Source organism: Mixophyes fleayi, chromosome 1 (genome assembly GCF_038048845.1).
Source record: "Mixophyes fleayi isolate aMixFle1 chromosome 1, aMixFle1.hap1, whole genome shotgun sequence".
Classification (NCBI taxonomy): Eukaryota; Metazoa; Chordata; class Amphibia; order Anura; family Limnodynastidae; genus Mixophyes; species Mixophyes fleayi.
In genome coordinates, this window is record NC_134402.1 from 440,801,752 (window position 1) to 440,923,647 (window position 121,896).

The 121,896-nt window shown below is 42.0% G+C and overlaps 1 protein-coding gene and 1 long non-coding RNA gene across 5 annotated transcripts; one reads left to right on the forward strand and one right to left on the reverse strand.

Moving 5' to 3' along the window:
• Nucleotides 1-54,881: 54,881 nt before the first annotated feature.
• LOC142109851 (uncharacterized) lies at nucleotides 54,882-55,815 on the reverse strand. Its single transcript, XR_012680453.1, has 2 exons — nucleotides 55,747-55,815; nucleotides 54,882-55,273 (listed from the first exon to the last, which is right to left on the reverse strand). It is a non-coding gene; the product is annotated as an uncharacterized LOC142109851 (long non-coding RNA).
• A 13,309-nt stretch (nucleotides 55,816-69,124) lies between these two features.
• On the forward strand, nucleotides 69,125-116,721 carry CCDC68 (coiled-coil domain containing 68). 4 transcript variants are annotated; one of them, XM_075185371.1, is made up of 11 exons: nucleotides 69,125-69,715; nucleotides 97,320-97,465; nucleotides 99,945-100,019; nucleotides 103,006-103,149; nucleotides 104,061-104,186; nucleotides 105,655-105,783; nucleotides 107,759-107,841; nucleotides 112,107-112,212; nucleotides 112,615-112,698; nucleotides 115,027-115,103; nucleotides 115,224-116,721. In XM_075185371.1, the coding sequence occupies exons 2-11, from the start codon at nucleotides 97,334-97,336 to the stop codon at nucleotides 115,294-115,296; spliced, it is 1,029 nt and encodes a 342-aa protein (XP_075041472.1). In that variant the 5' UTR covers nucleotides 69,125-69,715; nucleotides 97,320-97,333; the 3' UTR covers nucleotides 115,297-116,721. The 4 variants fall into 4 exon arrangements, with proteins under 4 accessions (XP_075041472.1, XP_075041480.1, XP_075041462.1 ...); XM_075185379.1 differs by lacking the exon at nucleotides 69,125-69,715 and adding an exon at nucleotides 73,547-73,603; XM_075185361.1 differs by lacking the exon at nucleotides 69,125-69,715 and adding an exon at nucleotides 77,884-78,212.
• The last annotated feature ends 5,175 nt before the right edge of the window (nucleotides 116,722-121,896 follow it).

Here is a 121,896-nt window from a genome sequence, read left to right on the forward strand (position 1 = left end):
GTCTAAAAATGTTATATTAGAAAATTAATGAACAGCTCTTAACAGTATAATCGTTATTAAAAATACTTTTTTAAATATATTTTTTAACATTAAGTACATAAATAAAGATGCTTTTAATGTGCACTGTACACACAATGTGTTTTTTACTAGAGATGCTCAGGCTCGGTTCCTCGGAAACCGAACACACCTGAACTTAGGGGATCTGAGTACCGAGTCGAGTGGACTCTATACTTTCGCGCTTTTTCAGATTTGAAAATGAGGCAAAACGTAATTGTGACGTCGTCGGATCTCGGGAGTTTTGGAATCTATAAATACCGCCCTCCACGGCGATCTAGCGTCATTTGAGAGAGGGACACAGAAGGGGTAGCATAGAGTGTAGAGCAGTTGGGCAGGCAAAGTTAGAGAATTGAAAGAGGAGGGTGGGAGCAGTGTTCAATAAAGTAATCAGTGACATTCGGGAGAGCTCCATTCCTCCAGTGTTAAATCTCATTGTGCAGAAAAATACAAATACTAGTGCTGGCAGGGTTGGTGTAATTCTGCAGTCCAATTATACTGTGTTATATAGGTAACACACAGAAAGGAGAGCTGCGTTGCTAATTGTCATTGCTGAAATACAAATACTAGTCCTTGCAGGCTTTTCTGTTGAATTTGCACCAAAAGTGTACGGTGTTATATACACCCAAAGAGAAGAGCTCCATTGCTCCATTGCTAAGAGTCATTGCTGAAATACAAATAGGAGGACTAGCAGGCGTGTCTTCTGAATTTGCAGGCAAATTGTACTGTGTTATATAGGTGACAGACAAAGAGGAGTGCGCCATTGCTAAGAGTCAGTGCTGAAATAAAAATTATAGGGCTGACTGGCTGGCTTGCTCTAAATCTGCAGCTACATTTTACTGTACCATAGCTCACTCAGAAACAGGAGATGTGGCAGAGTTCAGTGCTGAAACAGAAATTGTAATAATAGGGCTGTCAGTGTTCTTAAAAGTCTCCAGTGACATTCTACTGTGCCATAGCTCATACAGAAACAGGATGGGTGAAATTGTTGTGACACAAGGTAAAACGTGTGTGTGTGTGCGGAGGGGGGGGGGGGGGCTATAGCGCCCAACAGGAAGGAATCCTGAGGGTTGGTGTAATACTTTTACTGGCTCTGGGTAGCATCCACCATCCTTCTCTACAGATGTAATTGGCAGCTGTGACTGACAAGGGACATGTGAGGCTGTTAAAATCATGTTGCCCAGTCTGGATGATTGTAACCGTCCTTCCTAATTGTTCATCCCATTATCCAACTTCCCAGAAAGTTGCGCTGCACCTGCATATAATTCTTCCAATGTCTCCAACATATCCCTAATTGTTCCTTACACTCTGCTAATGACCGACACCTGTCCTCAGTTATCATTACCTCCGGGAACCTATGTGATTGTAGTACACACTACTACCTATCCTCCCACCCGTTTTGCATTTTTTGGAAATGTAACTCAATAACTGTACCTAGCACGTTAACTTCCTGATGGATAATATATATTTATGTGATTATGCAAAATCTAATTATACGATTCAATTAAAACACACCAATTGCATACTTGCATATTGCAGTGGATGTAGTCCTTTCGAGCGCTCAGTAATATTCCCTAGTAACTAGTGACACTTTGTACTCCAATCATCATCATCATCATATTTATATAGCACCAACATATTCCATAGCGCTTTACAATTGGGGACAAACACAGAAACCTAATAAACAAACTGGGTAAAATAGACAAGGAGGTGAGAAAGCCCTGCTGGCAAGCTTACAATCTATGGGACAATGGGCGTTTGATACATGAGGTTAAGTCTACATTTTGCTTTTTCGGCCCAGCCAGACTGCAAAGGTAAAAGTGACTCATAAGCTAAATGATCCTGTCACACAATAATGTTGGTCAGGGGGTAGTTGTCTGGTGTGAAATTGTGTAACGGGTGGTAATAGGGTAATGCAGTGAGGTCAAGAGTGTGGTTGAGGAATATTATAAGCTTGTCTGAAGAGGTAGGTTTTCAGAGAACGGTTGAAAGCTTGTAGACTAGAGGAGAGTCTTATTGTGCGAGGGAGAGAATTCCATAGGATGGGTGCAGCCCGAAAAAAGTCCTGTAACCGGGAATGGGAGGATGTAATGAGTGTGGATGAGAGACACAGATCTTGTGCAGAACGTAGTTGCCGAGTTGGGAGATATTTTGAGACAAGAGAGGAGATGTATGTTGGTGCAGCTTTGTTGATGGCCTTATAGGTTAGTAAGAGTATTTTATATTAGATTCGGTAGAAATTAATCATCGGTTCGCAGTGAATTTATTGGTTGCATTCTCGTGAATACTATTTCAATGGCTGTGAAGGACAAATGCACTTTAAAGTTGTTTAATAAGATCATGGGCCCGATTCATTAAGGAACACAAAAGGAATGTACTTTGCATTTTTTAAAAGCCATATTTAATTCGGGCATACTCACATCATTATTCAGCTTCAAGCCGATCCGAAGAAATGTCTCTTGTTGAAAATGGATCTGGGGAGGCTCTGCATATACGGCACTTGCCGTATTGAGACTACACACTGCAGGATATAAACAATACATACATGGAATAGAAAGTCCTAGCAGAATGCACAGAAGAAATAAAAAGTATTCAATGATTGTTAATAATATAATCAGTAAGGAAAAGATATTGAAAAAAAACGTTTCACGCTTGTGCAGAGCGAAAATACATAAAATACGGCACGTAAATGTATTTATGTTCCTTAGTGAATCAGGCCCTGTATGTACAAATATAGTTTTTGTGACAAAGTTCAAGAGAAACTAAGAAATACAATTCTGCCTCCACACGCGCAACATGCTAAACAATCTAGTATTTAAAGCCAAGGACACACTGTGTTATGTGCAAATTTACTACAGAATAATTTGTTTCAGTATACAAAGCACAAAGTGATGTTTTAACACCAACAGATATTTTTATAGCTTTTGTGCTTCAGGAAATAGCTCTCTCCTTCATATACGTGTAAAAAAAGGGAATTTCCGCCTACAAAAATTAAGTTCTCGGAGAGGGAGTAATTTGGAAAAAGTCTGACTGAGAGCACAAGTCTATTTTAAAGTTCTAAATGGTAGAATGAGTTTAGTCAGGCGTACGTTTCCATACTGATACAAAATAATAGACACAGTCGGTTTCTACAGAACTGTGAGGGATATGGCACTGTGCTCGGTTTACCGTGCGCTGCCACTAATTACTAAAGATTCACATGTTGACTTTCTAACCATTTTATCAACAATATGTTACCGTATCCATATTTCTCTGCAGTGCTCGGTGGCCCCCTTATCTCAGAACGGAGAATTGTAACAGTTTGTAAGTTTGTGTAATATGAGCGATTTACTAGATTCAGAGTGGCTTTATATGCAAACAAAGTACTTATCCTACTAAGGATATATATATATATATTTATACAGTGCATCCAGAATGTATTCACAGCACTTCACTTCTTCCACATTCTGTTATGTTGCAGCCTTATTCCTAACTGGAAAAAATTATTTTTTCCCCTCAAAATTCTACACACAATGCCCCATAATGACAACATGAAAATTCCCTGAATTTCTGTATAAATTGGTTATAAAACATGGCCTATTTTTATGCAATCTATGCTGTGCTGAGCATTTGTTGTGACCTTATCATCATCTATTTATATAGCACCACTTATTCCGCAGCGCTGTACAAAGAACTCACTCACATCAGTCCCTGTCCCATTGGAGCTTACAGTCTAAATTTCCTAACACACACACAGAGACTAAGGACAAATTGGTAGCAGCCAATTAACCTACCAGTGTGGGAGGAACCCGGAACACCCGTAGGAAACCCACGCAAACACGGGGAGAACATACTAAGTCCACACAGATAAGGCCATGGTCGGGAATCGAACTCATGACCAAAGTGCTGTGAGACAGAAGTGCTAACCACTGAGCCACCGTGCTGACCTTACTGTATAGACATTTACTACTCTCAGTGCATAGCCTCCAACTGTACAGTTTTGGCCAGCACAGTACCTTCTGCAGCGTTCTGTACCGCTTTACCGGAGCTGTACCAGACAGTGCTCGCTTTCCGCCCTTCCTCTATTAGTTTTGTGCACTAATGTGTGAATTGGTAGATTTCTACGCAGGGGCAGGGCCAGTGATGTCACAGAAGCTCACATGACAGACACATCAGCTTTTTCACTTGTTTCAAATCCCATTTAGACTAAAGATGTTCCCCATGTCCTAAAGATGTGGGAGAGGCTTCAATTCTCTGTAATGGAATGGGGAGGTAAGTGTTTTTGAAAAAATAGCTACAACCTATATTTTGTTGAGCATTAACGTTTTAGATTTAGATACATTAGTGTATTAGGCAAAGAACACATTAATAAACTTTATTCTTATCACAAATATTAAGATGCTAATGAACTTAAACATAGAAACATAGCATTTGGTAACAGATAAGAACCACTTGGCCCATCTAGTCTGCCCATTTTTAACCTATGGTAACCTCAAAGACTAGTTGATCTGTAAGCGCCTGCGGGGAACAGGACAGATGCACACAGAAGAACTTACTTTGTAAACGATGATCACCTCCAGTCCGCTTCTGATATCCCAGCTGCGATTCGATCCCAGCAGATCAGCAGCCGCAACCCTTGTCACCTCCAACCACGACCCTCTAGGAAAGAGACAGAGATTACGGCTGTGCCTACCAGGAAAGGGCTGTCCGAGAATACGGCAATGAACAAGGACACTCTCAGTCCAGGCTCACTTGCCGCCTCCTCACTTTGCTCTCGCCAAGGCACGGGGGACTACAGGCACTTGAGACCAGGAACAGTCCCGCCTCAAGGACCTCGCAAACCTCCCGGTGTGGGCCTAACCGAAAGGGGGAATCGAGCGTGATACTCACCGGGACACTCCCGCTTCTGGTCCTGCTCTCCTGCACCTCCCCGACACCTGCGGATGACAAGGAACACACAGCCTCCCTCTGCACTCTCAGTGAGACTAAGATGGGCACCCACAACGCTAAACTGACTACAACAGCGACCCGACCCTAACAACACTCTAATGGTCGGCAACGCAACGAAGTCAAACAACTATGACTAACTAGGTGTGGTGCACTAACGGAACTACTCACTACACACTACGGGGAACACCAGCCGGTGTTCACGGACTATACCGGAGGGCGGTTCCTAACCCCCTCACCCAGGTCTAACCAAGGAGACTGTCTCCTTACTATGGGGTCACCCACGGACCCTAAGGACCGGCTGCACCAGGCCCGACTGAGGCTCACTGGAACAGCACACTAACCCGCGGGCCGACTGCCGCACAGAACAGCCGATCGAAACTGGACCGCCCGACTGCCTGTACTCGGGTATCGAACACGTGTCCTTACACCCGGAACTGCCAGAGAACCTGCACGGAACCGGCCTTGGAGACCCTCAACCAGAACCACGGGCCCCCCTGGAACTGCCTCAAGGTGTGCTGCACTGCCACCAACTCATTCAGTCACCCCCCTCTGGGAACCAGCGTGACCTCAGGTGTCACACCACCAGGGCCTTATGCCCTACACACCATGGGCCTCTGCCCAGCTACATACAGAGCCTTGAGCTCTGGCTATGGGCCTTAGCCCCCTCTCTAACTCAGGGCTCTGAGCCCACTACCTAGGGCCTTGTGCGCTGCTACCTAGGGGCACTAGCACCTGCCTACTTAGGCCTTGTGGCCTCCCTATCTATCTACTAGGGCCTTGTGCCCTTCACAACCTATGGGCTATCAGCCCCCTGCCAAGGCCCTGTGGCCTTTCCTATGGCCTCTGGGCCACTACCTAACTAAGGGCCTTGTGTCCTTTTACACCTGGGGTCTCTAGGCCCCTGCCTAACTAACTAACTAACTAACTAACTAACGGGCCCTGTGCCCTTTAAGACTTATGGCCTACTGGCCCACTACTTACAAAGGGCCTATTGCCCAGTTCCCTGGGCCTTGTGCCCCTAATTTACTGTCCCCATGGGCCTTGTGCTCGACCGTGGCCACGGGCCTAGTGCCCGACCTAACGCTGAGGCTACTTACCTGCTCTGCGCAGGAATCTCAGCTTGCCACGCAGTCTTCCTTCTTTTCCGGGTCTTCCAGACCCTCCAGCCGGAGGCGCCTCTTCTCTGGTTCGGCGCTGGCTCCTCTGCTGCTCTGGAGGGGGGGGCGCTCTCAGCCCTTACAAGGGCTCCCCGCCGACGTCTCCGCGGTGAGTGATTATCAGTGGCAGGGTCGCTCCTAGCCCTTATAAGGGGTCCCTGCCACTGCCGGTGTCTTGTTGATAGATGTCTTCTTCTTTTCTTGATCCGCCGCTCAGGACGTCCCCCGACATCCTTCTCTCTCCGCCGATGACTCTCTTCTGCCAAAATGGCGCTGCGTCGCCAATCTTTCAAACGGCCGGGTGCGAGCCGCGATTGGCTCGCGTATCCGGCCGCTGATTGGCCAGCGGGGAAAGATGAGCCCTGATTGGCTCATCCTTCCTCCGCCGACGGAATCTGAAAGAAAGAAGGCATACTCACCGCCGCTGGATCGGTAAGTAACTTCTTTCTTCTTTTTTCACCCTCTTGCTGGGCACAGGAAGCAGGGATGTCTTCAGCCCCTCCAGGGGTGCATCAACACTGGGCATCTTCGCTCTCTTCCCGGGCACCATCTTTACAGATCCTTAGTTCTCTGTAAGGATATCCTTATGTCTATCCCAAGCATGTTTAAATTTCTCTACTGTATTATCCTCTACCACCTCTGATGGAGGCTATTCCACTTATCCACTACCCTTTCGGTGAAGTAATTTTTCCTCAGATTCCCTCTGATCCTACTTCCCCCCAGTGTCAGTGCATGTCCTCGTGTTCTAATACTTCTCTTCCCCCCAGTGTCAGTACATGTCCTTGTGTTCTAATACTTCTCTTCCCCCCAGTGTCAGTACATGTCCTTGTGTTCTAATACTTCTCTTCCCCCCAGTGTCAGTGCATGTCCTTGTGTTCTAATACTTCTCTTCCCCCCAGTGTCAGTACATGTCCTTGTGTTCTAATACTTCTCTTCCCCCCAGTGTCAGTACATGTCCTTGTGTTCTAATACTTCTCTTCCCCCCAGTGTCAGTACATGTCCTTGTGTTCTAATACTTCTCTTCCCCCCCAGTGTCAGTACATGTCCTTGTGTTCTAATACTTCTCTTCCCCCCAATGTCAGTACATGTCCACGTGTTCTAATACTTCTCTTCCCCCCAGTGTCAGTGCATGTCCTCGTGTTCTAATACTTCTCTTCCCCCCAGTGTCAGTACATGTCCTTGTGTTCTAATACTTCTCTTCCCCCCCAGTGTCAGTACATGTCCTTGTGTTCTAATACTTCTCTTCCCCCCAATGTCAGTACATGTCCACGTGTTCTAATACTTCTCTTCCCCCCAGTGTCAGTGCATGTCCTCGTGTTCTAATACTTCTCTTCCCCCCAGTGTCAGTACATGTCCTTGTGTTCTAATACTTCTCTTCCCCCCCAGTGTCAGTGCATGTCCTTGTGTTCTAATACTTCTCTTCCCCCCAGTGTCAGTGCATGTCCTCGTGTTCTAATACTTCTCTTCCCCCCAGTGTCAGTACATGTCCTCGTGTTCTAATACTTCTCTTCCCCCCAGTGTCAGTACATGTCCTTGTGTTCTAATACTTCTCTTCCCCCCAATGTCAGTACATGTCCACGTGTTCTAATACTTCTCTTCCCCCCAGTGTCAGTGCATGTCCACGTGTTCTAATACTTCTCTTCCCCCCAGTGTCAGTACATGTCCTTGTATTCTAATACTTCCCTCCCCCCCAGTGTCAGTACATGTCCTCGTGTTCTAATACTTCTCTTCCCCCCAGTGTCAGTACATGTCCTTGTATTCTAATACTTCCCTCCCCCCCAGTGTCAGTACATGTCCACGTGTTCTAATACTTCTCTTCCCCCCAGTGTCAGTACATGTCCTTGTATTCTAATACTTCCCTCCCCCCCAGTGTCAGTACATGTCCACGTGTTCTAATACTTCTCTTCCCTCCAGTGTCAGTACATGTCCTTGTATTCTAATACTTCCCTCCCCCCCAGTGTCAGTACATGTCCTCGTGTTCTAATACTTCTCTTCCCCCCAGTGTCAGTACATGTCCTCGTGTTCTAATACTTCTCTTCCCCCCAGTGTCAGTACATGTCCTCGTGTTCTAATACTTCTCTTCCCCCCAGTGTCAGTACATGTCCTCGTGTTCTAATACTTCTCTTCCTTTGTAGAATGTTTCCCTCCTGTACCTTGTTTAAACCCTTCATATATTTGAAAGTTTCTATCATGTCCCCTGTTCCCTTCTCTGCTCCAAACTATACATATTAAGATCTTTTATTCTTTCCGGGTAAGTTTTGTGCTGTAGACCATGCACCATTATAGTTGCCCTTTTTGTACAGTCTCTACATTATCATCCCCACACACACCTCCACAAATTTGATAACATTTTGTAAATGAGTCTTTTGTGTACTTGACTATTCCTATTTGTATCATTTCTTCGGCTTCTTTTGTTTGGTTTATTTACGTTTTTTGTGTGGCAGTTACCATTTATAACGATCTTTGCTATTCCAAATCGACTCGATTTTCTACCCATTCGTTTGGTCCAACATGATCTTACTCTTATTTTTTCCCATCATTTTGACGAGCTTTTAACTAGTTAAACTATAAAACACACACAGTCAGGGCCGACGCGTTGGGCTCCCCGCCTCATAGGAGCTGTTCTCACCTTGTGCAGAGCGGGTCGGCATCATCTCTTCTTGGGCGTGATGCACTGTGATTTGACATCATAGCGCAGTATCACACTCCCAGCTCGTTACCAACATAAGAGTGATGAAGAGATACACATCTCTATATGAAACATAGTTCATATATCCAACTGGATTAATCCTACAGGTTCCCGGGAAATTTTGATGAGAATAAAAGCTGCCTGATTAGAACACCCTGGAATCTTCAGATATTCAAGGGCAGAGTAAAAATGGGGAAAAAAATCCACTAAAAGTGCGACATTTCCTCTTTGTATATCAGCCATGTGTTATACAACTCGCTGGCCCATAAAAATGCACCTTTTTCCATATATGTCATTTAGAATTGAAATATTTATTACAATAAAGGAATCATAATGTGAGGATTCTTTCTATCCTCGTATGTGAAGCGATGTTACAAATAATCGTGTCCTGTTCTCACATGTTTCTGCCCTTTCAGAATTTGCTGCAGCTGTCGAGCCGTCTGGGACGCTGCGATCTCCTGCCAGAGACATGTCATTCTGCCATTTGTGACATTCAGTTCATCTTCTTTACTTAAATCTCTGGCGTTTCATCTTAAAGAGCCAATGTCAACGCTGATTATGTGCAGCATCAGTACAAGCATCCCGGTTACAGGAACTATATGATACCCTGTAATACAACATCATCACGGGCAAGCTACAAAGTGATTACAAATCAATAACACATATTGAAGAACTGGCCCAACAACAACCATAATTCCCCAAAATTATTCAATTAAATTGTTTTCCCTTAAAATTTATTTTTTTCGGCTTAACAGAGGGGAAGCCAATGATATTGTCTGAAAAAAAAGACAATATACGACTTTAGTAATAAGAAAAGACAACAAAAGTATGTTATCTTTTAAGTCACGCCAAATGTGAATATCCTTCAAACTAATGCAATATTTTACTTTCAATCCAATGCTAAATTAATTCACATCCACTTTTAGGCTCATATTTTTTCGCATTGCAAATTGGACTTGAAGATACTATCCAGGACTAATAGATTATTGTTGCACATGACTGTATGTCCAGGTAGCCAAACATTTGCTGCCTCCCCCTGCTTACATTCAATTGCATGCCGCCATCGTCGTTTAGTTTCTCCTGGGCCAATCAACGTGAAACACAGTGAATGGATGTTGAAGCTGGCTGAGTATATAGCGCCTGTAAGGGATTGAATTAATGAAACTTTTTTTTATGTTTATATATTTTTATCTTTAGAGCAGTCTGCTTTTATATACTGCAAAATGTCAAGTTAATGATATCAGCTGGCCGAAGGTGGGCCGAACCTGCAGCTCGGCACAAACGCACACATCCAGATGACCAAATTGAATGAGCCCCAGATGTTTGGCCTATAGTGTCCGGTGACATGATCCTTTCTGGTATGAGAGGGTCCTGTTACTGAAGTTATCACATTTAAGCCGAATTTACCATCAGTTTGATTGAAAATGTTGTGGACATTATGGTCGTCATTGGGCCAATTCCCCGATATAGGCTGCAGTATTGATTTGTAATTACTTTGTGCTTACCCATTGTACAAGGGAAGCTAGGTGTAACTTTATAATATTTCTCCTTTCATTCATGAAGCCTTTTTTTTTATAGAAAACATGATTAGTTAGTGATCGTTCCAAGTATTATTAATACTAGCCTTTATTTTCCCCAGCACAGTACAGCGGGAAATTATACATGAAACGTATTTGAGCAGCAAGTAAAATACTGAACTAACTGAATAAGAAAAATACTGGGCAAACATAAAGCAAAATACGGAACATAGCAAAGCAAATACAACGACAAACAAAAGCTCTTAGGGGGACATTTACTAAACTGCGGGTTTGAAAAAGTGGAGATGTTGCCTATAGCAACCAATCAGATTCTAATTGGCATTGTGTAGAATGTACTAAATAAATGAGAACTAGAATCTGATTGGCTGCTATAGGCAACATCTCCACTTTTTCAAACCCGCAGTTTAGTAAATATACCCCTTATTCTTGCCAGATAAGGATTGCCTCATACCATGAGACTAAGAGTTCTGTGACCCTCGCTCTGCAATGAGTGACAACTGGGCAGCAAATCTGATTTGCTGCCCGACTGTCAGTAATGAAGTGCAGAGTTTGGGCAGTGACCGCCCGTCCCCCTGGCAGCTTCCCTGACTGCTCTCTTTAGAAGCTTTAATGCTATACAATAGTCAAGATAAAGTTATTCCTTCATTTTTTTCAACGGGTCTGGGAGCATTAATGGTAGAATTCATATGTCGACTTTCTACAGATGAGACATGGCGGAGTTTAGGACCATGGAAGGTCTGTAGGAAAGGGGAGGTTGTGATGAGGAACAGGGAGACAGGACAACGGTAAATCCAGGCCTGTCCCTCAGGCCACTTCTACAATACACATTTTCCTTATTTGCAGACTGTTAGCGTTTTGCACTGTGTCCCAGTTCATATATTTAATTATTGAGTAATTCTTCATACCATACTGCTGTGTTTATTGCTTTATTATTGCAAAGTATTAACCATGCTGACTTTTAATTACTTTGTACACAAATTGGAATCTTGTTTTCATTTACATGTGTTTTCTGTCGACTTCTCCTAAGTACATTTTCCAAACATGTGGGCTCTAGGAAAAGTGGTTTTTTTCCCTTTCTCTGTAAAAGTATCAGGAAACAGGTATAGTCAGCAATTGGTAAACCATTTAGAGATATTGCATTTTACCATGTAGCTTGCTCTAAGTACTTTGGGGTCTTTGTATTAAGGCAAATACGGAGGAAATAGAGGAGCCTTTCATCCTTCCTTCCCTGTTTGCCTTCAGACAGCTACTCGGAGCAGCCAACCACTGTGAATCAAGTCCAGACAAGTGACACCACCTAATTAACCACAGGGCTGACTAGGCTTCAGCCTAGGATGCAAGATTTTTGGGGGCGCGAATGTCGAGGAGCTGCCTGCTGATCAGCGTCGGACTATTCCACCAGTGCCCAGATACAGAAATACTGCTGACATGTAGACCCCAGACGAGGATCCAGAGCAGACCCCACCTGTTCTGGGGGTGTTCACTGACGTGAGAGCGCAGTTATAAGGTCGCGGGCAGCAGGTGCTGGAAGACGTGACAACGGAGCACACTCGGGTGTGACATGAACTGACTGGCATGGAGGAAATGTGTAGTGGTAACCGGTAAGTAAATAATCAGAGTGTGACATCAGTTTGTTAACGTGAAGAGGTGACGACACTTGAAGACTGACCGGTGTTATAATGTGTGCCTGACGCAGATTTCTAGGCCGGCTTTGTCTGACATGGAGGGCGAGGAGGCGATACGATCGTATTAGCCTAGGTTGGCCAGAACTCTTAATCTGGATAGGAGGAGGAGTCAGGTGAAGGATGCAGGCACATGCATAGTAATGAGATTAAGCATTGCCATTTGACATGTTGCGTCACTCTCTCCCTCCTCCCAGCACCAAAATCTTCCATCACCGTGTGGCGGAGGTCAGCTCTGCTCTGTAACTGTCACGTGTGTGAAGTCAACTTCCAATCACACTAACAAGGCCTCATATAACCCAACTGCTCTGTGCTTGGGTTGTGCAGCCAAATTGGAAAGTGATCCAATTATTCAGTTCCAAGGACAACTGACAAGATCAACCAGTGTATGGCCAGCTTAGGTGTAATGTGCAGCACGCACAGTGGTTAGAACTAGCCCTATCACAAATTTCCTTGACGTTTCTTATATAAAATATATAAATAAAAGATCTCTAGTTGTGTGTTTTTTCTACAGGCATAAATATTACTAATACAAGAATAATATTGTTATGATCTGTCTTGTGTCTCTGTGTTTATATTACCCTGCAGGACCTGTGATCCTCCAGAGGTGGTGCTTTTCTGCCTCTCCCACTACCAGGGGTTAACTAGCAGCTAGTTAACCCCTGATTAACTAGCACAGCTAGTTAATCATCCACACCTGACTGTGTCTTATATATGCCGGCCTACCCCAGTATCCTTTAACTGGTCATTGATGTTCCTGAGCCTGTTATGTTTGTTCCCTGGAACATTGCCTGCTTTCTCTGTGTCTGTGGATATCCATGCATAGCCAGTTCCTGTTTCCTTGTATTATTTCAATCACCTGTATCTCTCCTAGAGGTAACCTGACAATTGCATTTCTTCTGCTATGTGCTATTCCTAAAAATCTGATTATTTTCTGAGCCGGTCTCTGTTAATTGCATCCTGGATTGTTATTTTTTTTGCAATAAACTGTACAATGTTTTTCATCATATGCCTAGCTATATTTGAAAGACCTAGTTTGTAGAACAGTTTTGTAACAGAATGACCAGCCTAAAAAATAGCCTTGGAGTCATGTGAAAGATCCTGCTTCAGATTTTCTCCTGGAACTCTCATTGCAATTGTTCTCATTGTCTGCCTTACAAATGACTGGACTGCCTCTACTACAGTCTCTACAAACGGACATAATTTTGTTACGTTCAGATTCTGTTTTTACCAATTCCAATACTGTTGATTTGCCTCAACCAAGGTTTTCTGCTGAAGAATCCATGCAAACAGCACCTCTTAATAATGCTATTACAAATTTGCATTTAACTAAGAACTACTGTGTAACAAACTCCAGGTTAGCAAATGGTCCACGCCCCCATCTGACCAAACTGGAGTGACGATGCAGAAGGATTAACAAATTATGTTTTTACTATGCACCTGCTGTACATTTTTTACAAGACTGTCCAACCCGCAGATCAGGACAGCCTACAGAACTGTCTTCTGTTTACTCAACTCCTCATTCCGGATTTGTTTGCGCTTCACTTCCCTTTTCTACCTGTTCTGCTCCCTGGAATGGGGCCCAATCCACCAACTCCAGTTGCTGTCTGTCCTGTGGTGCTAGCTCCTGTTGCTGCCTGTCCTGTGGTACCAGCCCCAGATGCCACCTGTCCTGTGGTGCCAGCTCTAGATTCCACCTGTCCTGTGGTGCCAGCTCCATTTGCCGCCTGTCCTGTGGTGCCAGCTCCAGTTGCCGCCTGTCCTGTGGTGCCTGATTCTACCTCCAGCTCTAAGTTGCCAGCCTCTGCCTCCACTCCAGAGAATTTGGCTGCTCCAGAGGGGGCGCTTCCCTTACTGCCCGCTCCAGAGGGGGTGCTGCCTTACTGCCTGCTCCAGAGGGGGTGCTGCCCTTACTGTCTGCTCCAGAGGGGACGCTGCACTTACTGCCCGCTCCAAAGGGGGCGTTGCCCTTACAGCCTCCACCAGGGTGGGCTCTGCCCTTACAGCCTGCTCCAGGGGGGGCGCTTCCCTTACAGTCCGCTCCAGGGGGGGCACTGCCCTTACAGCCCGCTTCAGAGGGGGCGCTGCCCTTACAACCCGCTCCAGAGGGGGCGTTGTCCCTCCAGTCCGCTTGGTGCTGTCTGCTCTGAGGCTTCTCACAGTGCTGTCCAGTCTGAGTGGTGTGTCCACTCCAGGCTTTCAGTCAGGCCCAACTTGCCATCCCAGCCAGGGACTCCTGCTCTGTCGTCCCACCCGGGGACTCTCCAGAGACTGCTGCACAGTCGGGAACTGTCGGGCACAGTCTGCTTTTGAGCCAGAGCGCCCAGAGTCTGCTTTTGAGCCAGAGCGCCCAGAAGCCTCTTTTGAATCATCAGATCCTTCTTCAGTGTTCTTTGACGTTGACCTCAAACAATTGACTACAATACTTCAACTTTGTATCAAACTGTTTCAAGAATCTCCGAATTACTTTGCTGACAAATTTAATCAAGTGGGATCAATACTCCTTTGTTTCAAAGGGGAGCCACACACTTGGGCCTTCTTATTACATAATTCTGATGACACCACTATTCATAATACCATAGACTAATGCTGTTTATCAGAAATACACTCCATCTACAGTCAAATCTTGTGTTTTTACATTTAGGGCATGTTTTCTCTGAAAACCCACCTCTTCAGACAAGCTTATGATATTCCTCAACCACCATCTTAATCTCCCTAGATTACTCTATTACCACCCTCTACACAGCTAATACAAGACAACAACCCTGTGACCAACATTGCCACACACAGCCCACTCAATACTTTTATCTTTGCATTCTAGCTGGTCCATTGTGCAATATGATGTAGCACATGCCCTTGTGTTTCAAACTCCCATTGTGCTATAGATTATAAACTTGCAGTGTTGATGATGATGATGATGACATTTTTATAATTGTATATCAATTTGGAGAGTTTGCTGGTTTATGTCAGATCTATAGTGAGGAAAGTCAGGGATGGAAAAGCCAGCTAAGAGCATCTAGGGTTATGTCTATCTGCAATTGAGGTGTAAAACTTTTATTGGGAGTCCATATTCCTCTTTGAGATGTTGAAATGTTTTAATGGCACCCTTCATTAGCAATTTTCCCAGGTACAGAATGCAACTTCTTCCCCATAATGTGCACTTTAGGATAGGCAGAAACCTCTGCATAGTCTAATTGTTCCATAAAAGTTTATAGAAGTCCTATTGATCCCTATTGAATAAGGACTTCACAAAGGTCTACACCTAAAGTGTCTTTATCAGTACATGGTTATGTTTATGTGCCTACACAGGACATCACAAAGAAGGTTAACTTGGCATGGGCGATTCTCTTGGAATAAGGCTATTCACTGTAGCATTCTCTATTCTTGACCAATGAAAGGTGTGATGTAGTTGATGTGCTCCGGTTGGGTGTCCTGAACGGCTAACCTCCCCTACATCCAGAATGGTTTAGAAGCACAACGGAGCAGAACCTGGGTTTTTGAATAGCCAAATAAAAGAGGATACCAGAAAATGAGCTTACATAAAGGTCTTGTAGCTAAGTTATATAGTGGTTTGTAATGCGATGCATAGGATTTTTGGTTGGAGGACTACTTTCGTTAGACTAAGTTGACCTAATACCAATAATGATGGTTTTATCCGTGTTCTTGTTTTGTTTCAGATCTATTCTAACAAAAAATATGACGTTCAATGAATAAAAAATGGTATGCTGTCTGGAGATGCCCTTTCCCAAGTATCTCATGGTGTTTGTCCATTCTAGAGGAAGTGCGTATTTTTCTGTATTGGCAAAATATCATCATCATCATCATTTATTTATATAGTGCCAGCAAATTCTGCAGCGCTTTACAATTGGGAACAAACATTAATAAAACAATACTGGGTAATACAGACAGACAGAGAGGTAAGAGAACCCTGCTCACAGCTTACAATCTATGGGACAATGGGAGTTAGAAACACAAGGACATGTGCTACATCATATTGCACAATGGACCAGCTAGAACGCAAAGGTAAAAATACTGAGTGGACTGTGTGTGGGGCAATGTTGGTCAGAGGGTTGTTGTCTTGTGTTAGCTGTGTAGAGGGTGGTAATAGGGGAGATTAAGAGGGTGGTAGAGGAATACTATAAGCATGTCTGAAGAGGTGGGTTTTCAGAGAACACTTGAAGGTTTGGAGACTAGAGGAAAGTCTTACTGTGCGAGGGAGGGAATTCCACAAAGTGGGTGCAGCCCGAAAAAAGTCCTGTAACCGAGAATGGGAGGATGTGATGAGAGTGGAAGAGAGACGCAGATCTTCTGCAGAACGGAGGTATCGAGTAGGGAGATATTATGATACAAGTGAGGAAAAGTATGTTGGGGCAATTTTGTTGACGGCCTTGTATGTTAGTAGAAGAATTTTATTTTAGATTCGTTGATATACAGGCAACCAATGTAGAGACTGACAGAGTGGCTCAGCAGAGGAAGAACGTTTTGCAAGGAAAATCAATCTAGCCGCTGCGTGCAAAATAGATTGTAGGGGTTCAAGTCTGACTTTGGGAAGACCAGTAAGGAAGGAATTGCAATAGTCAATGCGGGAGATGATGAGTGCATGAATTAATGTTTTTGCGGTGTCTTGTGTGAGATATGTGCGTATTCTGGAAATGTTCAAAATATCAATGAAGAGGATATTTAACTTACTCCAATTCACTCTGGGGCCCCATAAGGCACCCAAATTGGTTTATAATCTCAAATGCCCTCATTAGGGAAAGAATTGCATCCAAACGATTCACAATAATATAATTTGCATATAGAACATATAGAACCACGCTTCTATTGGATGAATGCACAGGACCTGTTTTTAAGGATGAGACAGACAGAAGTACTTATTCGTGTTTGCAAAACTAAGGCACTCCCTAGTGAGCCACACATTTCAGCAACTTAATTCCACGGTGTTGACCAATATAATTTTCAAAGCCTTCGGAGCCCATGAGGTATATTTACTAAACTGCGGGTTTGAAAAGGTGTAGATGTTGCTTATAGCAACCAATCAGATTCTAGCTTCAATTTACTCTACAAAATGACAGCTAGAATCTGATTGGTTGCTACAGGCAACATCTCCACTTTTTCAAACCCGCAGTTTAGTAAATATACCTCCATGACTTCTCACTCAAGCGACCAGACCGTTGTCCCACGTCCTACATACAACCGTGACTTGTCTGTTAGCAGCTCTGATGTAAAGGTTTGTGTTTCTAACGGTAGGAAAGTTACACATTAGGGGGTAAATGTATGAATCTCCGGATTCTTCATCTCCGGCGTGTTCAGCCTCTTCAGCGCTTAAATTTAAAGCGGCGCTGCCTTGTAAAGGGAAACTTCCCTTTACAATGCAGCGCCGCTTTAAATTTAAGCGCTGAAGAGGCTGAACACGCCGGAGATGAAGAATCCGGAGATTCATACATTTACCCCTAGATCTTTTAAAAGTAAACTCAGCTCATTATCTTAACTCGATTAATTAATCACATTACAAAGAGATGTGAAAAAAGTAGTATGTAAATGTTTGTCTAAATTTTTTTCCTCTCTGAAATTGGCATTGCCGATAACAGCCTATAATGAATGGTGTCCTGTGCGTCTTCAATCTTTTTTTTCCCCAAGTAGGTGGAACCATCTGGTAGACAAAAAACTCAGTTATGTTTTGTCTGAAATATCAGACATTGTCACACTGCCTCTTCAAGATTCTGAGCATCGGCAGTGGGTGTAGTTTGGAACAAAACTTTGAATGTGAAGGCACATAACACGTTGTCCTTTGTCGAGTTCCTGCAAAAGTAATATTGATCCTGCAGAAAGCGTGAGTCATGCAGGAGAACGAAGATGCTGCATTTAACGGAATTTTAATTTTAAAGGGGTATTCTGCCTTAAATGAAATTTAACACCCTCCATCCCCTTAATCACATTCAAATGTTGACAGAACCCTCAACTAGGCTACATCTAGCAGAGATCACTTATAATTGTAAGTGGTGTAGAGAATGAAGTTGAAAAAAAAGATTTAAGTTACAATTTTAGTGTCCCATCTATGCAGAGCAGTTATACCCCTCTCACACTGCCACCCCGGCAATATCCCAGGTATACGAACCCGGGATATTGCCGGGGGACAGTGACTCCCATCCTAACAAACACCTGGAATGTGATGTTATCATGGAGACCCGGGTAGACCGTGTTCAGTGTGAACACGGTCTACCCGGGTCTCCATGGTAACATTACAAAAGGAGCTTTGATTGGCTCCTCTTGTGATTTTTTACATTTTTTTAAACCTTTTAATTGGTGTCGGTGAGACCTGGGTTGAAAAACCTGGGTCTCACTGTTCACACTGGGTTCAATTCCCGGGTCATCCATCCTGGGTAGATGCTGGGACCCCCTTTCACACTAAGCCTAGATCCGGATTTCCAGGGCTTGTCCGGGTATTTTAGGCAGTGTGAAAGGGGTATTAGTGGCTCATTGAATCCAGATCAAAATCAGACTGTTCGTTACTCCAAATGGAATACAGGTGTTTACAGTTTCATAAAACAGGTACAAGGTAAATTTTAACTAAGGAGATTAGCCCCCAAAGCACCCCAGCATTAAATTAAGGACCCAGCACCCCACCTTAAATTAATAGGCTCCACTATTAAATTACATACCCCACCATCATGCCACAAATTAATTAATAGCACCCACCATTAAATAATCAGCCCCCACCCACACTCCACCATTAAATTAATAGCCCACCTCTCACCCTTATTACACAAAGACACCCCCACCCCTTCCCTCATTACATCAAGATGACAATTCCCCGGCCCCCACCCCCTTTTCCTCACACTTGCCTTCTCCAGCCGTGCTGCATTGGTGAGGCAGACTCTTCTGTCTGCCTCTCTTGCAGCCCGCACACATTGGACGGCACCTGTCAGGTGATGTGTGTCACATGTGACACGTAGGAAGGGAGGAGATGAACAGACATAGGGTAAGGGAGAGAGGGAGGAGACAGATCTTATGATCCACGGCTGCATGATGGGGACTGGTCCTGGAGGAGGTGTCGGCTACCTGGCCCAGGCTCCCCCCCCCCGTAATGAAGTGGAATAGAAGGGAGAACTCATGAGTTTAAAGGGCCAATACATTCTGATTAATAGGTCCCACAACTGTATATATTTTAAACATCTGTGTATATATGATAATATTTCTAGTTGGGTTATGTATCACACTGGATCCTGGAGATCCTCTGTCTTCAGTGCTAAGTATGGAGGCGAAGTGCAAGTAACAACCAGCTCCCCCCACTGCCTCCTCCTGTACATCTGATTATACAGCCACAAATATCATTTTGTAAGTCCTCAAGGGGAATGATCATTTTCCATGTAACCACCAGCCTGGATAGAAATGTAATGGAAAAAGTTGTTTACCTGCCTGGTGCTTGACATATTGTTATAGGGATGTAAATGTAAATCGATAGACCAGTGATGGGCAACAGGTGGCCATGGCCACCTGTGGCTGCTCCGAGTATTCACCTTCTGCCCTCCGAGCCTTCACCGGTGACCCTCTGAGCCTTCTCTTGCTGCCTTCCGAGCCTTCACCTGCGGCCCTCCGAGCCTTCTCTTGCTGCCCTCCAAGCCTTTACCTGTTGCTCTCCGAACCTTCACTTGCTTCCCTCCGAGCCTTCACTTGCTGCCCTCCGAGCCTTCACCTGTGGCCCTCCATATCCTCACCTGCTGCCCTCCGAGCCTTCTCTTACTCCCTCCGAGCCTTCACCTGTTGCCCTCCGAGCCTTCACCTGCGGTCCTCTGAGCCTTCACTTGCTGCCCTCCGAGCCTTCACCTGCTGCCCTCAGAGCCTTCACCTGCTGCACTCCTTGCCTTCACCTGTTGCCCTCCGAGCCTTCACCTGCGGCCCTCCGAGCCTTCTCTTGCTGCCCTCCAAGCCTTTACCTGTTGCTCTCCAAACCTTCACTTGCTTCCCTCCGAGCCTTCACTTGATGCCCTCCGAGCCTTCACCTGCTGCCCTCCGAGCCTTCACCTGCTGCCCTCCGAGCCTTCTCTTGCTGTCCTCCGAGCCTTCACCTGCGGCCCTCCAAGCCTTCATCTGTTGCCATCCGAGCCTTCACCTGCGGTCCTCTGAGCCTTCACCTGCTGCCCTCCGAGCCTTCACCTGCGGCCCTCCTTGCCTTCACCTGTTGCCCTCTGAGCCTTCACCTGCTGCCCTCCGAGCCTTCACCTACGGCTCTTCAAACTTTCACCTACTGCCCTCTGAGCCTTCACCTGCTGCCCTCTGAGCCTTCACCTGCTGCCCTAAGAGCCTTCACCTACGGCTCTCCGAGCTTTCACTTGCTGCCTTCCTAGCTTTCACCTGCGGCCCTCCGAGCCTTCATCTGTTGCCATCCGAGTCTTCACCTGCGGTCCTCTGAGCCTTCACTTGCTGCCCTCCGAGCTTTCACCTGCTGCCCTCCGAGCCTTCACCTGCTGCCCCCTGCTCCTCCCTGATTTATTTTCAGATTTGTTTGTAATAGTGTGTAACACTTGTTTAAAATACCTGCTAATAGGTTATTACAGATAGGTGTCTCTTTCTTTGATTAAATGTATTGTTTTAACTCATTACGGAGAATAAGGGTAATATTCTGCCTTTTTGATGGTTAGAAGGCCGCACTTTGCAGCCCCCAATGTGTATCAGGTTGCCCATCACTGCATTAGATATTTATTTTCTATGTCAAATTTGCCTACCATCGATGATTGTTTATTTTTATTATTTTAATTATAGAACATCTTTAATGTCATATTGACCCTGAAGCTGTATAGGTATCGTAGAGAAGTATAGAAGGGCCAGCAGAATTTCCTTTTTAACTACCTAATGTCTTTGTACATATAGATGGTGGCAGGATATCAGCTAAGAATGAAAGTGTGTGGATTTTGTGTGACCATATGCTGAATATACTACAACGTATGTTACCTTCTGGTGTATTGGCTGCATTGACAAATTCAACAAACAGTATTTTTTTTTTTAATAAAGATATTCATAAGCGGCAAATCCAGTCCTATAATTTCCATGTATGTCTGATGGATTATACCTGATGCCTAACTCACATCCTCCAATTAATAAAAAGAGGACCTGCAAATCCTTGTTCAATTAGAGGAAATAGCCTATATGCTGTGAAACGCGTTGTGTTGTTTGAACTGGATTGTCCATCACAAGTTTCCGTGTCTTCTGAGGTTTCCATGAAGGTGCCATCATTTGGCTGCAGGAGACCAGATTGGCGCCTTATTTTAGGCTGCTGGCATCCTATTCATCTCTAACTTCTCATTTAGCCATTTATGCTGGTATTATTTTACGCAATTGTAAATCTCCTCTAGTATAACCTATATTAAACATTACAATAACTGCACCAGGCTGCGTTTCTGCTCCTTCTTACCATTATTTAAATGCATTTAATAAAGATACAGAAGTTGCTGACTGGTGCACTAAACGCTAGCTCTTTTTCATTTTTAACTCTCGTTTTTGCATCTATTTGTACGTTTTATTAATTTAGCAAGGGATGTCCGGAATTTTTCAAACTTTTCCGAATATGTAAACTCTTGTGCACTCGCTACCACCGTCTCGACCACAAATTGATAATCTGCATAAAAATCGATTCTGGATAAGATGTTAGATTTCTTAAATGTTATTTATACCGCTGCTCTTAACCAAGTTCTTGAAGGTACAAGTGCAATGACCCCCAGGTCAGTTTTGTTTTTTAAGGTAAGGCCAAGCACTGTGGCCTGGATTTACAGACTATTGCTCAGGCTGTAGACTTGACCTCACTAATCCTTTGAAGCAATGTTTTAACAGATTTTAACAGAAGTCTTCTATCTAGTTCCACAGAGTAAATGATAAATCAAAACTGGGATTATCCTTTGCATGGTTTCCCGAAAATGGGCATTACTTGGGAACATGGGACATTGGCGTTGCTGAACAAGAGCCACTAACTTGTTCTTACACTCAGACCAAATATAGCTGACCCTCTGCTGAAGAGACTGCAGTGTTTTTTAATATAGAATTATAAGATTTCTATACTTACCTTCCAGAGGCTGCTCCTCAGCACCTTCCCTGGTGAACAGGCAGGGGAGGTGAATTGCCCCTGTCTGCACACATGTGAATTGTATTTAGGAAGTCTGATCTTCATCATCATCATCACCATTTATTTATATAGCGCCACTAATTCTGCAGCGCTGTACAGAGAACTCACTCACATCAGTCCCTGCCCCATTGGAGCTTACAGTCTAAATTCCCTAACGTACACACAGAGAGAGAGAGAGAGAGAGAGAGACTAGGGTCAATTTTTTTATAGCAGCCAATTGACCTACTTGTATGTTTTTGGAGTGTGGGAGGAAACCGGAGCACCCGGAGGAAACCCACGCAAGCACGGGGAGAACATACAAACTCCACACAGATAATGGTCGGGAATTGAACTCATGACCCCAGCGCTGTGAGGGAGAACTGCTAATCACTAAGCCACCGTCCTGATCTTGCTAGAGCTGAATCAGTATGCCAGTGGGCTGGTAGCCTGAGTGCCAATAGGACCTGGATCATGTAGGGGTTGCAGCCTGCACACTGTCACAAATGTGACCACTCTGCCCCTGAGTGCACATTAAAGTTTATATACAAATCTACAAGAAGCAAGGGTCCTCCTTCCATCCTGCTGGTAGTGTTCAGTATTGCTGCTACAATGCAATAATCCTCGTCCTTTCCATTTACTGAGCCAGCAGCTATGAATCGAGAAGGCAACTTATCAATTCATTTGGAACAAATGAGATCACTGAAGTGACATCACATTTGTACGGTGCCCTAGTCATGGCTTAAGTCCTTAGTTAATTGATAGGCTGCGTTTTAGTGAATATTGGCTCAGCCCATAATATGGCTGCTTTCAAAATGAAAGGGTCATAGGTCAATATTTTCAAGAGATGCCTCATGCAGGGAAACATAACAAGAGGGAGAGGAAAAAATAAAAAGTTGATAGGATGGCAGATCTTGTTGGTATCATATATTTATTAAAACATTCAAATCAAATTGTATATGTTACAAAACAACTTCATCAAAACATGACATATCATAAATTTCTAAATGTTCAATATGATATGTCTCTTTATAAATTGTATATAGTGCCTGGACAGTACACTTAAAAAATACCAATTTAAAATCCTAATGAAACACATGTGTTGTAAATAAAAAAACTATTATCCGATGTTGAACAAACTGGAGTATTATATAATGGAGCGATCTCACCGACTAGATGTAGTCTTCTGAACAGTGAAGATGTATTCTCTCATGAGAGATTTTTTCAGCGTCCTATTGTTAGGATGAAGACGCTATATATCACTTTCTATTCACAATATGGGATATTTCAAAAACAATCTCTTCTAGGATTTCTCTATGTGTACTTAGGGCACTATATGTTCCGTGCTCCACGATAGCCAAAAGAGGAGATGTTTACCCAAATGTCTATATGGAATAAATTCCTATTGACAAAAGTGATCCAAAGGGTTAAATATCACCCATCAATTAATTCACTGAGCTTGCAGAGGTAACACTCTTAGTTAGCATCAGAGATATATCGTGATGAAAACGTCCACTTGCCAGATATAAAAGCGGAATATTAGAAGTCACGTGTTTTTTGTTTTTTGAAAAAAATATAATTCAAAACCAAAAAAGCAAAAAATTAATTTGTGAAGTGCAACCATTCAATGCGCAGCTCAAAATCAGCTTCGGATCCAACATCACAGTATTCAGCGGAGATAACAGATTTCACCCTTCGTATGTTCTTTAACTTATTCTATGTTGGTCATTGAGGTCTCAGAGTTTTTCCAAACTGGTGCAGGTTTGAAAAGGAAGCAGACAGGAGAAGATGCGCTGTTGCACTCTCGTTTGTATCTCTTCAAACAATGCAACAACTGGCAGTAGGTCTAGCAATCTGGTGCATGCATCCGGTAATGGAATGTAGGCAAACCAGCCAGGTCCAAACTTGTGAGTGAAATTTCTGCACAAGTCGCATTTCCTTCCCTATACAAGATGGCCCAGTAGCTGCAAAATTATTGTGCTACCTATGACTTGAATTCAGTGACTCTTCTTTTGTCTGCTACCTCCTCCTCTTCCCCAACATTGCCAAAATATCCCCTTTCCTTACTCAGCAAGTAATCAAAACTCTGGTCCACCAACTCATCATTTCCCACCGTGACTACTGTAAACTCTTCCTCTCTCCCTCACCCGCCAATCCCTCTACAATCCATCCTGAATGCCACAGCTAGACTCATTTTCCTCTTCCATCGCTCCTCATCTACTGCCACTCTGTAAATCCCCTCACCAACGCTTTTCCCCCATGTGTCTCTGACCTTGTCATGAGACACCCCCTCCTCAACCACTCCTCTTCACCTCTGACCTTCGCCTCTCTTCACCCCCCATAACCTTCTCCCATTCCTATCTCAAAGACCACGCTGCTCCACAACCATGGAACTACTTACCTCACCCTTCTACAGGGGATGGGTGGCAAATTTTAGCCCAGGGTGCGAGACTCGGCTCAGCATTTTAAAGGAAAGAAAATGTAGGTGGCTCAGTGACCAAAAATCATCATCAGCTATTTATATAGCGCCACTAATTCCGCAGCGCTGTACAGAGAACTCACTCACATCAGTCCCTGCCCCCTTCCTCTAGAATGTAAGCTCTCTACCTTCTGTCTCATGTTTGTCAACCGTCCGCCTACATCATACGTTCCTTGTCATGCCTTTTGCTGCATTTTGTGTGAGTACCATTCTCTTTGCTTACTCACATGCACCAAATTTGTAGCTGTATCTATTATTGTTCGCGCTCCACTCTTTATAGGTACCTCGTGTTGCGATCATGCGTAATTGTAATCATGTATTTGCAATTATGCTTAATTGTATTCATGCTTCTGTTTATGCTTTTTGTATTCATGTATGTTTTATCTGTGTGATGATTATCCGGAGGTGCGGAATCTGTTGCACCCTCTAAATAAATTTTGATGATAAACCAGTGGGGTGGTTGTAAAGTGGTAGGACGTCGGACTTTGCTTGGACATTTATACTTTTGCACCAGGCTCCTCTTCTTATTTTTCCGCCTCGGCGCACACTTTGCACCAGGTGAACAATCCAGACCCCACGAGTGCTAATCTAAGCAATTTTAATAGTGAATAACCTCCAGATCGTTTTGGTGACCATCTTCACAGGAACACTGGTGAAATAATTAGTAGCTGTCCGTGGAGGAGGGGCTACGATGTGAAGTAGCAGCCTATCAATTTACTTGGAACTGGTGACATCACTGTGACATCACAGCTTGAATTTGAGTAAAACGGTCCCATGGGTTTGGGCAGAATTGCAGGGGCCACAGGGCCATTTCATCGTCTTGCCACTCCCATGTCTTTTTCCCATCTTGCTTGAGTTGAACCGATGCACGTGACAAGCTAAAAAAAAAGAGATCTTTAAACTGTATCCTCTCCCAAAATGTCCCCATGTTAAATGTGAGCTTGTGTCCATGCTGTAGAATTTCCATATCTTCTATCTTCTGAATGTGCTTCCTTGTTTACTCCAGTTTGCCGTGTTAAAATGACTCCAGGGATTGACTGCATTGCTCAGATAGCACATTCAAAACGCCCTTATTTGCAGGAAAAAAAGCAATTTATATGTCAAATAATTGGTTGACAAGAAGCGTAACCACTTTGTTACTTGTTAAGCAATGCCTCAGGCAACCGTTCCCCAACACAAAGGAGAACAGCGTATTTATTCTGTGAAGTCGCTCTATAACTTCTCTCTTGATTTCCGCTTTGGTCTAACAATAGCTACAATCATAAATGACTCCTGTTTGGCTACAAAGGAGACCACCTACCGTGCTGCCACTTACTCCTCTCAATTATGTAAATCACAATAAATTTGCCGTTTTTGGAAGTCTGCTTAATTAATGTGAGGAAAAACTTTGGCATCATGTGATAGCGCCGAAACTTTCATTTCAAAGTTTGAATTTTTATTTATTTATTTATTTTTTAGGAACAAAGCGACATAAACATGTTTGTGTTTTTTTTTTCTTTCACTTATTTTCTTCTATTGGTGTTATATATTTGAAGTCACTTTTTTTTTTGCTTTTCATTAAATCCTAGAGAAGTGATTTATCAATGGGGGATCAAGCTGCATAAAATATTTTCTTAATAAAAATGCAGAAACCCAGCAGGCTATTAATTATGTAACTAGAGTGTCTTTGAGTGATATTGAAAATATTTTCTAGACTCGGGGAATGTTTATATGCCTGGAGATTGAGAACAAATTTGTGGTTGTAAACTTTGGCTAATCTGCAACTAATTATCAATAATCCTGTAATCAATACATTAAAAAAAATAATCATTGTACACATTAAAAATATTTTAATCTTAACGTTAGGAAGTTTTGGTTTTGTGCCAAAGGAATAATGTATGCTGCAGTCAGGGGAGGGCTGGCAAATTTTAGCCCAGGGGGACAAGACTCAACTCAGCAGTCTATTTGAAAGGAATAAAAATGCAGGTGGCCCAGTGACCCAGCCCAAGGTAGCCAACTTTGGGACCAGCCCGGGGGGACAGATACATCCATCATAGGCAAACCGAGGGGGGGGGGTTTCCTAGTGCCTGGAAACCCCCTCTAAGCCTGGGGCACTGTATACTTGAGGTGGCCGGACCCTGCCCCGCTTCATACAGCTCTGCTCGAAAACGGAGAGCTGCGTGCACCTAACAGTAGTGCACGCAGCATTGCCCATGTATATTATGGGGATAGAGAGTTGGAGAGCAGCCAAGCACTGTCTAAAATTATAGCCACACCTCCATGCATGCTGGTCACGCCTACTGGCGGAGTGGTGTGGAAACCCCCCTCTACAAATCCTGCGTTTGCCCCTGCCCCTGTCCCCCAGCGCTGCCAGCCCCTGGGTGCAGTTGGGCTATGATGAGAACCTAAGCATGACTTTTCCACCAAATACCATTCAGCCTTTATGGATAGTCTAAACCATGCCTGGCCAACCTGTAGCTCTCCAGGTGTTTGTGAAACTTCAAGTTCCAGCATGCCTTGCCAGTTATCAGCTAGCTATCTACTGGCAAAGCATGCTGGAACCTGTAGTTTCAAAACACCTGGAGAGCCACAGGTCGGCCAGACCTGGTCTAAACAATTAGATCGTCCACCTTGGAACAACCCCTTCATTTTTCTACCACAGATGTGTCACATTCCACTGTTACCTGATGTTAGCTGTCTGGTTGTATTGTTTGAGGGGAGACAGTGGACCGGAAACCAAAAAAGCAGAAATATGACTAAAAAGGATGTGTGCTCCTCTGCAAATCAAACATTTAGTGAGGTATTCAATTATCAGCGAGTTTTTTTCTCCCCCGCAGCGTTAAAAAAAAAAAATCTCCCGCGGGTTTTTAACTGCAATACCGACCGTTATTAGTTAGCGCAGCGGGAAAACTCATGCAATTCAATTGAAAAAGAGGGAACGCTGCCCCCATGCGTTAAACATTGTGTTTGCGAGTCTTTAGGGTACTGAAGGGGTCATGTATAACACAAAAAAAAGGATTTGCATACATTTCATACATTAGATTGCATTACACATTGATAATATCTACATTACAGTACTTTTTTAGCATATTTTTTAATTCAACTATTTTTTGCCATACAATCACCTATACCATGTCAAAACACATTACTACATTCATATTTGTACCAAAAACATACATAAATATAATTCATTAGTGATTTATTTTTATTTATTTTTTAAGTTTATTTTATTTCATTATTTTTTCACAAGAAAATCAACTTACACATGTTAGGCATTAGTGATCAACATAAGTTTTACGTTTTTTTCACATTATTACATGATTTCAAATACTTTTCAGAGGTTTTTTATTTTTAACACACCATAAAGAGGTGCGAGATAAAACAGCATATTTGCCAGTTTAACCCGCCGCGTTAAAAAACAATTGAATAGCTTTTAAAGCTGCTGCCTCTCGCACACCCTATACTTTCAATAGACCTTCTACTGGGGCGCGAGAGGACCGTTTCATGAAAAAAAACTTAGCGTTAAAAATGGAATTGAACCGAGGGTAAAGTTAAACCAACTTGAAAATGATAAAATAACAGCTTTAAAATGACATAACGTGGTAAAAAAAAACCTCGCTGACAATTGAATACCCCTCTTACTATCAGTCTGTTTCTTAATTTTATTGTGAAAATAAATACACTGAAATAAAAATACAAGTATTAAATGTACTACATAATAAATTATTATTGTATTGGTACTTACAGATGGCAAACAACAAGACAGTACATGGTATAACAGTACAATATAGTAAACAAATGACACTAGGGGTTAGATTTACTAAGCTGCGGGTTTGAAAAAGTGGAGATGTTGCCTATAGCAACCAATCATATTCTAGCTGTCATTTTGTAGAAGGTACTAAATAAATGAAAGCTAGAATCTGATTGGTTGCTATAGGCAACATCCCCACCTTTTCAAACCCGCAGCTTAGTAAATCTAGCCCCTTGTGTCTTTAAGATGACTTCCCCTCCGCAGGGCTGCCAAGAAGAATTCAGGGCCCGGGTACAACAAATTCATGGGGCCCCCCTCATAGTGAAGTAAGGTGTATGGACATATATTCAGGGGCGTGGCTAGCCAAACGGCGGTGCAAAAATTTTGGGAGGTGTGGTCATGCATTTTGGGGCGTGGCTAACATAAAAACCACTAGGCTCTCAATTCGCCGGAGCGTCACATATGTTCAAGCACTCCTGACTTTCAGGACATCTACCACCACAGGGTAGTATACAAACAATGCAGTGTGTACACAAACAGTTCAGTTTTGGCCTACACCTTACATTGGACACAACATTCACCAAAAATTGGTATTGTCCCTACTAGAATCACAACATTTCACACACTGTCCTGCTCTCTCCTACCTGTTCTTCTCACTTTCACCACCTGTGGCTGCTGGTTTCTTTAGTTGTGGCTTGTCCGGATCCAGAAATGTTGAAGGACCTATTTTGAAACAAAAATGGCTACATTTAGAAAATTACAGCCAGCCCCAGCGTTAAATCAATAGCACCCACGATTAATAATTAGGCCTTCCTCCAGCCCCAACATTAAAATAATACTATTCACATTTAATAAATAAACCTATTTCCCTTCCTGCAAACAGCCCCAGCAATACCTATTTCCCGCAACTATCACTGCCATTAAATAATTCATAGTCACATTTAATAAATAGACCTCATTCTCCCTAAACTCACCCCAAGATTCAATAGCCCCCAAACCACCCCATCTTAAATTAATAGTCCCTACTATTAAATTGCCTCACCATCACCCTACAAACAAAATAGCGCCCATTAATTAGCTGCCACCTACCTCACACACACTATATTGCAACAAGCCCCCTGTGCCATTACACACACAATACTGTGCCCCTTCATCACAACTACACTGTACCCCCTTATGCTCACACTGCGACCTCCATGCTGCTTTTCCCCCTTCTTTTTTACTTTGTGCCTCTCCCACTTTTTTTCCTCCTCTGTTCCTCTCTCCCACTTTTTTTTATTCCTCTGTGGCTCTCTCCTTTTTTTCCTCCTCTGTTCCTCTCTCCCCAATTTTTTTTTATTCCCCTGTGGCTCTCTCCTTTTTTTCCTCCTCTGTTCCTCTCTCCCACTTTTTTTTTTATTCCCCTGTGGCTCTCTCCTTTTTTTCCCTCCTCTGTTCCTCTCTCCCCAATTTTTTTTCCCTCCTCTGTTCCTCTCTCCCCAATTTTTTTTTATTCTCCTGTGGCTCTCTCCTTTTTTCCTCCTCTGTTCCTCTCTCCCACTTTTTTTCCCCTCCTCTGTTCCTCTCTCCCCAATTTTTTTTTATTCCCCTGTGGCTCTCTCCTTTTTTTCCTCCTCTGTTCCTCTCTCCCACTTTTTTTTTTATTCCCCTGTGGCTCTCTCCTTTTTTTCCCTCCTCTGTTCCTCTCTCCCCAATTTTTTTTCCCTCCTCTGTTCCTCTCTCCCCAATTTTTTTTTATTCTCCTGTGGCTCTCTCCTTTTTTTCCTCCTCTGTTCCTCTCTCCCACTTTTTTTCCCCTCCTCTGTTCCTCTCTCCCCAATTTTTTTTTATTCCTCTGTGGCTCTCTCCTTTTTTTCCTCCTCTGTTTCTCTGTCCCCTTTCTTTATAGTACTGTCCCTCTCTGTTTTCCTCCCCTCGCCTCTCCGTTTCTTTACTTACCTTTTGTCAACTTCTTTCTTTTCTTTTCTGCTCTTCTGTCTCCTCTTCTGTCTTCTTTCTTCCTGCTGGCTGCGGCGCTCCTCACTGACTGACAGGCGTGACTTGATGACGTCACGCCCGGCAGTCAGTGTGAATGGAGGAGAGGAGGGACACGGCGCCGCGCGATCACGTGAGTATTTTTTTTTTTTAATTTATTCTTCCTCCCAGCTCCCAAGAAACCCAAGAACCCCCCCCCCCCCCCCCCCCCCCCCCCCGCGGGGAAAAAAAAAAAAAAAAGTTTAAAAAAATAGCGCAAGTCAGAAAAATTAAAAAAAAAAAAATTAATTAGCAGCGAGGGCCCGGCCCGGGCCCCCTGGCATGGCCGGGCCCGGGTAAACTGTACCCACTCCCCCCCCCTCTCGGCGGCCCTGCCCCTCCGTAACAAGCAGCTGTTTATATTCTGTATGTATACATATTACCCACAGGGGTAGTTTTACTAAAACGTGTAAAAAGGAAAAGTGGAGGTGTTGCCTATAGCAACCAATCATATTCTAGCTATCATTTTGTAGAAGGTACTAAATAAATGAAAGCTAGAATCTGATTGGTTGCTATAGGCAACATCCCCACCTTTTCAAACCCGCAGCTTAGTAAATCTAGCCCTAGGTGCCTGTTTCATCAAGGCATGTATGCTGAGCGCAACCTGTGTTTAGTAATATATCCACGTGTTATGGTTAGCGGCTATTGACTTAAGGTTCCAGAACAGGTGACAGAGGTCTTTGCCTATAGCAGCCGCCTTTCCTGTAAAGCTTGTTGCGCTCACAGGTACTTGGATGCCCCCAGGTCGTAACTCTTAGCGTAGTAGAAGCTTATATGCAATACTACAGCTGGAAGATAGGAGGCGGCAGCCAAGAGCATGAGCTGATGGTCAGGAGCAGTCCGGGGTCAGGGGTCCGTACAAGCAGAAGATTCATTGGACAGTTAGGAGGGTCAAAGTTCAAGCAGGGTCCGGAAACTAGCCAAAGCTCACAACAGGAATCTGAATCAAATGGACACATTCACTTGAATCCACAGCACTTGAAGCAGGTCACCTAGTGTGGCACTCGAATGCTATAATCGGCAGGGAGGCTAGACCCTCCTGCCTTAAATACTGGAATAGTCCAATCAGTAAGCTAGGGCAGCAGCCCTGTAATTAGCCCCCAGTCACTGATTAGTGAATGCGATCAACAACAAAGCGTCCCCACCATTGCCCTGGCGATGGCCAGGAAGTGAGGGGTGGAAGGGACGTCACAGCCGTCAAGACAACAGCCAGGACACAAGTAACAGGAAGAGAAGATGAGTCACCGCAGTGGCAGCAGCGCGTAACACACGTATTTAGTGTTTGTGTACTCCCAAATTCATCAGGGTCTCAAGATAATTGTGCTGTTGAATTTGGGTGTAGGTCTGCTGTACTCTTCTACACAAGACGCTGCAGGACACGTCCAATGCTTATGTGGGCTATAAATTCACAAATGAATGCACAAGAAAAAATAATAATAATAATGCTACTTTACCTGGTAATAATAAATAACTGTTAATAATATTAGTATTAATGATAAAACAGTTATTTAATTAAAAAAGTGCTTTTTTCATCCACATGAAATACATTTATCAGAATGTTGTTAATGTCTACTGAGCATAAAATGAAGGATGAAAGAGGTTGAGTTATGGTGAAATGGTTAAGCGGAGGACTGGTGGGTTTTTATGAACAGGTAGGTTTTTAATGACTGTTTGAAGCTACACAGGCTAGATAGTCTGATAGAACCAGGGAGGTCACTCCAGTATTGGGGACCAGTACAGGAGAAATCTTGGATGTGGGAGTGAGATGTGGTTACCAGATGGGAGGAAAGGCGACTGCCAGTGGCCGACCGGAGAGGACGGGAGGGAGAATGTATAGAGATGAGGTTGGAGATGTAGGGAGCGGTGGAGTTGGAGAGGGCCTTGTATGTGAGGGTGAGAAGTTTGAAGAGGATTCTGTAGGGGAAGGGGAGCCAGTGTAAAGTTTGGCAGAGAGAGGAGGCAGATGTGGAACGGCAAGAGACGAAGATAAGTCTAGCTGCAGCATTAAGTATTGATATAAAAGGAGAGAGATGGAAGGGTCGATGCCAGTAATGAGAAGGTTGCAGTAGTCGAGACGAGAAATGATAAATGAGTGGATAAGAGTTTTTGTGGCATTCTGGGAGAGGAAGGGTCTGATACAATCCATGCTGAGGAGCTGGAAGTGACAGGATTGGAGGGGGCGACAAAGAAGGGGGAGGAGTCAAGACACTCAGGCATTGGAGTTGGGGAGCAGAGGAGATATTGGTGTCATCAGAGGTCGGAAGGGAAGGAGTCTCTTGATGGAGGCAAGACTTTCACAGCAGAACTGTAAACTGGTGATGTAGAGGGGGGGTGACATAAAACATTTAAACTTTTTTTTTCCCATCATACTATATGCATCACACTTATCACTTGCTTAAGTATATGCCCCTCTCTGAGAACTACAAATATAGAATTTTAATTTATTTCATGCCTTTAAAAAAGAAACATCATGAAATTTTATTACTGATTTTGCTACTGAATATACTCTACCTTTGCCAGGAACCAACTTGTTTGACATATTTGACAGTCAATACTCTTAAACACTTTACTCTGCTACAGCAATTTATGCTTTTAAAACATGTGTTTATATTGCTCTCATTTTTTTTTTCACTTTCTTAAAGCAAATCATTAATTCTTCATCTGGAGATGAATCATGGTCAATTAACAGGAACAATTCTAATTAACTGGCATAATTAAAAAACTAATAATGTTTATCATTATTGTTCTGTACAGTGGCATTAGCTTTTACAGAGGAGACGCACATCAAGCCTCCATTTACATCGTTGCAGAGTAGATCATTTATACCCGGTCGCCGTGGAAACAGCAATCGACAATCGTAAGCAGGATGCGAGGACCTAGATTGTTCCCACTATACAGCTTCATAAATTATGCCAAAAAAAGTAATTGTAATGTCAGTATAATTTCCTTTTAATTATCTGTTAATGAAAATTACATTCGTTTTAGAGAGAAAAAAAATGTTCAAGCTCAACTTTTAGTCACCTGTTTAAGCCTTTATGTTTATGCTTTCTTCCCCAAAGGGCAGGTATGTTAATATTTGAGTTAATGGTTTATAGAAACTTCAGAGAAGAAAAAAAATGAAAAACTTTTGGCGCTGTTCAGCTGGAAATTATTTTATTTTACGGTGTAATCGCCCAACAATATTTGTTCTGTTACCCTTTTTCATTTCTACTTTGTTCTGTACGCTTGTGTGCTATTTAGGAATTTTACCATCTGTGTCCCTTGAAATTAATTTACGTATTTCAACAAAAATGAAAGAGTGAGGGCTCTGAGCAGTCAAATTAGAAGACTAATTGCAATAATTCTGCTATCAAATTATATAGAAACTTGAGGCATAATTCCATGAGACATAGAATAGGCAAGGAACTCAAGATAGACAACAAAAAGACTGATATTCTGAGATTCAAAGGAAATAATTGACAAATCTAAGTAGTTAAACAAATCAACTGCTGGAATAGAATGTAACTATGTTTGCGTTATCTATTCCCATCTTGATATTGGTTATGATGTACAATGGAAATGTCTCCATTTAGGGTGTTGTGCTTCTGTGGCTCGGTGCTTCAGTTACATTACTGAGCAGTGATAGGTGAATAAAGTACATTTGTGAAGTGACTTTGATGCATATCGTAGTTCCCAAGATTGAAAAACAAAATTCCAAGGACACCTCCCCTCATTCTTATGGTTCATTTAAGTCATATATTAAACTGAGCCATGTTTTAGGAGAAAAAGTTCTGTTTAATGAAAGTGGTGATTCAAAAGTGGCAGAAGGTTGGACTTTATGTGTTCCTTAGACTAGGAAGCCCGAGATGTCCCTAATAAATCTCACAGAAGTCTCTCAGTGCATGCACCTAGACCATAATTTTCTACTTTGTCTACTTAACGTTCCGCAGGGACAGTGAATTGTGTCATCACATCCCCTCTGCCCACATCACAAGAAGATTGGGCAGGATACTGTATGGTGACCTACTCTTCCGAGAGTCCCTCTGCATGCAGGAGTACCCCAGACACAGATGCACTCACGTGCCTGGTATATGCATACCTCCCAAGCTGATTTGGGAGGTATGTATAGGGTCTTACATCTAGAAAGGAATGGCTTGCAAGCCACACCCAAAAATGCTTTAAATAGCCCTGAGAGACAGCTGCCAAGACAACATAAGGAATATATACCTGGCAAGTGAGTTAAACAACTGAATTTTAACACTGTTTGAAACATATAGATCCGTGTAGAATCTGCATACAGTAAGGTCATGCACTCTCTCATTATCTCCCGTCTGGATTACTGAAACCTCCTCCTCACGGACCTCACCCGCTCCCGTCTCGCTCCACTTCAATCCGTACTGAACGCTGCAGCTTGACTTATGTTGCTTTCCCGCTGATCTTCATCTGCCTCCTCTCTCTGTCAAGCACTTCACTGGCTCCCTCTCCACTTCAGAATCCTCTTCAAGATCCTCACCCTCACCTACAAAGCTCTCTTTAATGCCCCTGCTCCTTATCTCTCCAACCTCATCTCCACTCATACTCCCTCTCGCCCTCTACGGTCTTCCAATAACAGCTGCCTCACCTCCCAACTGGTCCACACCTCTCACTCCAGCATTCAAGAGTTCTCCCATGCTGGCTCCCTCATCAGGAACAATCTACCCCGTTCTATCAGGCTTTCCCCCGACCTGCCTCACTTCAAAACCTATCTGTTCAGATTAGCCTATCCTTCCTCCATCTAACACTACCCTCCTCTAAACCTCTTCACTATCCCTTTACACTTACCATACTCTACCTCCCCCTCACTCCTCCTCCCTCCTTCCTACTGGCGTTCATTTCTTCTCCTATTGTTCTCGCCCCATCACCCTTTCTTGACTCTCTGTGTCTCCCGGCAGACTCCCCCTCCCCCTTAGATTGTAAGCTCCCTTGAGCAGGGCCCTCCATCCTCATGTTCCCACCCCGCAAGCTCGTTGCCTAGGTGTAATCCTTGATTCACAACTGTCATTTATTCCCCACATCAACTCTATATCTAAATCATGTAACATACACCTAAAGAACATTTCCAGAATACGCACATATCTGACACAAGACACCGCAAAAACATTAGTTCATGCACTCATCATCTCCCGCATCGACTATTGCAATTCCCTCCTTACTGGTCTTCCCAAAGTCAGACTTGAACCCCTACAATCTATTTTGCACGCAGCGGCTAGATTGATTTTCCTTACTAACCGTTATTCCTCTACTGAGCCACTCTGTCAGTCTCTACATTGGCTGCCTGTATATCAACGAATCCAATATAAAATTCTTCTACTAACATACAAAGCCATCAACAAAACTGCACCGACATACATCTCCTCACTTATCTCAAAATATCTCCCTACTCGACACCTCCGTTCTGCACAAGATCTACGTCTCTCCTCCACTCTCATTACATCCTCCCATTCTCGGTTACAGGATTTTTTCCGGGCTGCACCCAATTTGTGGAATTCTCTCCCACACACAATAAGACTTTCCTCTAGTCTTCAAACCTTCAAGCGTTCACTGAAAACCCACCTCTTCAGACAAGGTTATGATATTCCTCAACCACCATCTTAATTTCCATAGGTTACCCTAATATCATCCTCTACACTGCTAACGCAAGACAACAACCCTCTGATCAACATTACCACACACACAGCCCACTCAGTACTTTAACCTTTGCGTTCTAGCTGGTCCATTGTGCAATATGATGTAGCACATGCCCTTGTGTTTCTAACTCCCATTGTCCTATAGATTGTAAGCTTGCGAGCAGGGTTCTCTTACCTCTCTGTCTGTATGTATTACCCAGTATTGTCTTATCAGTGTTTGTTCCCAATTGTAAAGCGCTACGGAATTTGCTGGCGCTATATAAATAAATGTTGATGATGATGATGATTTTCTCTTCCACTTATTTACTTCTGCACCCAGCTCCCCCCCTTTTTTCTCCTTTTTGTCACTCGACTCCTGCTGCTCGCTCTCCTCTTCTCCCACTCCTTCTGTGCACTGATAGTCTCTCTAATCTTTTTGCCTTGCACCTGCTCTCTGCTGAGTTTGTAATTTTTGTGCTTTTTGTACTTTTGCACTTTGTTATTGCTGCATGCCGTGTATTGTTACCCATACTTGCCAACTCTCCCAAAATGTCCGGGAGACTCACGCATTTTGCGAGAGTCTCCTGGACTCCCGGGCGAGTGTGGCAATCTCCCGAATTCTGCCCACTTCACTAGGAAGTGCCCCACTTCCTAGTGAAGTGGGCAGAATTAGATCCCAAACGATTCCCGGTTGCGTCATGACGTCACAGGGGGCGGGGCCAAAATGCCACGATTTTGGCCGTCCCGCCCCCCTCACGCCCCCCTCCACTGGCTGGCTCCCGGGAGGGAGCTGAAGAAAGTCGGCAGGTATGTTGCTACCCTGTACTGTTATCCCTTGCTCTATGTACAGCGCTGCGGACCCTTATTAATACAAATAATAAGAAGAAGAAGAAGAAGAAGAAATGTTTTGATCAAAATATGAACTAATACCTCATGTTTCTATTTTGCTAGATACACACAGATATGTAGTGTTAAGGATAAGCACTGACCACATCTGTCTTTTTGTTTTGGTCTGATGAAAAACTGACAGTAGCAGCATCATTTTAGGGGTGGGAAAACAAAATGAATCATAAACACTTCATAACAATGGCATTAACATGTGACTATAGCTGGTGGCTCCAGTTAGTTGGGATCAGCAAAACTTTTATTTGGCAGTTTAGTTCCATTCAAATTTGTTGTTTTTTCAACTTCATAAAAACTATTGTCCTATTATACTATTGTTTTCTACCTGCTTTGTCCAGATATATAGTATGTTATTATACATTCTTTGAATCCCTTTTAAATGAGTATATTTTTATTTTGAGTTACATTTTTTGGCACACAGCCTCCAGAATCCCAGACATTATTGTAATGTTCCATAGATTCATTTGTTGTAGCTACTGTAATGTGCCTGGTTTATGTAATTTGTGGTGTTGGCCCCCTGTTGAAGCACCTGTGTATGAAATCAGTTGGGTTTGCTGCTCAACCGTGAAGCTTTGTACTGTGATCTGCATGTGGCAATTTTATTCAGTACAATTAAGTCAGCTGAAAAGCAGACACTGTTATGTGCACTGTATACAAAGTTCATGATACCTTAAATTGTAGAAAAACTGATCCCTTCTACAAGGTGACTGGTCTGGATTTGTGTGTGGCTTCCAGGCTCTGTACCCATGGTGCTTTGTACGTGTCTATGGTCCATTTAGTACGTATCTATGGTCCATTCAGTAAAGCTGCACTCAGCCACACGGTGAATGCAGCAAACACATCATGTGATGTAGGGATCACACAATCTCAGTGGGAAAGCACAGTCATTCCTATTGAACAATGAATGAACCATGACTGCTAATCGCACTGCAGTTGCTTCCAACAATTGCAGAACACTGTGACATATTTATGCAGTCTTATAGCGCCTGATTCATTAAGGAAAGTAAGGCAAAAAAATTAGTAAGTTTTTTCCTTGACAAGGGATGTAAATTAGTTTATTATTTTGTACATAAGTTAAATACTGGCAGTTTTTTCACGTAGCACACAAATACTTGATAGCTTTATTTTTACACTGAAATCTAAAGTTGATCTAGGACATGCCCTACTCCAACTATAAATCTGCCATCCCATTTCACATTTAGCTTCCCCTCCACTGCAACATGGTTTTTTCAAGGTGCAAAAGTTACTCATTTTTTTTGCTTTATTTTCCTATGAATCAGGCCCATAGTGTCCAGTTGTCACATTTTTATAAAGCTGATAGCATTGGATTTTGGTTATGGTCCTGAGCTTGTGATCACAGGTTAGAATTACCTTGCAGTCCCCCCTGTGATAATGAACTGAAGATAAACAGCTGATGTCTTTTATATTTGATGAATGTTACATAACAATAGTTCAAAACCTATGGAGACAAACAGGGTTTTTAGCAGCCAATTTAACAAGTAGGAAGGCAGCGTATGGACAATTAAACATTATGCAATTTGCTGACCAGGAAAACGCTCAGTCATCAGTATTAGAGATGAGCGCACTCGGATTTTTGAAATCCGAGACCAACGTTGCCGATCCGAGTCGGATCCGAGACAGATCCGGGTATTGGCGCCAAATTCAAATCTGAAACTGAGGCTCTGACTCATAATCCCGTTGTCGGATCTCGCGATACTCGGATCCTATAAATTCCCCGCTAGTCGCCGCCATCTTCACTCGGGCATTGATCAGGGTAGAGGGAGGGTGTGTTAGGTGGTCCTCTGTCCTGCTATTTCTCGTGCTGTTCAGTGCTGTGCTGTGCTGTGCTCAGTCCAGTGGTGCTGTGTCCTGTGCTCTGTCCTTCTGAGGTCAGTGGTGCTGCTGGGTCCTGTGCTGTGTCCTGTTCAGTCCAGTGGTGCTGTGTCCTGTGCTCTGTGCTTCTAAGGGCATAGTTATTTCCCCAATATTCCAAAGTGTTTAAAAAAATAAAAAAAAGTTATTTAAAAAAAATACAAAAAAAATAATTACATTTTTTTTTAATTACAACAAAATTTGCACAACCAATCCTGCAGTATAAGCCCATTGGTACTGCAATATTACCAAGTTCACACATTCAGCAGTAAAAGTCCAGTGGTTCTGCAATATTACAAAGTTCACACATTCTGCAGTATCAGTCCAGTGGTGCTGTGTCCTGTGCTCTGTCCTGCTGAGTTCAGTAGTGCTGCTGGGTCCTGCGCTGTGTCCTGTTCAGTCCAGTGGTGCTGTGTCCTGTGCTCTGTGCTTCTAAGGGCATAGTTATATCCCCATTATTCCCAAGTTTTTAAAAAATAAAAAAAAAGTTATAAAAAAAATTAAAATAAAAAATTAAAAAAAAAAATAATTATAACCAAATTTGCAAAGCCAATCCTGCAGTATAAGCCCATTGGTACTGCAATATTACCAAGTTCACACATTCAGCAGTAAAAGTCCAGTGGTTCTGCAATATTACAAAGTTCACACATTCTGCAGTATCAGTCCAGTGGTGCTGTGTCCTGTGCTCTGTCCTGCTGAGTTCAGTAGTGCTGCTGGGTCCTGCGCTGTGTCCTGTTCAGTCCAGTGGTGCTGTGTCCTGTGCTCTGTGCTTCTAAGGGCATAGTTATATCCCCATTATTCCCAAGTTTTTAAAAAATAAAAAAAAAGTTATAAAAAAAATTAAAATAAAAAATTAAAAAAAAAAATAATTATAACCAAATTTGCAAAGCCAATCCAGCAGTATATAAGCCCATTGGTACTGCAATATTACCAAGTTCACACATTCAGCAGTAAAAGTCCAGTGGTACTGCTATTACAAGGTTCACTGATTCAGCAGTGTATAAGTCCAGTGGTACTGCTATTACAAAGTTCACTGATTCAGCAGTATAAGTCCAGTGCTACTCTCCTGTGCCGCATATAATTTTTAAAGGCTTTGCCGAGTGTGTGTGGCTTAGGGGTACGCTCTCTTGTGCTACATATAATGGAAAACCAAAATTTGGAGGATAAAGTAGGGAAAGATCAAGACCCACTTCCTCCTAATGCTAAAGCTGCTGCCACTAGTCATGACATAGACGATGAAATGCCATCAACGTCGCCTGGCAAGCCCGATGCCCAATCTCGTAGTACAGGGCATGTAAAATCTAAAAAGCCCAAGTTCTCAAAAAATAGCAAAAAGAGAAACTTAAAATCATCTGAGGAGAAACGTAAAGTTGCCAATATGCCATTTACGACACGTAGTGGCAAGGAACGGCTTAGGCCCTGGCCCGTGTTCATGACTAGTGGTCCAGCTTCACCCAAGGATCTAAGCCCTCCTCCCCCCCCCTACAAAAAATTTAAGAGAGCTATGCTGTCAGCAACAACAACAAAACAGCAAAGAACTCTGCCTTCTAAACAGATGACATCACAAATCCCCAAAGCGAGTCCAAGGGTGTTGTTGGTTGTGAACCCTGACCTTCCCATCACTGTACGGGAAGAGGTGACTCCATCCAGCATTTGCAGCACGCCCTCTGCATATGCTGGAAGGATCACCCACAGTCCAGTTACAGATTTGGCTAATGAAGGTGTGAATGTTGTACACTGGGAGGAGGATATTGATGTAGCTGGCGCTGAGGAGGATGTTGATGATTATGATGCAGACAGATACCAAATTGCCTTTCTCAATTTCTATTTATATTCTAGATTATATAACGGCTGAAAAGTTTTCTGTTTTACTCCTAGTGGAGTGGGGATCTGATGCAGACAGATACCAAACTGCCTTTGTCCATTTCTTTGTATATTTGAATTTCTAGTTCTACAGTCTATGCAGGCTGCTTTATTTATATTCAACTACAAGTGTAGGGCGGGGGGGGGGGGGGGGGGACATAGATAGCCACCAAAGTAACGTGGTCCATTTAATTTCACTTTCTAGCTCCACAGTCTGTGCAGCCTGCTTTTTTTTATCTTCAAAGTATTTATATTTACAAGCCTTGCAATCTAAATTAACTAGAGGTAGTGACGTGGTAGAACTCCAAAAGGCAGCTTGGAAGCCCCTGTACAAACTGGCTCTATTTTTTAACTGAGTTGTCCCCCCTCCAGTGTGTACTCGGAAAGAGTTTTTAGTGCAGCGGGGAACCTGGTCAGTGAGCGGCGAAGGAGGTTGCTTCCTCACAACGTTGAAAAAATGATGTTTATAAAAATTAATAATCAATTCCTCAATGAAGTACAGCACTGCCCTCCAGACAGTACAGAGGGACTGTGGTTGTGGAGTCCAGCGGGGACGAATTGATAATGTGTGAGGAGGAGGAGGAAGTACACACTGTAGGGGGAGAGGAATCAGAGGTTGAGGATGAGGACCACATCTTTCCTCAATAGAGCCTGTTTAGTTTGTACAGGGAGAGATGAATTGTTTTATTGGTGTGGGGGCCCAAACAAACCAATCATTTCAGCCACAGTTGTTTGGTAGGCCCTGTCGCTGAAATGATTGGTTTGTTAAAGTGTGCATGTCCTATTTCAACAACATAAGGGTGGGTGTGAGGGCCCAAGGACAATTCCATCTTGGAACTTTTTTTTTTGCATTATATGACCAATCAACAGTCGTTTGCCATGTTCAAAAAGTAAAACCAAATTTAAACAAATTCAAGAAATTAAACCAAAAGTAAAATGCCCTGTCATAATTTAAAACAAGAGGTATTGACGTGCTCTAAAACTACTGTATTGTTGTTTATATTTTATAAACACTACACTTGAAAGCTTGAGTCTTTCAATAAAAAAGTAACTGTCCATTGCACGAATATTTGCAACAGGGACAATTTTAGGGTTAAGAAAGTCAACTAATAACACTTCGACGCTGTCTGTCTTTATAAACACTACACTTGGAAGTTGGAGGAGGTATTGTGGCCACGGCACCAAATTTACTACCGAGGCCACTCCACTGTGCAGTCCATACCCTTTTTTGGTGGAATTCTGACCCGTGGAGGGTTTTTTAATTATATTGTGGCCTCGGTACCAAATTGTGTACCTGGGCCACCACACTACGCAGTCAAGATAGATAGATGCGTATCATAGATAAAGTACATTCAGTGGTGTGGGGCAAATTGAAAAATATTCAAAATGCACTGACATTATCAAAAACAAGAGGTTGTCACACGCTGAAACTCCAACATGTATATGATGGAGAGGATGGAGGAGCAGCCGTATGTGCAGTGAAATGCAGACCTGTTGAAGGTTTTTTATATATTTTATTGTGGTGCCCAGTGCCCACTACTCTACGCAGTCCAGGTACATTTATTGCTGCAAATCATACAAGTTCAGGGTTTTTAATATATATTGTGGTGACCCACTCCTCTACGCAGTCCAGATACATTTATTGGTGCGAATCATACAAGTTCAGGGTTTTTAATATATATTGTGGTGACCCACTCCTCTACGCAGTCCAGGTACATTTATTGGTGCGAATCATACAAGTTGATGGTTTTCTTATTATATATATTGTGGTGACCCACTCCTCTACGCAGTCCAGGTACATTTATTGGTGCGAATCATACAAGTTCAGGGTTTTTAATATATATTGTGGTGACCCACTCCTCTACGCAGTCCAGGTACATTTATTGGTGCGAATCATACAAGTTGATGGTTTTCTTATTATATATATTGTGGTGACCCACTCCTTTTACGCAGTCCAGGTACATTTATTGCTGCGAATCATACAAGTTGATGGTTTTCTTATTATATATATTGTGGTGACCCACTCCTCTACGCAGTCCAGGTACATTTATTGGTGCGAATCATACAAGTTGATGGTTTTCTTATTATATATATTGTGGTGACCCACTCCTCTACGCAGTCCAGGTACATTTATTGCTGCGAATCATACAAGTTGATGGTTTTCTTATTATATATATTGTGGTGACCCACTCCTCTACGCAGTCCAGATACATTTATTGGTGCGAATCATACAAGTTCAGGGTTTTTAATATATATTGTGGTGACCCACTACTCTACGCAGTCCAGGTACATTTATTGGTGCGAATCATACAAGTTCAGGGTTTTTAATATATATTGTGGTGACCCACTCCTCTACGCAGTCCAGGTACATTTATTGGTGCGAATCATACAAGTTGATGGTTTTCTTATTATATATATTGTGGTGACCCACTCCTCTACGCAGTCCAGATACATTTATTGGTGCGAATCATACAAGTTCAGGGTTTTTAATATATATTGTGGTGACCCACTCCTCTACGCAGTCCAGGTACATTTATTGGTGTGAATCATACAAGTTCAGGGTTTTTAATATATATTGTGGTGACCCACTCCTCTACGCAGTCCAGGTACATTTATTGGTGCGAATCATACAAGTTGATGGTTTTCTTATTATATATATTGTGGTGACCCACTCCTCTACGCAGTCCAGAAAGATACCTCGTTGCAACGTTTTGGACTAATAACTATATTGTGAGGTGTTCAGAATACACTGTAAATTAGTGGAAATGCTTGTTATTGAATGTTATTGAGGTTAATAATAGCGTAGGAGTGAAAATAAGCCCAAAAACTTGATCTTTAAACTTTTTATGTTTTTTTCAAAAAAAATCCGAATCCAAAACCTTAAATCCGAACCGAGACCTTTCGTCAAGTGTTTTGCGAGACAAATCCGAACCCCAAAAATAATGAAAATCCGGATCCAAAACACAAAACACGAGACCTCAAAAGTCGCCGGTGCACATCCCTAATCAGTATCATTAAAGTGAGTAGGGAACGCTAAACCTGGTGACATCCAGTGTCGGACTGGGCATGAAGGGCCCACAGGGGGAATACAATGGTAGAGGCCCACCAGAAGGGGTGTGGCCAGCCACTAGAGAGGCGTAATCAAACCACTAGAGGGGGTGTGGTCAGCCACTAGAGAGGCGTATTCAAACCACTAGAGGGGGTGTGGTCAGCCCACGAAGGACAGCTAGCACCATAGTGTAGTATATAAAGAATGCAGTGTGTATATAAAGAATACACAGTCTTGGCCTGGCCCTTAGGGGCCTGATTCATCAAGGTACGCAAACGCATACGCATCTGTGTTTCATACTTTGAGTGACGTAAACCGTTATATTTGCGTTGGAGTTTGAGATTGAGTTGACTTTGAGGGCCGTATCTGCTCTGTTTGCGCTGCGTATGTGGTGTTTTACGTAGCTCAAGTCCCGTTTAGCAGATGCGTATGCGTTTGCATACCTTGATGAATCAGGCTATAGATTACTAAAGTCACTAAAAATCGGGATTGTTCCACTAGAATCAGAACATTTGACAGTCTGTCCTACCTGTTCTTGTCACTTTCACCACCTCTGGCTGCTGGTTTCTTTAGTTGCGGCTTGTCTGGGTCCTGGAATGTTGGGGGCCCTATTTTGAAAAACAAATGGGTACATTTAGAAAATTCCAACCAGTCCAGGTGTTAAAACAATAGCACCCATGATTAATACTTAGGCCTTCCTCCAGCTCCAACATTGAAATAATATTATTCCCATTTAATAAATAAACCTATTTACCTCCCTCCAAACAGCCCCAGCAATCAATTAATAGCATTTACGTATAATAAATATACATATTTCCCACAACCATCACTGCCATTAAATATTTCATATTCACATTTAATAAATATACCTCATGCTCTCCAAACCCAGCTCCACATTTAATTAATAGCCCCCGAACCACCCCACCTTTAATTAATAGTCCCCACTATAAATTTAATTTCTCCACCATCACCCCACAAACAAAATAGCACCCATTATTTAACCACCACCTACTTCACACACATACTACATTGCCACAAGCTACCTGTGCCATCACACACACATTACTGTGCCCCTTCATCATCATGCTGTGCCCCATCACACTGTGCCCTCCATGCTGCTTTTGCTCTCCCTCTCCTCACTCTGTGCCATCCTGGGCCATCTTGCCCCCCTTCATCACTCTGTGTCATCCTGACCCCCTTCATCACTCTGTGCCATCCTGCCCCCCTTCATCACTCTGTGCCACCCTGCTACCCCCTTCATCATCTGTGCCATCCTGCGTTCCTCCTTCATCACTCTGTGCATCCTGCTACCCCTCCTTCATCAGTCTGTGCCATGCTGCTTCTCTCCCCTTTCTCACTCTGTGCCATGCTGTTTTCCCCCTTCCTCACTCTGTGCCATCCTGCTCATCCCTCCCTCACTCTGTGCCATCCTGCTTCCCCTCCTTCATCACTCTGTGCCATCCTGCTTCCCCCCCATCATCACTCTGTGCCATCCTGCTTCCCCCCCATTATCACTCTGTGCCATCCTGCCCCCCCCTTCATCACTCTGTGCCATCCTGCCCCCCCCCCCATGTCTCTGTTTCTTTACTTACCTTCCTATTGGCTTCTTTCTTCTATTTTCTTCTCTTCTTGTCTTCTGTCTTCTTGCTTGCTGGCTCCTCTCTGCGCCGCTCCTCAATGAATGTCGGGCGTGATGACGTCACGCCTGACATTCAGTTTGAACGAAGCAGGGAGGAGGGGCGTCGGCGCTGCAATCAGGTAAGTTGTTTTTTTTCCAGAACCTTGCTTCGCCCCACTAACGAAGAGAGCAGAGACATCAGGCATTGGGGCCCACCGGGGAATACCAATCCAGCCCTGGTGACATCATAGTGATTTTGCTGTCCAAGCACCACATGTGGCATTTTGACAGCCTAATCGCTATGGTGTGAGGGAGCAGCGTTCATAATATGCGGACTTAACAAAACATTGCTTTAGGTCAGAAAGTCGTAGAGATATAATAACATTCTAGAACAGGTTACTTCCTATTATCCAAAAACCTCTAGAGACTGTTGAATTACAAGTTCTAGCTCCACCAACAGGAGAGCCAGAAGGTGTCCACCTGATGGATTTACATCCATCAGCTGGACACATTTATCTTTAGTGCTGCAAAAATAATTTAATTTATTTTCTATATTCTAACAGCATGCATGGTATCGGGACATACTGAATACTGTAGACCTTCTTCTGCATCCCCTGGAATAATTTATTTGAATAAAGAGTTAGGACTCATTCAGACCGATCACAGAATCATTGTTTTGTCAATTTGTTCACGCCTTGTTCCAGGTGGAATGCAGAATATCATACAGACACCGGAATCATTGATTTGCTGTTCAATCGAGCGACTGTACAAACCACAGATGGCCTTTAGGAAATATAAGCAGAATCAGAATAATGAAGACAAATCAGATGTGCAAAGGCACCAGCTGAAGAGAAAATGGCCCAGTCAGTAGGTAAAGGGGCAAAACATATTTTTAGGTATATATGTGAAAGGAGAAAAACAAAAGGAGGAATAATAAGACTAACGGCAGAGAGTGAGAGTCTTGTTGATGGAGACAAGGTAATAGCAGATCATCTTAATAATTGTTTCTGTTCAGTGTTCACTACAGAAAGAGCGGGGAAGGACCACTATTAACTTGCAGTATATTCATAAAAATGAGGTAGATACAAGTACATTTACAGAGCTCTCAAAACTGAAAGTGGATCAATCAATTGGGCCAGATGGGATACATCTAAGGATACCAAAAAGAGCTTAAAGGGGTGCTGGTAACACCATTAACAGAATTATTCAATCAGTCACTATCTACAGGAGTAATTCCTGAGGACTGGAACTATCCCACATTGCAGACTGTTAAATAAACTTGGAGGCTTGGGATTAGTTTCTAAAGCTAGGTACACACTGGAGAATTTCCCCACCAATCTGTTATCTACAATGATTCCTGCATTCACACTACACACAATTTACCTTCAGATCTGTGCTCTTCATCAGGTCTAGAGAATGACAGCACAGTGTGCATTCATTCATTCATTCACTCATTCATTCCTGTCACATTGATTAAAACCATTGTTATAGCTATCCACATCATTACAAATTTCGTTAGTTTCTGTTACTCTGAAACTAAATATTCAGTCTCAGAACGAACTAACAAACTATTTTATCTACAGCACTCTCTACATTTTCATTGCCGGCATCGGCTGAAAAGATCATGACTCTGTAATCTTTATGGAGATGGTGATCGTGAGTGCAGACACAATGCATCATGGGAAGCTGAATGGAACGAGATTAATAAACAGCATGATCAACCAAATTAAATGACAATCAACACTTTGGGACAACTGTCGTTCATTGTGTTACTATACACACTATCGCGATACGTGGCAGAGAGGTCGTTTATTGGGTGATTGGCTGAAAAACCTGCAGTGTGTACCTACCTAGCCTTAGATGGTTGAATAGATAAGATCTTGGTCGTAGGACAGAAAACAGAGAGTTGTAGTAAATGGAGAACATTCACTGGAGTACCCCAGGGATCTGTACTTGGACCAGTGCTTTTTATTATCTTTATTGAGGACATTGCAAATGGTATTTAAGGGAAAAAATTTCTTTTTGCAGATGACACAAAGATATGCAAGAGAGTAGACACACAAGTAATTGTTGATCTGGGTAGACTAGAGGAATGATCAGGAACATGGCAATTACAGTTTAATGCAAAAAAAGGCAAAATCATGCACTTGGGTCTCAAAAACTACTGAGGAGGAAATGGATATAAGAGTCACTATTCCAGGTGACAAAGGCAGGTAAGTAATGTAACAAAGCAATGAGGAAGGCAAGTCAGATGCTTGGTTGTATAGGGAGAGGAATCAGTAGCAGAAAGAAAGAAGTAATAATACCACTGTATAGGTCATAGGTACGGCCTCATCTAGAATACTGTGTTCAGTTCTGGAGGCCATATCTCCAGAAGGATATAAATACATTAGAGACTGTACAAAGAAGGACAACTATAATGGTGCATGGTCTACAGTACAAAACTTACCCGGAAAGACTAAAAGATCTTAATATGTATAGTTTGGAGCAGAGAAGGGAACAGGGGACATGATAGACACTTTCAAATATATCAAGAGTTATAACAAGGTGCAGGAGGGAAACATTCTACACAGGAAGAGAAGTATTAGAACACGAGGACATGTACTGACACTGGGGGGAAGAGAAGTATTAGAACACGAGGACATGTACTGACACTGGGGAGGAAGAGAAGTATTAGAACACGAGGACATGCACTGACACTGGCGGGAAGAGAAGTATTAGAACACAAGGACATGTACTGACACTGGCGGGAAGAGAAGTATTAGAACACGAGGACATGTACTGACACTGGGGGGAAGAGAAGTATTAGAACAAGAGGACATGTACTGACACTGGGGGGAAGAGAAGTATTAGAACACAAGGACATGTACTGACACTGGAGGGAAGAGAAGTATTAGAACACGAGGACATGCACTGACACTGGGGGGAAGAGAAGTATTAGAACACAAGGACATGTACTGACACTGGGGGGAAGAGAAGTATTAGAACACAAGGACATGCACTGACACTGGAGGGAAGAGAAGTATTAGAACACGAGGACATGCACTGACACTGGGGGGAAGAGAAGTATTATAACACGAGGACATGTACTGACACTGGGGGGGAAGAGAAGTATTAGAACACGAGGACATGTACTGACACTGGAGGGAAGAGAAGTATTAGAACACGAGGACATGTACTGACACTGGGGGGAAGAGAAGTATTAGAACACGAGGACATGTACTGACACTGGGGGGGAAGAGAAGTATTAGAACACGAGGACATGTACTGACACTGGGGGGAAGAGAAGTATTAGAACACGAGGACATGTACTGACACTGGGGGGGAAGAGAAGTATTAGAACACAAGGACATGTACTGACACTGGGGGGAAGATAAGTATTAGAACACGAGGACATGCACTGACACTGGGGGGAAGAGAAGTATTAGAACACGAGGACATGTACTGACACTGGAGGGAGAGAAGTATTAGAACACGAGGACATGTACTGACACTGGGGGGAAGAGAAGTATTAGAACATGAGGACATGTACTGACACTGGAGGGAAGAGAAGTATTAGAACACGAGGACATGTACTGACACTGGGGGGAAGAGAAGTATTAGAACACGAGGACATGCACTGACACTGGGGGGAAGAGAAGTATTAGAACACGAGGACATGTACTGACACTGGGGGGAAGAGAAGTATTAGAACACGAGGACATGTACTGACACTGGGGGGAAAAGAAGTATTAGAACACGAGGACATGTACTGACACTGGAGGGAAGAGAAGTATTAGAACACGAGGACATGTACTGGCACTGGGGGGAAGAGAAGTATTAGAACACGAGGACATGCACTGACACTGGGGGGAAGAGAAGTATTAGAACACGAGGACATGTACTGACACTGGGGGGAAGTAGGTTCAGAGGAAATGTGAGGAAAAACTACTTCACAGACAGGTTAGTAAGTGGAATAGCCTCCCATCAGAGGTGGTAGAAGCTAATACAGTAGAGCAATTTAAACATGCTTGGCATAGACATAAGAATATCATTGGAAAGAACTAAGGATCAAATAGGGTTTGAGGTTACCATAGGTCAAAAAATGGGCAGACTAGATGGGCCAAGCGGTTCTTATCTGCCATCAAATTCTATGTTTCTATGTGACACTAAATCACAGATAAAGCTGTTATAATCTATTTATACTGCATCTTGTCTGAACAGCAGACCAACAATTGTGATGTCTGCACAATTTTCAGAGCAATTTCACACGCGGCATCAGTAATATCTAACACGATACGTATCTGAGTGACGCCTCTAGCCCTCTACAAGTCATGTTTTTAGGATTTCCTTAATTATGCGTAGTTGAATGAATCTAATTGACTGGGCCAGAGGTTACCACGCATGTTAGGATGCAAGTATATTTTAGGACAAATGATCCTGGATCCGGCACGTCCATCCTGATCAGTGGTAGTGTGACCTGTGGGACAGCCCTTAACGCTGGAAAATCCTAACTATCTGATGTTTTGTTATGGTCGGCAGAAGGGTTGCAGGTACCGGCAGCGATGGTCTGGATGGTGCGCAGATTTCAGTGTGTACTTCTCACCTCCCATTCTGCCTGAAACATAGTGGTAACAAATTCTGACAGAGTGCGGGTCTGAAGACGATCTTAAACATGGCTTGTTGGATGGACTTGAAGAGAGTTTTTACAAATCAAAGGTGCTGTAACCCTTAGTAACCAGAATTTGTCATATTTTGTAAAGTGACTGTTAGAAGAATTATTCGCAATGGGTTACAGTGACCTTTGTGCTCATTTCCTCTGCAGTAATTATGTTCTTAATCCAGCTGAACAATTCTGAAACGAGGATTTCGATCCAATCTTCTACAAACATTGGTCCTGTATAATAACCCATTCTTTATCTTGATAAACTTTCCACGGGGAGGGGATAGGGGTAGTGTAACAAGAGATTTGGAGAAATTGCAATGTCAATTTTTATTATTATTGTTTGCTGATTTATATGGTGATTTCAAATCTCTGAATCTATTAAAGGAAAACTGCCATACAATTTGCCATTTATGAGAAATCTCTCAAAAATAACCTGCCAAACATGGCAAAATTACAGAATTCCACCATTTCTGCGCTGTAAAGTATAGAACAGAGGGAACAGTGATTTAGTGAATTGCAATGGAAACAGACAAAAAACCCTCACTGAATTCCGTCAATTTTGCTTTCAATACAATGAAATTAATGAGATATAAACAAAAAAACAAAACCGTTTATGCATGTACAATGCTTTTCCTATACATGTCAATTGCCCATTCATTTCAATGGGGTTTCTACAAGCTGGAATGGGCCATTGAAATGAATAGGAAGGCTGGATCCCACTAAAACTGGGAAACCACAAGCATGAGGTCCCTGTTATATTGAAACCAGCCCCAGACTGGTCAGCACAGCACAGACATAAATAAAATGTATTTAATTAAAACACCAAATAAATATTATTTTCTTCTTTCTTGATCCACAGGAATTCCAATGGGAAAATGAAAAAAAAAATATTTCTTGTACCATAACAGTTCAAAGGGGGGAAATAAAAAAAACTGAAAAAGTTATGTAACTGCACCCTACACAGACCCAGGACTTTAGTTCTCCACCAGCCAATCACAAGCGGTTTTCAACAACGGCCGCTTGTGATTTTTGGAGGCGGAGTACCTGGGACTCCCAGTTTCTATTGATCCCAGATCAATAAAAACTATTTGAATCTCTATTGATGTGAAAAAACAAAAATTAACCATGATGTGGAGCTTAAATCATTTCAATGGCCCATTCATTTAAATTGGGTTTCTACAGATTCTCATTGAAAGAAATTTAACTGTCTGTAGATTCCTCTCTCCTTTTCTTATGACCACACAATAGGTTAGACCTACACAGATATTATTTCTAGTATGTATGTGAGAATTGGAGCTGATAAGAGAATGAAAAATTTGTTTGCTTCACTTTCCACAGTCCTGTGCACTCCAATGCTGGCTGCGCGGCCAAAAAGAAGTATTCGTGGAAAGCACTTAAATCACTGGAAACATCTTTTTTTTTTTTTACAGCACATAGATTAGAAGAAATGTCAGTGTATTGCCACCAGATGGCAGCACTTACGTATAAATTCTGCAGTGCATGTACCATGTGAGTAGAATTTCTTGAACTGGCTGCAAATAAGGTTCAAACTGGTTCGTGGACCACTCTGATAAAGTCACAGTAACTAAACGCGACAGGACATGGCCGACCTTACTACAGCTCCTCTGAGGTATTGTGCAATCTATTCCACTGTCTATATATATTCTGAAAATGTCAACTAGTTTTCATCAGATGGAGGGCCTGATTGATTAAGGGACGTAAATGGCGATGTTGTGCGTGCAATCTGCAAAATCGCTCTGCGCATGCGCACAAAACCGGCTCATACGCCACAGAGCGCAGTAACGACACTAACTACAGCCTACGATTTCTGGGAAGGAACGGGCGGGGAAAGGATGCACGACGCTGCGGAATTAGTGGCGCTATATAAATAAATAAATGATGATGATAGCCGTAGTCAATGTACAGTAAGGGCGTGCCTATCGCGAGTGCACGCAGCAACGTCCGATTCACGCTCTGGGCATCTGAAAATGACTTGTTTCTCAGCCGTATCTCTTGCTCCAGCTACAGGGCTAGTCTAAGTACCGATTACTAGTGATAACGGCTGTGTATGCATGCGAGAAAACGTGTTTGCAATTAGAAGCAACTTTAAAAATGTATTTTATGTAGAATAGACATTAAGAACATCCTAATAAATGTATGTTATGGGAAAAAACCCAATAGAAAAAAAACCTTTATTTATATTTTAGTATTTTATCATTAATAACTATCTTATTATATATACATAGAACATTAGTTGAATAGTTTTGTTAATGTTTTGTGCGCTCTCTTGTGACTTTATATTCCACATGTACGTATCCTGCAGTGTCCTCTCCAGTAGTCATCACCGCAGGTATCGTCACATGCGCTCCTTGTTGAATTCAAGCATACGTATACCTGATTTATGTGCATTTTAAAACAAACGCACATTGCACCCAGTATGCACGCCTTAATGAATCAGGCCCAGTGTGTCTACTGGAGCTTCAATTATCTGATGTTTTTATCCTAACAGTACGTATCTCGGGGCAAATGCAGGATTTGTAGAGGGGGGTTTCCACACCACGCCACCAGTGGGCGTGACCAGCATGCATGGGGGCGTGGCTATAATATTAGACAGTGCTTGGCTGCTCTCCAGCTCTTTCTATCCCAATAATATACATGGACAATGCTCCATGCACTACTGTTAGGTGCACGCAGCTCTCCCTTTACAAGCAGAGCTGTGTGAAGCGGGAGCAGGGTCCAGCCACCTCTATTATACAATGCCCCAGGCTTAGGGGAGGGGGGTTTCCAGGCACTAGGAAACCCCCCCCCCTCCTCTCGGTTTGCCTATGCTTCTGGTAAGTTTATTGTGCACTCATGAACACTCCCTATATATATTATGTGTGTACTTATTGTCGCTGGCACCTTTGGGGCACCAGCTTCAGGTTAGGTGGGTAACAGCTCCTATTTAGTACAAGGGCAAATGAGGGGCAGAATATAGTAAGGATTTATAGTCTGTCTCTTTTCCGTTATTCACTGCCTATTGCACAATACTGTTCAGGAGGTAAGGGGACAACGTAAATTAAATTTTGTAACAATTACGTGTTATTAAGTATAGTTTGTAAAATATATCAGTATGTTTCTACCAATGGATCAGTGGAAAGAGGGAATGTTCTGCACTTCAGTTAACCATTGCAAACAGTAACAGATGCACTAGACATGGCAGCATGCTGTGGGATGAAGAATATAATTGCACTATTGATCCAAGAGCAGTAGTTTGCAAGACACAATCTGGAGTCATTGGGCTCCAGATAAAAGAGTCCATTACAAGAATGAGGCACGCTAATTAATACTGCGAAACAGGTTTTACAAATGAATTAATTGGCTACAGCAAACTTGCTTTTGGCGCTCACTCTTTCACTCTGATATGTAACCACTTTGTCTCATTAAAAGTATAGGACCAGACTCGGTCTCCGCCAGCTCTCTTAGCGCGGGCAAACATCAACTTTTTTGTGCAAATGGTTGTGTGCCGTCATGAGAAGGAGAGGAAAGGGTGTATTTGTGGGGGTCGTTCCTTGACTTGCAGAGGGGAACCTGACCATTTGCCCTTGTACCAGCGCAGCAGGTCTGGTCTTATACTTCTAATGAGACAGAACACTTTCCATACACAGTGCACTGTGCAATAAAATAAAAAATAAAAAAATGCACAAATAGTCAACCGGCCCCATCACTAATTGATTGGGCTGCTTTCTGCGATACCAGGGAGATCACAGTTGGTGCCTTTATGGGTAGAAGAATGGCTATAAGCAACTGTCCCCCTTCCCCCCTCCTCCAGAGGCTTCCAACACTGTAGTGAAAAGCCCAAATGCTCATCCAAACGCCCATGTGGTTCCTGGGGTATTTAACAAAATCGGGACCCCTGGAGAGACAGCTTTGAAATTTTAGTGGAACTAGTATAATGGTCAGATACCTGTTTATTATACCTAGAGAGTAAGAAAAATATACACATCATCATCATCATTTATTTATATAGCGCCAGCAAATTCCGTAGCGCTTTACAATTGGGAACAAACATTAATAAGACAATACTGGGTAATACAGACAGACAGAGAGGTAAGAGAACCCTGCTCGCAAGCTTACAATCTATAGGACAATGGGAGTTAGAAACACAAGGGCATGTGCTACATCATCTTGCAGAATGGACCAGCTAGAACGCAAAGGTAAAAGTACCGAGTGGGCTGTGTGTGTGGCAATGTAGGTCAGAGGGTTGTTGTCTTGTGTTAGCTGTGTAGAGGGTGGTGATAGGGTAACCTAGGGAGATTAAGATGGTGGTTGAGGAATATTATAAGCTTGTCTGAGGAGGTGGGTTTACAGAGAACACTTGAAGGTTTGAAGACTAGAGGAAAGTCTTACTGTGCGTGGGAGGGAATTCCACAAAGTGGGTGCAGCCCGGAAAAAGTCCTGTAACCGAGAATGGGAGGATGTGATGAGAGTGGAGGAGAGACGCAAATCGTGTGCAGAACGGAGGTGTCGAGATGAGAGATAACTTTACATACCTTTCAATGCCCTTGTTCCTTGCTATAGTAAGTATAAAATAGTATATTTCTTGGTCCAACATAGTCCAAATTTGGGAAGACGAACCCCTGAAAAATGCCAATAAAAAAACCTCACCTGATCACTAAGAATGAACTCTGCAAACTGATCAAAGTGCTCCGCTTGTGACTGTCTCTAGGTGAAGGGAAGTCCCACTGTATCTTGATGATAGTCATCTCGCATCTGCCTTTCGTCATTTGTTTTTATTCCCCCCCCGATCAATTTACTGGGACCACTCCCAGTATGACCCAATCTAAAGTTGAGACGGGAACATAGATATGTGATTCATAAAATGCTTAATGGCTGATATCTCTTACTTCACTTAACCTCTTCTATACCTTTAACTACTTAGAATAACTGACTCAAGACCTGAGTGTGGCAAATTAAATAACTTTATTCAAATATGGTGGTGGCGAAGGAGCAGTGAGTGCGACTTCCACCAGGCAACCAGGAAGTCCCAGCATCAACCCAGGGACAACCGGCAAAAAATGGGGACTCTCATCCCAGGAGCACATATCTACCTCCAGGACACTACTGAAACCGCAACCCCTCTGGGTTAAAGGAACACACCCACGAGTCTACCCACCGGGGTGGTACTTGAACCAAACTATAACTGACTGCTCTAAGAGAGCCAGGCTCAGTGTGCCCGCATCTGTACTGTGCGCCCGACCACTGGGCGTCGACTGCACTGTTTTTCCGGCAACTCTCCATCCATTATTTCCACCGTCACGTCCATGAATACCAGGTACTGTCAGGGTTGGCAACTCTGAAATGAAAAACAAGCCCAAAAAAATCCTTAAAAGCCCCCAAAAAAAACAATTTACAAGGGACCGTCATTTTCTATAACAATAATTTCTACACTCAATCTCCATTTAGTAAACCTTTATAAACACAAGAGGACATATTTCTACACTGATATGGCAAAAGAAGAAGCAAATGCAGTAAATTATCCTTTTGAAATGGGGGAAACTGACGTGGCTGCAGGTTCAATAATCATCCCCAAATACACACAGTTTCTTATTAACCATAATTACACCACAGCATCGCCCTGGCAAGTAAAAAAGGCAAGATCCACAACATAGGTGAACTGAGTATAATGTATGCAAGGACACTGGTATGTTTATACCACACAGCCCCATGATATGTATATATAATAAGTATAAGATAGGGCTCTGAAAGCAGTCATCTGACATGAGCAGCTACTGAATGGGACGGGAGGGTGTTATATAGCAGTGTTACCTCTATAAGTGCAGCGATCGTACAGACGCAGATCTTATTTCAGCAGGTTGTTGCAGATGCGTCTTCCTGGTGAACTGACAACACAGCAGCCAATCGAAATCCGTCTTAGTATATGGTCCAGCCCATCTCTTCTTACATGATTACAAATGACTTTCAGCCATTAGGGGGCGGGCGGGTGTTGGCGTGATTGACATACGAAGTGTCCTTTCAGGAAGGAGGATGCAGTGGAAGGGAGGAAATAGCCGGGAAGGAAGTAAAATGAAGGTTCTGACCTACGTGTATTGTAAAGCCCAAAAACCCGCAACTCACGATGAGCAAATCAAACCCGCAAACTGGTAAAAAAAACAAGCCCAATTCCGCTTGTTATAAGTGGAATTGGCAACTGTGGGTATTGTACATCGTTCCTGAGCATCCTGCCTCTGACCACAGGTACATCTACTGTCATCCTCAACACCAGGAACTCCAGAGAGTGATTTTCTCTCCGCCCCAGTTAAACTTTTGACCCCAGAGGACTAATCAAAGCCTAGTGACACAGCCTACAGCTTTTATCAGAGCTGTAACTAGATATTTTAGTGCCCTGGGCAAAACAGAACACTGGTGCCCCCCTCTTCCCCACAACGTACCTTTATGGGAGTAGATGTTAAGCATCACCGGTGTCTTCTGTTTGCTGGTGTCGTATGCTCCGTTGCTTCTTAAACGGATCCTGGAATATTGGGGGCAAATTTATAAAGAGATTGTTACTACCTCCTGGAAAGTTGAGCAGTGAGTGAAGAATCTAGGTCTCCCTCCCCACAAACAGACAGACTTTAAATCAGTAGCTTTTTCTGGTTAAAAACAGGCCTCCTTCCACCTAATCAGCTCCAGGATCTAATTAATGGCATTTACAGTAAATGTCTATTTCCCTCCATATAGCCCCAACATCAAATTAACAGCACCCACGTTTCATAAATAAGCCTCTCCCAGTCCCGACATTAAATTAATAACTTTCCCATTTAATACACAGACATACCCCAAGCATCAGCCCATACATTAAATTAGAAGCATTCCCATCTAATTAATAGACCTACTTCACCCCTCACCAGCTCCCACCCTTAAATTAATAACATCCCCATTTAATAAATCAAATTATTCCTCCCCATACCCAACATTAAATTAAAAGCCTTCATATTTAACAAACAGACTGTCACCAGCCCCAACATAAAATTATTAACATTTCCATTTAATACAAATGCCTATTTCCCCCACCAGCCCCAATATCCCTTCTCACCAGACCCATCACTCCTCCTCTACAGACCCCCCCATTCACTCCAGACACCCTCCTCACCAGATCCCTCACTCCTCACCAGACACCCTCCTCACTAGACCCCTCACTCCTTCTCTCCAGACACCCTCCTCACCAGACCCCTCACTCCTCTCCAGACACCCTCCTCACCAGACACCTCACTCCTCTCCAGACACCCTCCTCACCAGACCCCTCACTCCTCTCCAGACACCCTCCTCACCAGACACCTCACTCCTCTCCAGACACCCTCCTCACCAGACCCCTCACTCCTTCACTCCAGACACACTCCTCACCAGACACCCTCCTCACTAGACCCCTCTCTCCTTCTCTCCAGACACCCTCCTCACCAGACCCCTCACTCCTCTCCAGACACCCTCCTCACCAGACACCTCACTCCTCTCCAGACACCCTCCTCACCAGACCCCTCACTCCTTCACTCCAGACACCCTCCTCATCAGACCCCCCTTTCACTCCAGACACCCTCCTCTCCAGACACCCTCTTCACCAGACCCCTCACTCCTTCTCTCCAGACACCCTCCTCACCAGACACCTCACTCCTCTCCAGACACCCTCCTCACCAGACCCCTCACTCCTTCACTCCAGACACCCTCCTCATCAGACCCCCCCTTTCACTCCAGACACCCTCCTCACCAGATCCCTCACTCCTCTCCAGACACCTTGCTCATCAGACCCCTCACTCCTTCACTCCAGAAACCCTACCCACCAGACACCCTTCTCACCAGATAACTCACTCCTTCCCACCAGACCCCCCCATTCACACCAGCCCTCTCACCAGCCCTCTCTCCAGCCCTCTCACCAGCCCTATCTCCAGCCCTCTCACCAGACCTCTCACCAGCCTTTTCACCAGACCTCTCTCCAGCCCTCTCTCTAGACCTCTCCAGCCCTCTCACAGCCCTCTTTCCAGGCCTCTCACCAGCCCTCTCACAGCCCTCTCTCCAGCCCTCTCACCAGCCCTCTCACCAGCCCTCTCTCCAGACCTCTCTCCAGCCCTCTCTCGAGACCTCTCTCTAGCCCTCTCACCAGCCCTCTCTCCACCTTCCACTTAATTGGGGATGAAACGGCCGGGCGGGTGTTGCACCACCACTAGGCCTTGCGCCCTGCCCACATCGCCCTTGTTACGGCTCTGGCTTTTATTATCCTTCTTGCTTAATTAAGCCTTCAGTTCTTATAACTTGCACCTTTTATTTATTGGCATGCATAGTACAAGTCAAGTGCCATCTGGTGGCAGAGACATGTATTGGCGCTGCGGAAACCTTGTGGCGCCTAACAAATAAATGATAATAATAATAATAATAATAATAATTGCAGAGAATTTCAATATTATGCATGTGTGCTACATTTGTACATTGATACTATTACATGCTACAGTACATGGCCCACACTTAGCTATGAAGCTTCCTTATCTGCTTGGGTCCTCCCATCAGCTGATGCTAAATTTTGCACACTACAGACGTCTCTATCTTGACCTCCAAAATCATGCATATCTCTGTAAAATCAAAAAGGTGCAAGCAATGGCGGAGGTGAATATGCTGCGCTTTGTGACTTGCATGAATACCTTTACACTCCACTGGGTCACAAAAGACAATACAATGAAACTAAATCTCAAGACACTTTTTTTTACTTTGTCTAAATTGTTTACTGGACTAATAATTGTTCCAACAACTTTCACCCACGTTGGCTTTGTAAACAGCGCCACCTTGTGACAATAACCATAATAACATGAGCTTATTTTCCTTTTAATCGTTGAAATTACAGAAAGTCGACTCAAATATTGTAATTAATGTCTTTATTGAAGGCATTGGTACAACATCCGTTGTCATTGCTGGGAAAAGTAAGTGAACCTTTATATTAGCAACTTGTGACACCTCGTTCAGCAGCAACAAAGTCTTTCCAATACCTGCTGCTAAATCGTGTACAAGCTTTAAAGAGAACCTGTCACTTATTAATTATTAGCCTTTGTTTATATAGTGCTACCATATTAAGCAGTGCTTTTCATCAGTCACAGTCCCCACTGGCTCTATGTTCCATACACCTGAACACACATGGATATATTTTTTACAAGAGTCAATTTACCTACCTTGAAGTTATTTGGAGTGTGGGTGGAAACCAGAGCACCCGGAGGAAACCCACTAAAATACGGGAACACATATAAACTCCACATAGACAGTGCCCTGGTTGGAATCAATTCCACAACCCCAGGATTAGAAGACAACAATGTTAACCACTCTACCACCCTGCCACCCAAGTAGGTGTTATGGCTTTTATACATAATGCCTAATGCACATTATTCTATACTCGCTCCCTTTTTTTTTTTTTTCTTTTAAATCCAGTATTTTTATTGAAATTTTTTAAGATATAAACATACTAAACAACAAAAAGAAAAGAAAAACAATCGCATACATATCAGAATTAAATGACGGAATTTACAAGATTACATTAAAGCATAATAATAATAAATGTGCTATATTCATTCAGGATCATACATCGTAAATGCTTATACATAAGTATGTTACACATGCAGGGTTTATTACATGGACTCAGATACTTATTATAAGAACTGCGGTAGCCATACATTTAAGTAGATAGAGCATCTGTACTAGATGACATAGGATAGAATGGAGACTCTAACCATCTGTACCATATATTCTCAAATTCCTTCAGAGCCTGTCTGCTAGTATAAACAAATCTCTCGTGCCTTATGGTGGTATTGACCAGTGCCTTCCAATTTTTAACCGTGGGACTCGTCGGGGCCAACCACAGCCTCGCTATACAGACCTTAGCCAACATCAATAACTGTGAAATGTACATTTTTGTCAGTTTATTAACTTTCCCCTTCAATCGGAGCCCAAAGAGACAAGTGGCCGGTGAACTAAGAGACACTTCAATTCCAGTAACCTGAATACATCTCCTGATCCTTCGCCAGAAGATTTGTATACATGAACACTCCCATAGAAGGTGCCAAAAGTTAGCATTGATCGAATTGCATTTTGGACAGTTAGGGGTAGCATCCGGGCGAAATTTTGCCAATCTAATAGGGGTAAAGTAGGCCCTGTGTAAGATAAACACCTGTATTTGTTGAAATTTTAATGATGAAGTATAACCTTTAGTACTGTCTGTAACCATTTCCCACTCCTTGTCTGATAAAGGGCCAATATCTATTTCCCACTGATTCCTCAAACCATCCAAATCATCTGCAGTGGATTCATACAGAAGACATGAATACATTCGAGAGATCAGACCTCTATAACCCAAGGCCTGTAATTGTTTCCTCAGTGGATCCACCCCAAACACCAAAGTCTCCCCTTTAAATTGTGTGTTTAGGGCGTGTCGTAACTGAAGGTAAGAATAAAACATTGTTCTGGGTACAGAGAATTCCCCAACCAACTGTTCGAAGGATTTAAGTACATTTGTATCATAAAGCTGACCTACCGACACCTCACTCCCTTTTTACGTCACGGATCACCTGCCACTGGATTGTGGTTGGGTACGCCTGTTTAGAGGTCCGCAGAAGAAAGGGTTCCCATTGGATAAACACATACCTGAAAGTACTGGAGGTGGGTGAGTACCTTCTGTAAATAATTTATTAAAAGTGAAATTGTTGTTTAAACAGTCTCCAAAATGCAGAAATGTCTTTATCCAGAAACTGATTTCATTCTAGACTCACACAAGGCGGATCACTGACTAAACCCCTTCACAGCGATTTAGAGAATTTTGTGATTAAACTGGACCATTTTAGCGCAACATTAAATATTATTCCTTAGAGACTTTTTTTCACTGTATGGGACAAAGAAGTTGTTGCCCGTGAGGTTTTGTTACCTCTGTTTGCCTTGTGATACATTCCGCACATACTTACTCCATGCTGTAGACTAAGAAACCTTTTCATTAGTGTCTTATTTCTAATCCTTCTGGCTCTCTCATTGTACAGAAGACATAATATCTGTATCTTCTTTTACTTTTAATACCGTAATACAACCAAAACCCAGAATACTTACTATATTACTTACATGATAGGAATGAAACAAATTCCATCACACTAAAAATAAATGGTGTTTCGGGTTATTGGGTCACTTTTCATTGTTGAAAAAATGTCAAGTACTTCACCATTCCAATCGCAAATGCTCCCCAGGATATTTATTAAGGCGTGGTTCCCCTATTATATATCCCATTCTCACAAACATTTCTAATTGGATACTCAGAGCAAAACTGGCCACACCTCTAATCCATACATAGGGTCACCCAAACGGGTGTAGTACAATATAACGATACTGACTACCCCGACAGTAATTACAGCGACGTTGCAAATCCGAAGACTCATACTCCGAAATGAAAGATACATCGACTCACCATTACATAGATGCAGTCATTTGACGGCCCGATGTGTTTGCGACTGTTGAAAATGACGTAACTTCAAAACGTGACTGTCAGGTGTTCAGTTTTAAAGCGGCAATACACGGACCCGGATTCTAACGGTAAGGTTAACCCTAACTCTAACCCCAACCGCTAACGATAACCCCTAACCCTAACGCTAACCCTAACCCCTAAAATAATACATGAGATAAATGTCTGCCCGTTCCGTGCATCGGCGCATTAAGAGGAGTCGCGTTTGGAAGTGACCTCATTTTCAAGACATCGGTTCGTGAAATGACTGCATCTATGTAATGGTGAGTCGATGTATCTTTCATGTCGGGGTATGAGTCTTCGGATTTGCAACGTCATTTTAATTACAGTCGGGGTAGTCAGTATCGTTATATCGTACAACACCCTATGGGGCATATACAATTGTTTGAATTGCCCGCCGCGTTAAAAGTATTACCATTATTATGGTAATACTAAGCCGGATTTGAGCTCGCAGCTCCCTGAGACGCGAGCTGAAATCCAGTGTGAAAGGTACCGTAATGACGGTATTTACGAGCACTATTACCGTAATGACGGTAATAGTGCGCGGGGCGCGTTACTTTTGTGAGTAACTCTCACAATTGAATATGCCCCTATGTGTGGATTAGAGGTGTGGCCAGTTTTGCTCTGAGTATCCAATTAGAAATGTTTGTGAGAATGGGATATATAATAGGGTAAAGGGGAACCACGCCTTAATAAATATCCTTCTGGTAGAGAGGATCGTAGTCCCCTGTAATATCCTCCTGTCTATAGTCCCTGTCTAAGTTCATGAAAACTATTTTCTGTAATTTACAGCCTGTGAAGATCTAAATAGTATTATTCACAATGCCAACTATGATCCCTACTTTACAGGGACATACAAAGGTTACAAGGACATACAAAGGTTACAGGGACATATAAAGGTTACAGGGACATATAAAGGTTACAGGGACATATAAAGGTTACAGGGACATACAAAGGTTACAGGGACATATAAAGGTTACAAGGACATACAAAGGTTACAGGGACATATAAAGGTTACAGGGACATATAAAGGTTACAGGGACATACAAAGGTTACATGGACATACAAAGGTTACAGGGACATACAAAGGTTACAGGGACATATAAGGCTTTTAAAACTTATCTGCGTCCCTCCTTTTCAATATTGACCCGCTACACTGTAAAATCTACTTTTTGTGAAAGTTGCAAAAATGTAATTAAATGCAGACACACCTACAAATTAAAAGTACAAATTAAATTCAGTTAAATACTGAAATCTGTTGTTTTCCTCTTGTAGAATCTTCTCTCCATCCAAACGGAAATGTCCATCAAGTAATGTGAACAGACAGCGGCAACTTCATGTACTAGAGCCGCTACACTAATGGATGAAGTACTGTCAGTGGGAGGGATCAAGACACAGTCAGCCAATCAGAAGCGAATAGCTAATTCTGCTGATTGATATCATCAATGCTTAAATTTTCACCAGCCCTCCAGCACCTGCAAGAGATGCACCTCCTGACCAGCGTATCTGTCTGCGCCCAGTCCCTACTAAATCACATTTAAGAAAACACACCTTTACTGTACTCATCATTGACCACCCGGTACGCTCTCTAAGAGTCGTAATCTGGACATATACTTTTTTGGTTCAGATACTTGTTGCTCTTATATCACAGATCTTGTTCGGTACACCTTTGTAGAGGCCCGATTCCATCCTACAGAGCAGGAGAAGCAGGTCCCATGGGTGAGACCCTGACCAATCAGCTACTGGAGGTAAGTGCTTTTAAAGGGGTAAGTTCCTTTAATGCTGCCAGGATGTAGGGTGGTGTTGCTTGCAAACATCACAGATAGGATACACAGCCCCAGTTATTACCAATAGTTGGATGGCATATTAAGGAAAAAGACACAGGTTGGCATAACCCAGCATTGTCTACAGTACTGCGATGGTGATACCAGTGGCATGGACATGATGCCATCTGCAAATACATTTGAGCTTACAGTAACTGTAGTCTAGTTGTCTTTTGACCCATACATCCTACCTGATGTAGTAGATTAAGCAGGACATGCATGGTACAGCTGCTTCAGCCACCTTGATGTCAGTATTTTGGTTGAAGTGTTTGGTTTATTTGGGCCCCCACAAGATGATAAAAGTTTCTAGCACCTCCGCGACAGCTCCATAAGACTCACGGTGTGTGACAGTAACAGATTATTTTTCAAATCGCCAACAACAAGTATTCACCCAACAAGTTGCAGTTCATTGTGAGGAATAAACTTTTTCTACGTTTTTGGGAAGTATCCTCAACGATCACTTAGTGTCCCGGGTGCACTAATCATTCCTTCAGAGTACACTGGAGGGTGGGCAGTCTGTACAAGGGGCCGCAAAGAGACTTCTTTTCCTCCCAATATTCAAAGACACTGGGGTAGATTTAGCAAACCTTCTAAAAAGTAAAAGTGTAGGTGTTGACCATGGCAACCAATCAGATCCTAGCTATCCTGTTCTAGAATGTACTAGATAAACGATAGCTATAACTTGATTGGTTGTTATGGGCCACGCCTCCACTTTTAATTTTTACAAGGTTTGGAAAATCTACCCCACTGTCTCTGATGTCGACTTCTCTATTACTATTAAAATAAACTTTCACCATTCTAGCGAAAGCGAATGTTTGAGCTTTAGAAGTTGTGCAGGTGTCAGACTGAATCACCGGCAGCAAAAACATTACGATTCGTAGAAACCGGAATGGTCTCTATAAATATTACAACACCCAATCAGGCAGAATGAATTGTAGCAGCTTTGACATGTGAGCTTCCTATAATATTGGAACAATGTAATTAATAATTAATGTGGTAATGAGATAAAAATAAATATTGGTTCATTGTTAGTCCCATACCACAATAATATGATGCAAAGCCTGACTGTATTATACATAAACAGGGCATGCACACTATTTGTTAGGAGAGTGTTCTGCAAAGAGCTACAGCATGCAGTGTACACACAGGAGGGACAGACACACAATAGTTGTGTGTTTAATAAGAACACACCTTAAATTGTGGCTTGTTTGATGTTGAAACTGCCTCATGTTTTGATGCCAGAGATCTCTAGCAAATGCAAGCACGTATATCATATTTACTCACCGGAGTGGAGTAAGATATACAGGAAGGGATACCTGGAGGATTGTGTTTACTCGTTGTAGCTAATTATTATGTCTAATCGTTAATAAACATGGGGAATGTTTTCAGCAAATCATAACACTGAAGCAAAGTAGTAGTTCAGGACACGTTCACCAATCACAACTAATGCAGAGGGTGCAGAGTGTAAATGTAATGTATTATGGATGTGTTCCTGTGTTACCTGTTCTCTTACCTGCAGGCCTCAGTGGAGACCCCTGTCTGCAGAAAGAGAAACTACAGGAGAGACCAAGATAGTCGAGGATAGGTAAAAGAGGTGACGACTCTATGGCCACAGGCGTTGTTAAAAGTGCAGTAACTTCAATATCAGTCTGGACAAAGAACCTGATTTAGTCCGATTGTGCCATGTAAAAATCCAGGTAAGCTATTTAATGATGGATTCCAGGCGGGGGCTAATTATTTAATGAGTGCTATTTTATTTGTGGGGTGATGGTGGGGCAATCTAATTTATTGGTGGGGCCTATTAATTTAAGCTGAGGTGACGGGACCTTTTATTTAATGCTGGGGTGGTTTGGGGCTATTAATTGAATGTGGGACTGAGTATGGGGAGGAGGGCTATCTATTAAATATGAATATTAATTATTAATGCTGGGGATAGTTGTGGGAAATGATTATTATTATTAAACGTAAATGTTATTAATTTATTGTTGGGGCTGTTTGGAGGGAGGGAAATAGGTTGATATATGAAATGGGAATACTATTAATTTAATGTTGGTGTTGGTTGAAGAGAAATAGGTCTATTTATTAAATGTGTATGTTATTATTTTAATGTCAGGGCTGGTTGGAGGGCAATAGATCTATTTAGCAAATGTAAATGTTATTGTTTTAATGTTGGGACTGGACAGAGACCTAATTATTGAAGGTGAGTGCTATTGATCTGACACTGGGGCTGGTTGGAGTTTTCTAAATTTCATGAACCCAATTTTTTCCTCCAACATTCCAGGATCCAGACAAGCAGCAACTGAGCTAAAGACACAGCAGCCACAGGTGTGGTAGTGACAAGAACAGGTAGGAGAGAGCAGGACAGTCTGCCAACTGTCCTGAATCTGGTGGGACAGTCCTGAATTTGGGTGATTGTCTAACATAGTGAGGATTTAATTTGAATGAAAGAACACTTGGGACGTCACACTGTACTACTGGTGAAGGCAGAGCTCTGTGTACCTAACAGTAGTGCACACAGTATTTCCTGCACACAGTATTAATCCAGCTCTGGGCCAGGGTGTCAAATTGACACTTAAGGCTAGATTTACTAAGCTGCGGGTTTGAAAAAGTGGGGATGTTGCCTATAGCAACCAATCAGATTCTAGCTGTCATTTTGTAGAAGGTACTAAATGAATGAAAGCTAGAATCTGATTGGTTGTTATAGGCAACATCCCCACTTTTTCGAACCCGCAGCTTAGTAAATCTAGCCCTTAGTGCTCTGCTCCTCTTCCCAGTATAACCCCTAATATTATTTGGTTTAGCTTAACCCTAGAACAAATAATTACCCAATTAGTATATTGGGGAAAGCAAAAAATAAGCCCTTTTGCTTGCAAAAACATCAACTTTTTAAAGCAAAAGGGCTTTTTGCATTTTCATAAATCCCATTATAATCAGACAGGTATGTTTAAAAAAAAGTGCTGTAGGGAGAAGGAACATATAAAATAGAATGCAATATAAAGTGAGGTTTGGTTTTTGTTGCATTATTTATTTTGATTATTTCAGATTTATCATTTATAATAATAAAGTATTGCTGGGTTAGGCAATACTAATATAGGCTCTTTTTAGATTGATAAATAAATATTGTACCAAAAATCAACCTTTAAGGATGGGCCGCTACTTATGGGCCAGGGCTGTGTGTTTGCCCCCTGGGCTAAAGAATGCCAACCAGACCCTGCCACTGTATCTATTAATCTGTGCACCAATATTGAGTAACATTTACTAGATGTGCTTTTTACTAGGCAAGTTTATTATAATAGAAAAAATTGTGTCTAAACAGATTTTTTTCAGCTACTTTGTGGCCTTATTTTAGTGATCAACTGTAAATCAAGCATTTTTGAATAGGAATAATACTCAAAAAAACACAAAGATTTGACCAATCTTAACAATGAGAACAACTCCTAAAATATGTGCAGATTTTTTTAGGCTGTTTTCCATTCAGTTTAGCAAACAGCTGCTAAATATTCTGCACCATTTGTCTTTATCCCAAGACACACAACGCACATCGCGATTTGCGATCTGCAAAAATGTGTCTTGATATGCGGTTTTTACTTTAACAAATCACAGGGTTTGAAAACCGCACAAAAGTTGAATTTTAAATTTTGGTTTGGAACAAACACACTCTGATACCGCTCCTGCGTAAGACAATGGTGACCACTCTCAGCCCTCAGCCAACACACGCACATGTGCAAATCCTGTGCTTGCCCTGGAATGGTGGTGGCACCGCTGTTAACGTTTTGTTGTGTTTTTCATCATCATCATCATCACCATTTATTTATATAGTGCCACTGATTCCGCAGAGCTGTACAGAGAACTCACTCACATCAGTCCCTGCCCCATTGGAGCTTATAGTCTAAATTCCCTAATATACACACACACAGACAGACAGAGAGAGACTAAGGTTAGTTTTTAATAGCAGCCAATTAACCTACTAGTATGTTTTTGGAGTGTGGGAGGAAGGGAGCACCCGGAGGAAACCCACACAAATATGGGGAGAACATACAAACCCCACACAGATAAGGCCATGGTCTGGAATTGAACTCATGACCCCAGCGCTGTGAGGCAGAAGTGCTAACCACTGGGCCACTGTTCTACCTTTGTATTAAGCCCATTTCACCAATTATTAACAAAGCCAAAATGTAGTAAAGCCTTTTGACTGTTGCAGCATTAGCTTATAGCGTGCACAATTACCAATAAACATTTCTTCCCCTTTTACTGCAAAAGGCACCTAATCAAATCAAATGCTAATACAAAGTTATTAATTATCACTGATGTTTAAATACATCTTTCAGCAAAAGCAGCTTCTTCATTGTTGTTGAGAAAAAAATGTGACTATTCCCTGGACTTAGTACTGTGGCACATTATACACACATTACTAGACATTTTATTACAGCATATCACAAATATTTGTTAAGGTTATTTCCTGTACAACTGGCTCAGCTTAAATTTCTCACTCTTTCTTAGTAGTATGGCAGGTAACACAATACACGGCGATAACCACAAAGTGATTGTCAGTGCTTTCACCTGCGCCGGCAAACTCTCAATAATTCTGGGCAACACAAGGAACTCCAGAGAGTGATTTTCTGATGTCCACAAGTGGTCGCAATTGTGCTCCGAATATAGGAAGGAAAAGATAAGCGTAAAAAAATTGTACTTACGTGTCTATGTTGACTCGAATGCATCTCGACATTTGTTCAGCTCAAAAACAGTAACATTTGCGCCATAACAAGTGTATATACTTACGCTGTGTACACTTTGTAAGTGAACACTTAAGTCAGAGCCAGTCAGTCAAATAACTGCTCCGTGGTCACGTGAGGTCACAGGAAGAAGGGGTCGTATGTGTGGAGATAGGAGACATTCCAAGATTCTCTGCTCACTACATCATATGTTATGTGACTGTGGTTGCCATAGTAATAAGATGACACTATCAACCTGTAAATTCTTAAGAGTTGCCTGAATAAAAACTGTGCAAAATTTACAAAAGCAGATTTTTGAAAATGTGTATGTTCCCCTAATTTTAAGATTTTTTTTTCCCCAAACAGGCTAATGAAACACATATATTTATTCCAATATGCTACCAAAACAACGCGTATTTCTGTCAAGAAAAAACAATATAAAATCTACTTTGGTAAAATAAATCACCCCAAACCTAAAAAAAAATAATAAAAAAATGGCTTGGTCATAAAGGAGTTAAAGATATATTTAGTGGCTTTATCTACATCAAATTCATCATATTAAAATATTAATGCAATTGGTGTAACATTAATTAGTTACAGTAGCTAGAAAATAGACTGTGAGTGCCTCAGGTATCTACTAATTATATAGTATAATTATGATGTATGACGACGTTCCTGCTCTTCAGTATATTGCCACGAAGATCTCGTAGTCATAGGATGAATCACTTCATAAACAACAGTAGTAACATAGACACCTGGAAGGTATGAAAGTACTAACGAAACACACCTGTTGGCAGGTAATTCTTATCATTACCTTCTCTGAGCTATAGGTATGTCATAAGAGCTCTCGGGTACTTGGTGTTTTGATAGTGTTAGAGACTTGCTGACATTGGTATTTTAGTGTTTCTTGTTACATTGGGATTGACATATTGGGTTGTTTCTTGTTGGTGGTGAAGAGTGAAGGAGATTGTTCCCCTTTTTATCTAAGTTGATGGATAATATTAGAAGGATGGATCTGTAAAGAATATAAACTGTCTTAAATGAATAGAGTTAACACCTATAATTGTGACGTGATTTTCAGTGAAGTCTTTGGTACCAGTCTAGTTGTTAGATTTTCATCTGCTGTGCATTGTGCTTCTTACTCAGACCTGGTATGGAGTTCAGATATAAGCTCTCACCTGCCCTGCAGTCATTGCCAGTGATAGAGTTACACGCTAGCGTCCCGCCATGTCCACTGAACTTACCTATGCTTCGATCCAGATCCAGCGATGCTGTGCGCGGCTCTTCTGATTTGTCATGACTCATGACAGGGACCATGTGACTGAAACGCTAGGGGTGGGTTTTTCAAAATTGGAACTGCTATTTCAACCTGCTCAGAGCAACAGGTTTCTCTACCACAGCTTCGGACTCCCTTGTTCCTGTATTTTCCCTTCGTACATTTCCCTTCGATATCCTGGTTGTATTTGACTTGTTGCCTGACTACTCGTTTGGATTCTGAATTGAAACTTCATCTGACCGTTTGTGTACCAGATCTGGGATTGTTGACATCTCTGCAAGTTTCATCTTTACCGCCACATCAGGCCCGAAAGCAGTTCAGAGGGCCGCCATCTGCACGCCTCCAGGAAGTTAAGCCCCTACCCTCTTGCGGCGGATCCGTTGGGGCTTGTTAGACTTCGCGCCTCTGTGCTTCTAGCACTAATTCTGGATAATAAATTGGAATTCACCAGTATCAGGTAATGGGCGTGACACCTCCTGGTTCAGGAATCTGTCCTCTATGTGTTTCTGACCTTGCGTCAGTAGCTTCTTGTCTCTGCATTCATTTGTTTCTTGGTTCCCGATACCTGGCTTTGCATCTTATAGTCTGCTGGTTCCTGGCTCTATTTTCACTTGTCTTCTGGCTCCTGATTTTTGGCTTTCAATCTGCACGCTATTCATATAGCACTTCATAATATCCCCAGGTGGGGCTTCATAGTGATCGCTGGGCTCTGTGTTATATTCTTGCATTGTCTTAAAGTCTGTGAGAATATGCAGCAGAATTTCCTCAGATACTCTGTGTTATATTCCTGCATTTCGTCAGAGACTGTGTTATATTCCTGCATTTCTTAAAAGATCGTGAGATCTGCACCAGCATTTCCTCAGAGACTGTGTATATCACTGCATTATCTTTCGTCCATGACTCTTTCCTGCATTACCTCAGAGCCTGTGTTTTCACCTGTATATTTTTTTTATTACTGTCAAATCCAGTGCGCTTGAGCCCTATCCATCATTTTATGCTGCATACTGCAATAAACTCCATATTGTTTTATTACATCAACTCGTAATTCCTGTGATTTCCTAACACTAGTGGTAGTTGGCCTATATTTATGAGTTGGATTGGTTGGAGCAGAGGGGGTGGTAGATCTGAAGTGTTTTTGTCCCAGTGGAGCATACAGAGAGTGTCTGTCTGCAGATCTTCCTATTGTAAGGTTTGTTCTTTTTAGCACTGGTCTGGTACCAGTTAAGTAACTTAATCTATTGGAGTAGTCTAGAAGCCCATGAAGCCTATCCATCACCACTTTCTCAAGAAAACCTTCTAAAAAGAAGAAATGAGTGGAATCTTCAAAACCGTTCCGCAAAATATTATCCTCATTCCACACCCCACTGCAGATCAAATTGACCATCGTCCCTCCAGCTCTATTCATACATTCTGCAAAACATCATAGCTAAAGGAGGTCCCACAAAACTTAATATGTAAGTTATTTCACCAAAATTGACTCATCTCTAACAATAAGCATTAAAGGAGTTGCCCACTTTTGAACAATTCCACCTTAATTCTGCCCCCCAGATAGAGCAAATAAGATCACCCCTCAGAATCTTCTCCTGTTATCTGTAACGAAGCTGTCACATGTTTAACACAGGAATTACCGCTGACTGGTATTGGCACTACTAAACTGGGAGGCGCGGAGTCTTACGCAACCCCGGTGTCCACCAGGTACCCCCGCAAGGTGGTATGGACTTCGCTGTGTGAGGTGCACAGGTCGCGGTTCTCCCAGATAGTAACCAGTGCAGTGATGGAGGCAGAATTGTCAGACAGTCCGGATCAGAGCCATTGGTAGCACGGGACAACAAAGGTAAACAGGAGAATAGTCAGAAACGGTCGGAGGGTCAAATCCAGAACGGGCAGCGCAGTACAAACGGAATCCACAAGAAGAGTCAAAGGCAAGCCGATCAGTACCCAATAAAGCAGAGGAACAAAACAGTGGTGGTGAGGTGGAGGAGTGGTGAGAACCAATACTCTGGCACCTTAATGGCGCCAGAGTGAGGTTTAAATACCTGCAGATGCACTCTAATTGGAGCAGGGGTTTTCAGACGACCAGACGTAGCTGATCGCCGATGGCAGAAAGAGCTGGCGCAAAGGGACGCGGTACACAGCGCATGCGTACTCTGTGCCGTCAGTACCCCGGAAGAACGTCCCATTGCCTGAGCGAGCACCACCAGGTGACCGTCTCCGGTACCTATGCCGGGTGCGGAGGCAGCGTCTGACAGAAGCGATGGCACGTTACCTTTGTACATGTTTTCCTTGCAGTTTTGCTTTGTTTTACTGCAAGTTGTCCTCAGTGCTCTATGGAAGTGCAATGGATGGACTGAGACTGCCAGCACTGGGAGCCAGCTCTCCGATTCAGGTAGAGGGGGAGAAGGGGGATATGTTCCAGAGGATGTCTCTACTTAGTCAACCCTGCCCCTCATCTGAAGCAACCATGAAGTAGACAGTCCCACACCTCCCAGTCATTTACCATAATTTATTCCAAAATTCTTCACTCTTACTGGTCACCTATGTTGTGATCATCGCCCAACCACCAAGCACCAGCATCACTGTCCAATTTATCTAAATGGCGTCCAAACTGCCCGAGATACGGCAGTGGAGGACTCGGATGAGTGGACCCCCGGAACAAATTGGGGTCTATAAGTGTATTTGGTAGATGACCTCACAGACAGTGGTCTCCTTCTGACGGGGTTTCTGGGCACATCGGATAATGATTGAATTCCACCGATTATCATGCTTGTTGTGGGGTCTCACAGACAGTAATATTGGCACGTATATATGGACACCTCAAGACAGTTTATGTCACCAAACTATAAGCAAAACCCAGAGGCAACATTTCATACTAGAGAATTAGATAATTCTTACCAGCCTGCACGTGGACTTTGCCAAAAAGTTTGGAGGGGAGGCATCATAATAAAATATTCATCATGATGATACTTTTCTCTTACCTTGATATATATTCATAGTTGTCCGCTCTCCCAGAATGTCTGTGATTATTGGAAGAGTAGGCAAATCTCCCAGAAGTTGGCTCATCAGACAGCAAAGTGAAGGCCAAGGGTTTAATTTAAACATTAAAATGCAAATTTTGCGTACACGCAAAAAATGCGTCTGTACACTTACATTTCTACGGCTGTATTTAAGTTGCGTGTATCTTAAGGTATGGTTATCGTCATCAGCAACTCAGAAACTTGTACCAGGCCTATAGGATACATAAAGATACTGCTCCAAACAGACGTGTCTTAACGGTATATGAAAGTGTTATCTGGAGCCTTCATTTTTAGAGATGCTCACTGACCGCCGTGAAGTGGTTTGGGTTTTGGATCTGGATTAGCTTCGTGTTTTGGTTTTGGCAAAACCGCCCTCGTGTGTTTTGGTTTTGTATTTTTTAGAAAAAAATCTTAAAATATGCTAAAATCACATCATTTTGCTCTTTTTTTTGTTCTTACGTTATTATTAACCTCAATAACACTAATTTTAAGTTGTTTGCAGTCAATTTTGACCACCTCACAGGTCACAATATTATTTTCATACACTTTCAAACAAAGACTGCAGCGACCTGGCTGGATGGTAAGCGTCAGAGCAATGACACAAACACACGGCAGTTCCTAGCACATCTAGGAAACATTGGCACACAGCAGTGGCAGAAAAGAAAAATGGTGCAAGATGGAATTTTCCTTGGGACCGCCCTCCTTCCCACCCACTGTTATGTTGGCTCTTAAAAAGGAATCCAAAACTCGCAAGATCCGACGACGTAACAATGACGATTGCCTCGTTTTCAAATCTGAGGACGCGCGAAAGTATGGATCTGCTAAGTTCGAGTATGTTCGGTTCTCAGGAAACCGAGCCTGAGCATCTCTATCCATTATATCATAATGCGAATCACATTATCAAGTCCCGCTCACATTTTATTATCACACCTTCATCAGGAGAGTAGGTATGTACGCATTTCTGTGAGGTAAACGTGTATACCTGTATGTGACAGCAACAAAAACATATTTTTCTTATTCACAAAATAATAAAGAAACTCTATGTATCTGACACCAGACCTGTTTAATGAGAGGATTTTCCCATGTTTTGAATTATTAGCAATTACAGAGTCATTGGGACCTTTACGAATCTGATATTTTTGTGTGTAAAATATTTATAGGAATTACGGAATGCACGATCCGCTATAAATCTGAGCTGTATTTAATGGGAGTATTTTATACCATTAACTGTCATTACAGAGCTTTGTACCGTCTGAGAAAGGCTGTTATTAGAGTAAAGTGGAGGGTATAATTTAGGAGGCTGAGAATACACGGGATACCTGTTCCTGGGGGTAAGAACTGACAACAATACCCTGTTTGTAAGATTATTATGATGTGTCTGTCATTATTATCCATTCTTTGTCTGCTGCTATTACATTTAACTCTATGAGTTCTAAGAACATGTTGCTGCCTTTTGAAAATAATGCTCTGAGTTAAACACAGTCCTCTGTTTATTCAGCACAGAACAGTTCAACTTTCTCCTGACAAATGCCAGTCTGTCTGCGCATAAGGGGCCTGATTCATTAAGGATCTTAACTTGAGAAACTTCTTATTTCAGTCTCCTGGACAAAACCATGTTACAATGCAAGGGGTGCAAATTAGCATTATGTTTTGCACATAAGTTAAATACTTCCTGTTTTTTCATGTAGCACAAAAATATCAACTTTAAATTTCAGTGTACAAATAAGCTTTCAAGTATTTGTGTGCTATAAGAAAAAACAGGCAGTATTTAACTTATGTGCAAAACAGAATACTAATTTGCACCCCTTGCATTGTAATATGGTTTTGTCCAGGAGTCTGAAATAAGAAGTTTCTCAAGTTAAGATCCTTAATGAATCAGGCCCAAAATTTTTATGGTTTTGAAGTGACAATAAGGAACATCAAAATAACATGATGTTAACTAAAATCCCGAATAAGGCTAAGCAGATAATATATCCGATCCTCTCTACTTCGGGTGCCAAAGGAGTCTGAATTTTGGAAAACTAAGCATTGTCAGTTAAATATTTCTGGTGTAAAAAATGGGGACTGTCTGGGAGAACCAGGACACATGGTAGAACTGACGGTGAACTTTTGTTTCATGTCTGTCTACCCTAGAGACAGGAGAGATGCCATCTTCAATTACATGAACCCTATCTCGCAAAAGTCCCTTTGTGGGGTGTACCCGGATCCCCACAAGGGTTGGATACATGTAAAAAACATTGAGTATAGCTTCAATCAAATATGTGAATGGAATGGTTGGGGGAGGATCAGACTGTGGGTTTCGGATAATTGGGGTGGGGCCTATTTTGTCCCGATTTTTTCCCTTTTATAATGTATGTATGTACGTATGTATGTAGGCATGCAGACCTAGACAAGCCTTTTACTCATCAATCTGAGAAACCTCATCCCATGAGAATGTTTATTCAGTACGGTACAAATGTACAAATGTCTGAAAAGAGCTGAGAAGTGTTGAACACTTTTGTTAACAAATAGCCATCAAAACAGCCATAAGCCAGTTGCAGTACACTGACAACCCGTATTACGCTGCTAAATAGCCTCTCGTTAGGGCAGCTTTTTGTGAGGGTGCACAGGAGTTTGAATTCTCTGAGAATAAGGACTTTGTGATGTCAGGAGATGCAGCATGACATTCAGTGCTAAATATCTATCTATCTATATACTGTGTGTGTGTGTGTGATTATATATATATATATATATATATATATATATATATATATATATATATATATATATGTATATATATCATAATTCATAGAAATATAACTCTAGTAATCTTCACATTAAATTTAGATTAAGTGGGAGCCTCAGTCTTAAGGAAAAATGTTGTTAACAACGTGTAAAATATACTATCATCTCCCCAAAAAATATCACCAGACAATTGGCACACCCCTTGGACATCCTATAATACTGCTATCACATTTTGAGGATTATTACTTGTAGTCTTATGCTGTCTGTCTGAGAAGCCACTTTAAGGATCCAACACATTTCTTAAACTTGATACAAGATATTGGGTGAAAAGAAACATATTACTTTGTAACGTGATAAACAGTCACTTTACAAAAGGGGTTTAAAGCAGTTGAATATTATATGTTAAAAGATGAGGGACTCTCCAAAAGCGTTAATTTATTCTTTACTTTATTTTTTTCATTTTGTCCCATAATTGTTTTGTTTTTGGACATGTTAACAATGTTCAAGGTCTTGGGATGGCCATGAGCTCCAGGCTCGCCCCAAGCTTTGCCAACATGTACCTGGATATGTGACCATTAACATGGCAGCAGGTTTGGGGCCAACCTAGCGCTCTATGGACACTACTTAGACAATCTTTTTATAATTTGGGAGGGTGCTTCACAGTCTATCATGGATTTTGTCACTCACTTGTATAATAATTTATATAATCTTTCACTTATTAGTACACATCACAAATCAAAGATTTCCTTTTTGGATATCACACTACATGTCTTTAATGAGAATTAGTACTGAAACCTTCTGTAAAGAAGTCGACTCAAGTAATTACATTACAAGAACAAGTATTACAGGGCAACCGTTGGCGAACAACTGAATTCCCCCAATATGTCAATAAGTTAATTTTAAATAGTGATAGTTTGTCACGAGCCACCGCGCTACTCACAACGGCTCGGCTGTTTGTTGTTCTGGCCACGACTCGGCTGTTCCCTTGAGAGCCGGGACGTCACTTTCAGCCATTGCGTTGTCTATGTGACTGGGACTCTCTTATCAGTTTGCCACATCCCAGGATTAATATCGGACTGGTGGGACTTGTACGCCAGACATCATTAATTAATTACCTCCCTCCTGTGGCGATTGTGGGGCTCATTCTTGGCCCCTTCTTATCGGCTACCAGTATTATTATTTCATAATCAGCTCCTGGTTACTCTGCCTGAATTCTGACTGATCTTTGTCGTGACCCTTAGCTAGTATTTGGACCCTGTCTGTTTGCCGATTGCCCTGACCTCTGCCTGTACACTTGACTTCCCTTGCTAGCAACCTGCCCTGATCTCCAGGCAGCCTCAGACTATTCTGTTTGCTTCGGACCCACGACCCATTGCACCACTCCTACCTCCTGCGCTACGGTCTCTGAACATAAGCTCCTACTTCCTAGGGGTTAAGTCCTGCGGGCATCTGAGTACCTGCGAGCATAACCAGCTCTACGGGAAAGGCGATAACTATAAGTGAAGACTTCTACCTCCTGTTTTATGAGTACATGTTAGAGCCGTCAGCCGTAAAATACCGGTTTTGGTTATTTATAACATTTGTGAATAAATACACAATTGTGGACTTGTAATTAACCTGATTTATATATCTCTTTCTTTCATTATTTTTTTTGTCTTAATCCAACAGTGTATTCCCTAATAGATTGCAGCTTAGCCGTGGTCACTTAGTAAATGATGTGATGAAACTCCTGATTTTCACCATCACATAAAGAGCCAGAATCATGTGGTTTTACCTGGTAACTTGCTGGCTGATAACAGTTGCTATGAATGGGAGTTGTACACAGTTTATCGAGGGAGTTGCAGCTCTTTAACCTGCTATCTGTGTAGGATAAGAGGGTGTGGGCGTTGTTACTGTTGCTGGTAAATGTTTGGTTCTTTCAACAAGCTGAAAGTTTATAAGGAAAGAGCTATATATGTGTAAATAAGTATTGTTTTTCAAACAGATTTTGTGAGATAATCACTGAATAACTGATGCCTGGACTGGCATATTATATACATTATTATATACATTGGCAGATTTATCAGGTGGCTATATAAGGAAGCAGGAAAATGGTGCCCATGGAAACAAAATACACATGTTGCTTCCACTTTAGAACAATACTTGACTTCAATAGTGAAGTGGAAGGGTCCTGATTGACGCAATCTGCTGTGAATTGCGCCATCTTGTTTCCGACCCCGCTGCAAGATGACACGAATTGTGGTACTGGCGCAATTCTAGGTAGGGCCATTATGACGTAAACTGCACCATGACGCACCCCACATATGAACCTGGGACTTCCCACTCCAGAATTCTTAGCAAATTCTTACTAAACACTCATTAATTTGTCATTTAACGAACACCAGGGGGTATATTTACTAAACTGCAGGTTTGAAAAAGTGGAGATGTTGCCTATAGCAACCAATCAGATTCTAGCTGTTATTTTGTAGCATGTACTAAATAAATAATAACTAGAATCTGATTGGTTGCTATAGGCAACATCTCCACTTTGTTCAAACCAGCAATTTGGTAAATATACCCCTAAATCTGAATTCAAACATGACATCATCACTGCTTTCTTTGTACAACAACCTGCCTGTAATTTTACATTGAAAACCTAAACACTATTCACATATAAATAAACCACCAATATATAGTAACTGCTAAAATAGATATAAATGTGCCCCAAAGTAATTATACAAGTCACAAACCCATCATGCTATTAATGCAAATACAACCATATATATTATACATATATATGTAGGTGTCTTCCTGGAGGAATAAGATAAAGGTGTCTTCGGATCAGTAACAACGCTGGTTACTTGTGGAGATCTGCATAACCCCACCTGCAGGAAAGAGCTGAGCTCCTCCAGAAATCAATGTAAGGTGTTCTACCAGGGAGACGGCGATGAGCTCACTGGCTCCAGGGAAGGTTGCACCTGGGAGATTGATCGCGCACAAGCACACAGAAAGCAGAGTAAATCCTGACCGAAACCGGAGAGAGTGAGAGGAGGAGCTGCTGAACTTTGCCCCACGCTGGGAGGGGCTGATTCACCTGTCACAGCGGCAGATACCTGTCCACAGTAGCCAGACTCACCTGGATGCAGGGATGCGCAAGGATAGATGCGTTAGCGCAGCGATGACGCAGCGCTATAACGCGACATCGGGAAGGTAGGCTGACCTGCCTAAGGCATAGAGGTAAGCAACTTGCTGGTCTTCACCTGTTGTGGGACTACAAGTCCCATTAGGCTTTACTGGGACGCCTAAACCGGCTATTTGTAATAGAGGGCAATGTGAGGGTGGGAGATAGTATCTACACATATATATTACACTTTTGGAGAAGGGGTTAATTGGGATGTAGTCTTGGAATTAACCTACTGACAGTGGTTAATTCTTGTAACCTGTTGTCCCCAATACATGTGAGTCACTGGAAGGCGTTGCCACATGTCAGTAATCCTTCTAACTGAGCATCGGATTCTGTGTCTGATGGATGGGAACAGGTCTCCCACCTCACCTGGGGGCAGTTTCTGTAGGTCCCCTGGAGTCGGGTGCATGTGGAGGAGAGAGGGGGCAGATTGTAGGCTGTCATGAAGCCAATCTGGACCAGTAGTTCTGGCTATGGCCACAACTAAGACTGGCAATCTCTGTCTCTCCAGCTGTTCTGCAACTACAAGTTCCAGCATGCCCTGATGACCATAGCCAATGTGTAGGTCCAAAATTGGACAAGCGCAGAGCTGTAGACTGACTGGAGTTATTTTATTTTAGGATATGCTTGTGCAACTTAAGGTTCACCAGCTGCCTTGGAACTACAAGTATCAGAATACTTTACTTGGGATGTTGGATCTTTTGCCTCATTTTTTTCTTGGGGTTTGTTTTTTACACAATTTCTGTTTTGATAATTTTTTATCTATGTTTAATTTTAAACTGTGCAGTTTTCTCCAGTTAATTCTCATTTCTAACAGAACAGCAGATGTAGCATGAATAAGTGTAAAATCCTCTGTGGGTTTTTTTTCTACTGCAACTTCCTGAAACTGTGTAATAAAACAATATAGTCTGTTTACAGTGTCAGTCAGTGCTCTGTGCCTGGCTGCAGGTGTTTTGTGTATAAACAAAATATGACCTTGTGTTTGGAATTCACCTCCAGGTAAAATCCTTGTGGTCAGCAGGTCAGCTGCTTATTTTAACTCTATGACTAGATATGAATGTAGTTTCCTGGGCTGCTATCTTTATAGAGGAACAGGTGCACAAAGAGGGTTTTTTTTTTTTTACAAACACTGGATAAGTCCGCTTTTATAAGAGAGAATATTTATGTATCTGCTACATATTTTGTTATTCATGGAAAACTAGTGCTTTTTATTGGGAGGGGGAAGGGGGGTGTCTGATCGTAAAAATGTCACACCTGGTGTGTGTGTGTGTGTGTATATGTATATGTGTATATATATATATATATATATATATATATATATATATATATATATATATATATATATATATATATGAGACCTTTAAAAAATAAATAGATAGAAACCTTTCATTTTGACTACAGAACCGCTTCTTTTCATGTATGTTATTACTTTTTAATTTCCATAAAAACATTCTTCATAAAAATGTCACAGCTGAATAACACTTTTTAATATAAGGTTGGAACCACTGGGAGAGCTCTATTCTGTCTTTTGTGTGTACTCAATAAGTTGAGCCCGCCCACTTTTGTGTCACATGATTCATTTTGAAAGTGTTCCAGGATGTAATGCAGCATAGTCTGTGAGAGCATAAAGCACCTAGATATGAGGAAGCTCATTCTAATAAAACTGTTATCTTAACTTAGCTCTGGGGAGAAATTGGAAGAAACTGGGACCTGTCAAACATTTTAGAGTGTAATAGATCAGGTCATGTTGGGGTGTAGTGTCCTATGTCTGTATACAGTGTAATAGAATTGTATTATGATCATGTCCAGTGGTCAGGTCATGTTGGGGATGTAGTGTCCTATGTCTGTATACAGTGTAATAGAATTGTATTATGATCATGTCCAGTGGTCAGGTCATGTTGGAGGTGTAGTGTCCTATGTCTGTATACAGTGTAATAGAATTGTATTATGATCATGTCCAGTGGTCAGGTCATGTTGGGGATGTAGTGTCCTATGTCTGTATACAGTGTAATAGAATTGTATTATGATCATGTCCAGTGGTCAGGTCATGTTGGGGTGTAGTGTCCTATGTCTGTATACAGTGTAATAGAATTGTATTATGATCATGTCCAGTGGTCAGGTCATGTTGGGGATGTAGTGACCTATGTCTGTATAGAGTGTAATAGAATTGTATTATGATCATGTCCAGTGGTCAGGTCATGTTGGGGGTGTAGTGTCCTATGTCTGTATACAGTGTAATAGAATTGTATTATAATCATGTCCAGTGGTCAGATCATGTTGGGGTAGAGATGTTCACTGTCCCCCGTGTTTTGGTTCTGGTTCTGGATTAGGTTTGTGTTTTGGTTTTGAATCAGTATTTTTTAGAAAAATAGCAAAAATATGCTAAAATCACATAATTTTGCTCCCCCCCCCCCCCCGCCCCCACATTATTATTAACCTCAATAACATTAATTGCGAGTCATTTCATTTTCATCCACTTTCGGACAAAGACTGCAGCGAGCTGGCTGGATCCTAAGCGACAGAGCAATGACACAAACACACGGCAGTTCATAGCACATCTAGGAAACATTTCCACACAGCAGTGGCAGAAAAGAAAAGTGGTGCAAGATTGAATTGTCCTTGGCCCCTCTCACCCACCCTTGTGTAAGATATTGAAAGGGACATGTACAGTTTAATAAAGCAAGCACTCCAGTGACAAGGAGTGCTGCTTTTGTGGCTGAAGTGCTTGGTTTTTTGGACCCCCGCAAAACAAGCTACCAATAGCTTAGCTGCCTTAAGCCCACAAGTGCTGTCAATGAACTGTACATTATTAAACCATGTATGCTCGTGCTGCATCTTTAATCTCCTTCTCCTCTGTGGATACCTCCCTGTCCTCCCTGAAGAACTGCTAAACTTATGTAGACACAGGAATGGATATTACAACTGGAGTGGCATTACATCTGCTTCAGACAGACTCTGACACGGAACATGTGGGCAGCATGGAATCTGTCATGTTTGAATACGCTGCACTGAACAGAGATTTAAACCAATATATAGATGCAGTTCAGGAGACCGTATTTAAGTTAAAACGTGATCCACCGGATGAAATCCCAGATTTAAAAGAGCTTGTACACAAGAGATACACTGCGCTTCAGAAGAATAATACAGAGGAGGCCCTGAGGCAGGATGATAAATATGTCCAGTTTAAATAACAGCTAAGAGACCTGAGATAACAAATGGGTTTGTCACCGGCCCCTGCAGACTAAGCTTTGGAAGATGAAGACGAGGAGATTGCGTCACCCAGAGAACTCCTATAACACATTTGGAGATAGTGAACCCAGTGAAAAACAAACTATGTGGTCACACGTATGAGAGAGAAGCATTTGAAAAGTAGGATTGAAATCAAACTTCAGAAGGGTAAATCCTCCAGGTGTCCAAAAATTGTCTGTGATCACACTGACATGAGTGTATCGGATCTTGTTCCAGGGAATGTGCTAAAAAGAGCCATTGACATTCACAGCAAAAAGCAAGGTCATCACTGATCTTAGAATTGGCCCCAATCCCAAAAAATTCAAATATAGTTAGGTACCTTTGACATAAAGTGCAGAGTACAAACACTTTGTGCAATACTGATGAAACAGCAGCACAGTGGAAGGTTTGAGTTATACATATACACATCTATTTAGACATCCATGCTTACATTCTGCAAGCAACGTTGTTCTTTGTTATTAAAACATCTAGGTAACATTGGCACACAGCGGTAGCTGAAAGGAAAAGTGGTGCAAGATGGGATTGTCCTTGGGAAGTTTCCCTTTACAATGCAGCGCCGCTTTAAATTTAAGCGCTGAAGTGGCTGAACACGCCGGAGATGAAGAATCCGGAGATTCATACATTTACCCCCTGATGTCAAAATGTTTATTTGCATCATCCCTGGGTCTCTTGGGAAAGCTAAGTTTTCTCCTAGCAGCAGTTCACAGAGAAACTGAAGGAGGAGACGCCATCCTGTTACATAACACTTGAGCTGTCATCTTGCTCACCAGGAGCTACTTGAATCTCTTGAGATCTGGGTCCGTTGGAAACAAAGAGAAGACATAGCTCTTAAACCGAGGATCAAGCACAGTTGCCAAAATGTAGTGATCCGATTTCAAGACTTTGATAACTCTTGGAACCTGGCGAGGCAAATAAAGTACTTGATCTACAAATCCGACATACTTAGCGTAATTGCTTTGTTTTATCTCCTTCAGTTTCTCAAGCTGCTTTTCCAAAAGTCTAATTAAGAGAATCAATTGGCTCAAGTTAGCAGTGTCTGAACTCACTTCACAGGTAACTACTTCGATTGGTTTCAACACCTTGCACAACGCTGAAAGTATTCTCCACTGCGCTTGAGTAAAATACCCCCACTCCTTTCCCAAAATCATGGCATGTGGAGTAAGCGTGGATGGCTTTTCGCTGTTCCTCCATCCTCCGAAGCATATACAGGGTGGAATTTCACCTTGTTACCACCTCTTGCTTCAGTTGGTGGCAGGGCAAATTAAATTGCTCTTGTAGCTGCTGCAATCTCGTACATGCTGTTGCTGAATGCCAGAAATGTCCAGATACTTTACGGGCCAAAGACTGCATCTCCTGCACGTCCCTGTAATTTTTTAAAAAGCTCTGCACCACCAAGTTATATTGTGTGAGCAAAATGGGGAATGTGATGAAATTCACCCAGCTGTAATGCTCTCACAATATTGGTGGCGGCAGAAATTACATATCCTGAGGAGAGTCCAAGCGGGTTAAGCCATGTTGCAATAACATCCCTTAGTTTTTGTAACATTGTTAGCTGTATGCCTCTTAGTGAATCCGGTAATACACAGAGTAGCCTGCCTCTGAGCATTGTGACGTACTTGGGTACATGCTGCTGCTGTTCCTGCTGGTGAAGGCGAATCACCAACCCAGTGGGCTGTCGCAGTCATATAATCTTTAGTTTGCCCAGTTCCGCTTGTCTACATATCTGTCTTTAAGTGTACAGTGGGTAGAATGGCATTTTGTAGCCCAATAATTACATGTTTACGAACCTTCTGTTCGAGGTGAGGAATAGCTTTTCTACTGAAATAGTGCTGTGAATGAATTTGGTAACAGGGACACAAGACCTCAAGTAACTGTCTAAAAGCAGCTGCATTAATAGTGGATATTAGATGCAGATCTAATACTAGCATAGTAGCTTTGCGACTGGGTGACAGCTTTCATACTTGCTTCCTCTTGCAAAGGATTGTTTAACAGTCACTTGTTGTAAACTACTAGTAGTCTTCTTCTTGCTCTGCTTCTGGATTGAAGATCCACCCCCAGCATCAGCAGCAGTGAGACTAACGCTCAAGAACTCTTCTGAGGAATCCTGGATAGTGGAGGAGTCATCTAGCCTTAGCAACTTGGATGCAGGACTAACTCCGATCACTACTGAGGATATTTATGAGGAAGGTGTTGTGGGTGTAGATTGCAGGTGCTGGGATCTACCTGAGACTTTATGGCATAAACGCGCTTCAAATGGCGTAACATGGATGAGGTCCCTAGATGGTTAATGTCCCTACCTCTACTGACTGTTGCTTTACAACCACTAAAAATTATCCAGGATTTGGATAAAAATAATTACACACATAAGAGGTGGATTTTTTGGGTTTTATGTCCAGCCATGACAATGGCCTTTTATCACGTGCAAGAACTGCTTCCACTGGTGCAGGACTTACACAAACAACATCATCCTCATTAGCGCCCTCGTCAGCTACACAAATATCTCCCTCATCCTGTTGCAATTCCAAAGTGGCATCCTCAATTTGTGCATCACCGGCTATACTTGGGCTGCTCATCCACAGATCTGCAGAAATGCTGAAAGGAGACTTTATGGGTACAGTATCAGAAAGGTCAGGATTACACATAGCACTCGTGGATTTGTATCATTTCTGAATCTGAACATACATTTTCCTTTAATGCCTCTTACTGTTTTTTTCCAGCTTGGCTTTTACACATAAAAGTATATGGGCACCACTTTTTGAATCAGAATGACAAGGTCTTGCTTGGTCATCCCTGACCTTACAAGAAGATGCCTCAGGGACCGTTGCAGAACTAGCACTCGTTGAGAAAGGCGACTGCCTGATTCTTTCCATCCCATTGTGTAGAATAGCATGTTGACAGTTATCTTCTTTCTGCAGTTAGATTTGCCTGGATAACAGGTCTTTTTTTCTTTACCAAGGTAAAAGGTGTTTTTTTACATTTTTTTGTTTCCCTGACTTAAAAACACTATGTACTTTAACATAGGGTTTAGCAGATGACGTAGAAGGATTACTATCACCATGACTGGTGCCAGCAGCTGCTTGGTGCTCCTGGTCTTCTCTGTACTGCTGTGAATCCATTTTGATAACACAGTACAATGTGACTGCAGATTTTGAAGAACACTGACTGCTCGATTTCTATTTCAGCAAAGACAATTGGCAATGGAGCAATGGCACGTAGACTGGCAACAACACTGGGACCTCTCCTGTTTCTGTGTGAGCTATAACTCAGTAGAATGTCACTGGAGACTTTTAAACTGCCACCCCTCCTCTTTCTGTTTTAGATATGACGCTGCCCAACTGCACTACACTGCCAAGAACCGTGCTACCCCTTCTGTGTCCCTCTGTGAAATGGCGCCTGATTGCCGTGGAGGGCGGTACTTATAGAATCCAAAACTTGCGAGATCTGATGACGCAACAATGACATTTTGCCTCGTTTTCACTTCCGAGGGCGTGCAAAAGTACCGAGCCGAGCCAGCTCGGTACTTGGATGAGCGAAGTTGGGGTGGGCTCGGTTCTCGGAAAACCGAGCATGATCATCTCTAGTTGGGGGTGTAGTGTCCTATATCTGTATACAGTGTAATAGAATTGTATTATGATCATGTCCAGTGGTCAGGTCATGTTGGGGGTGTAGTGTCCTATGTCTGTATAGAGTGTAATAGAATTGTATTATGATCATGTCCAGTGGTCAGGTCATGTTGGGGGTGTAGTGTCCTATATCTGTATAGAGTGTAATAGAATTGTATTATGATCATGTCCAGTGGTCAGGTCATGTTGGTGTGTAGTGTCCTATGTCTGTATAGAGTGTAATAGAATTGTATTATGATCATGTCCAGTGGTCAGGTCATGTTGAGGGTGTAGTGTCCTATGTCTGTATACAGTGTAATAGAATTGTATTGTGATCATGTCCAGTGGTCAGGTCATGTTGGGGTTGTAGTGTCCTATGTCTGCATAGAGCACTGATGGGTATCATCAAGAAGCTGGAAGGCCGAAGGAGAAGCCCTCCAGCCTTTAAAGGGGCCACACATATAGTGGAGAGCACAGTGTGATAACATGTCAGCAGGCAGTTTAATGTATGATAAACCAGTGTCACAAGCTGAATTCTCTGAACACTGAGTTCTCCCTTATTGATATCTTTAACATTTTCACAGCGAGACAATTTATTTTTTAAATCTACTAAATTTCTGATAATTTACATGACATTCTCTGCAATTAAATAGTTTTCAGTAATGTTCCTCTGCGGCTTACACATTTTATTTCTCGTGACAAGCTTGTTTTCTTATGGTTTGTTTGAACAAAAGACTGTAAATAACTGTGACAAATTATGAGGTAATTCAGTTTAAACTGAGTCACTGACCCATATATTATTGTTTATAATGAGCCATCATTCTGAACCAAGTTATTTTTTGTCTTCTTAGAGAGTAGTATTGTAACATGTTTTCCTGTAAACGCTGCATGTTTCATACACCTTGTAAATGTGGTTTTATGAGGTGATACGGATGGCTTCACAATGTACCTGTCACAACACGGAGGTAGCCATTTTGTTGGTTCCACCAACATTCAGCATAACAATTCATTAAATACTAGTGACATTGCTGGGGCATTAAGTACAGAATGAATCCATAGTGGACTGAGGCAAATGCGGCCCCAGAACAGAAGTGAAATCTGTCCCCCAGGTCCGCACGTGTAAACATTAATATAATAATATTAAGAAAAGAAACAAATGTTAGGGGACACATAATTTTTAATACAAAGTATTATGACTATTAGTGTATGTGTGTAATATAAAGATATATATATATATATATAATTATATAGTTAACCCATGCATGATACTCATGCATTCTAGTCAAATCAAGCTACTTAAGGTCTTAAAAAGGTTCTTGTCATGCATTTGGGCCTAGCCCAGGCCTCCTCAGGGGAAGAGCGTTACTTCCCGACGCAAGCGCCCTTTTTAATGTGTGTTCATGAGGTAAAATTACCTCACGAAAATGAGTTTGACCCCTCAACTCGTAAATTTAGTCTTTACTACCCCTCCCGCGGGGGGAAGGGGGGATGATGAAAGTTAACTGACTTCACTATTCTAATTTTTTTGTCAAATAATGTCAGTATACCAAATTTCAGGTCAATTGGATGAGCCCTTTCTGAGAAAATATTTTTTTCCACACACGCACTAACACGCCGCTAGGCTTTTACTTTTATATATTAGATAATGCTAAGAATTTAGTAGGTCAGTGTATAACTCCGCCCAGCAGGTGGCGCTGCAGCTTGTTTTGGTTTATTCCACACACAGACTAACACACGCCGCTAGGCTTTTATATTATAGATATATATTTAGTCAAAGTGGTGGAATGGAAAATGTAAGTGACTGGAATATGACAGTTTTGCCATAAAAGCAGTAGAAGTGGCAGCATGCCATATACTGGACCACTTTGACTAAAAATAAATATATATATATATAATATATATATATATATATATATATATATATATATATATATATATATATATATATATTAGCACAGGATTCGAATTCGATTAATGTAGTAAATCGGTTGGTGCAAGATGGTGCTTATAATTAGGGACATGGGTAATAAACAGAATGGTCGCTTAGTGGTTAGCACTGGGGTCATGAGTTCAATTCCCGACCATGGCCTTATCTGTGAGGAGTTTGCGTGGGTTTCCTCCGGGTGCTCCGGTTTCCTCCCACAGTCCAAAAACATACTGGTAGGTCAATTGGCTGCTAACAAATTGGCCCTAGTCTGTATTCCCTTTTTCGGAGAAGACATAGACAAGAAGAAATTATATAGTGCACTGTATTCAAACAAACCTTTAATAACACTAATAAAATACACGTACGTTATTACAATATAAGGACAACTTATCTGGAATTCCCTTAAAAAGTCCAAAGGTGCTGATCTCCTCTCAGAGGCTGCTGGTTGATGAGTAGAATCCCATTTTGTCCCCGTTTGAAAGATTTAGGGGTCTATTTAGCAATCTATGGTGATTGGGTTGGTTTTCTGTCGCAACTTACCTTTGATGTATTGGGCAAAACACTATTTCTGGCAAAATCCCCCATAGATCATGCCTGTCATACTTTAATAAATGCAGCCTTTCGTACCACATCTGCTTTTCAGCCAATTTTGTGGTACTGACCTGGTTATGAGGGGTCCATCAATTATAAAACCTAGTACCTTTAGCACACATGGGTGGAAGTAATCTGGGCCTGGTGCTTCACGAGTGCCGAGAGTGGGGGCGGAGGGAGCAGGTACAAAGCACTAGGCCCCCTGGTCTGCCTGTGTAGTTGGAGGAGCTGATACTTTCCAGTTCCAGATTCCATAAAAAATTATTTAATTTTTTTAAAATGTAAATATCATTTCCTTTAAAATAAATACTAAATGCTTTATTGTGCTAATTAAGATTTTTTTTTCCCTGCAGTGACTCTTGAAATAGGTCTCCCTATGCTTTCATGGTTAAGTATTGCCGGATGTCCCCGGTGAAGGCTACTGCCAGCAATAGTCTACACCGGCTTGGGGGCTTTGATAATTTGAGAAAAATTCCTAAATCCCGAAGTCTCCCATTGATTTAATTTAATTATTTTTTTTAATGCATTTAAGTGTTATTATTAATCTCTATTTATCAGGCGCCACATGAGATCAGCAGCGCAGTATAGCGTGAAAACAACAAGACAATCCATGAAATAACAGTGCATTAGAGTAAACATATAACACTACAACTCTCAGCACAGCTACTGGGGTACAAGGGGTATATTCAGCGATTCAGCGCAGGCTGAAACCTGTGCCCATTAGTGTGGGTGCAACTAACAGGTTTAGAGCCACTGAAAGAGGTGTGAAGACAATAGAGGAGAGGAGTCAATGGGCGGAGAGCCCAAGGAGGAGGTGCGCAGTGTAGCTGGTGAGCAAAGGTTATAGGTAATGAGAACAATAGGGAAGAGGGCCCTGCTCACAAGAGCTTACAATCTAAAGGGAAAGGGGCAGACAAACGGTTGACACATGGGGGTGAACCAATGTAAGGGGATCTGAGGGCAAGAAGCTAGAGAGGGAGAGATGGAGGATGATGATAGAGGGTGAGGTACACTACATGGTGACATGGTTAAGTGGACGACTGGTAGGATTTTCTAAAAAAGTGGGTTTTCAAGGGCCGTAAATGACAGTTATTCAAAGTACAATCATTTATGCGTATAACAAACCCCAATCCGTACTCTGACTTTTCTCCATGTTTTTTTCTACCAACACATAATCTTTAAATATCCACACTTATATACCCCACCCAGATTTCCTATCTTCTCTATTCTTCCTTAGCATGCTATACCCTTCTGATTTCACTGCCCAGACAAGTCTCAGTTACACCCATTACATCCTAAGTCTCTTCCAACGTCAGTAATTCCAGTCCCACTGTTTGGTTTGGAAGACTGCCAGCATATGTTACCATACTATTGATATTTTCATTGCTGCATCTCCTCACCGACTATAACTCCTGCCTCGTTTCCTGTGACTTAGCCCATACTTTCCATTTGGGCCTCCTTTCCGGGAGATCCTGATCATGCTTTGCCCACTGCCCTCTTCAGAACAAAGTCTGGGAGGGCGGCCTACGCTGCCGGGAGTCCAGGAGTCCAGTATGTCGCCAAATTCTGTATTCTCCCAGACGTTCCGGGAGAGTAGGCAAAGTCCGGTTCCCCGTCTACAATATATTGCACCCTGCTCATATCTTCACCCTCCACAATAGTTACTGGTTTACAATCTCCAACCATCTAACCATCTTCTCCACCATCTCTCCACTGTAATTCATCCTGTCCTGCCTGTAGCCGAGGGAGGAACCTGCTGTGTTCGCCAAAACTGTACATAATACACAAACTTGCCCCAAGGTCCTCCGAGAGAGTATCGCATGTAACCTGGATGGATGGTTTAATAGCAAAGGATCCCAGAAATTATTTATAAATGTTGGCATATATGGGTGGCTGATCTACTGTATTGAAAATTGTTGTCTAGTTATTAATCCATATGGTCTATACATTTAAATTGTGAAGGTCTGTAGGTTGTAATATAAATGATTATGCTGTTTTTGGACCAAAGACTTTGTATTTGCTTAGACATGTTACATTTTGTCAGTGCTGCTATTTAGGGACCGCTTCTCCCTTTTCTATTCCTTTAGTAGGGTTTCCTACCTACCCCCTAAATATCGCTGTTGGATCAGGTTCCTGATTGGGTTCATCCCCATCCCAGCTACTTGGACAGCGTCACCGTTCAGGGGCGCACGGAGGAATGTCGGGGGGGGGGGGGGTTTCTCCCCGCCGACCCAAAAAAACCGAGAGAGAGCTTCTGCGCATGCGCCCGCGCAGCAGCTCCGTTTCGCCAGCACTGTCCTAGACAACGCCGCGGCTGCTGTATAAGAAGCGTCTGCGGCGGTGCTGTATACAATACAGCACCGCCGCGGACGCTTCTTTGACAGCGCCGCGGCTGCTGTATAGGACAGTGGCCACTTAGTTAGCGCAGGGGGGGTTTATAGAGACTCGGAAACCCCCCCCCCCCTGCGCGCGCCACTGCCGTTGTCTCTACTGTTGTCTAAAAGTGGACAACCCCTTTTAAAATATTAATCTGTACATTATGTCTACAACTTCGGTGAATTTTTTTCAGTGCTGGCGACATAGTGTTGTATATGTGTCTGTTTTGTGTTGGAAGTAGTTGCAAACTTGGACAGTTTTTACTTTCGGCCCAAGTCCGTGACTTCGGTGGGATAGACTTTCTCTAGCATCCATTGAAACTATTCCTTAAGTGAACAGACCTGCTTTTATAATGGAAGAAAGGTGTAGAAAGAGAATCTGCATGTTTATAGAACAATTATCCAGCTTGTGCCTGGGGTGAGCGTTTGTTTTCTTATCCTGAAACAATGTGACAGTTCATCTCTATTGGGTAACAGAGCAGTTGGTGATTCAGACCTACAAGCCGGAACAATGTTCTTCATTCTTTATCATTCTAGCTTGGCGTGAACTTTGGAAACCTTTCTGCTAGAGTGAGCGTGTGTAAAAAGATTTACATGACTTTTCATATATTGCAGCCTTTACATTGGATCATATGGGTCCTCTTTTAGGTGTCCTTTTCGAATGCCTGCTTTAAAATATTGTCACAATTTATAGAAACTTTTAAGGACCAATATATATTTTGTGTTGTTGATAATATTAAATCCATACTTGCCAACTCTCCCTGAATGTCAGGGAGACTCCCTGAAATAGGGGTGATCTCCCTCACTCCCTGAAATAGGGGTGATCTCCCTCACTCCCTGAAGAGTATGGCATTCTCCCTGATACTGAGCCAGTACAAGACGTGGTTGGCTTCGTCATCTGTGGCATGATGACACAGTTCAGAAATTGTGTCCTATGTCCATGTATTGATGCCTATGGAGGTGGCCATTTTCATGGAGACCAAGATTTAATCAAAGACTGACAGGTAAGATAACATGACTTCAGTAATGGAGACAGAAATGTAAAAGACACTTCAGTCTGTAGAGATTCATTAACTACTTTTCTTTAAGCATAGTTGCCTACTCTCCCGGAATGTCTGGGAGACTTCCGCATTTCTGGGAGACCTCCCGGGCTCCTGGGAGAGCAGGGCAACCTCCCGGTTCTCGTCCCCGAAATAGATAAGTGGGGGGTGGAGCTTAACGATGCAAATATTGCGTCATCTTAGCCCCACTCCCTGCCGTAAGTGGCCAAAATTGTGACATTTGTTTAGGGGGCATGGCCAAAATGATGCGATTCGTCAAGCCAACAAGGAAAAGTTGGCAAGTATGTTTAATATTTAGCATTCAAAATTTGATTCATGTTCATAATGTGGAATATTTCAGCTATTTTGAATGTGAAAAGTAACTAGTAAATTACCTATTCAGGTTTGAGCCTGCGGCTGGTTTTATATATGTTTTTTAGTCCTTGGACATTGAAAGCTATCTGGTTACTCCGGGACAATGCTTAGTGGGAACACTGACATCTGTGCCCCTCTATGTACATTAACCATGAGCATATTACACCCCGTAGAGGAACCTGCATGAGAAGTAACGGTTTGATCACGGGTATTGTAGGCTTTGCTGCGTAGAAGGCCTAATGCGAATGGTTAAAACTGCCGACAGCATAGCCCAACATTTTACATGCCAACAGGTCTTCTTTAAAACCTAGAAATGACCAGGTGAGGTCGGATGGGATCTGCTACAGGGTGGAAAATAATGGTTTTCTGGGCTAAGAAGTAGTATGTGTTTAGGTGTGCCACAGACAGACACCGAGAAATGATTGCCTGTAGTGAAATCTCTTCCAGATATTCAGGTGAATCCTTAACTTATGTTGAGTAAGTTAGTTGTTGATTTTTGTGGTGTCATGATATTTATGTGAATATTTAATGTGTCTTAATTTTAATGGTATAAATAATATTTTAGCAATAACCCCTCCCCCCTCCCCCAGCTAGGAGAAGGTTAAGGTCCCATGCACAGGACTTGGACAGTTTGGGAGATACCACCACCCACCACTGCTGCACCAAAAGCTTCTCCAAGGTCAACCAGCACAAGAGAAATATAAACTGCTTATCATCATTATCACCATTTATTTATATAGCGCCACTAGTTCCGCAGTGAGAACTTACTCACATCAGTCTCTGCCCCATTGGAGCTTACAGTCTAAATTCCCTAACACACAGGCACAGACTGACACACACACACACACACACACACACACACACACACACACACACACACACACACACACACACTAGGGTCAATTTGTTATCAGCCAATTAACCTACCAGTATGGATTTTTTGGAGTGTGGGAGGAAACCCATGCAAACACGGGGAGAACATACAAACTCCAAACAGATAAGGCCATGGTCGGGAATTGAACTCACGACCCCAGTGCAGTAAGGCAGAAGTGCTAACCACTAGATCACCGTGCTGCTTATGTTGAAGGGTTGCACGGTGGCTCAGTGGTTAGCACTTCTGCCTCACAGCACTGTGGTCATGAGTTCGATTCCTGACCATGGCCTTATCTGTGTGGAGTTTGTATGTTCTCCCCGTGTTTGCGTGGGTTTCCTCCAGGTGCTCCGGTTTCCTCCCACACTTCAAAAAAAACATACTGGTAGGTTAATTAGCTGCTATCAAATTGACCCTAGTGTCTGTGTGTGTTAAGAAATTTAGACTGTAAGCTCCAATGGGGCAGGGACTGATGTGAGTGAGTTCTCTGTACAGCGCTGCGGAATTAGTGGCGCTATATAAATAAATGATGATGATGATGATGATGAAGGTTGCTCCAGCTGGACATGATACTCCTATGGTTCTACTTGTTGAAAAAAATAGATTGCAACATAATTGTATTTATAAACTAGAGTTTTCAAAGGCCCCACAGTACAAGTCATGTTCTTCTTTTCCATTAATCCGTGACAGATGATGGCTTGAGGTACGTGACGCAAAAGTTGTGTGATCACTTGTTTTCCTAGGATAGAGGTGAGCTAAAATACAGGGTCTCTCCGTGGCTTCTCTATGTGTGCCATAGACTAGATCAGTGTTGGCTAACCTGTGACACTCCAGGTGTTGTGAAACTACAAGTCCCAGCATACCCTTCCAGCAATAAGCTGCTATATATTGGCAAAGCATGCTGGGATTTGTATTTTTACAAAACACCTGGAGTGTCACAGGTTAGCCAACACTGGGCTAGATAGACTAATGTAATACATGATGGACTAACTTTCACCCATTTGCTGAAGGACTAAGGTGAGTATTTGCTAACATCTGATTATCACAGAGCTGGTATTGTCTCAATCATCCTTAAATGAAGACGTACACCTCTTTAGACGTGACAGAACTGGAATTTGTGGCAGTTTATTTTGCTTTCCCTTAAATGGCATCTGGCTGTTTTTCACTCGCTTGCATTTGTTATGCAGAACATATAAGGTCTTGTAAATATTGTGAAACATGGGTGGGTGCCCGTCTAACATGTATCCAGTCTTCTCGTACAACGAAAGGGATCGAAAAGCTTCACACTGGCATGTCCGTGCCTTGGTTACCAGGTGTATAAGATTTAGTGCCAGTTGGCATGTTAGACGTTTGGCTTAGCTCCCAAATATCTCGAGTGTCTTCAGTCCCAGTCGTTTGAGATAAATGTGATTGAATCACAATTACCTGGGAAACTGCTTAGAGCTATGTTGGCTTGTATTGCAAGTATAACATTTCACACCTGATATATCTGGAAATGTTTGTAAGGTACACAGCGTGAAAAATACTATTATTATTTATTCCGAAGTTTATACAGCCACACTTATAAAACAAAAAAAATAAATAAATGTCCTTTTATTATTTAGCATTAACCTGACTTTGTACCGCAATTTTGCTAAAAGGTAAGTATTTTCTTTTCAGTTTCTTTAGACAGCTGAATCCTCTTCCAAATTTTTAGGGCAGTGTCCTAATGAGATCTTACATAGAACAAAAACATGAGACTGCAGTTATTTTAGCTGCTGTGATTTCACTGGCCCGGCCCCTGTGCAGGAATTCACCAATCAATATTCATGCAAGTCTGGAATACTGTCAGACACTGAGGGGTATATTTACTAAGCTGCGGGTTTGAAAAAGTGGGGATGTTGCCTATAGCAACCAATCAGATTCTAGCTGTCATTTTGTAGAAGGTACTAAATAAATGAAAGCTAGAATCTGATTGGTTGCTATAGGCAACATCCCCACTTTTTCAAACCCGCAGCTTAGTAAATCTAGCCTTGAGTCTGCTCAGATTGAGAAGAAAGAAAGCCTGCCACATGATTGTTGTTTCATGTATTGTATTCAGATCAGTCTTTCATAGATTGTAAGCTTGCAAGCAGGCCTCTTACCTCTCTGTATTACCCAGTATTGTTTTATTTCTGTGTTTGGGCCTGATTCATTAAGGATCTTAACTTGAGAAACTTCTTATTTCAGTCTCCTGGACAAAACCATGTCACAATGCAAGGGGTGCAAATTAGTATTCTGTTTTGCACATAAGTTAAATACTGCCTGTTTTTTCATGTAACACACAAATATCAACTTTAAATTTCAGTGTACAAATAAGCTATCAATTATTTGTGTGCTACATGAAAAAACAGGCAGTATTTAACTTATGTGCAAAACAGAATACTAATTTGCACCCCTTGCATTGTAACATGGTTTTGTCCAGGAGACTGAAATAAGAAGTTTCTCAAGTTAGGGCCTGATTCATTAAGAATCTTTTGTTCCCAGTTGTAAAGTGCTACAGGGTTTCCTAGCACTATATCAATAAATGTTGATGATGGTAATATTAATGGCAAATAATGTCTTTACTTGAGCCACCATAAAGCATACTTGCCAACATTTTGTTTTCTTTTTCCGGGAGATGCCGGCTGGGACGTGGGCGTGCAGGGGGCGGGGCTGCGAAATCGCGTCATTTTGGCCCCGCCCCCTTGACGGAATGACGCAAATCGCGTCATTTTACAGTGGGGGCGGGGCTAAACGCCGCGATTCCGGGTGAATCGCGGCGTTTAAACTAAATTTTTCCCCCTTCCTATCAGGGAGATTGCCACACTCGTCCGGGAGACTCTCGCAAAATGCGGGAGTCTCCCGGACAATCCGGGAGAGTTGGCAAGTATGCCATAAAGGTGTAATTGACAATATTATAAGACATGTAGTTATTAAAGAACAATATTGGACGGCTTAGTGTCCTCTACACGGCTCTCTAGTACACGGCTCTCTAGTACACGGCTCTCTAGTACACGGCTCTCTAGTACACGGCTCTCTAGTACACGGCTCTCTAGTACACGGCTCTCTAGTACACGGCTCTCTAGTACACGGCTCTCTAGTACACGGCTCTCTAGTACACAGGTCTCTAGTACACAGGTCTATGTTGCCATTGAAGTTTCTGTCGGGAGATCCGGCCACATCTGTTATAGGAAACAAACAGGAAGCAGCCTGCACTGTGATTGGTAGAATGCTTCTATTGCTTCCTATTATTTATTAACAAGAACTTGCTGCCTAATCAGATACAGAGACCGGGATGGTGTTCGGTAACTAGTGAAAGTGCTACTAATATTGTCTTACAGACAGGAATCTTTATGTATATAGGGGAAAACAATCTTCTTGGAATCACAATTTTATCTACAATATCTCCCAAACCTGCAGACATCTAGACAAACCCCTGATCCACACATATTGACCACAAGATCAACCCCCCTTGCCCAGCAGACCACATCTATTTTAGCCATCAGAAATCATTAATCTCTTATGATAATTACAACTATTAGCAGATATGAATCTTCAGTCTGGATAAGCTCCTGAAACTACTATGTATATGTTATTGAATGTTACCACTAACTCTTTTGAGTGAACTTTGTATTTTAATCTTCATGTTACATTTCACTTACCCTATGAAGTATAAGTGTAATGTTTTGTTCAGTTCTTTTACTCTTTCAGCGAAATAAGTTGTTATATGATCTCTAATATTCATACATAACACTAACGTACAGTCTTGGTTTTAAAAGTTTTTCATTTATTAAAGCAGCAATACCACATAGGCTCTTTTTTTTTTTTTCAATGACCAAATACCTTTTAAGCATGCATGTAATAGCCCATTTTCTTAGATGTCCTCCCTCCTACAAATCATTTGTCTCTTTTTCAAAATCTCCCTTAAGGGCACAAAGTAAGGCTGCCAGTCACACACACACATAGGCTCACGGCTCTGAGCATGTCATGTGAAGGCAGAGGTGTGTGTGGGGGGGGAGGGGGGATTATTTTGCAGCAGACAGAGCTCAGAGGGGTATTCCAAAGCCTCTCTGCTCACTACATCATGTGGCTGTGGTTGCCATGGTAGTTACAGGACTCTGCAGAATGAGAACTCATAAATAGCAGCCTGGAGAAACAAACCAAGGAAAAAAAAATAATTTCTAAGATTCTCCTTCTTCTTCTGCCACAGTGGTTTATGTTTCAAAAAAACATACCTAATTTTTTTCACATGATTACAACTTTAAGATGTTGATTTATAGGTAATACGCCACAAAAAGGCAATAAATGTTAATCAGTAACCAGTGTAAAGTATGAGAACTTCTGCATGCATAGTAATAAAATGATCCCTCTATAGACCTCACCCTCCCCTTTTATAACACTAAGCCGTGTATTCTCTGTGTGTGTGTATATATATATATATATATAATACTTTCCTGTGTTTATGGCTTTTTTTTTTTGAACCTGTAAAGGGATTATAATACTTGAGAGAATAAATAAGCCTGCGCTCGGTATATCCCATATGATACCAGCTCCGTGTTAATATAAATGCCCATATATGTATACAAAACAAAACGACAGTTGCTGTCAGTGCTTATCCTTAACACTGCATATCTGTGTGTATCTAGAAAAATGAAAACATGAGGTATTGGTTCATATGTTGATCAAAATATTTAAGCCTGCATCAAGGGCACCTCATTATATGCAGGTCCTACACTGACCTATATGCTTCAACATGCTTCAAACACCATTAAAATGCAGTTAAAATCAGATGCAGTCACCTCCCAGGTTTAGGGGCTAAGAGCTCTTTTGGGTGTGGGCCACAAGCCAGCCCTAGTTAGATGTAAGCCCCTATACCTGGGAGGTGAGTCTGACTTTAACTGCATTTTAATGGTGTTTGAAGCATGTTGAAGCATATACGTCAGTGTAAGACCTGCATACAATGAGGTGCCCTTGACGCTGGGATACAGGCTTAAATGTTTTGATCAAAATATGGACTAATACCTTGTGTTTTCATTCTGCAAGACACAGATATGCAGTGTTAAGAACAAGCGCTGACAACCGTTTTTTTGGGGGAAATTATAATACTTTACTTCTGTGTATTTACTTCAGGATATTTCAGAAAAATGACCTCACTTCCTGCTTCAGAAAAAGGATTTTTGAAAAGAGTCAATGAAATACCGATGGAAGATGATGTTTTCTATATGTACGGATCTAGTACAGGACACGTCGCGGAGGAGACAGAATATGTCCGTAAGGTGAGTTTATATCACAACTGCCCTTTGTACTTCACACCCTGTTTGTTCATTAAAATCGATTCCTAATCTATATCCATCTCCCTGAGAATGCAGCCTTCACGGTGAGCTAAAAACCTCGCTGAGGTATGAGGCACCGTGTGAACTGATAGGCTACATTGTCATGAATATAAGTTCCGGCCTACAGTATAGTATGGCCACCTCCGCTGGGTGTAGGTGTCACTGTAACACTTAAAGATTACCTGTCATCAGTCATCATTGCCATTCTATTCTTTAACTTCATAGTCCCTTGTGCATTGTGTAGTTACCAAATATATAACACAAGAGCAGAGAGAACAATATACTCTTGTGTTTTTTTTTCTGCACTTTATTCTCACCTGGGATAGCTGCCTCCAAACCTCACCGCAGAGGAGCAGAGAGGAAACCGGCACCGGAGCGAGTGTAGGACAGACTGATCACTCGGCTTGACTTGCAAATCATGATTTTTGGCCACAACGGTGCGCCTCTCTGCGTGCTCTCTCTATCCTCCGCTGCTCTCCCGCTGTGATGTCTAGAGGAAGCAGGACCGGGAGAGGACACAGCGTGTGAGAGCCCAAAGTTTAACACTGTTATGGAGAAAATATTTTTTTTTTCTCTTGCGAACCACGTAGTGCACAAGGTACTATGTAATATAACCATAACTTGGAAACGGTGGCTTAGTGGTTAGCATTTCTGCCTCACAGCACTGGGGTTCAATACCCAACCATGGCCTTATCTGTGTGGAGTTTGTATGTTCTCCCCGTGTTTGCGTGGGTTTCTTCTGGGTGCTCCGGTTTCCTCCCACACTCCAAAAACATACTGGTAGGTTAATTGGCTGCTATAAAAATTGACCCTAGTCTGTCTCTCTCTGTCTGTGTGTGTGTGTGTTAGGGAAGTTAGACTGTAAGCTCCAATGGGGCAGGGACTGATGTGAGTGAGTTCTCTGTACAGCGCTGCGGAATCAGTGGCGCTATATAAATAAATGGTGATGATGATGATGAATGGAGATCCTTGGCACGTGCCCTCTAAAGTAGGACGGATGGTCCATTTATATTGCCAGTGAATTTATATACAATATTCTGTTCAATCCCCATCTGTACCATCATCACCACCACCACTGCGTCTATGCTTCAATTTGCCATTGGATACTTCATACCACCATGACATAGAATGTATATTATGACATTATTTTACTTACATCTCTGAAAAAAGTTTGAAATGTAAAGTTTGATATTCATTTATGAATTAAATATAAGCACGATTTTTTAGGGGTTTTATATATTTTCCATAATTTGATATTCTAGGGAAACTGCTTTTCTCCCTCACCATAGTATACAGTTTGCTGTTTTTTATTATTATTATTATTATTATTATTATTATTATAGAATTAACTGTGCCCCATCCTTACCTTTTCTCCCCTATTCAGCGGTGACTCACCACTGTAATGTGTTCCAGCACATCTAAAAAAAACAACCACATTTATAAAGTTCTGATAAAGATCCCATTCAATTCTTAAAAGAAAACTTTGTTTTAACTGATGAAAAAAAAATTAATGTAAATCATTAATGTTGCAACACATCGTAGGTCTCCTGTACTCCAATGTATAGCTGTGAATGATCTCCGTTAAGAGCAAAGTATTTTAAGTGTTTTGAAACATTAACTAGCAGATGCAAACTGCATTACAAAAGCGTTGATGTGAACGAGTCTAAGGGACCTATTTAACATTGTTCAAATTGTTGCCAGGTTAAATGTCATCTGTCACTGCAACGATAAGAGATGACTTAATGGATCAATTAGCCAGTAAAGTCCTGTTGGGGCAGCACATCCATTAGGAGGCTGTCTGGGCGATGACGCTGTTCTGATGACCTAGGGTCACGCATGCACGAGGGACAATTGCATTAATCAATGCAGGGGAGAGCACGAAAGCTGAACTGTCTAGTGCTATTTTTATGGTTTCCACCTTGTTCATTTTCCAGTGTATCATCATCATCATCCTCACCATTTATTTATATAGCACCACTAATTCCTCAGCGCTGTACAGAGAACTCGCTCACATCATGCCCTACCCCATAGGAGCTTACAGTCTTAATTCCCTAACACACACACAGACAGACTAGGGTCAATTTATTAACAGCCAATTGACCTACCAGTATGTTTTTGAAGTGTGGGAGGAAACCGGAGCACCCGGAGGAAACCCACGCAAACACGGGGGGGGGACATACAAACTCGTCACAGATAAGGCCATGGTCGGGAATTAACCCCTGACCCCAGTGCTGAAAGGCAGAAGTGCTAACCACTGAGCCACCGTGCTGCCCATATCCCAAAGTCCTGTCGTATGTTTGCCAAACAATTGCTTTTTAGATCGCCTGTAAAACCGCTAATCTGTACATAAAGTGCCCCACACCAATGTCTGCTTCCGACCGCCTGGGGAACGCTGAGCTGTTTTTTTGTTTATTATCTACAGATCCGAGAAACCTTAGAGAAGATTCAGAATCAACTATTCAAAGATGAAGTCAATGGAAAAAGTACCCAGGAGAAGGTAAAGATATATCGTTTTCAGGTCTATTCTATTCCTCCCTGTATTTATTAAAGGTAAATACATTGTATTCGCACGTAATATTTCTATAGTTTTGTTCAGTAAACATAAGGGTAATTTGCATTGAAGACTTTGTTTTTCAACATTTCATTTATTCATTTGAATAGCAATTGCTGTGTTGGTTACCTGAAGTAACTAAGATATCCTCTGTACTAATGAACGGTGCTCACCCCCCAATATCTAAATTATCATTTGCGGAGTAGCATCAATTTCCAGAGTAGAGGCGAACAGACAGAGCGAGTACGGTCCTAGTGAAGTACAGCATAAGTAGGTACACCGGTATGAGTACTTTTGCAGAAACGAGATTTATGTTGGCGTGTCACAAGAGTCACCGCCATGTATACTCAACACCTCCGCTGTTACAGACAAGCAGGTAGGACGCATGAGGCTAGAGCCTAGGCCACCTGTTCCCTTGGGTGCCAGTCATAATTGTGACTGCTGCAACGCCTTCTACCTTACTAACTTATACCAGAGAGGAGAGCAGGTGACTGAGGGGCACTCAGAACAATGGATGAGTGTGAATATTTAAAATTAAATTTTTATTGATATACCTTAAAAATATTATTAATATTTTATCCTGAACCCAAAAGCTGGCGAAATATTAAAAACCAAAAAACAAAAATATATAAAATTGCAGTTCGTATATCTATTTTAATGCATACCAATAAAATATTTGTATTCATTGACTATTTACTCTACACCTGGAGTGCTACATAGGTCAAGATTTTGTTTTCTTTCCAAACCCATATGCTATATATATGACCTCGGCACCCCCTCACATAATAAAGTTAACTTAAGAGTGAGGTTGGTTGTTAACTAGTGCAGAGCGGTACTTCTTTTCCCTTTACTGGTTTCCACAATGTAAGAAGGACCACTCTCCCTGTTCCGAAATCCTGGTTTTCCAGAGTATAAACCTGTTTGCTGCATCAGGTGCCGTCCCACTAGAGTGGATCTACCCACGGAGCACCATAGCATCGTGGGTAGAGGCAGGAGGGGAGGAGATGGTAAAATGTCTCTGGAAGTAAAGGCGGTTTAGTAAGAACTGTGGATCATTGCCCTCACCTAAGAGGCTTTGTTAGAACTCACAGCAGAGTGGGACTGTACCTATAATGCAGTCTTGGCATACAAAGTGAAATAGGCCACATTTATGTGCACAGCCAAAGTCAAAAAAAGTTCAAAATACTGTAGATCTGATTGGCTGACAGAGGCTGAGCAGCCATTTTTAAATGTTTTGTGAATGTGGACCAGCCAATTAAAACTCAGACACACTGAACATTATAAAGAGCGAAGTCATATCTCCCAACATGTCTGTTCTCAGCAGGGGGCGTGGCCACAGCACGATGGGTGTGTGGTCTCATCTTGAAATGGGTGTGGTCACTACCCCAAAGGGTTGCCTAGCTCTGTAAAGTGCAAGGCTGTCCATTCCATACCTCCCTTGCCCCAATATTCCCACACACGGGACAAACATGTCCCCAGGCGGAACATCGGGACAGAGCCCTAAAATCGGGACAGTCGGGAGATATGGCTGAGTACTTGACATACGGAGAACACAGGTACTCACATGTATGCAAAGGCCGGACTGTAAACGTCTGTAATTGCACCTGCTGGTACGTTGCAGCGGACTAGTAATCGCACCAGCCCCACAGCCTAATATCAGCCAGTCGGTATCTTTATTATCAAGCATGAATGTAACTAATAGAGGGACTAAAGTTGATCCGGACACTTGTCTGGAACTAGTTTTATGTCGCATGTTGTCTATTTGCAGTGATACATATTGATATTTACTGAGCTGGGGTCATAAATCGACTCTTAAGTGACCACTCAGGTCTCCTTTACTGTAGAGCTCAATGACCTGTTCTAGCTGAATACCACTGACTGCACCCAAAGCCATTGAAGAGGCCACTGTGTGTCGAATTTAAGTCTTTTTTTTTTTTTTTTATTTCTCCCATACTGACTTTTTTTATTTATTTTATTTTGTTCATTTCTATGGTGTATTTCCTGTCAAAATGTGTTTTATTTGATCTTTTTAAAAGTAGCAAATGCTGTTTTATCATTGTTTGCTGTGGGCAGTTACATCGGTTTAGTGAAACCAGATGAGCTATAAAGTTGTTGACATATTGTGTGTTTGTGTGCTTAGAGGGTGTTTTGTGTTACAGCCCTGTACCGTCTTTGTCATTTGCTTGTTTTTTTACTCTGAAAGTAGCGAAGGAAAATATAATTATATATTACTTTTTTTTTTTGCACATATGCAAATTCAAACAATTATTTCACAGCATAAACTAAAACGGGAAAATGTATTTTGATGTGCAGTTTAAGCAATAATGGAAAACGGTAAAAGACACAGAAGTGATCCTCAACCCCTAATTTAGGCGGGATAGCCCAGGTGGGTCTCGCTGGCAGGTCCCCTTTTAATGTCCCTTTGTATGTACGCACAGTATTCCAATTAGTGGACTGGTACTGTTAGGAGGTGCGGTGAGATATGTAATATAGACCGTCCTGATGTCCCCCTCACCCTCCTAAGCAGTTTAGGAAATAAAGGTAGAAGCAGTATTTTAGGAGAAAAAACACCTAGTTTAAGTGACTGAAGGAAATGGTCCAGTAGTGGAGGTAGGTTGGACTTTGTGCTGATTTTCCCAGTTTCCACAAAGCTCATTTTCTGGGGTAACTTCATATGTAGGATGGATGTTATAGGGGAGCTTACAAACACTGGGAGATGGGTGATCACCTTCAAACGCGTTTGGTGATAGGCGCATATGGGCAGCATTTTTACGGCTTGTAAATAGCGTAAACGTATCCTTTACCCATTTTTTTCTGCTAGTGACATATTATTCTGGAAATTTCAAGCTCTGTTTAGCATAATTGTCACCAATGGACAATACATGACTCCAAACCCTGGGGATATTGTAATAATTACAGCTGCTCGTTTCAGAGTTCTCACGGACAACAGAATGGGTGCAGAGAGGAGGACGACGATACTTTTGGCTTCCGGTACAGACAGATCATAGACAAGTTAAATGACCAAGACTTGCAGTTCGTCGATGTTCACAGAGAAAATGAAGATCTGCAAATAAAGGTACAAGTCTTGTATATATCAGTAGTTCTATATAAGAGAGCGTCTGACATGTGCTTAGAACTCGGATTCGGGTTGTTTTGGAGCTGGAATGAGGGTTAGAAAGCAGCAGCAGCTATTTTGGGTAAACCAAGGCCGAAGCAAGCCACGAGGGCGCCCTAGGTGGAGCCCGCTTTACATTCCCACCCCTGCTGCTTACCTTAGACTAGGTACACACTGAAGAATTTTCCCACCGACGTGTTATCTACAATGCTTGTATCTAAGACTGAAGGTCCGATCACTCGGGTGATTCCTGCACACACACTGACATGATTTACCTTCAGATCTGTGCTCGTCATCTGGTCCTCTAGTCGTTTAGAGAATAACAGCACAATAGTCACTCATTATAGCTATCCACATGTCATAAGGAATTTCGTTAGCTTCTGTGACTCTGAAACAAAATTTTCAGTCTCGGAACGAAGGAACTATTCCATCTACAGCACTCTGCATTTAGTCACTGGGACATGTTCATTGCCGGCATTGACTGATGACTTTAATTGGCTGTGTGTTTTGGAGGTTCATGTAGGGCACTCAATTGACCCCCTTTCATTCACTTGAGGTGAATAGAACAGACACGGTCCAAAAGATTGCTGCTATCTGCAGGCGAAAGTGGGTGTGAGGTGATTAGAACCAATAGATTCCATCCCTACATCCACTTACATGATTTTTAACACCAGCGGGTAGCTGGCCTAAATGATTTGTCAAACCTAATTTGTAGTAGGTTGCTATGGGTTACTGCGTTCCTACACGATTCTACGTGTGAAACAAATAGCTCCGATAGACTTCAGTAAAACAGTCTGACTTGTATCGGTAAATCATTTATCCTGCTGGTTTGTTAGTAAAGAAGTTGTTTTGGTTTAATGTCTTTGTTTTAGCTGGAAGCAACGCGCGAAGCTGGAGCAGGCGCGATAAGAGACGCTACACGTAAACTGTACGAGAACTACAACAAGAAGTCTGATCAACTCCGGAAATCACACACAGAAGAGAAGCAGAGATTACAAGTAAAGTGTAATGTAGCTGAATTGCAGCATACACTATTATTATTATTATTTATTATTAATAATAATATCAGGGGCAAACGCAGGATTTGTAGAGGGGAATTCCACACCACGCTACCAGTGGGCGTGACCAGCATGCATGGGGGTGTGGCTATAATTTTAGAGAGTGCTTGGCTGCTCTCCAACTCTTCCTATCCCCATAATGTACATGGACAATGCTGCATGGACTACTTACTGTTAGGTGCACGCAGCTCTCCCATTTCAAGCAGAGCTGTGTGAAGCGGGGGCAGGGTCCAGCCACCTCAATTATACAGTGCCCCAGGCCTGGAGGGGGTTTCCAGGCACTAGGAAACCCCCTATGATTATTATCATTTATTTATATAGCGCTAGCATATGCCCTAGCGCTTTTCAATTTTGGACAAACACAGTGATCAAACAGACTGGGATTTAACAAACAGTCAAAAGTGGTAAGTGGGCGTCCTATGGAGTTTTGAGTATAGAAGTAGAATGAATGTAAATTTTGCATGAACTGTGTAGCGGGGGTGGTAATCCGGTATCCGGGAGGGTAAGAATTTGGCTCGGAATTTGATAGGTGGGTTTTCAGATTCCGCACAGTTGGTGCAGCCCCCCCAAAAAAAGTCCTGTATTTCTGAATAGGATAATGAGTATGGATGAGCGGGGCAGAGCGTAGGGGTCGAGTTAGAGATTTGGTGATGTTGGTGCACTTTGTTAATGGATTTGTAAGTTAGTAGAAGTATTTTATATATGATTATGTAAATAATACAGGCAAGCAATGTAGGGACTGAGACAGCGGAGCAGCGTATAAAGTACGTTTTGCGATCGGTCTGGCTGCTACATTCAAAAAAAAAGATTATACAGGTGAAATATTCATTCAGGGAAGGGCAGTAAGGAGGGAATTGCAATAGTCCATGCGGGAGATGATGAGGGCATGAAATAAAGTTTTTGCAGTGTCTTGTGTGAGCCACGTGCATATTCTGGAAATGTTTCTTAGGTGTATGTAACATGATTTGGATACATATTGGAAGTCGCAGTACTGAGTCAAGAAAAAAATGCCCAGGCAGCGAGCTTGTGGGGTAGGGTTTATATCCGTGTTGCCCACAGATATAGATATTTTAGGTAGATAGTTTCTACTGGTAAATGCACACATCCATGGGGGGGTCAGCATGCATTTTCTATATGATTGAAAAACCCAGTTAAAGTTGTCTCCCAACTACGAGACTCAGCATGTCTTCGTTTGCTGATCCTAGGCCTGCTGGGACTTATAGTTCCTCAACCGTTGGGAAGCTGGTGGCTGCTTCCCCAAGTCAAATCTCCGGGATAATGAGGTTTTACTACCATTTGCATAATTTGCATTTACACGTTTTGCTCTCCATAATATGACAAGATGTAATAATGTGCCCTGCGCCCCTACATAGCATTGTAACAACTAACTGACCGAACTCGCTCCTAGGTATCTGCCGCTGAACATGAAGCTCAGTTTAAGAACAGTATTGAGAAGTTGGGAGAGGTGGCAGAGAAAATACAAGAAAAACATGGACGAATCCTCGAACTGGAGAAACTGATGGAAAGAATGGAAGCAGTGAGTGTTAATAAGAATGTCATATATTACCTGACTGTAGAACAGAATGTACCATCGATATGCAAACGATACAACTATGGTAATGAAGATGTAAATAGTATAGTAGCAAATAAAGGTGTAATGCAAATGCGAGGATATATAGGTATACGTGTGTGTATATGTGTATAATAAAAAATAAATATATATATATATATATATATATATATATATATATATATATATATATAAAGTTAACCCGTGCATGATACTCATGCATTCTAGTCAAATCAAGCTACTTAAGGTCTTAAAAAGGTTCTTGTCATGCATTTGGACCTAGCCCAGGCCTCCTCAGGGGAAGATCGTTACTTCCCGACGCAAGCGGCCTTTTTAATGTGTGTTCATGAGGTAAAATTACCTCAAGAAAATGAGTTTGACCCCTCAACTCGTAAATTTAGCCTTTACTACCCCTCCCACGGGGGGAAGGGGGGATGATGGAAGTTAACTGACTTCACTATTCTAATTTTTTTGTCAAATAATGTCAGTATACCAAATTTCAGGTTAATTGGATGAGCCCTTTCTGAGAAAATAGTTTTTTCCACACACACACACACACACACACACACACACACTAACGCACGCCTCTACACATGTGTGTTCATGAGGTAAAATTACCTCGCAAAAATGAGTTTGAGCCCTACCAAATTTCAGCCCTTTTTGATTTTTTTTCCCCACACACACACAGACAGACAGATGCCACTAAGCATTTATATATTAGATATATATATATATATAAATTATTTATGTGTGTGTATATATACAAAATATTCCTCTCTCAAAATATATTTTATATTGCATACTAATATACAATTAATCGTAGTTCCACATACTGCAATATAGGTTAGATTGCACAATAACTGTTGGTTATTCCTAATCTGGCAGTGCCTATAGTATGGTTTTCTTAAAACGGCCTGGGTTTCATTTGTTTCTCTTTTTGGTGAAATAAACCACTTAGTAGAAGCCAGGAAGGTTCATGCTACATGAATCTTATTTATGAATCTTAATGGGATATCCTGTAAAAGTGGAGGAAGCTGAAAATATATTTGACAGAATTATTACATATATTTGCTTCAATTGTTTTGCAATGATTTCTTAAGAAAATAGAAAGTTTTACAGTCATTCACTATGCTCCTCAGACAAAGAATATTCCAAGTATGGATTTCTCATTCAGGCCAAGAAAACATAATAAGTATATTATATGTGTTTTATAAGTGTGGCGTTAACTATATCCTGAACCTTTATTACTGAGTAACAAAAAACAGAAGTGTTCAAAAGATGCCATTATAGAATGTGGAGCACAAATGACAAATCATTGGTAACATTCCATTCCTAAACTTGTAAAGAATACCCCCCTCCCCTTATCTACACTAGACCATTATAAAGGAAACGTAAAAATAACATACTGAGTATTTAAAGAAATTATATTGGTTGAGGGTGGAGCTGCAAAAAAAATGAATCACTATTCATTTATAGTACATGAAAAGATTGCGGATATGTATCCATTGCAGTCACAAAGTAAATTGTTATAGAGCCATCTTTGGTTCTAAAGTCTTTATAGTACCACTTAATACTTGTCCCACTGCTCTGCAAAATGGAAATCCAACTCTGTCCTTAATGGCCTCATAATGTGTTTCTGAGAATTTCGTGGTCATGGACCCCCAACCAGATTTTACTTCCATTTGATTAATCACCAACTTCCTGCTAACTTCCCGTTTTTGTCTTTTTTTATTGAACTTTTATTTTACTTTAATTTTGGCTCATTTTCTACATCATATGAATTTGAGCTCAATTGTTTGTCCTAAATTTAAAATGTGCTTTTTTCTTTGTCCTGGAAAAAATGTATCATTTATCCGATCTTGAACCACATCATTAAATTAATTTATTTGCATCTTTTTAAAAAATATAAACTCTAATGAACTTACTGTGTTTTTCCTTACAGGAAAATTCAGCTTTGGTAGAAAAGAAACATTTCCTTGAAAATGAGCTCTTGAGAAAAATGGGCAATCCTGCCGACAAGAACGGGTCAGTAGATCAGTATTTCCGTCCAGTGAAGTGGTTCCTCCACTTTGGTGTCCGAAACGCGTTGGGCCTGAATCTCTATATGTTTTTCCAGGGCTTGGGCCATTTGTTGAGAAGGGAGGATTAAATATATAAAATGTAATGCAGGCCAAACACACTGTGCTCTTAATAATCTGCTTGAGAGCCCCCAACAGGATCACTTGGCCAGATTGGATAACATCTGGCCATTCGTTGCTAAGGCTGTGTGGCAGGACCCTTCTGGTGACAAGGAGGATAGTTGGTGTCATAGGCAAACCGAGGGGGGTGGTGTTCCTAGTGCCTGGAAACCCCCCTCCAAACCTGGGGCACTGTATAATTGAGATGACTGGACCCTGCCCCTTCTTCACACAGTTCTGCTTGAAAAGGAAGCGCTGCATGCACCTAACAGTAGAACACGCAGCATTGACCATGTATGTTATGAGGTAAGGAGGAGTTGGAGAGCAGCCGAGCACTGTCTAAAATTATAGCCACGCCCCCATGCATGCTGGTCACGCCCACCGACGGCGTGGTGGGGAAACCCCCCTCTACAAATCCTGCGTTTGCCCTTGAGTGTGGTCCAACTGTATTCACCAACATGCCCAATAATGGTCCTATTCATAGTATCAGTATTGCATATCCGTTGTTTTTAGGGTCTTTTACAGGATGCGTTCTAAGAAAAAAAAATGTCCGCCTCCTTTGTGTGTAGACAACAGACAGACTTTGACCAAAATGATCAACTGGGACACAATAAGTAAAGGGAGTTGTACCTACCGTAGCCTTTTAATAAACAAGATGGAGGCTTTTGCTGGGCAGATCAGGGCATCCTCCATGAATAGTGACCCACAGCACCTCTACATCACAACAAGGTTTCTGTGGATCTCCTAATGAGCTAGAAGAGGTGGAGACCGAGCAAATTTGAAGATGTTCCCAACTTTTCCTGCGGTCGCAGAGCTTTTCGTACAATTAATATGTATTTTACTTCCACCTCCGAGCTGGTGTCTATCTGCTACTATCAACGGGGTTTTGTTTGCCCGCTCTAAGGGCAGATGATACACATATTGGTATATTCCAGGTGCGATGTTACTCCCGATTTTGTTGATACTTCACTAGGATCAAGCAAGCAGTGCACGGGGAGAGATTGGGAACGTACAGTGTAGTGAGGGGTAGGGCCACATGGGCAACATTTATTTATATAGCGCCAGCAAATTTAATAGTGTTTTACAATTGGGAACAAACATTAATAAAACAATACTGGGTAATACATACAGACAGAGAGGTAAGAGAACCCTGCTCACAAGCTTACAATCTATGGGACAATGGGAGTTTGAAACACAAGGACACGTGCTACATCATATTGCACACTGGACCAGAATGCAGCGCTCTAATCTGAACTTTCCGTATTTGCGATCCCGTGAACAGTCGTAAAACTGTGATGGATGTGCGACTCGACAAGCATGTGATCATTAGAGCGTGAACAATAAGAATGTATCCAAACAGAGAGGCACACACTTCTGTCCAGTGGTAGGGGATGACCCCACCAGAGCCGTAACTAGGGTGGTGCGGGCAGTGCCGTCGCCCCGGGCGCAAGCCCAAGAGGGCGCAGCAGCCGCCCGCTACCTTCCCCTCCCCGCCGGCATAGTAAAAAAAAAAAATTTGCGGCAGTGTTAATAAAGAAAAAAAAAAAAGAAAGAAAAAAAAAAGGGTCACCTGATCTCGCGGCGGCTCCCTTTCTTTAGTACTTTAAAATCTGTAATCCCCATTGCTGACTGATGTCCCTTACCCAGTGGCATGACTTGGCAGACACATACACTATTAACAGTCACCCGTCTGCCTTAACGGCCATCATCTGACACAGTACTTTGTCAGAAGAAATGATAATAAAATATTGGTGTGGCATCAGAACAGCTGATTTAATTCCTCCTCACAACAGGACTTGTAAGTTATCTGTGCCGAGTGCTGCATACCTCAGATTCCTCCGGCACAGCTCTTATCTATTAGACAGTAGCTGAGAGCAAGGGGGAGCTCGGGAGCAAGTAACGAGGAAGGCAGGGAGTGTCTGACCTCCTAAAGGTAGGGACCTTTCACCTCAGAGCTTACTTCCCATGTCCAGATGCTGGTATCTTTCTGCATTGCGTCCTAGTCTCTTTTTAATGCATTATATCATTTGACACATTATAGTTTTGAAGTGGAACAAAGTCTAAAATATAATATTGATTTGTTAGAATAATTGCCAATTGTATTGTCTTGCATTCTTTGTATCTCAGAATAGCAGTTTAAACTGCCAGTAAAATGTATTATGTTTGCCTTATTGCCTTACTTTTGTTCATATTTTAGTTTGTCTTTTACAAATAGTCCAGGCTAGCATTTCCATTATCTTATACATTTCTGCACAATCAGTGTTTTTACATGTATGAATACATGCCTCTAACTTGGGGGTTAATTCCTCTATCACACACATTAGCAAATTTCCAGTACCAAGGAGAAAACAGTCTTTAGAACTTTTAAAACACATCAGCAAATTTCCAACACCAAGGTGAGAATAGCAATAACAAGTACTGACAAATATACACATGTAAGGTTGAACGCAAGAGTTGTCAAACCTTGTATACAACTTCTCCAGACCTCTATATATGTGTCCAAATATTCTATAACCCATAGCAACCAGTGTTTTCCTTTCACTTTGTGAACTTTCCTAGACAGTTATATAATCTGATTTATATGGATTACAGCACATATACTCAATTTTCTTTAATAATGCCTGATTGCAAATACATACGAGACTGTCATAACCACTGCCTGTAGTTGGAGCAAGAGATACGGCAGAAAAACAAGTAATTTTGAGATGCACAGAGCTTGATTTAGACGTGGATGGGTGCACTTGAGTTTTACACCCCTTCCCCACCCCTTCTACAGGCTTTTACTTACCCGCAGTGGAACGTATCTTCCACTGACAGGAAGTTCGGCATTTGGAACGCAAACTTGCGTTCCAAATGCCGAACTTCCTGTTGGTGAAACGCACATGCGTTCCACTGCGGGTAAGTGAATGAAAGATCTCTCTCTTTCTCTCTCTCTCTTTATCTCTTTATCTCTCTCTCTCTCTCTCTCTCTTTTTTCTTTAAGGTACTTTAAATGCCACATGCTGCAACCCCTAAAAGAAACTGTCTATTAAGTCACTCAGGCAACAACAGTTACAAAGTACTTTTGTTGTACTACATAAATGCCGGGCATTACAAAGAGTGAACACATAAAAAAAAAAAGTGGATGCGTTACCCATAGCAACAAGATTATAGCTATTTTCTAACACGTACTAAATAAATGATAGTTATAATCTGAGGGGAGGTGTTTCTCTCTCTCTCGTAAATTAATGACACTTAATGGAACAAACACCTTCTTTAGGAATATTTATTAAATGCTAGTTATTTAAATTAGATTTTATTGTTCTCTATTGCCCAAAGCACCTTTTTACATATCTCAGTGTTTTGAGGGGCAAGGAAGACAAACGGTTAAGTTATTTGAATCTCACCACTGTATGTGTGTGTGTGTGTGTGTGTGTGTATATATATATATATATATATACACACACATCATGCATTTGCAAATATGTGTAACAGAATTATTTCAGTAAAGTGCTAGCCACACCCCCCACTTTAAGTTGGCCACACCCACGTGGCAAATGCCACTCCCACTTAGATGGGGGGCGCCGGTGCCCTGTCTCGCCCAGGGCACTAAAATGTCTAGTTACGGCACTGGACCCCACCATATTATATTTGTGTATAACAATGTTATCTAGACTGTTAACACATCCTCAAAGTTCCATTTCATTGCTACTCCCAGTTCAGAGAATACCATCCATGTCCTCACTTACTGTCCTTACCATAAAGGGCATATGTTCCTAAATAAGATACATGGTTAGTTCTTGGTGTGCAAAGCTTATGGATCTGGCTGACCAGAAAGCCCAATGCGGCACTTATCAGTCCAACAAGACTAGAACTGGCTGTTTGTAGGCGGATGTTCTGCGTCGGCACAATGCCGAGATGATATCCCACCCAGGGTGAAGCATTGACCAACTGGCTGCTATGTAAAGGGCATTACCCAGAAGCCTGTTCTTCTCTGCAGTGGCTTATTATCACCGGTGTAACATTACTTAGTGTCTGAACTGCACAGATTTGCAGTAAATGCACCAATGCCTTTTTTTTTTTTTTTTTTACAAATCTGAGAAAAAGAAAATATCTTATTTTGTTGCTTTTTAGTTGTGTAATGATTCAGAAGGAGGTTTCCACGGTCCAAGAGCAAATTGATCACCTGCAGCAGCTAATGATGTCCCAACACCAGCATCTTCGTGCTTTGATCGAGGAGGTGAGCGGTCCAATGGGTTCGGTTTAGTGCTTTTTGTATCCGTTAGTTAGAGATATTCCGGTATATTTAAGCTGCGAAAATTACAGCAGCAGGAAATGAATGGACACAATTATATGTTTATAAAGACTACAGTGAATTTTGAAATGTTTTCCAAGCACCACCTTGTTGTAGGTCAGAGCTGGCTTGGTGTAGAACAAGCATCGGTGACATTGATTCTAATGGGAGGTTTTAGCTTCATGCGGTATAACAACATATCTGTAAATGTAACTAAAAGTGCGTCTGTTTACAATACTCCTGAAACGTTGGTTCAAGTTTAATTAAATTGAAAAATGTTCACATCTCTCCTACACAATTTAAGTTTTTGTGTTGTATTTATTTATTTATTTTTTGTTGCAATGACAGAGTGAAGATTTAAAGCAGCATCTGAAAGAACAAGATGTTAAAATCGGTGAACTAAAGGACAGAATTAACTTCCTGGAGTGTCAGGTGACAGAGCACACGTTTATAAATATCAGTGTTTAGTGATTGTTCTAGAGAGAGATCCATTTAATTTCCCCAAACCTATCTTTTCTTTGCCCTTATAATGTCTGAATTCTGTCTGGCGCAGATCTGTTGTCTGTACAGTGATTCTCTGCTACATGACTGTTGTGTGTGTATCACCAGTAATCTTATATTTACCCTGTGTATGCACTTGTCTGGGGTATTACTGTATCCTCTCCACTAGCTACTCAACTCGCACTTTTTTGGTGCCTAACTTTTTGCATAGTACAAAACTTTTTTATTAAACACCTATCAGACAGTGCTAACCAGCTGAGTACACCCAATAAACATTTTATTCGCTTATAGGCTGGTTATTAGATTACTGGTGGCCTTATAGCCAGAACAAGGAGTACATTTATGAATACAAGAGACACTGTTGGACCCCGGCATTTAGAGCCCTAACCAGACAGGCAAAATCCTATTTATTATAACCTACTTGGAAGTTTATAAAAACAGTGGTAACTAGTACACTATATGACCATAGCTCACACTAACATTTTGGTAACCTATAAAATGGTAAACGCCTGAGCAGTACTTTTGATTCTCCTCTTGGGGCAACATGCTACAGAGTCACCCCACTTTTGGTGGGCGCCCCCTGGATACTTGGATGTGCTGGTGAGAGCCAGTCATCATTTTGCCAACCTGCCTCGTGCCAAAAAAGCTTTTCCTAATCCTTCTCTGTCAAAGGCTACACATCAAGAAATAATACTCTTGCCCCTTGCAAGAAGGGGGAGGAGTCTCCCCGGAACCTTGCACTCTGTGGTGTCCACCATAAGCTAGCACAGATGAGCATATAATAAAATCTATCTGCTGTATTGTGGTGTTCGCATTAAACAAAGGATAAGTTTGACTTTGAGTAACCGATAAGAGGAAACCGTGTTGAGAGCACCACTATTGAGAGAGAATATCTGACTTAAACTATATAGACAGCTATATAAAATCTTATCCTGACAGTGTGTGAAGGCAACAAGAGCTTCTAAAATGACTACATTTAAAGACAATCTTAGGGAAAAGCCCTAAATCTTTATTTTTTTTCAATTGAATCTGAAAGTGGAAGCCTAGTCCGGGCTTCCCGTTCCTGTTGGTAAGAGCACATTGACCCCAGACCAGCCTGGAGACCGCTAAGTCTCCTCTTACCACTGCAGGTGTCGGCGGGTGAACATGTCCTGGTGGCATATTATTGATAAATTATACAACGATTTCTGATAGACACTGTGGTCAGATGAGTTCTTGACTTTTAACAATCATAATTAGTCCAACTTGTTCAATTACAGTCTACAAATTACATATTTTATCTCTCTAGGGTAAATACAATGGTGACTGCCAGTAATATTCCCATTTTGGTAAAACATATTGGGCCAAAAAAAAAATACTTGCACAACTATGGTGTATCGCCGAATGTTTAGTAGGATGCGCTCTCCTCTGCGTACCAGTAGAGATACTCCACGTTCAGAGACACATATTCCGCTGGAAGTCGGAATTGGGGGCCAATGCGCCACTTTTCCGTATTTACACTTAAGTCAATGCACATAAAAATGCTTAAAATGGGAAATTCTTCCATACTGTTTATTAACGACCCGAACAAATTACTAGTTTTCTTTGAGTCGTAAAAATTCCACGGGTAAACTGTTTTTGTTTGTTTTTTTACGGAAAGTTTGCAAATAGAATTTATAATTTATAATGCAAAGTACATCTCCGCAGAGTGAGCATATACAATGTGGTGAGCCTAGCACACAATGGTTTCATTGCAATTAACAAATAAAAAACAATTGCAGGCATTCGCTTTGCTAGCTAGCTGCACGCATGCGTGATCATGTGTACACACCGTGAACAGTGTCAAGATTGTAGTCTGGGATTTACACCTGCCCTGTAGCAGGTGCAAGAGATACGGCTGAAAACAGGCGCACTTACTCAAACGTCCGGGTCTGATGGACCGCGTCTGCATGAGTGTGGCCTTGTCGGTCCACTTCTTCCCATCCCCGTTCCGCCTATCAAGACACAGGGGGCTGTAAGTGGGCGATGCATTCGAGTATGAATTCCGCACATTTGCGACTTCTTGTTTTGTGACCACGCAGAGTGTGATGTCGCACAAGATATGCTACGTAAACTGCCATAGATCTAACCCTGAATTAGGCCCATTATGGGTTGTTTTTATTCTTGCATTTAAGGTTTTTGGAACACTGCTGATTTGAATTATTTCTTCTTTTATTTTTCTTTGTTTTTAATCGCCTATGTTCTTGTGGATATTTTTTTTTATTGTGTGTTTTATTCCAGAACAAAGAATTAAAATATAAGGTGGATCACTGGTCTAGCCCCAACAAATTCAAATCATCAAAAGGAACACATGTAAAGTAAGACTCTCCTTCTCTATGTGTGTATATGTATGTGTGTATATGTATGTGTATATATGTATGTATATGGGTTGGGACAGGTTGTAACTCCAGTAACTGTGGATATATTTTGTTTTCCAGTGACTCCATGTTTGGCACTTTGTCCCCGTACTTTATGCTGCTGCAACAGAAGAGCGGCCTGGGAAGTAGCTGATACCGGCTTTGTTCCTCCCCTGCTGGACTGTGCCTGGGTCATGACAATATACATTGTACTCTCTAGAGCGCTGTTGTGTTCCTTCCACATTACAGTACTGAGGAGAATAAGGCACGGAACCCATCACTGGGGGGAGTTTGTTAAGTCCAGGAACATCTTCTGACTTTTCAGTACGTCTCTGCGGAACGATGAGCTGATTCCGGAATGACACAGTGACTCAGGAGTGCAAATTGAACCACTCGAGCTATTTACATGTAGTAATACATCAGTTGACCTTTATCTAGTTCCAAGGTCAGGCTAAGAACCCCAAGTAAATGAGCCCTGCACAGAGTTTAAATTAAGACCCTAGATACATAATTATATATAATATAGCAGATTGACACATGAGAGGAAATAAAAATGTTATCCATGTTTCCTTTTTGTTATATAAGATAAAAGTGCCCACTGGGGCTTGGCAGACTTTATGGTATTTGCTCGTAACCCTAATGACCAATTCTAGTTTGTCTAGGTCTCGGTGCATCCTAACAGTGCAGGTTTTCCAGATTTTCCTGCTAGAGCACAGGTATATTCATTACTGAGTGATACATAGTAACAGATCCACAGGTGGTATAATTATTTCTCATGTGACCAGGAAAGCCTGCACTGTTAGGGGGACCATGAGGACAGTGTCTAGGTTGTTTAATTAAACAAGTCGGACAACCGCGCTGCACATGTAACTGAACATGTGTGACATTTACCATGTAAGTTTGATGTGTGCAGGAAATTCAATCCCCTCCCTCCACATGTGCTGTCTTTATCTCCTATATGTGATGACTTTTTGCATATATTGGTAAATGGTTTTAAAATCTCTTATCTAATAGCTCAGCAGTCCTCTAACTGTGAATGTGCTCGTCCTGTACTTGTAATAGGAAGCATTTTGCACCCTCCAGTTCATCAGTGAAGGACCTGTGTGTCTTTTTGCTTTTGCCCAATGTAAAACAAAGCTTCCGGTACAAAAAAGTGCCACATGTAATTCTCCGATTAATCTAAGGCGTAAATGAGTCTAAACCCAGCAAAAGAACTGTAAAAGTTTAATTCAATGAAAATAAAAGCACTGTGTGCAGGTGCTGTATAAATAAGTGGTGATAAAAATAATTATAGCTTGGTTGTATATTGCCATCTGCTGGCCACAAGCCTTACTGCAGCAACTGCAATACCCAATCGCCAACTCGTTGGTATTTGTGTTACTTAAACATTTCATATGGAAAACGTCACTTTGTCAACTCTGTGTGGGACACCTGGCTTATTATAATTCAAAGTGAAGTTTGATTTGTACATTTAAATGTTCAATTGAAAATTGCTACAAATGTATGAATCTTTAAATAGTTTAGTGTTAATATGTACATAACTTATTTAATTTGTGGAATAAAATATACTTTGCATTCATATGCCGTGTGAGCTGCAATTTATATTGGCTCTCAATAAGACTGAAATGCTTCGTTTTTTTTGTTGATGCAAAAAGTTGGACGTAAAGCACAGCTAATCTCATAAATGTACATTTTTATACTTTGAGCCTCATTAAAGTGCATATGTGGTGCTATACTTTGAAATCAACACATGTTTGATCAAACCTCTCTTAAATGAATGGGCCTGTATTAAAATAAATGGATCTTCATAGCATTGTCAGATTAAATCTCTATTGAAAACAATTGTTATTGATGTGGTATCAAAACATGGAGTTTCCAGGGCCAATCACAAGGGGAGTGTGCAAACTGCTTGTGATTGGCTGTCAGTGAAGGGGAGTTCCTATTTTAATATGGAAACCAGCCAAGGCTGTCTGCTGCTGTGGCAGGTTAAAGAATTTGGGAGGATGGACCCGCATTACAATTTTTATTTTTATTTTTTGTATTTATTTAATTTTATATATACGCTTTTCAAAATTCATTTCAATTGTCCCTTTATTCCAATGGGGTTTCCAGTGTATGCACTAGGGGTCTTGGAGTTAGCTAGAAGGTGCAATTTTGGCAAAATCATGTTAAATTGACTATGGGGTCCCTGGCTGCCATTATCAGTGGTCCACGTATTTCAGAAATTAAATTTAGCCCTGTTTGCAGAGGACTGTTTATTAATACTGTTCATACTTGGGGTGTGGCAATGTAATATTCGTCGTTATGGACCTAAGATTTGCAAATCGTGCGGGAAGGTGCCCTGAATTTCAGGAGTCTCCCGAATGTTTCGGGAGAAGCAGGCAAATTTACTGTCCAATTAAAAGCTATCCCTATCAAATGCTTTGAATAAATTGAACAAGTTTGGTAACTTTTTTTTTTAATTTTTTTTAATAAAACTAAACTTGGCACAAACAGAAGCAATGGGGATATCTTTACCCCATCTCTCCACACACATTTAACGGCTAACTTTCCTTTCAGCAGATCCAAAACATGCCCATATCTGAGATCTATATCAAAGCTTTAACTTTATGACTACATAAAATTGGTGGCTAAACTTAGAAGGGATCTGTCCCAATGGGGACACTATGGATACCTTGGGCGGGGAGAGTAAACTTAAAAAGCCGATACTACCGAAAATGCTATATTTATTTCAAACAATCCATATTTGGTTACCAAAATACTAAGAGCCCTACAAATAAATCCGATCATCTTGCATTTGGAGAAAACTCCGACAAGTCTGTTATATATCCCTCTCTGATCTTGCGAATAGAAGTTAAAAATATTTTTTTACAGTTGCTCCTGATTGCAAACACATGTTATAGCATGTATATGAAATCACTAGTGCTCAGGACTTAGACTAGCCCTGTAGCTGGAGCAAGAGATACGGCAAAGTAACTTTGACGTGCTTCGATTTGGACGTGGCTGCGTGCGCTTGACTTTGGCACACCTTTATGGTACATTTACTACGGGCACACACCACCTCCCCACCCCATTCATTCCCAGAAATCGTAGGCTATAGTAAGTGTGCTTTGCATATGTAGAATCATTGAACATAGCTGCGCTTAGTTGCATATGGTCCTGCTCCGGGCATGCACAGTGATTTTACGTACGACACCCACAAAAACGGCAGATACGTACCTTGATGAATCTGGCCCAAGTAGACTTCTTTGCCTTAGCTGGGAAAGGACCCAGGATCTCAGTTAGACAGATCACATCCTACAATTGGTCCTGTTCTTAGAGTGTGGAATGAAATAACATTTAAAGTATAAAATATCTACATCCATTTCCCCAGTAAATAACCTTAGTAGTTAATCCCTTTGTTTACCCTGGGAATATTAGAAAGTTATTTAGGTTTCTGGAATGAAGGTAATATACTTATAATCCACCATTTCCTTTCTAATGGCACCTACATACCTTTTTAGAGAGAGATGTGGCATCTACCCATTTTGCAATATAGGAAGTAAGTACAAAGTATTTAGTATATAGACCTCCTCAGACAAAATGAGGATGTCTGAAGCAATCCTACAGAATTTGATCACTAATTACTTTGTTTTATAGGGTGATGACAGACAGCATGTCAGAGAAAGGACTAAATAGACAAATTGACGCAGTAGGTTGGGAGAACATTTTACAAGGTAGTGTGTCCAAATATTAAGCAGTACCGGGACAGTGTTTTACTAATTATAAGTATACATTGCCCATGTACTCGCTGATACTGTTTCATGCATACATGTATTGTCATATGAAATCCGAAGCTCATAGAGAATTGGGGACACGTGTTAAACGCAGCTAAGATCCCGATTTATTGGAATCGGAAACAAATTCCGTCTCTGAATTGTCAATTTGAATGTAATATTTTGTTAATGCAAAATTAACATTTGCTGACTACAAAATAAAGTATATATTTCATGACATTTGGAGCACTTGGATTATTCATATAGAAGCCTCAAATGCAACATGATTCATTATTTAGGTGTTACGTATATAGCACCCGATTCATCAAGGCAACGAATGCTGAAGGCAACGTGAGTTTGTTCAAAAAGCACTTAAATTGGCTCTGGCCACTTAAATCTGCTTTGCACCAATGTAAATAAGACACCCCTAGTTTTATGAAAAAAAAAATATAAGCTTACTAACTCCAATCTCCTTTCTTCTGTACGATCCAGTCTTGTAAGCTTTTAATTCAAATTGAGTCAATTTAAAAAAAAATTCTTATCTGGCAGCTTGATCCCCACAATAATTCAGCCGGACCCCATGCCTGGCAAAACCCCCCCAAAAAAACATCTTACGGAGACACCAAAACGGTTTCTGAATACAAGCAACCTGCGACAAAATGGGAACGTGGGGACGCTAATATCAGTGACTGTTTCCCGCACTGTCAGACGCAAGTCTCAGGTCATAAATAGACCCGTCGGCTGTTAGACTTTCATTATGTGGGGGATTGCGTCTGTATTGATGTTAGCCTTATTAACACCTACAGCAGCAACACAACAATACACTGCAACTGTAGTATAAGTAAAATGATTAATGAAAGTGGTAATCGCTGCAGGAAGAAGAAGCACCATGGGGGCAGCGATGAGTGGAAAGGGTGGAATATCCGTAACATGCCATGAACTGACTATGAGCTTATGAACAAAAGTCAACAGACACAAAGGAAAGCACCCAGCAGGACCGCCATCAGGGGGGAGGGGGGACAGAAGTATGGGGCCCCACCAGCCCTGGGACCAAACAGATTAAGAGTGGGGGGGTGTAGTAGGCTCCATTTCTAGGAGGGGGGGGGTCTGCACTGAGTTAAGGGATGCAGCAGTGAGTCCCCCCCCCTTGTAGGCAGGGCTGCCGAGAGGGGGGGGCGGGTACTAATTACCCGGACATGTCAGGGGGCCCGGCCCGGGCCCTTGCGCTGCCGATTTGTAATTATTTTTTCAAAACAATTTTTTTTTTTCTTTCTTTTTTTTTTTTTTTTCTTTTTTTTTTTGCAGCGGGAGGCTCGGTCGTTGGTGGGGGGAGCAGGGTAGTTAAAAAAACAAAACAAAACATACTCACATGATCGCGGCGCCGGCGTCCCTCCTCTCTGATGCTCTGTGCTCCATTCAGACTGTCTGAATGCCGGGTGTGACGTCATCATGTCACGCCCAGCATTCAGTCAGTCTGGAGCAATGGAGCACAGAGCAGCAGAGAAGACCAAGAGAGAAGAGAGAAGAAAAGGTAAGTGAAGGGAAGAAAATGAGGGGGGGCACAGAGGGGTTAAAAAACGGGGGAGGGCGCAGCATGACAGAGTTAAAAAAATGAGGGGGGCAGCATGACAGAGGGGTTAAAAACGGGGGGCGGCATGACAGTGGGGTTAAAAAATGGGGGGGCATGGCACAGTGGGGTTAAAAAACAGGGGGCAGCATGGCACAGTGGGGTTAAAAAGGGGGAAGCATGGCACAGTGGGATTGAAAAATGGGGGGAGCAGCATAGTATAGTGTGATGAAGGGGAGCCAGATGAAGGGGGCAAAAGCAGCATGGAGGGCGCAGTGTGATCATAAGGCATGGTGATGATGAATGGGCACATTACTGTAATATTGGAGCTGGAGGAAGGCCTAATTATTAATCGTGGGTGGCATTGATTTAACACCAGGGTTGTTTGGAATTATCTAAATGTAGCTATTTTTTCCCGAATAGGGCCCCCAGCATTCCAGGATCCAGACAAGCCGCAACTAAAGAAACATGCAGCCACAGGTGGTGAAAGTGAGAAGAACTGGTAGGACAGTATGTGAAATGTTGTGGTTCTAGTAGGGGCAATGTAAATGTTTGGTGAGTGTTGTGCTCAATGTAAGGTGCAGGCCAAGACTGAACTCTTTGTGTACACACTGCATTTTTTCTATACTACACTCTGGTGCTAGATGTCCTGAAAGTCAGGACTGCTTGGACATATGTGACGCTCGGGCGAATTGAGCCTAGGGATTTTGATGTGTTAGCCACGCCCCAATGGCGCATTTGCCACGCCCCCAAATGCATGACCACACCTCTGAAAAATTTTGGATCCCACAGAGAATTTTCAAAAGGAGTTATTGAAATTACTTGATGGGTCTCTAAATGAGGCTGTCATTACAAAAGAAATTAGAGATTTTTTTTGTATCCATTACATACTATTACTGCTATGTATTATCTTCCTAAAATACATATGTCTTTCCAAAATCGCCCAGGGTGTCCTATCATCTCTGGGGTTGGATCGTTGACACCCAACCTCTCTGCATACATAGATTCCTATTTGAAACCTTTAGCTGCCTCTCTACCTTCACGTTTACAAGATACAATTCATTGCCTCAATACCATTAGGAAGTTAGAATGGGACCCCAATTATATCTTTATTACATGTGATGCTCAAGCATTATATACCGACATTCCACATTATCTTAGTCTTAAAGCGGTGGCATATTTTCTCCATCAGCAGAATGTGTTATCGACATCTCATCAACAATTTATTTTAGCATCTATTTCTTATATTCTAATGCACAATTATTTTGTGTTTGATAAGTGATTATTTACAACAACATGGTACAGCTATGGGGACCAGGTTCGCCCTGATTTTTGCCAACCTCTATATGTTGTTTTTTTTTGAGAATGAACTCATTTGGGGTGGCGATCTTGCGGCAAAACTCTATAGGAGATATATTGATGACCTCTTTTT

Coding starts and splice junctions, on each gene's coding strand:
- CCDC68 (XM_075185371.1), top strand. CDS start 97,334: ATGACCTCACTTCCTGCTTCAGAAAAAGGATTTTTGAAAAGAGTCAAT. Junction 112,213..112,614: donor TTCGTGCTTTGATCGAGGAG/GTGAGCGGTCCA, acceptor TTGCAATGACAG/AGTGAAGATTTAAAGCAGCA. Junction 112,699..115,026: donor TTAACTTCCTGGAGTGTCAG/GTGACAGAGCAC, acceptor GTTTTATTCCAG/AACAAAGAATTAAAATATAA.